Source organism: Chamaea fasciata, unplaced genomic scaffold (assembly GCF_029207755.1).
Source record: "Chamaea fasciata isolate MVZ Bird 193981 ecotype frontalis unplaced genomic scaffold, bChaFas1.0.hap1 SCAF_11, whole genome shotgun sequence".
NCBI classification, from domain to species: Eukaryota; Metazoa; Chordata; class Aves; order Passeriformes; family Sylviidae; genus Chamaea; species Chamaea fasciata.
Genome location: NW_027094096.1, coordinates 8,078,225 through 8,222,403, shown reverse-complemented (window position 1 = coordinate 8,222,403; position 144,179 = coordinate 8,078,225). Strand labels below are relative to the sequence as shown.

The window sequence follows — 144,179 nt, the reverse complement described above, 5'->3', positions numbered from 1 at the left end:
GCCAAAATATCATTTTCCTAGTACCACTAAAACAGACCAATGGTTCTGTCAAGATTTCCACTGTAGAAGCAATCACAGGAGTTTATATATATGTTCTTTTTCAGTCACACAGGATTACAGTTGAAATAAAATTTGCCAGCCCACATGCAAGTTCTGTGGTTAAAGAAGTGGGTGGGGGGAGAAGAGGAGGGAGAGGAAGGCAGGGTAGGAAAAAACAGGTGGGGATTGAATTAACTGGTCAAAATATTTTCTTGCTGTAGTGCCCTGAAAATCTTTTCCAGGTAGTTGCAGTTATGTAAGTCATGACAAAACTCCAATTTTTAGCAGTTCTCAAAGCTCAGCACAGGTGTGTCTTCTGCACTTAAAAACTTATATTAAGCAGCAACAGGTCCAAAACCAGCCTCTGGGTTCTGATATTCCTGACATGCAGATGTGTGTGACTGGCTCAAATCCTTCAACAAGAACCTGTCAGACCACCACAACCCTAACAGGTCAAATCTGGAAATAAGAACCCAAATATTCAAAGATGTGGGAAAAACAAATCTAAGCTCATTGGTAGAATAAACGTTTGTCTTTATAGAGACATGCAGCAGAACACCCTTATCATTAAACCTGTTATTCTATCACATAACAAATTTAGCCTAATTGAGAATTCCTTTGATACTAAGAATTGTTCTATATGGAAACAATTAAGCTACTGGCTGGAGTAATTTAAGGCAGTCCTGAGACTAATCTCAGCAGCATCAAGGACTACAAGACTGTTCTTGCTCAAAAGTACATTAAGTCTACACGACATATTTGAAAGTTTAGCCTACAAAAAAACATTTATACACACCAAGAAGGTCCAAGAAGAAAAGAATTAATTATTTTTGCCCAAGTCACTATACTGATAGCTCTGTTTTATTAGTAGCAATAGACCACAATCATTTGTGACCTGTCCAAACAGCTTTTTAATTGAAAGGAGGAATTTTAGATGGGAAACAAAGCTGTTCTATTGACTTCTGAATCTTTGCTTTCCTTTTACAGCTTCTTACAGAATCTACAGAAAAAGCATGGAAAGAACTGGGGAAAAGACCATTTTAATGAATACCATATTTAATTTATTTTTTTCCTCCAGTACTTAAGCAGATAAATTATGAGAGTTCTCACAGACAAGAAGGTATTTTACCCATAAAAGCATCAAAACTGCTCATATTTTACCTGGAAGACAGAGAGTTCAGCATGAATTAAAATACAATTTGGAATTAGTCAAGCCTTTTACTGGCTTTGAAAATTGCCTAAATAATTAGATACCATCTAGTAAGTAAATAATGGATTAAAAGTACTGCTTGTTTCCATCTTTTATGAAATCACAATTATGATGGACCCAACTTCTATCAGTTTTCTTGCTCTCACCTCTAACACTCAAATATTTATTTTGCCAGCTCACATTTCCAGCAGCACAGTTCCCTTCAGCCTGTTTCTGATGCTCAGACTCAAGCTCACAGTCTCAGAGAAGGCAGGAATGAGCAACTCAAACTGAGGATGGCAGTGCAGTTAATTCTCACACCAGCCTCTCTGTGTTTGTGCTTAAATGGTCAGATGAACTCCTGGGCCTGTAAACATTTTGACATCTCCAGATACAAGTGAACTTTGGTCCAAAAATAGCATCCTTCCAAAGCATTTGGACACTAATCTGTGAGGTCAAGTTGCCATCTCCTGAATAAATACATTGGCAATCCAAAGCTACCAAGAGAAAGAAGAGAAGAAATAGTATTTCAACCTTGAAGAGGGAGCTGGGCTTTAATTGCCACCCAGCTATTAAGTGATCTTGGTGCCAGATCGTATGGTATCCATATGTTTTCCCACAGTAAAGAGAGTACAGCAATGCCAAACTTCTTTTCAAATAGTGCTTTGAGAACTGCTGATTAAAAAGGCAATATAAAAGCAAAATGTTTATTATTATCACAATTATATGAAAGTAAGTATGGTCCCTTAAGATATATTTGTTCCTGTCCAGAAAATTTAAATTCTTGCTGTCTACTACCAAATCTATGCTACCTGGGTTTTGTTTTGTTTATTAAGGAAGAGTAGGTATAAGAGAATTTAAAATAAGACATTTTCCACAATAAATGACAGGCACAGTATAGTGCCTGATTTATAAAGACGTAAATTTCTAGGTAACATTAAGGGGATTTGGCACAAGGATGAACTACTTTTAACAAAGAGAAGCTGTTGGTCAGAAAACAGAAACCAGAGTATTTGCTTTCATTGCTGGAGGTCATGCTCACAGCTGTTTTTCAACTGAAGTCCTATTGCAGCAGAACACACTCCTCCAAAACACCAACACCCCACTGGAATGCTGAGAACTCTTCCCAATGGCTCCAAAGATCAGCCAGTAATCACTTGTATGAGTTAAGCACTGAGTACTTTTTCATGGGAAGATTAACTCCCTTCGATCAATTATTAGCACCATCTCACACAAGAACCCACTTACAAAACCTTCTGCCTCTCCCAGAGAGCTGCCAAAACCAGCCACTGACTCTGGGGGCCTAAATCAAGATGCGGGGGCTGGTTTACAAATGTGTTCAAAGCTTCCAAAACAAAGATTATTTGACAGTTTTTCTTTATAGATTTCAATCATGTGTGAACATGGGTGCAAGAAAAAGAGCTGTTTTAAATATTTGCCACCAGTCAGGTTCTTTTCCTTCACCATTCTGCTGTGGCTGTGGTTTAACACAAGTTGGTTTGGGAGCCTAGTTCCAATCACCTTTGCTTCAGAAAAATCTAGAAAAGATTCTGATTTTTCAAAGTCAAAAGTGCTATACAGGTTTGAAATTATGAGAATCCAGACAGTTTGTTTACTTCTGTAAGATCAAAGAGGATGAGGTGAACACAATTCCAGAATGGAAATACAGAGAAAGTCTGAAAGGAAATAAAGAAGCAGCAACGAAACTGATGATTCCCAACTTCAGGAGATAAGATGTAAGGAAGGACTGAAAAAAAATTAAAAGCTGAAGTGAAGAAAGCCAACAGCTCTGTTCAACAATACTTTGCTAAATAACCAGAGAATTTAGCATAGCTGGATTGTTTAGACAGCAAATCTATTGTTCAGTGCTAAATTCAGGGTAATTTAATCCCCAAACTGAACCTGACTCTATTATAGCAGCTGATGCATTTCAATTAACTCATTCATTTTTCTCCCTGAACTATTGTTCACAGGAAAGTGAAGATGTTGGTATCCCCCCAGCACACCCCTGTTTCATGCAGTAAAAAAAGTGGATGAATTATTCATAGATGTTCCTCAAATCTCATGTCTACAAAACCTCCTTATTCTCTAAGTTATGATTTCTTAGAATATATCAAAAAGCATAGTCACTAATTCTAGATCTTCTTAAACCACATAAGCATATGGAGTAATGAGCATGAAAATTTTAATTTAATCATCTCAGCAGGAAAATAATCTTAATTCCAAATGAGATTCCGAAAGGTCTTTCATTCATTTTCACAAGTATTCTCCTGCTAAGGGAAGAGACTGTGTTCCTGGAGAATTTTCATCTAAATGCCCCCCCTGCTACCTTCTCCTCAGAGATTAATAGCTACTAAAAGTAATGAAAAATTGGGGCATTTAGCAAAACAGCAGATAATGCTGCCCAGACAAAGCAAGGCCACACTTAACTTAACAGAATGGGCATGGAGATACTGCCCAGAGACAATAAAAAAACTGTTCCACTCTGAGTCAAATCTTAAGGTTTCCATTATGCAATGAAACTTTGTCAAAACAAGAATGTGTGTGGCCCCATGAACACGGAAGACTGCAAGTCTGCTCTGCCCAATTCTTGGCAAGGTCCCTGTGAGAGAACAGAGTGACGTTACTCTGGCTGTCCCACATCCGAGGACAGTCCCCTACCAACAAGCTGTAAAGCATGAGTCAGTCTCTCCCTACAAAACACAAGTCAAAGGGAACTAAGCTGAAATGGAAATATCTCCATAAGATTTGTTCTGCTGTAAGAACCGTGATTAGATCTTAGTTCTTTACGTAGAACACAAAGAAATTTCTAGAGTTTTTACATACAAAAGAAAAAAAGGCAAAATCATGTTAAAATGGCACCACACAAAATGGTCCAGAAGTTTATGTATTCCCTCGGGACTGGTAAAACATAAACACTTTGAAAGGGAAGAACACACAGGGTGTGATGTCCTCATGGATCAGTGCTTACTTATACCACATTAACAGGAAACATCTTGCTTATGCACAAGGACTGCAGTGGTGAATTAAGGAGTTTATTTTTTACTTATTTTAAAGTAAAGTCTTCAGTCGTGCCTCAGCCAAAATTTGCATGTGTGTTTCTGTCTTAGAAGGAGGAGGGAGAACAAGAAAAGAAGCAAGAAAGCACTGAGATGAGAGTCAGACAACAAAATATGTCTACCTGCATTTTTGTACTGATGCATTTTTTCAAGGCTTAATCTTAGCAGTTCACAGGATAACTGCCTCATTTTTGTGGTCGGAATAACTCTCTAGCTACCTCAGTAACAGCAGTCAATCCATTACAAAACCAGAAACGCTGGATCAGAAACTGCATTTTTAAAATGGATTATCACAGAGAATTTTAGGGGGAAATGCCAAATAAATGCTCTTATAATTGTTGCAAGCCACCAATTTTAATTCTTGGTACCATTATGTGAATCTCTTATCTCTATAATGACATTGACTACCCATGGCTGTTGTATCTCCAACTTTCCTTAGAAGACACCCCATACCTTTCAAAATTTGTTCAAAAGGAAATGTAATTCTGGACACACCTGGTGATCCAGGTCAAAGTGATATAAAAGTAAGGAGTCTCCACATCAGCTTTCACATTATATAATGTGGGCTTTCTTAGTGGGTGATTCTTTCAAGTGCTGTTAAGTTGGCGGCAGGTCACCTTCCTGCCACACTGCCCTGTGAAGAGGGCACAGCACACTAAGAGAATTTTCCACTTTAATTCTCCCACACAAAATGCTTAAAAGACATCTCATCCCTTCAACAGGAAGGCCCTCCATAAGAATGGACAGGCACACACAAAATTGTGACTGAAGGAATAATACCTATGATCCTGCTGCTTCTCACCTTCTCCAACAAAAGTCCTAAGCTTATAGGGAAAGCTATAGATAGCCCATATGACCTTTGGAGCTTGGCACAACACCTTAGAGCAGTGAAACTGGCTGTTTCACAGTCCCATTTCCCGTACAGAGATAGGTGACACATTTCATAGGTGGTACTTTGTCCCTCACACTCATCCTCCATCATTCCTCTCATGCCTGAAGGCAGAACTACAGCTCTCCTACCCATTGCTCATGTATGTATCCCATCTCTTCAGAACACTTTTGTTTCCATCAAACTTCAAGGAACTTAGCAAGTCTTTGAACTCTTCCCACTGCTTTTCCACCCCTTCAGCAGAGCAGAAAAAATATACCGTGTTCCACAAGTTATAAACAGATTCATAAGAGAACTCTTGACTTGATGTGGTAGAAGCGCTCAGACTTAGTAGCTTTTTTTTTCTTCCAGAAGAAACACACCCTGTCCTAAGCTCCCTCAGTGAGACTCTGCCTAATGTACAATCATTTTTCAGGAAAAAAATTGGGTGTTTTCATTTAAAATGTTACCTTATGGTTCTTAACTTCCAAATTGCAAACACATCAGTTCTTTCACAGGAGAAGCTTCTCAGAGCTGTTTTGTGATCACTTTTGTGAGCAATCAGCAGCAAAACATGCTGCTGTAAATCCAGGGCTAGAGCCTTGAGTTCATCTAAAACAACAAATAAAATAGAACTAGAGGATACAGCAATAACAAAATCCACAGCCATGATTACTGCATGTTTCCAGTTTGTACGACAGACAGAAGATACAGAACCCAGCATAAACACAGAGCTGTGGCTGTCTCTATCCCATAGCTGTGCCCTCTTCCCCATGCCAAAGCTTTACTCATATCCACAGAAATTAAAAAACAAATCTGTGTTCCATATGGTTAAGAGGTCTTCGTATCTAAGGATTTAACCTAGCTATGGAACAGTGTACCATTGCATTTCAGCTGAGGAGAAACAATACTATCATTGTAGCAGAAATAACACCTCCATCCTGCAACCCAAAAATGTGCATTCCAAAGCTGGTATTGCACTCCAAGAGATGGGGAGGAGAGCAAATGTAACAATGGAAATGAGCACAACCATGAAGCTTCTGCTGATTTCTGTAAGAGAAGCTGGAATACAGTAGTTAATGAATTTTCTCCTACCAAAAGGACTTGTTGAGTTTGTGTTGACGGGGTCATTTTCAGTTTGGGGGGGAGTTTTCAGAAAGCAGTATTCTCACATTTTTTTCATATTCTGTTTTCTGGGAAATAATCTAATAAAAACATGCTGAATATCTGGTTAAAACAGTGCACTGAGCCATTTGCAAACACAGATCATTGCTGAAAAAGTCCAGGTGCAAATATTATTAATGGCACAAACATCCATCGGAGTTCCCATTTCTCCAATGATTAGAGGCAGATCTTGAGTGTGCATGTGGAGGGTTTTGTTCTCTGAATAAAAATACAGAGTTTTTTTCTAAACAACACAGAATGAAATGAAAACTAAAGAGATGAAGTGTTGAAGTCTACAGAGCAGTAATTTTAGCTTTAGTCACTGACTTGTGACTTGCAATCACAGCAGTTATTGGGAACAAAGCCATATTTTTGGATTCAAATGTTTTCAAATCATGCTGTAGCTATATTGACCCCTGTAGAAAGGGATGTGTGAGCACATGGGAAAGAAGAGTCCCAGTGCTTGAGACAGCTGCCTTATAAATCAGAATGACTTTTGAAGTGCTGTATGAACACACATAAAACTGACATTCGTGTGAAAACAAGGGCACATTCTTATTAGAGAGGAAACACTAGCACAGAGAAAAAGACAAAATCACAGGGAAAAAAAAAACCTACAACTTTTTGCACTGGTCTAAGGCTTTAATTGAGGGGCTAGAGTAGATTTTAATTAACTTTATTGCCATAATCTTTTTTTGCTTTTGGTACATGTTTCTTTTCTAAGTTCTAAATAGGTAAAAAGGACCTAAAATAGCAGAGTATTCCCGCTCCATTTAAGAGCAGTTCCATCCACTTCTGAAAAATGAAGTAATTTGCAAAGTTAACAGAAAGGCTGACTAATGCTAAACACCTAAGAGCTCAGTGCCTCAGGGAACTGTCCATCTCTAATTGCTACCAAAACACATTTCTCCATGGGTAAGGGCATGAGAAACAGCAGCAATTCCCTTTCAGTTAAGTACTACATGACCAGAAAATAGCATTTTTTTAAATAGTTACATTTTATTAAAATGCACATCCTTACTTTATTTTATATGGCTTAGATTGTAAAAAGGGTTGCTCAGAAATAAATCCTGTGGCTTGCATTTGTAGAATCTCTAAACAGGCAGAATCTCTAAAGCAGAATTGTATTTTTTTTTTAAGTAACTAAGAATCAGGTTTCAGTCATTACAGGTAGACCCTAATGCCTAATGACAGCAGTTGATGTCTTGAAGGGGTGTCTAATTTAAGTTAGATATCTACAGTCAGGAGTGTGAAACACTGAACTTCTAAAAACCTGTCTGTCGGCTTTGTTTCAGGTGACTACATATTTTGAAAATCTGTCCCCAAATTACTGAAACTCCAGGTCCATTTAGAAACAAATGGAGCATGATTCTTAGGAAGCTAAGCAGGCTTTTCATTCAATTGTTAAACCAAGGTTTGAACCATTATTCATGCTCTTCCAATCCTGTGGGCATTCATGCACTATTTCTATAAGGGTCTGCTTCAGCAGTACAAGCATTTTGAAGTGCAAGCATTCCTTCAAATCTAAGCATTTAAAATTTCATACAAGACTAAATAACTGAAAATCTGCATTTCAACACAGTAAGTGAAGTATTCCTTTTTAAACTCAAAAAACCTAAACATCTTTTAAAAAGTGTTACTTAGGGCCTTTTACTAGAGGGTCAAGTGTAAATCTGGAACAATTCACTGGTATAGACTAATTTTGCATCTATAATTTCATGATATCATATTTGCTGACTAAATTGTAATAATAAATTACAATAAACTCTTCCTTTCTGATACTGACAATCCCAAATATGAGTTAGCTGAAATCTTACTACACATTTACATTCACCTTCCACAGTTTAGTTGTTGTATTTTTTTTTTTAATGGATGGTAAGCAGAAAAATATAACTTGTGTTTCACATCATTCAAAAGGCAGGAGGGAGGGAAGGAAAGAAGAAAACACATGAATTGTTCTACCTGTGGATAATTACTTTGAAAACACTGAAATCCTAAATGTGCAAATATCTCTCCTGATACTCAGTTTGGTCTCTAGGAGGACAGCGAAGAGGCACCATATCTCCCCCAGTAAATTCAGTATTTCACTAGGACTCTCCGCTTGCTGATCTCTAGGAAAGGTTGTTCTTGGCTATGTTGCTGCCACAAGGCTACACATCATTGTGTTAAGCTCTTTAATACAATTTCTGGCAACAGGACTCTAGGAGATCAATAGTGCTGCTTCCTAGGCTCTAAACCTGCTTTTAGTGATTTACTGCATCATCAATGGCCAATAAACCAAAATGCTGACATGTCATCTCTTCCACATGAGATTTGTCTCTATGTTTTCCTTTAACCCTGTTGAGCAAAAAGTTTTATGAATGGAAAACATGCATTGTAAGTATTTCAACCTGTCAGTCTCAAAGCAGGTAAGGAACAAAAAGGACATTCGTTCCATATGAAATGCATGCCCCTCACATGAAGAACTTCAAACACTAACAGGGGTGTAACTCAATACCCCACTGCTCATCCCATCAGTCCCACCTTCTGACTGGGTGGTGATCATGGGCCATATTGTTCTGTGTGTATGAGAAATAAAACCAAAAAAACAAATACAAAAAATACATACACTGTATTGTTTTAGAATTTAGTCTCACTTTTGCGTTTGTTCCATAGCATAGAAATGTGAATTTTTTAATATTAATTTTAGGAAGTGCAAAACATGACCTGATGTAATTTGTAAAAAAAAGGACAGTTTTCTATGTAGTCACATATAGACTATTCTACATAACTACTACTATTCTGTTAAAATAGTCCAGATTTCTGGACTATTTTAACAGAATTGAGTTGAAAGAACGTAAAGCCCGTGTGACATGAAAATACTTTTGGAACATAAAGCTCCCTGCAGAATTTAACCTAATCAACTAACCAGGCAAGAAAATTACAAACAGGTTTGCTTTTAAAAAGCAATGATGGGAAGTGTGGAAAAAAAGTCATTTTCCACCATTCCTGTTCTGTCTGCAGTGCTATTCTGCAGAGGGCAGAGTGACAAGCAAGTCTGATGACATTTTACATGACAGCACTTAAACCCAGTGAAGACTTCAGAATCCCGGTACAACCTGTTTATTCTTTACAAGTATTTATCCAATAACAGGTAACTAGCTTTTACCAATGTGGTAATAACATATCCACTTCTAATGAGGATGCACTTTGCTCCAACAAGGGGCAATCATAAAGCTTGTTTTGGAGCCTGTGGCAGCTGCCCAGTATTAACGACCTTTCAGTGGGTCTTATTTTGATTATCATAAAATCACTTTGGAAAAGGTTTTCATATAACAAAAACAAACAAACAGTCCTGGCAGTAAAATAAGTATCCCTGCAGAAACATGAGTGGGCATAATGGAATCACTCCACAAACACAAGGTAGATGATGTCTGCGTTTCTTGTATTTCTTTTCATAAGGCTGGACTTTTGCTTGGATAAATGACACAGGGAGTGAGGAGAAACAGAATATCACTCTGAAAGGTGATAAAAGTTACCCAAATGTCCTGACCGTACCAACAGCTGCTGGAGGACTTCACTCAGAGAAGCTGAAATATTGTGTTGTATCTTGGAAAAGCCTGTACCAGTCTGCTTTGTGTCTACTAAAAAAGATTTTTCATTCCTACAGCACATTTCTGCCTTTCCTTTCTGTCTTTGAAGGCTCTTCTGCAGAGACTGCAAGAAATAACAAATACTCCTCCAAGTTTTCTGGAAATGGGGAAGTTACTTATCCCTACTGATAGAATAAGTTAAACACTTTCCCTTAATCTTAAACAAAAACTAAGGATTGAATTTTTCCACAATGGTAACCTCTGGCTTTATTCTGCTCCCACTGGAGAAGTTTATTTTCATGTTGTTTACACAAGGCTCAGTATAAATAAATACCTTTAAAATCGAGCCCCGTGATTAGGATAGACATGAAAAGAAATGTGGGAAATGGAAGTAATCTACGGAAGCAATACATGTGAATCAATAACGCCAACCAGTATTTATGGATCTCATTACCTCAACATGTGCTTTTTAGGATCATTTTAAATTACTATTAAAAATAGCCATAGGTACATTTAAAATTAATATTTTAGAGTTCAAATGGTCTGCATTTGCCAGTATAGATATGCATTTGTTATATAGCTCTATTAACTAAAGGAACAAAAGGTACTGGGGAATATAATGGCATTCTGCGGAAGAAGAGATTTCTACAGGAAAATGATTCAATTATTCTAAATCAATTATTACAGGAACAGCTACATAGCTCTACATCAATCTCCTCATGTGTTTCTAATTCTTTTGTCTGCTACCTGTGGATATTTAATTGGAATTAATGTAGAAAAATATAACCCACTAGGAACAACATTCAAATAGTCTGGATCATTTTTCTTGCTCTAACTTCTCTTTGAGGGACACGCACGAGAGACGAGTCAAAGCCATCACTTTGTGCAAGCAGCAGCAGTCAGCAACAAGTTTTAAACACAGCTCCAGGCTCCTCTGTGTGGGACAGCTGGAATAGCCACAGAATCATCACCCTCTGGAAGAAACCTGCACTAAGCATATCACCAGAGCTCTATGTCCAACAAATTTGACAGCCATTATTTGATCAAGAGTCTTCAAAAAAACAGCAAAGCCCTTTCCAAAAGGGAAGCAGACTGTTCAACCCTGTCAGCAAGAGAAGTAAGGGCATTTTTCTTTAGCAGAATAGATGTAGACCATATGATTAAGAGGCATAAGGGACACCTCAGACATCAGAGTATTTCTGTGTCTGAAGCCAGCTTTGCAGGTTCCTGTCAGACTCACCAGCCACAGGGACATAACATTCAAATATGTCTTAATACAAAGTCTGCACTGAGAGAAACGAGATCCTACTGTAAGCATCTGCTAACAGACCACAAGAAGAAGAGCACAACAGTAAGCACTTCCTCTTTCTTTTATCAGAAGACATTGTCTCCATGCCTCTCCCTGACCCTCCACTTCTCTGGAAGCATCAAAGGAGTTCTGAAATTAATTACAGAGACAGCTGTGTCTGAGCTGAGAACATACCAAGGTCCTGCTCTACCTAACAGCCACATACAGCATGTGGGATGGGGAAAAGAAAAAGGGGGAAAAGCTACATAGAGCAACAACTCATTCACTTCCATTTCTCTAAAGAGATCAAATTTTATTCCTGTTGGTCCTTTTGTCAGTCTCAAGGGGTGAAAAAGAAGTCTTGATATATCTCTGGCAGACCTCATGATGAAAGGGCTCTGTGAAATCCCTCTCAGATTTAGGGCATTCCCAGAGGGCTGTGCAGCAGAAGTTGTAAGTGTTTAAGAAAAGAAACAGGGAAAGAAAGAGGGAAAAGAAGACAAGGAAAAGGAAGCACTAAGGGGACAAAGGAGCAGTTGAAACAAAGATGATGTTATTAATTTTCATGCTATTCTAGAAAATCTCAATCCTTCTCTGATGTCCAGAGGTAAGAACCAACTCAGTCAAGCTATGTCAATGCAAAAAATACTAGAAATCACTAGTTGCCTCTAACAGAACATTTCTAGCAGTCTCATTTGCCTTCTAAAGGGGCAGCTGACACTTCAAAATTAGCATCACCCATGGAATCAACAGGGTTGCAATGAAAGAGACAGGTTTTGGATGGAGATTACGACAAAAGGAGAGCCTGGCATTTCTGATATCAACAGAGTCTTGATATTTTCCAGCCTGTAGCCCCCAGTGCCCTGATGAGCTTAACACTGAGCTGTTGCCACATGTTTGCTGGCACTGATAGCTATATCCAGTACACACACTTTCAGCCTATTTATTTTAATTTATGCTACAACACTTATTCTCAGAAAAACAAATTTAACAACTTTATTTGCACCACACTGAAGGAAAGCAAACTTCCATGAATCTAAAAATTACCATGCTGGTGTTCATATTAATGAAGTTATGAAATATTTCATTAGCACATCCTGGAGTATGAATAATTTCTCACAGAAATTCACTTGGCAGCCTCTTCCTCTCATGTGGCCCATCAAGATAGTGCATTATCTTTTAGCTTCTAGAAAATGGGACTTGCAAAGGATGATTGAAATGCCAGAGCTGTTTATTCTAGAGGAGAGGGTGAAGGGGCTGTGTGATAATAACCTCCAAGTGTGCAAAGGACTGGTGAACAGAAGGGAATGTGCTGCTTCCCATGTGTTTTGTGTATGAAACAGTAAGGAAAAGGATTAGACATAAAGCAAGGATTTCTAAACAAGGACAGAACAGCACATTGCTTCAGATGTTTATGTAGTCTCCATCAGGGGTAATTTTTAAAGATAGCTTAGCCAAACAACTGAAGCAGTGCACAGTTCAGTAGGAGCCTCCTTGGACTGCATTGTCTCCTAAATTCCCATCTTTTCATCAATACTTCCATAGAATTCATACAAGTTTGTCAGATATGGCAAAAAGTAGCACTAATGGATTTTTATTTAATGGATTACATAGCATGAAGTAGTTGGAAATGCAAAAAGCAGAGAAATGCATTCTTGTAAAGATACTGAACTCCTCTGTGCCGGGCAAGACCAGGGATTGCATTTCTGGGTACACAAATACATCCTTCAAAGTGTATGACTGCAGTTTTGTCCTCCCCTTCTAGGCCATCACTAAAACAGGAATTGCAGTCACTTCTAAAAATCAGATTGTGTTAACCAACTGATCTTTCAGACCAGTTGGTTAACACAATCTGATTTTTAGTGGGGGCAGAGAAAAAGTCACAAAGGCTGCTTCCAAGAGAGGCTCCTCAAGACTTCTACTATATCCAGCAGAGCCAATTCCTAAAGGATCTAATGACTGACATATTGGCTGGCTCAATTAAAAAACCTAGTAACGCCTCTATGATAACATATTTAAGAATTAAAAAAAACAAAAAGTGGGAAGCTCAGGGCAGGAGGGGGGGCTGCCGAGCCCCTTCCCAGCAGGGGCTGCTGGACCCTGTCCCTGCAGCACTGCCAGACCACACCACGGGACCATCCCAGTGCCGGGAGCGGCCCCACAGTCAGCACTGGGGGTGGCCCCGAGGCTGGGAGCAGCTGGGGCCAAGAGTGGCTGCGTGGCTGCCACCAACCCAGCCCAGGAGCAGCCAGATGGCCGAGATGGAGGTGGCCAGGGCAGTGCCACGTGGCCGTGGCTGTCTCAGCATGGCTCGCAATGAATTTTGTTTGCTTAGCCACTTTTAGCAGCCACACTGCAGACAGAAGGACAAAAGCAGCAGCAGCAGCTTTTCTTTTTACAGCACCCCGCATGAAGAAAAGGCACAGAGAGGAGCTGGCAGTCAGCACAGTCTGCAAAGTGCTGGCAAGAGACCACAAGACCAGCAGCGGTGCAAGACCACAAGAGGCACAGTGATTCCCTGATGGCACAGCCTGGATGAGGTCAACATTTCAGCACTGCAGAACTCTATCAAAACTGCTTCACTTAATAAAGCTTGAGAACAAGTGAACTTACAAACACCAACCGTCTCCCGGATCAGAAAAAGAGAAAAGGAAAGATACATGAGGAGAACAACATGGCGACACTAAGGACAGTGCAAAGGAGGGATGGGGAGGAGGAAGCATGCCAGGCATCAGAGCTGAGATTCTTCTGCAAGCTGTGGCGAGGACTATAATACAACAACCAGTTTCCCTGTAATTCATGAAGTGTATGGGAGGATGCAGCATTCACCCACAGCCCATGAGAAGAAGGGGCTCATGCTGGATCATGTGGATGCTGAAAAGCTGTGATCTGGTGAGAGGCTTGAACAGAAAGAGGACACAAACTTTCAGAGATAGAGGAAGACAATCCTTGCTTTTATACCAGAACAGCTCATTCTTAAAAACAAAACCTCATTAACTAAAGGCCCATGAAAAAGCAGTTGTGGGAAAACTGCTTTGCCCATGGGAGGGGCTTTCACGTTCCAGCAGGTTCTGGGCAGACTACTACTTGTGAAAATCAGAACCACTTTGGAAAAGTTCACAGAAAATGGTCTCCAGTGGAAGAGACTCCATGACATAGCAAAAGAGACTCTTTTCTCTAAGTGAACGGAAAACAGATTTTTAAGAGTGGAAAACTGACTAAAAACCCCAGGTTATGTCTCCCTGTGTTGTTGGTGCGAAGGAAAGAAGGGCTGGGACGGGGGGGAGGGAAGGTCTTCTAAAGGTTTAATTTAGTTCTCATTACTCTTCTTTTAATTCTGTTAATAAAGTCTTTATACCTTTCAAGTTTTGACCCTGTTTTGCCCTTAAATTGTTTCTTCCTAATCCTTACCTCAACTCGTGAATATCCCAATAAAATATTTTCTTTCCCCTTCCTCTGCTTAACTACAGCAGAAAAGAATGAGTGATTTCTGTGAGTGTGCTGGCATTTTGCCAGCATCAACCCCCTGACAACTTCCCATACATATCACACATCCATCACCAGCTTCTCCACTGGCTTATCATGGCCTGATTCTGGCAGTGGACAAAAACCCTTTAGTGTTACTCTACTGATACCCAAAATATGGCGCTGCACAGCAGGTGACAGTATGGTTCATTTTTCTTCAAAGTATCTGTTATTGCAGAGTAACAGAACTCTTAGGTATGTGTGCATAACCACAGTCCTTATTGTCCTTTTGAATCAGTCTAGGTTTGCATTCATTCTCCTAAAATACTTCATTTAACAAGAGGTGGAGGGAGAAAATTTGAATGAAAATAAAACATTTCTAAGAAGACTTTCTTCTCTTCAGCACAGGAATGAGTGGAAAATCCAGTCAGTTTCAGCCTACATCTTTATTTGATCCTACCATCTTGTTTAACCTGAGTTATTGGAAAGAAATTCATATTGGAACATAAATGCTAACCAGGGATGCGTTCATGATCTCACAACTAAACTGTACAAATTATAAAATTGACACCACATATCCTATCTGTTAGAAGCAGAAAAATAATCTTTGTACTCTCTGGAGTCCATAATAAAGCTAAATAGCAGAAGCCAGCAGCATCCAATGGGACAGACAGGCATCATCCTGCTGTGTCCTTTCTTCTCTCCTCTGGCTATGAATTTTTAATGTGTAACCTCCATTTAATTATCACCTTTGTCTCCTCTGCATAAGGGAATGTCAAGAACAGCTTTTATTACTGTGAGTTTCCTTCTCTCTTGATAAGCTCTCAGCCAAGAGGCAAAGCAACAATCTGAGTTTGACTTCCCTTCTTCACCCCAGACTAATAGCACTATAACTACAGCCAGGTCCAAACCTCTATTAAAATTAAATCTACCCCTGTGCCCAATAAGTGCCTCCAGCAGGACGAAATAAATCTAGGTAACTATGAGTAATGACATCATGCTGCAAGAATATTGAAAATACCTGTCAGTCCACAAGAACAAGTAGTCTCTCTTTTGAACCCAATTCATATATAGCCTATAGCCACAAGGATTTTTTTTGGCTCCGCTTCAAATCTACTTCAGCAGCAAAACAGACTATAATATTTCTGCACCCAGAAAAGCATTTTAAAGTCATCTTTTAACCTTCAGACCAAAGTTCAGAGACGTATCTGACCTCATTCATTTCCTACATCTTGGGAAGTTTGTGATGCCCCATGCACTGAGCCCAACAAACAGAGTTCCTGTGGCTGTGGCACCCACCCCTCCACCCTCCTTGCTATCAGAAGTAGCACCCCCTTGTATGGGCAGAAGAGAATCCTGACCACAGTCACACTGCTCTCACTGATTGCTGCTTAACACTCAGGAATATCTCAGCTGCACAGGGAAACTGCTGCAAGTGAAAGGAAAAATATTGAGCTTTCTAACATCACCCAACCGCTCCTGAATCAAATGAAATCTTTTCCACTGCTACAAAGGAGTTGATGTGAAATAGCTAAAATCTCTTGTAATTGCAAACTTTATTCTAACTAGAAAATTCACTACAAAGCCAGTCATGACTTATAGGATATTTTATTGTAATAATTTTTACTATGGTGCTCATATAAATATAGAGAGAGAGAAAGTTTAGCTCATTTTTTTACATTTAAAATGTGCCTTACTAGTAAGTTTCCACTCCAAGATGGGGAATCTTCATTTTCATGGAAAACATGAGGTTAATCCAGCTCTAGAACAGAACACAAAAGAAGAGGAAAACAGCCCTCTGTGACGTGCAACTGCATGATGTGAATAAGTGAGATGTGGGTTACTTGAAACAGCACAGTGCTGCCACTTTGACGCATTCACAAGTCATGAGCCAGATCCCTAGGAACTCCAAACACGGCTTAAGTACCATGAATTTTACAAAATTAAAATAGTGTGGATTTCCTGTTATTTCCCTATGTGTACTTAAGCCATCAGGATCACATTTCAAGCTACATTTCCCTTATGGCACTCTTGGCTAAAAAGAAAGATTTCTCCTTTATTTTATTTTCACACAGAAAGTGAGACGTTTCTGCACTCACTGTAAGGGCTGGCACCGTAGCACAGATGTGCCTGAGAAGTGGAGGCTTGGGAGAAGACACCTCTGCTTAGGCTTGGACCATGTGACTCACCTCTGCTGTTTGCAAAAAACCCAAAATAATGAATGAAACAAGACGTGAGTGTTGAAGGAGTAAATCCTTACAAGAATAATCAAGCTTTTTGTTCCTCTGCCGGTCATCGTGTTCAAGCATAAGTTTTAACTGTGTGAAATTACTGCAGTATTATGGATAGAACTAGTGAAATAAACAACTAGGGCAGAGATACCAACAGAGGTTTTGTAGAGTCCCCAGCTAATTCCTACAAAACTCACTCTATCTTGTATCATAATAGGTTTCCTGGAAAAGATGTTACAAAGATCCCCAGAGGAAACTGTATGTGCATCTGTTCTGCTGATACCTCTTTGTTCCACTCACACACAAGTGGTTAAATGGCAAATAAGAGGTTAAGAAACAGCATAACTAAGCCCCCCAAACTTATTTCAATGAAACTCATTTTTTCTTATTTAGTAAGAAAATAAACTCTTAATCAAAATCAGCATGCCTGTGCTTTTAATTACATCCCCTAACTGTGAGAAGAGCAATTTAGCATCATGCAATACAATATTAGACTGACCTTCAGAACCAAAATTATATTAAAATGTTATCAATTTTCAAAGACTAATTAAAGAGCACCAAGAAGGTGCTCCTTGGTGTGTAAATAGATCTTCTTGCCTAGAGAGTGCCTTCTTCATCAGCAAAGTGCTCATTAGAATTTTTAATGGATTAAACACTTGCAGTTGACTACTGCACTTCAATCCAGCCTTCAGAGATGATTCTTGGTTAAATCCGACATATTCTATATGCTTTCAAAATACAACCGGGTATAACATATTCCCTGACAGCTCAAAAGAAACAAATGCAGTCACTAAGCAATGGCTAGAACAGTCAGGTAGTTAAATATTTTGTGATGGAGAAAATGGTTGGATTTCTTCAGGGCAGTTCCATCCCCTGAAGTCATTATCACTTATGGACATTCTTGTTACATTGAGTGCCTGGTACTTTCATATTCTGTGAGAACTTTATTTAACTGACAACTACAAAAATGAACTAGATCACCACCAACCTGGATACCTAGCTTTGAATTTTGTCTTTCCTCTTCCCAGACCTGTTACAAGAGACTCTGAATGAGGTATCAGCTCTGAATGAGGCATGATGAGATAGCACAGCTCACAGAAAGTACCTCTTGAGGAGGTAATGGCATTTCTGCTGCGTCAGACCACACCAAATTAAACCTATCATCCCTTCAAAGCTGTACCCCAAGGAAGAGGTACCTTGCAACTCCAGCAGATGGGCCAGGACTGCACACAGCCAAGAGACATTGTTTTGTGCATTAAATGTTTGTTAAGGGCAAGGTTCCAAACCTAATTCATTATCCTCAAGATAATGAATTAGCTATCAAGGATGCTCTGTCTATATGCAAAAAGATATGATGTAGCCCTGTAACAGCTCAGCTTTTTAAAACCAAACCTCATAGCATCTATGAGAAGCAAAGGAGAGGCTAAATCCATCATGGCAGCAAAGCCCTGTGAAGACACACTTCCAATAACATCCTGATGCCTCTTAAGCTGCCAGAAGCCAGGTGTATTTGAGGAACACAGAAAAAGTTCCAAAGCCAGATCCACTTAGTACAGAGAACAGGAACATAAAAACACTCAGTGAATAAATTCAGCATCACCTGAAGAAATAAATATAAACAAAGTATCTTTTTTTTCTGAAGAGATTTATTTTCACTTGATCTAAGTAGAATTGAGCAAAATCCCTTCCTTTCACCAGTTATTTCAGTCCATTTGCACAAGACATTCTAAAGAAGATAGATACAATCACACAAGTAAAATGTGAGGAGTCCACATCAAGGAAAATACAATTTTCCCATTTACTTACTGGAAGTTAGGGTCACACACTGATTTTAGACCCAGAAAAAACCAATTGCTTTAACCCATGTAAACTGCTCCACAAACCAAGGAAGTCAGACATTTCTCATCTTAGGGGTTTTTTCTCTCTTTAGGGAAGACTTCAGGTGTTTCTTTTCCTCTTCCTTGACTTCACATTTGTTTAATTCCTCTAATTCCTTCACTTGCATTCTGGTAACTGCACTGTGTTAAGAGAGCCCAAGTACAAGACTCATAAGACATTCCTCTTGTATGGCCTTGATGTCTGCATACCTGAATACTCTCCAGCTACTGAACTGTTCAAAGGATTTGTGACAGTAGGTACGGTTCTTTGTGTACCTAGAATCATTAAGAAAAAAAAACCCAGTATGTTATTTACAAACAAAGCATTCATGTTTTTCCTCAGGATTATCAGGATTCTTCTAATGGAAGTGCTGAGGTTGACTAAATTAGCACAATTTATCAAATGGGAGTGTTACAAATGTGAAAGCTCTCCAGGCACTATATTTAGGCTCAACAAGAATCAGACTGCAACTAGCAAAAGTCGCCAAACCTCATCACAGTGGAAATATTGATAGTACCCCATTCCAGATGTTAATGTCTTCTGCTGCCAGTCAAGCCAAAGCTGTTCCCTGCAGAGGCTCAATCAGCTGACATGATATGGCTGCAGATGTTCCAAAACATCTGTTGCTTAAAAAAAGTAACTTTGTGAAAACTACAGATGTTTTTCACCTTACTATTAAACAACTCTCGGCTATAGAGTCCACTGCATGTTCCTGTGGTCAGTGACCAGTTATGCTGCATGGGAAATTAATCAAAAAAATAATTACAGGATTTGCAGCAAGCAAAACAAGTTTCAGATAGTCACAAATCTCCACCCAGCCAGTCTATTCCATTCTTAGATATAATAGCAAAAGGGATGGCCAAGGAACCAGAAAATACATTTGCTGAATCTTTGGAACTCCCAAATCACAGAAAAGGAGACCCCAAGGCAGCTTTCTTTATTGCACGATTACTGACTGGAATCTGTTCTCAGACTTCACTGCTCCTCTCTACAAAATACCTTGTGGCTTTCAACTGGCAGGGCTGAAATCCCCTGTTTGGACTCAACATGCAAGACTGACCTGCTTAGTATGGTCTCCAAAGTCTCCAATGCCTTTGGCTTGCCCTGAACACTTCAGGAGCAGACTTTCCAGCCAGGATCTGCAGACTGAAAGAAACTCTGTTCTGACTGTTCTGCCTTCCCCATATCACTAGATGGGGAGGAAATCATGGAATAAGCCACATGTGGAAGAGATTACTTGCATTATTTAAAAAAAAAAAAGAAAAAGAAAAAAAAGAGAGAGAGAGAGAACAGACAGCAGAGTTGTCTCTTTGGCTGGTAGAAACTATCGTAATTTCATTACCTGGGTATTTTACCCTCTAGGAGATCTAGAACTCTAAAAACTTTCACCAAATAATACCACACCACAGACAGTGACATTGTTCACAGATGCCTGTCACTCTTTTAATGAGAAGGCAGTAAAAAACAGAAGAGCTGGCAACACGGAGGGACTGAACCTGAAGGAGATTGAATGGGGTTTTTTTCTCTAAACAATGAAAAATACTGATCTCTAACTTCAAAAAAAATCTTTTTATTGATAAAAGTTGGAGGATGGGATGAGGGCTGAATTTTAACCCTATCCTAGCACTATATGGGATAGTGGTATTTGCTTGGGTGCTCTCAGGTATGTGATTTAAGAATCCAGGTTAGGCACCCTGCTTCACTGTGCACTCAAGTAGGAAAGGCAGGTGCTCCTAGAGACCAAGCCAGAATAGCCGCAATTATTATCCCTGAAGAGATAGGGGTTCTCGAAACTTCCTTTGCTTTGTCTAGCATTCTGAGAGCACAACTTCCATGTGTAAGGAGCAAACAACATTCATCCTCTACCTCTTATTCTAACACTCCTGAAGAAAGAAAACCAACTGAATGCCTGCACCAAGTGCCCTGCCACTTTCAAGGAGCCTCACAAGGGGTACCAATACTGGGATATTGGAAAGTAACTCACTGCAATTAGCAAAGGCTTAAATACTTCTACCTATCTCTACTGCAGCTTTTGCCAAGCCTCATCTGCTATGATAATTACCTTTTGAAGATGTGCTTTCATATCAACAGCAGAGAGATAAGACAAAATGTTATCACTAATCACTATTGCTGATTTCATATAGGCAGTAATTTGAGATAAGCTGCTAACATGTAATTTTTAGACTTTAATACAGAATTGCAGCTCAGCCTAGGAGTTTAATTCATGAAAGATGACAGGGTCCAGGAAGGAAGAACTTAGATCACAAGTCATTGTCTTCAACCGGTGGAAGAAAAGGTATGAAGATACCTGCTCACATCAGGCAGAACAGACAGGCAGATTTCCTTACCACTTTGGCAGAGCACAGGGGAAGAATAGAGGCATAAAATGAATTTGAGTTTCTTTGTTAGGTTAAAAGTACAAAAATTCACAAACAGAGAATTTTAACTTTGATGGCAAAACAGAGTTTGGCTAAAAGACTCCCAGTAATAATAAGACTGCTGGCCATCCATCTATAACCCATTTTAGGCTTAGTCCACTCTTCCCAATTATTTTGGTCACGTTGGTCAGGCAGTAGATGTTGGAACACTGGCAATATTTTTTTTCTCAATGAAGCAATGAAGACACAGCAGAATTCATGTTGAACACCAGCTAGAGAAATTAGAAGAATGAGGTACTAGTGTTTTGTGATGTGAAGACAAGAGGTATCTTATTTCTCTCCAAGACTATTGCTTATCAGTCTAAAACCTTACAGAATTAGGGCTTAGCAGTAGAGCAATCCAAATGAAACACATGATGCAGGTGGTTTTGTGATTTCACTTCTTGCCCAGAAGCTTTTTTTGCCAAATCAGCCATTTCTTGATAATTAAAAATCTTCAGCCAGTCACAGCAACATATTAGATGATCCAGGTGCTTGACATTCCTACAGGACTTCTAAACCTTCGCAAAACACAATAAACACTTTTTTTTCCTACCGGAACCCAGTGCAGATATGTCTTCCAAAAGGAACTTACTATTACTAGAGCTTAAGTTTGTCAGCAGTTGCATATAAAAAAAATGCCTGTGTTAGAGACAAAATGTTTTCCATTTCTTATTCCCATCTGTACTGAAAGTGTAGGCTCTGCTAGTGGAGTGGAAGTCAGTGATTGGATGTGATCTCCTCAGTCTTTGTGGCTAGACCAGGGGAAGGCACAACTGTTCTGACAAGTTCCATGCTAAAAGAAGGATTTATCTTGGATATATCAGGGATTTTATTTGCAGATGGAGGTGACGGGTAGTAAGCTGCCCTCTCTTTCCAACGCTTTTCTGATTTAAGCTTTTCATGTGAAGGAACCAAAGTACATGTTGCACTTATTCCCTGTGTTTGTCCATGTCAGGCAGAAAGACATGCTGTGAACCAAAATTAATTTTCTTGAAAAATAAAGAAACATTTCCTAGGAACCTGCAGGTTCCATGGTCCTGTCTATGCCTCTCTCTTTTTCTCTTCCTTTCTAGCCCACTCCCCCTCTTTTTTTTTCCTCCCATCCTGTTTGTCTTTGTGTTGGCATGAACAGGTTTAAGAAGGAAGAGCTCACTTGCATCCTTACAGCAAACCAGCCATAATCAGACACTGTTGCAATGGCAAAAGAAATCCTCTGAAGTTAAAATTAGTTCAGCTCAGTGACCCAGAGCACACTCCCCACAGGCAGGAGCGATTGATGGTCTGTGGCAGCTGCAGCACTCAGGCAGGCAGCACACCTGGGGTGGAAGGAGCCCACGCACTCCCATGAGAAGGGAAAGTTACCAAAAGGGTTGCCATGCTCACTCTGGCGACACCAACCCCGATCTTGCACCCTTCCCACCCACATCCTCAGTTTGCTTCCAAAAGAACTGCTGCCAAAACACTCCTGAGTACATACACTCTGCACTTCTTCCTGTCAAAAATTCAGCCTTCAAAAATTAAACAGATTCAATCCTACTTCAAGAATTAAAACCCTTCCTGTGGGGTTCTCTCATTTTTGTTTGTCTTTATACTACCATGCACACTTCTGAGTTGTCTGCAAAGTAATAAGGGGAAATTAATGCTAAACAATTTAATAATTTTGCTTACCTGCCAGAGCTGAACTGCTGGGGCTTTGTTTCCTATTGTATTTGATGACTTCCCTAACGCCAAAAGCACTCAAAGGAATGCAATTCAGGGCTGTTTCAGGTGTTATTTATGTCACCAGCTATTTAAAGGAAATCAGAGGAGCATGAGGCCCTGAACTCAGGTCTTGCAAGGTAAGAAATTTTCAGTTCTCTCTTAAATAACAGTAACCTCAAAGGACTTAGAACTCTTATTGTTCAAGTCAGTGGGAGTTTCAACCCTGAATTTTCTGAGAACATACCAAAGTCCTAGGAAGTGGTTAATTAACATCTCTCCAGGAAATCTCAAAATTTCCCCTCTCATGAATTTTAACACAAGTTTGTTGAATGATTCTCAGATTTCACGTCTGCATATCCAGTCTTTGGCAAGACTAGATCTACACTGCCATTGCTTTTCTTTTTTGGCCAGACATTTGTCTTTGTAAGCCTGGGAGAACTGTGTTTAGGAGTAAATATTGTGAAACTAGAAAATTCTCTGAAGAGAAAGCTTCATTGAATAACTAGAAACAGCATTTTGTACTGTAGCTTTGTTTCCATAAATTAAGAATCGAGGTTTGGAAACCTGAAGCAGAAGTATTTGCACTTGGATTTTCCCACCTCTCTTTCAGTCCTAGGCAATATTCTTGCTTGGTTTATGTTTTCTTTGGGTAAAACAATGGCCCCAGTGAACTCAGTGGGAGCACTGCCATTTATTTCAGCAAGGCCAGCACTTCCTTTCCAGTCTCTTGGAAGCTTCGGTGGAGTACGTGCAAGCTCGCCTCAAACAACAATTATCTGTACTTCTCTATTTCTGTAAATCATTGTGTCTTCCCAGCAGTATTGAAACTGCAAATGTTTCTACTTTGTGTCTCTCTTTAAGCTGCAATAATTACCAACCGATACAGGGTTGCAGGAAACTCTCCTGAACTTCTGATGAAATAGAAGATATGCCTTTAAACAGCACTAAACAAACCACTGAGTTCTCCAACAACCACAACAACTTGAAAACAGCCTTTTTTCCAGGCCACAAGAAAAACAGAGAAGATTTCTTCCCACCCATTGTCAACTATCGTCTTTGACAGCAGCAAAGGGTTTTTGAAAGGGAGCACCTGGGTGAGAGGCTCCAAAGCCACAGAGCACAAGCAGCCACACCAGAGACTTTGGGAGGGAGGCTCCACACGCACAAACCCATGGAACTAGCCTCCACTTCCAGGGAACCAAAAGCCTGTTTTGGTGATCAAACCCAGAAGCTTGAGACTGAAATGGATTAACATTCATTAACATGAACATGGCTGGTTTAGCACAGCTAAGGAGGCACAAAGTTGATGTTGTTACAGTCTACCACAAAGGTGACTCACAGTAGAAAATACTTGCTCCATCTAAGTGTCCAAAGCATCAGAATAGTTGTGTCACATCCCACTTATTTAGGTAGCAGGGGGAAAAAAAGCCAACAATCACTGTTGTTGAATTCTGATATCTACTGTGTCATCATCCAAATATCAGAAGTTATCCTTCAATTCAGTCATCCCAAAATCAGGGTAAACACTGAACTTCCAGTTTTGTTTGTCTCATCCTCAACCACAAGTGGCCATCTATTCTCACTTCCAAATGATAGTATTTTTGTAGCAAGTGATTTCTCCCCAGTGAAAAGGGGAATACACAGCCCCTTATTTTTACAAGCAATTATTTTTACAACCTTATCCAGTGGCATTTTCATAGGGTGCCATTAACAAATAAAAATTTAGCATTATTTTGAAAAGGCATTGAAATAAAACAGTCTTATTTTGCAACTTCTCTCTGTCTCTTCACACTGGTCATCAGGTCTGATGCTTCAGTCATAAACTTTACAGGCTGGGGTGATCTCAGAACTGTCAGGTGCAGTTTAGTTCCTGCTTCAGTAGGTACACAAGATGCAAGAGGATGTTGTTAACACTTTTCAAAACTTCTCCTCTCCAAGCTAGAGTTTATCAAATTGAAGGAGACTATAGCTGGTATACAAAATACAATTTGTGTTTTACATCTAACTGCATGTAGAGAGTTAGAGTCTTAGGTAAAATGATCCTATACTGTGGCAAGACTGGTGGGAATTTTGCCTCAAATATTTACTCCCTGAAATTTTATTTCTACTCCAAAGAAGTGGCTTTCATAAAACATCTGCTTCTCCTGTACCACAGGCACTTCTACCACCCAGGCAAAAGCTGCAGAAGATATCCAGATTTTCTCCACCGTCCACACGTATTTTCTGTGAGTTTCTAGTTCTTAAGTCTACATTATACTGTGAAGAAAAGAAAGGTGAGATGCTCACAAGCACAGATTCTGAAATACAGTCTTTGAAATACTCAACAAAATTATCATTTTAGTGTTGATATATTCTAAAGCCCTCATTTCCAAGTATCATTTAAATTCCAAGCACCAGTAGAGGCTGTGGGAAAAGTTCTTTAGTATTGGAAAGCATTCATTCTTTTCTGAAAAGCCATGTGGACACATCCATATGATACACGCATGTGGGATGTGAATACATGCTTTTGCACAGGTTTGAAGCAGCATACACTGAAGTATCACAGAATACAATATCCCCTAGAACTGACTGTAAATATCACGTAACAGCTTTTCAAAATCTGTCTGGACAACACTCTGGAGAATTAACTGCACAAAACAATCCTGCTTTGGCACGTGTTCAGATGATCCTTTGTAGTCCCTTTCCATCTGTAATTTCTAGGACTTTGCAACTGTTTAGGGATTCTAGATTCATAAATTTCTTGGCCAAATAGGCATCAGGCTGCAACAATTTCCCACCCTTCAATCAACTGCTGACTACAGACTCCTTCAGGAAAAGTACAGGGGAATTAGTGTACCTGAGAACTAAAGCTGTAAGAGGATAAGGTGAAGAGTCCAGGTCTTCAGACACCTCCCATATCCCTCCAGTGATGTCAGCACAGCAACGTGGGGTGTGACTGCAGCATTTGGATTCAGCAGGTGAGTCAGTGCCTCAACACAAGTGTTTTGACTTTCCAAGAACAAAAGCATTTTACAAAGAAGGGAAGGGGCGTTTCTGTAATATAAACTCAGACACAGTTATTGTGCTGCACTGATACATTAATTGACCATTATTAATGATATTTATCTAACATCACTGAAGGATTCAATTTGTTTTATGACAACTTTTATGCCAATAAAACTGTACTTTCAGAGGTACAAAGGAAATTAAGACATTCAACAGAAGTCATTACAGAATTATGATCATCCTAAAGATTAACTCTTTCCTGTGTAGACTTCTGCTCATCTGACAAAAGCAGCATTAGAAAGGAAAATTCAGACCCTTTATGCAGAAAGTTTTCTCCAGCCCTAATGCCCAAGAGGAGTAGTTTAACATTGTTTACAGGTTACAGGAGATTGTTACAGTCCTGATTTGTCCCATTCTCTCTCCAAAACTATCTCCTCACAACAGGTCCCACATTAACACACGCTATATGTCGGGGACAAAGACCACTTCTGCAGGGTCCACACTCACAGCAGGCTCTCCCCAAATCCCCTGCTTGGGGCTCTGTACCTGACTCCACTAATATTTCTTCATGAGCAGAAACTTCACCCCCAAGTATTTTATTCAATCTCCTCAGGGCTTCACTATTTTAGGGTCTAGAGCACACATCATCAATTATATTGGAGCAACTAAGCGCCAAGCAGAACAACCTTCAAGTAACTTCTCTTCACAGGTGCTTGCACAACGGCCTCTGGAACCAGGGTAAGCAAAGCCTGTACCAGGTTTTAGAGGGCCTTTGAACTAGGAAGAGGAAGAACTATCACTGTCATTAATCACCAGCAGTAAGTTTGGTTCATTTGGGCTTAAACACATTTCACACATTCCCTCTACACTCTAGCTACATAATAGAAAATGTAAAACTATAGAGGCTGACAGATCAAATCAGTCCAAAACACAGCAGATGCCCACAGAAGAGTACAGAAAAAGGGAAAACATGCATTGAAATATCCTCTAACACTCACAGAAATTTGTGTAGTAAGGATTCTCCAGTCTGAGGCACTTCCTTTGCATTTGGTTTTTCTTGAGAGGATTTCTTTCATGAATGATATGAGTTTCCTTTTTAAACCATATAAATTTTCTCATAGTCAATCTTTCAGTAGGGAAGGCCACAGTTTAACATCACATTATAGGAACAACTCACACTGTTTGCTTTGAAGTTCTCAGTTCAGTTACATAAGTTCCTGTTAGTATCAGCTACTCAATTTAAGTCACAGCACAGAAACTGATCTCTTCAGGCATACTGAAGTTATAGAAAAGTGACTCCTTTTCCTTAATTAAAGAAGAAAAACCAAGCCATACATACAAAATGGGTGCCTACACAAAATCAAACAGGCAGGAGGCACTTGTGATATCACTGTAAAATCACTGTATGGAAATAAAATTAAATGATACCACACAGTACAGTACATGTCCTTGGCACATGGGTGTAGGCAGTAAAACACTAGAGTGTAAAGGATGCAGACAAGTCGTTTCCTTTCCCTACTACATTTTGATGCCATAAAATAAAATTAAAAGTGCTTTGCCATTGCTATAAATACCAAGGAGAGAAACAAACAATAAGATTAGCATAAGAATCATCTTTAGAATGAATGTATCATTTAAACACATCTGTACTATTCTGTATGTCAAACATTAAGAGGGAACGGAATTTGAATCAAATTTAAATCCACCAAGATGACAAAAAAAACCTGTCTCAAGAGAGCCCACAGTTTGTTGCTTAGAACTGGAACATAAAGGTGTCCTACATATTTATCCATCAGATCTTAGTGTTTCTCCTGGAACTTAAAAAGGCCAGAGACAGTGAACAAAGTTAGAACATAACCAGAAAAACCTGTAAGTGCAGGAGCTCTTCACTAGCCCATCATGCAATGCAGCCCACCTCATAAATTACAGCTTAATAATACTTTTGTGTATGATGATATGGGTTATTGGTCATGGGGTATTAACACAATGATGCCTGCAAATGGGAATTTTACGATCTCTTAAAATGCACTTGTCACTTCACTTGGTCCAATTCATTGTTCCTTGCTGTTATGGATAATTATGGGTGCTGACTTATATTAGGCAAAATTACAATTGATGGGAGCTGGGATTTTGATCAAAATGAGTCTGTTCTGTTGTTCTGTTTTACTTCATATAAGTTGATACTAGAGCTATTTAAAAGGAAAAAGCAGCCCAAACAACAAACAAACCCAAAAACTAAACACCTGTTCCCATTCCTGGTCCCAAAGTATTTCACATCAGCAGCAATGTTTTTAGTCACTGTGAATGACTTTTGGGTTGAGCTTCTATACACAAACCTGCTACTGAGCAATGCTAACAGACACAAGTGAAGGAGCCAATCTTTTATTCAAGGATGCTCCCCTGAAATCTGAGATCTCTACTTACTTAAGATATCTACTGGTATGAAGTCATTGCCCAAATCCTGTGAGATTGCAGTAGTCTGCACCAGCTTGAGTTTGAGCCTCGGTGTTCTAATACTTCCTTTTCAGAGTGGAAAACTCTGCTTGGTCCTAATCTGCCATTAGATTTGGCTTTGGAGTTGAGAGCACATGTCCCCCACCATCCCATCCCCTTTGTAACCCAAGCATCATGTGTTGGAGGTAACACATGCACTGCACGTGGCTCAAGCTGCTAGCCAGCAGGAGGATGGATGAGTGTATTTACTTACATTCCCTCAAAAGTTATCTTCTAGAATCTGTTTTTTATGTGGCTTGGTAGTCTTCCAAGTGCAAAGGATTAAATCACCAGGAAGTGCTATCTTCCCATTTTCAATTCCCTTTTAAAATGCGGTTTTTCGTGATGCCTTCGGATATCAGTAGTGATGCTTGGCAACATTACATATTGCTGTTTAATTGCCTTAAAAACTATTTCCCTGGTAGTATCATTAATAATACCAAGTCTAAATTGGATTAAGCACTACACTGCTATAAAGTTAATTCACTGTGATACTAATGAAATGTCATGTGAGGCTTCCTGTAAATCCAGCTAAACAGTCACTGCCAAGGGTTGTTAAATCAATGGCACATTCAGCTATTCTGCTTAGAAAGTATTGTTTTAATTGCTAGCAGGTGATTTTCATTAATGCAAGCATCTTCCATTTTACTTTTTAGATCTCATGGCAACAGAGCCTTTTGTAGTTCAATAATGACAATATTTTTCCATTTCTAGGAAAGGAATGAAGCTCACTTGAGAGAGTGGTTGAACAGGAATGGCAACATTTCAATCAGAATATTCCACTGCATATTTATAAAGCACCCAAGTAAAAGACCTACTCTGATGCTCAAGCAGGTCAGCAGGCTTTGGCATGAACATCATCTGAAGCAACGTGAAATGTTACAGATCTGCAGCTCCCACAGGAGATTTCCCATTGGACAGCCAAGTTTGAAAACTCTCAGCCTTCACCTCTCTGCATCAGCTTACTCAGGTAGAAAACAGCAATAACACTTCCCTGCTTTTGTGAAATATTTCTAATTCACTGGGGGAAGGAGTGCAACTAACACTGGAAGTGCTGGACTCAAACACTGCTAAAAATTTTTGCTAAGTGGTTAAAAGTATGCCATGATCTTGACCTGCCTATCACATTGCTTTAAGTTTATTTTTCATATTCTGACAGGGGATTGTCTTTAAATTTAGTTTTGCCCCTTATTCCCATTGGGTTCTTTCTGCTTTCTCTCTTATTTTCCCAAAATTATAAGCATGTGAAAAACAGCCTTTCCAGAGTATCCTTTGGCTCTGAGCTTTGTTCATAGCAACAATTCAGAATCTGAAGATCTTGGCTCCAATCTTAAACAGATTCTCAGATTGCAAACAATTGGGGCAGGGGTGAGAAGGAAAACTGCTTACTTAAACAGAGAGAAAAGGTAAACAGGAATGCCCAGAGGAACTCAAGACACACACACCCACACACCAGCTGTTACACTTTTCAGATATACAAGGTAAGAGATGATACAGGCCAGTTTACAGTGCAGAAGATAAGTGGGGAAAGGTAGGTCTAAAGACCAAGGTGAAGTAGTTTCTCCTATCTGGAAGACTGCTGAACATTACACAACTCCCGCTACTAAAGCTACCTCTCAGCAGCTTCTAATTACCTTAATAGCAGGCACGGGATGATACAGTTGAAGGGCTTCTTGACATAAGAACTTTGCATCTGTCCTGAGAATTAGCTAAGATAATTTAGCATTGGTTGCTCCAGAAGCTGGTCAGACTTTTGTAGCCTTCAGTTCCAGCAGCCTCTTTTGAATGTTCAGGAATGGAACACTTCCCAGAATCTCAGCATTGCTTGCTCCTGTGCTAGTTAGAACTTCTGGAGCAGCCTCTCTCTCTCTGCACAGTACTCTGGGCAAGACAAGACAGCACTTGGAACATAGCCATGCTCTGCTCTTCAGCATCTGCACGAACTGGAGCAGGTCTGAGGTTTATAGAGCCCCTCTTTCCTACCAGCCATAACAGTAACAGCCAAAGCTTGGTGTGGTACAAGGAAAATTGTTGCCCATTTACTGAGCACAAAAAACCTCTGACTTCTGATTTGTGCTCACCCATATATACCCTCAGATCCAAGGGAAACAATAAATAACGGAGTGTAGAATTTAAGAATGTACTCATCACCACTTACATATTTGGATCCATGCGTTCCATATTTTTGGTTCTACATTAGATAAAAGGACGTAGTTCAGTCTGATTATCTTATGAGGACTGGTGGAAGAAAGAAGGATTTCACCCCATTTCCGTGATACTACACAATCAGTGTCTCTAAAGTGGAGGTCAACAGGGCAGAAGTCTTACTATCACTAAACTTCAGTTGTAAATGCTCCTTTCTTCTTAACAGCTCTTCTGTACAATAATTTTTGTCCAACTTAAGGCAAGAATAGAACCTCATTTCAAAGAAACTCGATTCAGGGTCACTTTCAGTAATGACATCACTTTAAATCTTGCTAATCTGACACATAAAACCATTGCTAAAATCTTCCTTTTGTCTCCAAGATATTCTTCAGCAATACTTACTCTACTTGGCAGAATTCTTTCCCTTCTCTTTGACCCTGCCTGCCCAAAGTACAGGTAATGCAAACAAGCTGTAAATCAGAAAGATTTACTAGTCAGATCTCATTCCACCTCTCTCTGGTTTGTAGCCAGATTTCCCAATGGGGGGTCAGAGCCATTGGGCAATTCTCAGGAGCAGGTAAAACATCCCTGAACCACCGGTGGAAGATTTACAATTACGAACCAATATCTTCACCAGTGAAAACCTAACTCTTCTGTTAAACAACAGGACACAGATCTTGCTTCCTAGCCTCACACCTACTTGTCAGCTTTCAGGGATATTTTAATTTTACACATAATACTTGATTTTTAATATTTTTAGGCATTTCCCTACAAAAATGCAGATTAGCACAGAACATCATAGTCTGAAATCCTCTCATACCTTTTTAAATAATAGAAGTCCTTCTGTTTGAACATGTGCCCTCTGATTTTTAAATCAACTGATGAAGGTCACAGGTTTCCTACAGTTGAAGTCCAGTTTGTGTCAAGTACAGCAAAAGTGTCTCAGGGACTGCTGTGGCTGTTGTTGCAATTACTGCAAGCTCTCTGCTGGCCTGTGGATGTTTAGCTTGTCTCCTGAGGAGTCAGCACAGCCTCTTGTTATAAAGAGGGCAAACTGAATAACAAGAAAGTCAAGGACACTGAAAAGGAGACTGAAAAAAGTTGCTTGGCACTGATTTTGACACCAATACTCCTGGAAGCAGAGGGTGGCCATAGTGCAAACGTAACATCTTTGCCTTAGCTTTCACTTTATGAAGCTGTTAGGTTTAGCTCATGCTTATAACAGACTATGCAAAAGCTGATTCTCTTTATTGATTTGCATACACATATATATGCTTGCTCACACTAGGAAAGCTAATTTGTAAGATTCTAAGCATTCAATTTCAGCACAGTGCTTCAATCGAAAAGTCCAGATGAGCTGAGTTTCCTTTTGATAGAACCTACATAATGGCAGTGATGTTCCTATTCTCTCATTCTTTTCACGATGTACATTTAAATCAGACTTAAAAAGCAGTTAGAGCACTCAGAATAAACACATCTATTTGTGTCCTGTGTTGCCTCTTCTTCATTTCTCTGTAGTAGTTATTCTTTTATCATGAATGGCTTATCAAATGTCAACTCCATGTCTCTCCAGAAAATTAAAGGCTGTATATCATATAATAAACTACTCCACTGTCAGTTGGCATCATAAACTACAAGGAACCAGTTGTTCAGGATGTCATCCAGCCTCTGACCAGAGGCAAGATGAAAGATGAACTCTGACCTGAAGGAGTGATGGAGAATATACTGTTTGTCACTGTCTAAAGAAAACGTGAACCACCTCCACTGGCATCCAGACTTTCTAAATTTAGTTCCATGCTGAAGTCCTGAGATTAGTGAAACCTTTCAAAAAGGAGATGACAGTGCTTTGTATTTTACCCAAGGACAAAGCTTAATCATGTTCCTCCCTAAGGGATCTTACAGCGCATTTCTAAAATAATAAAATTCTGGCTGTGTAGATTTGGGCAAGAGACAGTTATTCAGATTTTCTGCTCATACAAATGGGATCAGCAGCCTAAGTGTCTCAGTTCAGGAATTAAGCCTGCTAAAACACAGCATCACAATATCTGGCAGTTTACCTTCAAATAAGTATGGTGCTCTCTGTATGTGTTTTCAAACACTGACCTTCCATGCATACATTTCACATATTTCTTATGACGCAGGAGGAGCTGAAGTCATGAAAACATTTGAGTCAGACCTGAAAACTTGGTGGTGCTGCTGCTGCTGCAAATGACTGGCAGTACCTGTCAGTGCTGGGCTTTGACAATCTCCAAATGCTCTACCAAGAAGATGAAAATGCAGCATCTCCTCTCAAACAGAAATTCTTGGCAGTCTCTGTTCCCTGATCTTCATTTTCCCTCCATGCTAAGAATTAGGCAGTGTGGTGCTCTCCACCCCAAATTTCACTACCTTTTCAGAGGGGAGCCTGCAATCATTCTACACCAAAGCTTGCCCTCTTAGCACCTGCCTCTGATCTGTTTCTTGCACCTCCATATCTGAAATGACTGGTGTTAACTTTTAGCTCAGGATCCAGTGCTGTAAAATGCAGAACTCAAGTCAAGTCAGAGATGGAAGTTTAATGTAGTTGTTGCATTTCCCCACACACAGACACAGTCTAGGTCAATGGTGAAACAGCAAGACTTAAGAATTCAGGAGCTTGATATTTACTCATCCGCCCCATCCCAGCTTGCATATGGGGCTTCAGCCCTTGCCACTGAATGTTAAGGGAAACCTGAATTCTCTTCAAAAATCCTCTGAACACACAGCTTTTTAGAGGGCATCTCCTCTGTGAGGCAGTCTATGTGAAGCTTCCCAAAGCTGACAAAAGAAATTTCATTGACTTTTTTTCTTCCCAATTGAGCCCAGTGTTTTCAGTTCAACACAGAAACTAGGAAACACGTATACAAAAATATCTAGACTACATAAATTTTAAGGCATTAAGCCCATTATAACTGAGTATTAATGCATTCTACCCATTCTCTCTCACTGCCTGCTAGTTTGAGTCCATACTGCTGACAGTGTAATGTCAGCATGGACAGCACTGACTCACAGCAGTGTCACAGTAAGAAACCCTACAAAACACCTTGCTGCACATTTATGCCATGAGGACTAACACTGGGTGGCCCAGTGTGACTGCAGGAGTCAGTCAACATGCATGAACTTGAAGCAGCAGAGTCTCCAACTATCTAATGTTATGAACCAAACAAATGGCCCAAGGTCAGAGACAAAGTCACATCACTCTGAAATGGAGGTTAAAGAGTCCTGACTAAACTCTTTGAGCTGACCACCCAATCACGCTTCATTTCACATCCTTCTCAGGAGTCATTATATATTTCTTCAAGTGCAGCATAAAATTTGCTGCATTCAGTGCCTAGTTTTTATTCTTAGACCTTATTTATCAAGTCTGTAAACCAAGTTTTATAAGCACTCCCTTCTCCCAAAAAAGGAACCAAAGAACAAAGGATTTCTTCTTCCCCATAAGACATTAAGGGGAAGAATACCTTACTAATTTAAAACAGAGGGTTGGTTTTTTTTTTTTTAATCACAGCAATAAAAGATGATCTTGACAGATTTAGGTTTGTGTTTGGAACTCCAAAATTAGTCTGGTGAACTCTTAAAAGATATTTCTGATAGAAAAAGCCATTGCAGCGATGTGACACTATATGTAGGAAACTACTTTGTTGCCTAGCAATTCCCAGCTGCTTCACCATTAGGGTTTTAAACATCATTTCTCTCTGTTTGACAAGCTCAGCAAAATCCACAAGCAACAAAACTGAGTCAGTTCAAAGTGACTTACACTGTGAAAGGTTTCTAGTTTCCCACATATCTGCAGAACTACAATATTTTTCTTTCTCTTTGCAGTTTTAATTACAATACTAAACTGTTCTATTAAAAAACAAATGACAACAAATAAACCAAACATCAGATTATGAGCTTCACAGTTTACTGTAATGCAATTGCACCTAGGTGACAGGAGCCGATATTCCCTCTGGTAACAGTTTAACCATAATAGAGAAAGAATATCTGTATATTTACTTTACTGACTTGGAGGCTACTGACTGAATCAGAGCTGCAGTATTGAACAGGCACTATTTGCTAATTCCAGGCTTCAGCACTGAGGCCACAACCCTGCACACCACAGAGCTGACTGCTCTATAAGGCAACGGAGTCTAAATATCTGGGGTACTAAACCTCACAGATCACAGCACACACCTCCAGTGCAAGCTCAAAAGACCAATACCTTCCCATCTCCCTGTTTTCACCCTGATGTCCTAATCCTCATACCAGCACTATCCTATTATTTCATGACACAGCTTGTATGCAGTGCAAATTCCATATCCACCACTCTTCACTTCTCCTGTGTGGCTTAAAAGAGCAGCAGATGTTGCATAAAGCCACAAAGGAAAAGAAAAAAATATTAAGATACCAGGGGTTTGGAATCCAAGTTGCTGCTTCCCATCAATAAAGTAACACCATTTGCAGTCAATTTTAGTTTTTTTCCTTTTTGCCTCCTGTGTGGGGTGAGTGACAATGTTGTACCAGTACAGAATGTGCAGATTGATAAATAAAGGAATGTGAAGAATTTCATTTTATGATGAAAGGTGCTCAGAGCTAACTGTCCAAAACTGATGGATGACTTCCTGATGAAAGATACAGCTCCCTGGTTCAAGCAGTATGTTCATTTACAAATGTGCACTAAGTTTTCATAAAGATTCATTAATGGGAGCTACCTGATCAAGAAAACAAGGTTAGAGCAGGGCAAATGTTTGCAGTGATCAATTTATCTGGCATTGTTAGCCACTTCAGGCAAGCAGTCTCCCTTTTTAAGGACAGACTGACCCATGTCATGTTAAAACAGCATTTTAGTTTTCTGAGTTCTCATGCATGGGTTGCTGTGTTACCACATGCAAATTATCTAACCAGTACTGCTCTTTTATACATGACATGCAGCTGGTTAGATAATTTGTTCTCTGGATCTGCATCACATTTCTGCATGACCATTCCCACAGATGAGAAATGAAATGGGAGCAAAAAAAAATAAAATAAAATCCAAGGAAAGAAGATATCCTCATGCAAGTACATATTCACAAATACATCTCTGAAGAAAGTGCATACTTCTGCATCAAAAACCTGGATGCACCTTACAGTAAGGTAATCATCTTCCTCTTCCATGCCCATGTCAGAGGAAAACACTGTTCTGCAGCCACAGTCAAACACCACAGATGGTCTAGAGCTGCAGTGACAGTGACTGAAAGACCACGTGTGGGTAGCACCCAAACCAAACCCATGATATTTACAAGCAGGCTCCAAAACTTGTACACTATTCAAGAAGATAATATTGCTCTGAGATCAATCTTTACCATGCCAGACAGGCAGCAAGAGGGAGGAGTTTTGAGCAAGAGACCTCAAATGGCTCAAACTCCTGAAATCCCTTAAATTACCTGATTAAAATATTACCATCCCCTTCAAATTCCCATTCCCTTCTAAAAAGTTAACTAACCCAAACAAATAGAGACCAAGGCTATACTGGCATCATGGATTCAATTGGAAAATAAGTATTTTTAATTAAGAGGAAATTGCTTTCAGACAAAATGAAGGGGGACTGACAGAGGAGGAGAAAGAAGAGGAATGAGGAAAGATGCCCTAATAGCTCTCCTGTATTGAGAACATATATCCCCACAACAGGAATCCCTGCTCTTCAAGAACGAGCTCTTTTGATTCATTTAACTAGTAACAAAGCATGAATATGACCACAATATCTTTTTTCCTATATGTCTCTGCCATAACTACAAACCCTTAGCAAGAAGGACATTGAAAGGATAAGAAAAAAGCCTTCATATTTTATTGCTTTCACTCTAGTACATTATAGTAAATTACAGCCAGATACTATTTGTAAAAACTTCACAGTAAAAACCAAGAATATCTGTTGATGCCTCAATTTATCTTTATACCCGTGAAATAATTTCAATTTAGGATGTTGCTACAAATTCCAACAATTGTACTGTTTGTCCTAGGCACCATATCACATCACTTACAGGTCTGCTATTAAGCTCCTGACGCTTCTGTGCTAACCTTCAACAATGCTTCTAACCCTACAAATCTCTTAAGTTTAGCTGTACTATTCACAACTTTTAAAGAAAGGATTGACTTTGGGTAATCATGACAGCAAGTAACAGTCTATTTTTACCTGTGGAGAAAATATCAAAGTCCAATAAAAAGCATTTAGGTTTCCCAATAGCTGTTCAATATGCAAGATTCCAAACTGCATCCACTTTTCTTGTAACTCATTAGATTTTAGGGCTACTACCCTTTGTAGAGGCTCCTGGCTGCTCTACAAAGTGTATTTGAGCCCTGAGGGTGTGAGCCACTCCTGACCTTTCACAGCTGACATGAGAGCGCAGAGTTGTCTCTCTTAGTCACCCACAAACTCTCCCACAGAAGCATACACATATATCATACCTCTTTTCTCAGCATGAAAACATTCCTAAAAAAAATTTTTTTTTTTACTCTAGTAAGTAAGCATTCCATAATTTGCTAGCAAAACCTTAATCGCCAAAATTTTATAGAGAAAGAGCTCTCCTGTGGCAGTGGATGAGGCCTGCCATACTTCTGCACCCTTTAGCACAGCCTTTTATGCTGTAAACCAGACTCGGACCATTTCTGCATCTTATGCCAACAGAAACATACGCTATCCATAAATGTGTGTATCCATAAATTTGGTGTCCTAGCCTCTAGCCTACTGAGAACAGCTAAATAGCATTCAACAGTATTTAAAAAGAAACAGTTGAAATGTCTTTGTTTCTGGTTTGAGTCATACCAGACTGTGCCCTAGAGTAGCAGGTCACAGTGAGGGGTTCATTCATTGGTATTCAAAAGCCACCAAGGAAGACCCTTTTTCTCTGGCCTTTATAAACACACAGCAGGAAAGCAATATCAACATTGGGAACCTGCTTACCAGCAGGAGAGAAAAAAAATTATTCTACTATTTCCTTTACCTTTATTCTAGAGGTATTACAGCAGTTCCCACACAGCTCTTGAAATTCCCCATCTTAGTGCTCCCCTAATATCCTGTGGCCAGCAGGAAGAAGGTGGTAGTAAAGGGTGGGGTGGGTGGGAATCATCTTCATTAAATGCAAAGCCAGCAGTTAGAGATAATAAGGCACCAAACAGCAGTAATTAGCAATAATAGCAAGCACCTTGTCTCTACCCTTGCTGTTTCTTTAGCCACAACCACCTCCGGTGGGGAGAATTGAGAACAAACAGCTGAGGGGCTGGGATTGAGGATTTAACAGTAAGGCCAGTAAAGCAAATGCTGGAAGTCTTATCATCCTCTTCCCTCACATTTGTAGAAAGTAACCAAACAATCTATTTATTGATAAATCAGACACAGATGTGGAAAGACCCTTGGCAGCCAGAAACCCACTACTTGCTTTTGCTGAGATTCCAGGGACAACACACAGCCCCCTTAAAATCTAACTTTTGTTCCAGCTGGTTCCTTAAGGCCAGGTCCTCACCATGTATAAATCATTCCAAGCTCCAGTGAATTCCTTGTAAAACCACCATGAACAGAGAAACCAGCCTCTTTTACCTCTCCCTGCAATCCCAAGTGTTTGTTTCCTTTTCATCTAGCAGTTGTGCTGCTGAATGCTAATGAGACGAGAGGTGATTCATTCCCAATCAACCATCTCCAGAATAATTAGCATGAGCATCTAACCTTCACCCCTCTGCTTTTTCAGGTAGTGCACATCCTCTGCTATCCACAGATACTGGGATACTGTGTGGAGTATTTCAGCTGTATCCCAGCTGCAATTATTTCCTCAAGTATTCAAGGCATTTTGAAGAATCACAACCACCCCTTAGTGTTCTGATGGAAATGAAGTTGTTATTTTTCTATGTAATTATTTCATCATATTTATTACTTAAACCATCTCTAAGAACAAAAGCTACACAGCAAAAGCAAAGCTTCATTTCACCAGGTGCTCTCCTGACAGTTTGAGGAAAGCTATTTAGGAAAAAATAAGACAGAAAAAAAAACCCTTTTCTTTTAACATCACTGCTCTGACAACCACAAAGGCCGCCTGACATTCTTGATAGCTCTATTTATGATGTTACATTATCCTGCAACTGTGAGGAATGCTGTTTCTACTAACCAGGCTTAGGTCTAAATAGAGCTGTGAGAAAATTCTCTCTTTCCAGCCACGTGACCTCCTAGAGCATGAACAAAAAGGGCATCAGAAATTACTGAATGTTTGCAAAGATGGAAAGAGTTAGTGTCCCACTTGGTCCCCCACCTGGGGCCCAGTGTGTCTCAGGGAGCCTCAGACTGAGAAATCTCCCTGGCGGGGAAACAGCAAATCTATCACCCACCCGTGAACAACTGCAACATACACCACATGAAGAAAGCCATTTCAGAAGCTTGGATCCCTTTTTTTATATGACTTCAAGTAGAGGATGTCTTGGACATCCATGATGGATTGTGGCCTCTGGAACTTTAGGACAGAAAAAGGCAGTAGATTCCAGAACAAGAGAATCAGAGCTTGTAAAACCCCAGGTGGCCAGCTATCTGCAGTTACCAGATTCGCTCCCTCTCTTAGGCTTTCCCCACCCCACCTCCCACCTCCCCCAATCCTATCATATCACAAAATCATGCACAGAAACCACAGAAGGAGGTTCAGATTTTCTCAATGCCCACATTCCTCAAAAAATACAGATACAGCAGGACAGAGTTCAATCCTACAAACAGTACAATAATATTTGGTGTTATAAAGGACTTGTCATACATAAAATATTTACAAACAACATCACAACCATTATCACCCTTTTACAAATGGAACAAATGAACCAAGGGACTTCCTCATAGCTGGGGGAGCTGGAACCAGATATTCCATGTTCCTGCTTGATCATGTTGCCAAATGAATCCCAGCAGAGATAACTTTTTGTTAGTCTCTAGTGTATAAGAAGTTCTGCTAGGAAATAAGCTGGATAAATAGAACAAGTGAAAAGGACTACGACTTAAAATTCTCAAAGGACAGTGAACTAGGTTTTTTGGCCACATTCTTTTACTGGTTTTAATCAATTTGCTAAGGTTTTTAGCGCTACCTCTTAATAGAAAATATACAGAATAGAACTGGTGTGATTGTGCTCTCTCTCCCCTCAAATATTCTTTGAGTTTGCTAGTTAATTTAAACCAAATATAGAAAAGGTGTGGAAGTTTCAAAGGTAACTGTATTCCCACAGATCTTAAGACTGGCCCCAGATAGGGCAGAGCTGGAACCAGATTAGTCCTGTCACTCAAAGACCCTGACAGATATAGCAGCAGACAGAATGTATGGAAGAAGGATGACAAAAACATTTTAAAATCTCTTTTTGATGTTCATTTGTTAATTTATCTTCAATTTTCCTCTTGTCACTGTAGGGATGAGTTTACATTTCAGAGTACTGGACAATTTGGACACTGAGAGCCTTTCTAAAAGTGCAGCAGGTTCTCAGTTCAGAGCTATGTTTCCAAGCTTATTGAAATTCACGTAGATGTGTAGCAGTAAAAAAAACAGATTTTAATAGCTATTAACTGGATTTCTATTAACTGGATTATATTGTTATTACTATTATTATTATTATTATTATTATTATTATTATTATTATTATTATTATTCTACAACTTGTTCATCAAATTAAAATAATTAATTGATCAGATCAGAAATTTCCAAATAAATGAACTTTTAAAACTTTTACTGTTTGGTAGTTACAGGACAACTTAGTGCCAAATTTTCGCAATTTTTATTCCTTTACATTCAGAACTTCAGTGACTAAGCCTCCAGTGTATTACAAACACTTGGTCTTAATTTGACCAAGAATTTCCAAAATTATCCCAGAAACCCAACCGTGTCCTGGGCTGCATCACAAGCAGTGTGGCCAGCAGGGCAAGGGAGAGGATTCTCCCCCTCTGCTCTTCCCTTGTGAGACTCCACCTGCAGTGCTGCATCCCAGCATATGAAGGACTTCTGAGCTGTTGGAGCAGATCCAGAGGAGGCCGCAGAGATGACTCAAGGGGCTGGGGCACCTCTGCAATGGAGACAGGCTGAGACAGATGACATTGCTCAGCCTGGAGAAAGGCTCCAAGAAAGCCTTCCAAGAGCAGCTTCCAGTACCCAAAGGGTTCTACAAGAGAGAAGGAGAGGACTTCTGACAAGGGTATGTAGTGACAGGACAAGAGAGAATAGATCCACACTGACAGAGAATAGGTTTAGATCAAATATAAGGAAGAACTCCTGCCCTGTAAAGGTGGTGAGGCCCTGGCACAGGCTGCCCAGAGAAGCTGTAGCTGCCCCATCCCTGGAAGTGTTCCATTCAGGTTGGATGGGGCCTGGAGCAACCTGAGATAGTGAAAGGTGACACTGCACATGGAAAGGGGTTTGGAACAAGATGACCTTTAAGGTCCCTTCCAACCCAAACCATTTTACAATTCTGTGATTTCTATGGAAATCTTGTGAAGCAGTAAATGTTTCAGTTTCAAAAGCCAAAGACAGTCTAATACCATCATCTGAGGCTGAGGTTGTGTGCTCTGGTATATTTTACAATACTGCTACAGGTAAGCTATTTGCTGTTTGGAGAGTTGAGATCTCTCAGCAGTTCCGATAACAAGGTGAAAAGTGGAATACAGATGCAATAGTGTGCTCACAAACTGAGAGGTAAAAACATGGTTTGTAGAAGGCACATTTTGCTGGTTCTTTCTTCTGGGGTGAAGTTCTCTTTGTCTGGTGACTACTACTCCAGAGGAAGTGCCAGAAAAGGAGTTGTTCAGTGACATCTCAGCTATGCCAGACAAATAGCTTGAAAATTCACTCCAGGGATTGATCCTCTATTGACAAGGGAATGAACTGTACTACATAATGGGGTAGATTCTGCTCACTCTTACTTTGGATTAACACTAGTGTTACTGAGAGAAAAATATGACCTCAAGGGCCATTCCCCTCTCTCCTCCTCATGATCCATTTTCTTGCAACAGAGCCATAAGGTTATGAATGCAATGACATATCTGAAAGAGGAGCTCCTAGAGACAATGAAGAAAGTTCTTATTCAAACACATGGGTCTTTACTAAAAACAGACAAGGAGAAATTACTGTCAAGCTATTTGCTTTATAATGTGCTCCATTGTCTCTCAGAAATAAAGACTCCACTTTTCCACAATTCCATGTGCAATTTAGCCATTATCATATTGTACTTGTTGGAATGTCAATTTAAGAATCTAAATTTCTTATTTTTCAATTTTTTTTAATCACAGAGAAACAAAATTTCTGTCTCTTGTTCAGTTTCTCTTTCCCTTTTATTTTCATTTGTTCAATTTCATCACAACTCCATTTTTTTTCTCTCAGTCCCTAGAAATTCCCTGTTCCCGAAGATTATCTTGTCCTGCCATCTAGCGAGCCCTGTGCAGGATAACACACTCCTCACTGAGCCTAGAAACAGCTGAAGAGCTAAAAAACAGGGTGGGGGGCTTGAAAATCTTTTTCTCCTATATACATTTGTTCTTTCCCAAAACCTACAGATAAAAGTCTCCATCATGTTGTAGATTAATGTATATTTTCCCTGAACAGCTAAACCTATTATTGTAATTTACTGTTTGATTTCGAAGAGGTTTAACAGGTTCCCTCTCATGATAGGCAGTAATTTAAGCATTGCCCACCAAGGTATTATAGGAGATGTTTTGATGCAGGCACAAGTGTCTCTTTTCAATAGAAATGTTCCTGGGTTGAGATGAGGACTTGGGGAGAAAGATTCTGTTGTGCCAAGGTAATGAAACTGTCAGGATGATGTTTTGGTAGGTACCAGGCTGCATTGTAATAAACAAGAAAAGCTTTTGCTGTTTGAGGATAAAAAATATTTCCTGCAACCAGCTGAATTTCCTTTGGTTAATAAAGCAGATTTCAGTCTCATTTGGACTGACTGGGTGGTCACCGGTTTTCCTGTGTTAGGTGACTGCTATACACACAATCCACTAATAAGTTTTTCTTAATATGCTTACTGTCAGATCCAGAGCCCATGGCAGTCAATGAAAAGACTTTCAATGGCTTTAAACTGGCTTTAGTCCAAGTCCTTATTCATTAAAGAATTCTTAATTGAAAATTAAAAGATGCAAGTAAAAAACCCAATCAGGCCTAAAAGGGGAAAGCATTTTTCAACCAAAGTGCTACTCAGGTATGTGTTAGGATTAGATTGGAATTAAAACCCTATGAATAAGATTGTCACTCACAGGAAGCAGGGTCAGCACACAGCTTAAATCAAATACTAACAGGGTGAAATAACCAGTTACTGCTACTATTGCAGAAACCTTCTTTAAACAACACAAAGTGTCTAAGAAAACACCACAGGAAAAAAAAAAAAAAAAAAAAAAAAAAAGGAAAACTATGCCAGAAGGAGCTCATATTTTCTACTCCCTAGAACTGAATTAACTTGCATAGAATGTGCATGGCCTTGGTCAAGATTAGGAATTTCATTCTTCTGTTTGTGTGAGACTTTCAGAAACACACCAGGCAATGTTTGAATGCACACACAACGCACCCCCCCACATGCAAAACAAAACAAAACAAAACAAAACAAAACAAAAAAAAAAAAAAAAAAAAAAAAAAAAAACACCACAGCAAATGCCTCACTTCAATCTTTCATTATTACTATTTGTTTGGACAATAGGTGGAAAACAATCAGTACTCTCAAATCAATAGATCTGATCATTTCAGAGTTGCATTGTCAAGTTAGCATAATGTCTTTGGGGTCTGCCATAAAAAAATAGTTCACTTGAAAGTATTTTCTGCCTTGAAAAAGATTTTATAAGCAAAACCAGATCTTCACTTGCTGCAAGTGGCATAAAGGTTTTTATCTACATGGATATATATTTTCCCGAGTCCTAAGAGACATGAGGTAAAATGTATACTTGAAATGTACTACTGAGCTACTTCCATAAATGTAATATCCTTAAACTGACTGCCACAGTTCAGCGCAGAGCAAAAACATAAACCAGAAGTAAACATCCATTTCCAGGGCAGGAAAGTGTCTTACATTACACCTATTGCAAGCCATTCAGAAAGGCAAGTTCAATCTCAAATCACCTTCCGTGTAATCGTGCTCTTTGTAATAATGCAACATACAACCAGGAGTAAAAATTACTTTGTGGAAATGACAGCTACAGCCAGTAATAAATGGGGCTCTTTCTTCCTCCAGTTTGAGTTTATGAATTTCAACATCATGTTCTTTAATAATGACATCCAAGACAGACCCCACTGAAAATCTTCCTGCATCAAGGAGTTCTGGTTCATTCAAAGCACAAATGATGTTCTAAAAAACCTGAGCTTCCTATGATCATATTCTAGATATACCTGTCTACCTATCTCTCCACTGGTAAGTGCTGAACTTACTGTTCAATATACAATTTGACAAAAAGGTTGGAATCCAAATAATGTTAATTTCTTAAAGTTACACCAAACCCAGCTGGAATGAGGAGAGAGGTTTAGCATTCTGGAGAGAAAAAGACTGCAAAAGGAATCTTACCCTTCTATTAGATATCAGCTACTACACCCCATGCAGGGTATAATCCTCCCACGCAGGTTGTGAATCTCAAGAAAATCAAGTCTCATCAGCTTGGCTGTTGACATGGACTGCTTTCCCTGTGCTCTTGCTTGTTGTGTTAACAACTCCTTCACACTTTGGACGTGCCAGCTTATTCCATGGCAACACTTGGGGTGCAGCTGCCTGACCCACACACACAGGCACTGGGGCAAGCCTGCAGGCTCAGCTCCTGGGATGCTGTGTGCAAACCCCAGCCAAGATCTGAATCAAACACTAACTACTGCTATTACTACTACTACTGCTTCAGGAGTAATTACTTGTAGTAGATTGCACATCTATCCACAGAAAATCTCTGAGCCCCATCAGCCAACAGCTGTGCCTTAAGACACTACATTTGACTCTGGGGAGTAGATGGAGCACAATGAGAACAGATGCAGGCAGTATCTTTGCAGAAGAAAATTTCTGCTTGCTCCAAGTGCAAAGTATTAAACACAGAAAAATGTGTTTGCAGCAAAACTAAACCAAGACTTTCCTGAACTTCCAGAACACAAGGATTATTCCTCAAAGCTTATTAACTGCTACAGGGGTTGGACATGGGTGTCAAAAAGACCACCCCAAACACTGATACAGACAGATACTGATTAATTTCAAGATTAATTTCAAATGTAGTATTTAATTAATAATTTTCAATTCAGGTATTTATTAATGTACTGTGGATTTGCTTTGTTTCCATGCATTTGCTGGAGAGTCTCAGATCTAGACAGAGATATGTATATTTTCCAGGTGTTTAATTTCTAGGATTTAGCCATTTATATCTTCAAGTTTAAGGAATTCAAGGGAAATTCCAGCTTCACTGAATTAACTCAGGAAACATCCTCACACTTCAAACTATCAAATAAACAAAAAAAAAAGAGAAGATTCTTGATAGGAAAAAAAAATCCAGCTGAAAAAGATTTTGTATTCAGGCAAATTTCCAAACATATTTTATATATAGGAAATCAATAAATGTGAAAAATTCTATTTTGGAAAAGAATTCCCTCATCAGGTAGAAATAAAGATGCATTTGTTTTCCTACTCTTTCTTCACTTTCTTGCAGAGGGCAAGAGAGAAACACTTGTCTCCTGTCTCCTTCGAAGTTTAACATCACATAATGTCAGGACCATGCCAAGGTGAAATTTGGCATAAATAGTGCAACATATCAATCATTTTCTCAAAATCACATTACATTTTTTTTGGTTTTTCTCTATTTCTGCATTCATATCAAGAAGTCAAAATAGATGGAGGCTATGCTTAAGGGCACTGTCAGAAATTACATAAGTTCTGTTGCAGACAATTTTTTACTGATCTTATACCTCCTTTTATGTGTGTGTGTGTGTATATATATATATATATATATATACACACACACACACATATATATTCTTTCAAATGAGCTAGAAAATGTTCAGAATTCTGCAGTTGGGACCAGAATAGCGTGATTACATAGGCTTAAAAATTCTATTGCAACTTCTGAGTTTTTCTACCGTTGTCAACATTATCAACAACAGCAAAACAGCCTCTGAAATTCCCTGGTTCACACTCACATCTTCATACCTGTCTGCAGACAAGTGGCACAGAGCATATAAAACTTAGCCAGGGATTCTTGGCAGGTTAATGAGAGGCATCCCAGACTGATTTCAGGAGGACAACATAGCAGAAATCAAGGCATGTACAGAGGTATCAGAAATTACTGTGTCTGGCATACCTGGTGAATACAGAAAAATCTGTGCAAATCACAATATTTCTAGGATGGGAGAAGAGGAAGAAGAAAACCATCTGAATTTTAACTAAGCACAAATGCAGGGTTCTATTTCTTTCAGACCAGAACACGAGACTGGTCAAAGCTGATACCAGAGAGCAAAGAAGGAATCTTCTTCCTTACAAGCCCTGTAGCAGGAGGGCACAGCTACAGTCCTGGTATCCTTCTAAAAGAGGTGCCAGAAATCCTGCCCTGACCCAGCTGTATCCACACTGAGTGCAGCTGTGGTCTTCAGATGAGCACCAGACTTATGTTGAACAACATTTTAGCCTGGGGATCTCATTGTGGTTTCACAATCTGTCCCAAAGATGAGAGGACACTTCTAAAAGATGTTTGGATGTTATGCTACCAGTTTGTTCAGATAAAAGAGCTCCTTCGTGCAGTGCTGGAGCTGCTGCGGGTATTAAAATTTTCTGAAAATGCTGTTGTAATAATTCCAACTTGCTGGTACCAGCAACTTCTGCCTTGTAGAGATCAAGGCATTGCTGACTGGTGATACCATGTCTTTACAGACAACCCACTTCACTGAGTTCAGAATCAAGCCTTCACTGTCCAGGCAGTCCCAGTTCTACACTTCAGATACAGGGTACTCTGTACCTTGCCTCTGGCAAATTTTTGAAGCATTTTTTTTTTCTTGCCAAAAGGTTAAAAAAACCTCAAAACAAAACAAAATCAACAATGACAAAAGCACACAACATTAAAAAAAAAAAAAAAAAAAAAAAAACAACCCAAAAAAAACCCTGTTGGATATTTCAATCCAGTAAATGGCTAAAAAAACCTGCATCACCTGACAAAGGCACAAGACATAGTGTGGAATGCATCCTCAAAGCAGAAAGAGCTGCTGACACAGCACATGAAGTCATTGCTGCCTGAAGAGATCCTGGCCAGACTCCCACTGAGAAGCTGGGAGAGCTCCAGCTCATTCTGATTGCTCATAGCAGGAATGTAAATCAGGGTGGTTCAAAAAAGGCAAATGAAGTCACCTGCCTATCAGACCAACATAGACATCACACTCAACACTTGCTCTCCTGTCCTCACCCAGTACTGTGAAACTCCACAATATCTGCTCTCAGGTTGTCTCCTGGCCACACTTCCTCCCAGGCAGGCAATTTGGCAATACAGCATGAACTTTACCTAGGAACTGGAATTTAAATAAGACACAACCATACTGTAAGTCCAATGAAGTATCATGATGGATCTGAGCCTGTAGTTCTCCTAGGACTACATCAGGTCAGTGTGTTTGCAGGTGTTTCAGTGCACAATCAAAGCAGGGAAAGGAGTGCAGTGAATTGTAAAATAACTTTTTACAGGCCAACATATTGATACTTTAAATCAGGGGCTTCCATGCAGTGGCAGATTTTACCCACCCAGCTGCACATATCAGGAAACATAAACATTGAGTACTTACCCTTTCTATTCCACCAACACGCTATAGCCTCTGTACCTTTACTCTGCATTCCTGAAAATGTAGTAAATCCTGAGCAGCCTGTAATAGATTCCTAACTTCACTGCCTAGAAGCTGGACAGCAGCACAAGGCAGGTGATTCTTCCCTTTTTCTGTGCTCTCATGAGACCGTGCCCTGCAGCATCCAGTTCTGGGGTCCTCAGCACAGGAGGACCTGTTAGAGCAGAGGCCACCAATATGATCAGAGGGCTGGGACACCTCTGCTGTAAGAACAGGCTGAGAGAGTTGGGGCTGTTCAGCCTGCAGAAGAGAAGGCTCTGAGGAGACCACCTTGCAGATTTCAGGGGGCTTATAAGAAAGATGAGGGAACAATTTTTTAGCAGGGTCTGTTGAAACAGGACAAAGAGTAATGGTTTTAAACTAAAAGAGGAGGATTCAGACTAAGTATAAGGAAGTTTTTTACAATGGGTATGGAACATTGAAACACACAGAGAGGTGACAGATGCCTCATTCTGGAAACATTCAAGGCCAGGCTGAATGAAGCTCTGAGCCATCCGACCTGGCTGAAGGTGTCCCTGCTCATTGCAGGATCATCAGAATAAATGGCCTTTAAAGAACCCTTCCAACCAAACCATTCGATGACTCGAGCTTAGGATTCTATTAGGCTTTTCATGTTCCATGTGTGCTTGATTATTCTCTACCATATAGTCTGAAAAAACAGTTTGAATGCTGGCAAGCAGGCACAAAAATGCTCCTTGGGTTGAGACGGAGAAGGTCTAAGAGTGGGCAGAAGGGAACAGCGGGAGCGTTCACACAATGTTCACTTACTCAGAACATGCCATAAGAGATGACTGTGCTGAAGCCAGATGTTTCTTGACAAAGAAAACAAACATCTTTATCAGATTGGCCTTTCATGTGATTTCCACATAGATTTTCACATTTCTTTCCTTTTATTTTTTCTCAAAAGTAAAGCTTAACAAGGTGACAAAACCCCTTTGACTTCACAACAAAGTCCATCAGAGCTTGAAGTGGGGAACCAGATTAGTGTACACCACAATTGAACAAAATAGCAGTCTTCCATTAAAATGCAAACTGCAATGTCTCTGCTGGCCCATAAAGCACTGAGTTGACTTCCTGAACCATGTCTGTGTTCAAATGTGTTTTCAAAAATGTGAGTTTACAATTACTACTCCAGGAAGATGCCTCCTAAAGCCACAGTCATGAGCTCTGAGTAAACAGTTTGATCAGCAGCTTGCAAGAACAATAAGCAGAGAGAGAACCCCGCACAGCCATGACACTCCATGCAGGGAAATTGATGGAGTTTAGGCTGAATCAAACAGTTGGCAGCTTCTCCACTAAACAGTTTGGCTTCAAACAATCAAAACCAGAGTCCCAAAAGAAAACAGAACTGTGCAAGTTCTGCTTTACTGTGTTATTTTAGAAGCCAACATTATAATTTTAATAGTGCTGTTGAGGAAAGATAAGAAATCTTAAAGCTATGCAATATGGTATTTCTCATGTTTGTTGCAGTACAACACCTGCTCAAATGGGACACTACTGGTAAGGTTTTTAAAAAGACAGGGACATCAGGCCCTTCTGAGCTCATCAGTTGCAAGCCACTATGCACACTGCATATTCTCCATTGGTTGTATCTTTAGCTTAGTTTTGTTTGAAATTCTTATGTTACCACATTATCTATAGCCTTAGACAGCTTCTTGGCCCAGGCTCTGAGACTTCTGGAGGGTCAGGGCAGAGTAGTAGAGCTCTCTATGATTTCATGACAGACCACAATAAACACTGCACGGCTCCCTGCTGGGTCTGTTTACACACTCTTTTAAAAATGCCTAACAGCTCCCGTCTGCTCTGCTGCCTGTGCTGCCGAAGGTGTGGCTGCTGCCATCCCACAGAGGCCAGGACTTCCAGCTGGGACCTCTGAGGAGCTCTCTCATGCTGACAGAGACTGTCACAACTGGAATTGCAGCAGTACAATACAGGATTACGAAATACATGTTTTGTGGATGATTATTCTAATATAATCCCAAATTAAAAACAGGGTGAAAGCCTGGATCCATTGAAATTATTAAAGGTTTTTGTCAGACTCTGAGATGGGCCACGCTTTCACAGACAGCATTACTTTAATTCACCAATGCAAAAGGATATCTGTTGTATAGGGATTCAATACCATAGAAGATTTAAGACAGCAATAGATTTGAAAAGCCAGCATAGCAACGTCTCGTGTCCTGCCTGGTCTGGAAACACCTTGCTGGGTTGGTTATTGGCATAGCCACACCCTTTAGGCTGGGACTGGGCTCCCCACAGAATAGCTTTTGGCACACAGTCCAGAATGGATAATGGCAGCAGAAATGGACCCTCACCGTAATAAAAACAACAAAATGCTGGAATACTGTGACAGAAAAATACCCCTGCAGCACAGATGAGAAAGTGTAGCAAATGTCATTCAGAGTCATTCAGACGAGCAACAGGAATGAGAAATAAGTCATATCTGAGAATGCTCACGAGCTGTGCTGCTATAGTAACTCTGCTGGGAGGAACTTGGAAGGAACCAGTTGGCTCCCTGCTCCTCTGCTGTACTGATGGATGGGCAGTTCTGCTGACAGCCATTCCCTAAAGGATGGTGGCTGTCCATTGTCCCCCATCCTCCACAGCCAGCAAGGCTTCCCACTGAGGCCACTTCCAGCAGTGGGTTGCGCTGACTTGGACAACTGTCCAGTAGGGAGCAGAGTGAGAAACATCAATCAACACGGAGAAAGGAAGAATCAGGGCAAACATTAATAAAAATTAGCTGCTGAAAGAGAGAGCTGCAGCCAGACAATACTAGACCAAAGGCACACACTGCTGAAAAAGCACAAGGAGGCTTGGCTCTGCCAGAAGGGGCTCTGTCTGAGCAGCCTGGAACAAACACCACACTGTGCCAGGGGCGAGGGAACCACCATAGAACAAGGTATTACAGTTGTAACGCTAAACAACCTTCCACTTGCCTTAAAAGGTTTATTTGATGGTTCATAGACTGCAGCTCTGTTAATGTCACACTGGTTTGCAGTTCTAGCACTGACACAGCTATTAAAGGCAGAGCTAATAAAAAGATGAAAAAACCCCATTCTTGTGGCAGGTTTTGATGGTCTAAATTTTTGTGAAGTTCACTTGTTACCAGAAAAAAGAAAAGCCCATTTAAACATGAAAACTTGGCTGTTTGATTCAGAAAACATGAAGATGTGGCATGCATGTCTTATTGTAAGAATTAAATCAGAAAGACAACAAAAGTCAGTGACACCTGGGCTGATAGTAATTTTTATGGAAGACCAGACCTTAAGAACCTGCTAACAGTGACTCAAGGGAGGGTGGGGGAATCAGTACAACTGGGATGCTTTTATAGGAATGAAAGCACATCTAGAGATCCCCAAAGTGATGGGGGCCCATTCTGCTGCATCAATGTACTGACAAATACAAACCCCAGGTGAAAGGGTTCCAGCTCAGGTTGGCTAGAGCAGTGCGGGGGGGGAGAAAAATTAAAGCCTGAAATAATAGCAAGGAAATGGTATTTGCTCGAGGTTGCAGGACTAAGCAAAAAGCAAAATTCCTATTCTGTTTTCCACACACATGCTTGCAGGAAGCTGGTTGAATATACCTAGAATTAAATCCAGGTAAAAACAAAAATATCATTAAAAATGATATCTTTTCACCTTTGAGCCTTCAAAGAGACACAAAACCAGGCAACGTGTTAAGTATTCTCACATATTGTTATATTACCTCTCTGCCCTTTGAAACAACGTGCTAAAATATTGCACAATTTTTAATGTCATGCAGGATATTCAAAATCTAACAGTTTTCTCTGAGAGGCCATATTAATGACTGAAGAGCATGGAAGATTTACTACTCACTGCTTTTCTTCATGTTCTAAGAATTACTTGGGTGGGGGTGTCTTGCCCATTTTCAAATGTTCCTTTTCTGATTTATGCTATTTGCCTCCCTTATTTTAGGAGATCTCATCAACTTTGTGTGTTCAAACCTGTAATTCTGATTAAACTTTTGTAAAGGTATTTGTTAACTTTTACACTAGCTATAAACTAGAACATGCAAAAAAACACACTTTAAAAAAAAAGAGAAATGAAACTTCAAGAAGAAAGGGCACCTCTGGAGGATATGCCCATTCCCACACTTGGCTTCTCTTCATTTGACACCTTTCTTCGTGCAGTAAGAACAACTTCTTATTCCAGTCAGTTCTTTGTGGTAGTTTCATGGAACAAGGCTACCCAGCATCGGACATCTCTTCCATTTCATCTGGGGTTTTTTTCTATACACTTGGAGCTGATTTCTGGGATAGCACTTCCACTTAGGATGATAGTAAGGTATCTGCTCTCTAGATGACTGTGTATATGTTGTTGTGCTGAAAACTTCAATCAGAATACTTTATTTTTTAATAATATTTGCATTAATTTTTAGTAATATTTCCTCTTTTGTGCACTTTTCTGGGCCCTATAGAAAGTGTTACCAGGCATGATACACCCTTGAGATTTGTGTTTAGATATGACCAGCCACCTTTTTCATGGCCAAGGGACTGCAGAAAGGTCACTTTGGGAATTGGGGTGTATTAGACAGACTTGCAACATCTGCAGTCACCAACTTCCAGGTCAGCCTCCAGCAGACAGTGTGGAGTCAGCAGGGAGCAGAGCCAGAATAACCAGTCCATGCTCCCCACAGCAATCTCCAGGTACCCCCAATTCCTATGATAATACACAAGCTCTTACCTCCCCAGAAGAATAGGAAAGAAATGAGATATTCTTTCCAGTAACCTGCCCATTTGCAGGGATAGGAGGGGTGAGAACTGTCCAGCTTTCACGGCTGATATTTGGGTGCAGTCAAGCACTCAGTAGGAACCAGCTACAGAATCCTGAAAACACTCTATCAAATGGGAACAACAGGGAGAGAAGCAAGGAAATAGAAGCTTTTAAACATCATTTGCTTTTACCAAGGACCACAAAGGTTGGTAATAAGGCAGATCTACCAGTCCTCTTGAACCATGCTACCCCCCAGGGAGGTCACAACTCAAAGAAGTATCAATCTGGACAGCTTGACTAAAACCCCCTTGTGTTTAGAGGCCAGTTTGGAAAGGAAAAAAACATGGCAACCTAATCTTCTAAACCCTGCAAGAAAGGTTTCAGATGTAAACAATATTTTTTCCTGAGGGAGGCCTGGAAAAACATGGATCTTATAGTAGAAAACTTTTCTATTTCAGCTTCAGTATGGTTCTTGGCTCCATAATTATTATAAAGTCCTTCCAGGGGTGGACATTTACAGAGCAGAAAGATTGGATGTAATTAGTGCTGATGTCACACCTTGGTTATTAAAGGATCCAGCAGTTGATCTGTGCTGCTATTTCTTGACAAGTATGGATTAACTACAGCACACAGCATTTTGTCCCCCGTTTCACACATGAATTTTAGACCCCCAAAAGTTATGTCTGAAGCTCTGGAATAATCCATCATGAAACTCATCCATCAGATACAAATTGTTGCTCATCTCCAGTAAAACAAATTTGCTTTTTTGCCTGCATCAGTCTTTGTGCAGAAAGGAAAATATGAGAGTAATTGCACGCCTTGGAAGATCAAACAGAAATATATTTTACAGTAACTTCCAGAACCTACAAGCTTTGATGGAATAAAGAATCAGCCTGGGGCCTGTGTAAAAATACAAGCCAAGTTACTGCTGTCCCCCTGGTGTACTCAAGAAGTCAAATTTATTAGCTGAAGGCTGAAATTTTAAAGGTTGCAAGAGAAGTCCCTTACAATGACCCTCCAGAAGACAGATGCACAGATGCTTTTGAACACCTTAGTGGTAGTCTGGTGTAAAGGCATTTTTAAGCTGCTTCTTCTAACAGACAGGAAAAGTGGGCCAGGATAAAAGCCCACTCTCCACTAGGGGAAAGCTCTTTGATTTTACTTCAGTAGAATTAGGAAACTTAGCTTGGCTTGTTTTTTCTTTTTTTTCCTTTTCTTTTTAAATATCCTCACAGACAACTATGAGTTGATTCAGTATTTACAGGAATGTGCATATGAACTGAAGAAATCAATTGACCAAAACTCTCAGTAGCCCTTCAGAAAGTCAGGTCCATAATCACTTTTCATCAGGAGAGAGGGATGACCAAAAAAAAAAAAAAAAAAAAAAAACAAAAAAAAAAAAAAAAAAAAAAAAAAAAAACCAAAAAAAAAAAATCACCACCTGAAAACTTTCCACATGTTAGAAAATACTCTTTAGGAAAAAATCTTCTTCCTTCTGCAATTTTCTCAACAGGCATCCCATTCTTTTTTAAGAAATTACCCTGCTCTGGTGACACAGCAGGCACAACTTTCAGATGGGTTCCAATCCTCCTTGTTTTTAATGACTCATTAGCAATATGTATTCCTCCACATCAACTTGTCCCTGTGGCCACTAAGCCAAATATAAATGTTAGGGTCGGTCATATTTACATGTCACCACTTATGCTAATCACAATCACAGTACCTCACTCTTTAAAGGATGCTATCAATCATCTTGAATATGATTAAGCAATAAAGTGAGCAAACAGCTCACAAGGTGATCTTCCCTACTCCTCAGTCAATTAATGCTGCCTTGTACTCCATCTGTTTGGAGAAATGCTTCCTATTGAGTATTCCATGCCTCCCCTCAACACACAAAGAAGTAAACATGAATAGCACCATTTTGTCATTATTCTTGATAGCACAGACATGCATCTCCAGCAAGCTGCAGTTCCCTAAGTGTGTGTTTTCCCAGATGTAGTCCAGATGCCTCCTAAATGCATATGGCAGGAAATTCTTAGCAATCTTTTCTGTTTCCCGTATATTATTGGTTTATAATTGCTGCTATCCATCATAATTTTTTTTTAGCTACTGACTACTGCCCTGCTCTGCAGGTGTGTAGAAGAAACACAGGTCTAGCACATGAGCTACTTTTACATCCCTCTTGGTAGAGAGGAGAATAGCCAGTCTTTAGTGTTAGTTTAAGTAAAGCCTTTTTGACAAAATCTAAGATAAACAAGATTAACATAATACTGCACAGAGACCAGAAGAGAAATACATAGTACCTAACAGACAACAAGACTGTTTTCCTGATAACTGAATTGATTTAACTGTTGTTTGGCTGGAATTGTGCTATCCAAAGCTCATACCCAGTGCCTGACAGGGAATAACTTCATTTCTGCTCCCAGCAGCAAGCTCTCTGTGTCAACATGGTGCTGTGCTCTGACTAATTAGCCGGACTCTAGGGCTGACTCAAGGATTCTCAGCAGGTACTGCAGAATGATTATCTGTCCCCAGAGAACAAGATTGGGTTGTTCTTATGGCTGCAAGGGGCAAGGGGGAAGAGAAGAAGGACAGAAGTACTGTACAGGGACACTCTGAATGTAGAGTCCTGGAGAGCAAGGCTGGGCAGCACTGGAATTGGGAAACACAGAGGTAGATTTTACTGAAAAACCCACCACAGCTTCTGGAAAAGGAGGGTTGTGTGCTGAGTTGGATGTTCCCATGTACACTGAATGTTGTCCTAACTTACCTTGGGCTCATTTGCTTTTAAGTGACTGTTCTGACCCTGTAGTTTCTAACATTGCCTTGTTTTGTAGCACACAGTACAGGCACACCATGAAAGTTGTAACATGATCAGCCTTGAGCCACTGGTGTTCTTAGGTTATTCTATGACCTGCAAAGTTTCCCACGATTTCAGCTGAGCTTTGCCCTGAATTAGTAAAATTGGTGCATTTCTTCTGTTTCGAACCTGAAAAAACATCTCAGATAACAATATTACTGTGGTCTCCTCTGGAATGTTTCACTAAATACAAGTTAAAATTTGTAACTGTGGATTACGGGGCAGTTCTTCCAGTTTTAACTGATCAAAAAGATTGTGGAAGTCTCACCAGGTCATTCCAAAATTCTCAGTAACTGACGCTGCTAAGCACAACAGGCCAGCCCCACTAAAACATGACAGAGAAATATTCAGAAAATAATAGCAAGAATACACAGGAAGATATCCACTTCTCTCTGATATAAAATCCGAAACTGAATCCAGCAGATAGTTCTGGTTTACTATTCTTGAGAAAAAAAACAGTAGATGGTAAGGGTTTGGAGTGTTGAAGTTTATACTTCTTTTCCCCATCAGTTATCTCTAAAGTTTAGCAGGCTATTGATTTGAAATTGTGTCCGTACCCCTTACGAATCCTCCTCAGGCAACAGACTGGATAAAAACTGAGTGAGGACATGGGACCATTATCAACCTTGCCAGGACCTTTAATCTTGCATGACCACAGAGGTTTGGATGACTAGTGAAGATGTATAGAGTATTCATCAGTGCCTCTAATGTCTTCCCACCGCTGCCATCAGATCAGCAAGAACAACCACTCAGCACTGATTTTTTTCTAATCTATTTCAGCTATTTACAGACACTTCAGAAAGTCACAGGAGGTACAGCAATAGATTTTTTAAGTTGCAAAGAAACTTTGTTTTTTGTTTATTAAAACAAAATTCTTATCCTTTCTGCTTAGAAGTGTATTAAGAACTACACCAAAACTAATCACCTTCACTACCATATCTCAAGTGTGACCTCTACAGCACTTCCATAATTCAAGCCATGCATCTCCCTGGAGCACAGTTTTGTTCACCATACTTATTCGGAGCCAAGATCAGATATTTGTTGGTCACCAGCTCCAACTCCTGGGTGAAATGACCAAATCCTACTTTATATCCTGACTATGCAGAGTTTAGTAAAATAGCATGGAGTTTTATTACTTCTTTTTTTTTTTTCCTGGATTATTTTGAAGACTATTAATCCAGGAAAATTAAAAAAGACTAAAAGATCATCTAGCTCCATAGAAAATCAAGCCCTGAAAGCTTCACCGAGTCCTTAACAGAAACACTGAACATTTTAGTCTGTCTCCAAGTAGTGCAGATGTGGATGTCTGTACTCATGCACAGGGTGAAGAGGAAGCAGTTCTGTTTCACAAAGCTCTTGGCAGAACACAGATAGTAAATTCATGTAATAGATGAATGAAATTTTTAGGAATATATTTCAAAAATCATTTTCTTGTAAGAGAATTCTTATAGTTTGGATTTATTTGCACACTACAGTTTGCTTTAAAAATGCAACAACCTCTACAGCTGTGCTGTCTACCAGAGCAGTACCTGCAGAAAATAGGCCTTTATGAATGACCACTGTCATAGTTTATGTTTTCAGTGATATTGATTGGTTTCAGCAAATCAGATAGGACAGCTTCAGTACTCAAAAAAAGATCATTTATCTGGCAAAGCTATGCTCATGAATTATAAAGAGTAATAAATGTGCACTGATTGCAAATCTTTATGTATTGTGGATGTGTTTTGCTACAATGAGTTTGCTCCATGTGGAGTTAACACAGGAACATTCTCCCTTTGGGGATCAGAGAGTAAGAATGACTTAAATCCTGCTCCTACCATGCCTAAAAGATAATGAAGCCACCCAGTAGTCCCTCACCAGCACATATCCCTTGCCCTTGCTGGTTTATACTGTCACATAGGACCTGCTGCATGACAGCAGTCCAAGAAGGCTCTACCCTCCTCTTTTGTCCCGTGGTGAACTCTCTTACATCAGTTAAAAAAAAAAAAAATTAAATCATTATCAGTAAGAAGCATCTTTTTCTATAGAGTCACATACTCTTTTAAGGTAGCACTGCCCTCACAAAAAGCAGATTTACTCGACAGCTGCCTCTTTCTGTCCCTAACAACCTCATTTCTCATCCCAGCAAAAGCATTTGTGCAGCACCATGGCAAAACAGATTATGTAGCAGATGGAGAATAAAATCTAACCAGTCAAAAATAGCACTTAATTTTAACTCAGACTAGTTTCCAGTAGTAAATTCCAGCTAAGACTTCATAAGAAGTGACAGCCGCAGTCTTCCAGCCAAAACATACAACGACAACACAGTCAGTTCTTACCAGAATTTCCCATGAGGTAAGGCTATCTAAGGGAAAGGAGTAGACAAGAAATAGAGAAAAAAAACATGCTGATTCTCACTGTTTATTAGAGTGGTCCCAGTCCCTCCTACTGAAATCTATGTAATCTCCCTAAAGCTGTACAGAAGAGATCACTTCCAGCTCCATGCTCTGAGGATGCTGCATCCCATGACCTGGGAGGTTTACAGTGTCTAATCTAATGGAACTGATTTCAGTGCCAGATTAAGAGCTTACACCTCTCAAGCTGTTCCTTAGACTTCCAAAGCTATTTCAGGAAACGTGAATATATGAGGGTACCACAAGCACTGGAGGACAGCAACCATATGCCATAGGTGGACTCTCAACCCAGGCCACAAAGTAACATTAGAAATATGCTTGCACATGCATCCAAGTTAATATGCACAGAACAGAGACAACACATGGCCTTAAAAACCTCTCTGGACAGCCCCAGAAGAAAAGGCAGCTTCTTCAGAGGGCAATTGTCGTGGGTTTTGTAAAGAACATGTTATTCTACTCCATCTGGGTGGAGCAGAATTGCTTTTCTTTGCCCAAATGAGTCAGTGTTGCTTATCAGATGGTGGAGTGCTACTTATCTCTCTTCATTGTTTCACTACTCCCATGGGAATATCTTCTGCTAATGGACCATTAAGAGCTCATCAATGACATGACACATTACATTGTAGTATTGTAAGATGCTCCACACGGGGAGGAGGAGCCAAACCATCTTAACCTAGATAAAAAGAAGCCACAGTACCACTAGGTATCCAGTTTTCCACCAGATCCCTGGAGGAAGACCGGACCCATCTCACCATTACTGGACCGTTTTTTCTTCAACGAGACCATCTCTACTCCAACAGAACCACATCTGCCACTCCAGGAGGGCTTACTGTGGACTGCTTCCAACACCCTGACCAACAGGGTGTCAGGTTGTATTTCTGACTCTGTCAGGGTTTTCTAGGATTTCTTGGTTTTTTGTTTGCTTGCTTATTCTTCTGTACTACAACATCTGTATTTTTATATCCCTAGTAAAGAACTGCTATACCTATTCCCAAAATCTTTGCCTAACAGCCTTTTAATTGCAAATTTATAACAATTTGGAAAAGGGGGGAGGGGCTTACATTTCAAGGGAGACTCCAACCCTCCCTGGCAGATACCTGTCTATCTAAACCAAGACAGCAATTCAAAGCACTACTAGGTTTCCTTCAAGCCTTTCCCTGCTGTCTTTCTCCTTTCCTTAATTGCTCAGCAATGTTCTCCTGGTCACGCCACTGTAATGTTCGCCAGCCTGGTTGTGAACGCCCTTATGTTTTGAGTCCTTTATTTAATCTTTATATCTCCTCAGTCTCTTTTCCTCTTGTTATCTCTTTGGAACTTATTTATACCCTAAAATGCATTTGGTTCTGTCTGCCTGCCCAATCTCCCATCTATCAGCTCACACATTCCTTAATTCAGCTGCACATTCTCTCATCATTCATCAGTCCATTTACACATTCTTCTATCCATCCTCACATTCTCCCTCTCTCTTCTTCTCACTTGCTGTTCTGTCACCTCTCTCATTTTTATGGAGCCCTCCTGCCTGTCTCCTGTGGGCCCTGCAGGCCTGGCTCTCCCCAAGTACCAAACAGTGTGTCATTGTATACCATCCTGCACTCAAAATTGCCATGAAACATTTCACAGCTCATCAGACCTGCAGACCCAAATATGTTTTATACATTCAGTGGTCCTGATTCTGATTTCATTCACTTCACAGTAAATTAAGTCAATGCTAGTGGGAATATACAGGTGTAAAATTAGTTTAAGTAAGATGAAAAAGAACTCGTATTTCCTACCAATAACATAACAATTAAAGGGCTAAAAAGGAAGTTAGATAAGTCAAAATCCAGCAACTGATCTGTTGAGGAGACCGAAAGACCATGGAAGATTGGAGAACTGTTGTTTTCTTAGCCAAAGTGTGACAAAGAAACACTTCCTGAGCTCATGTTATTTAGTCCCAGAGATCGCAATACAATGGAATATGTCCTTCTGAGTACAAAAGGCATGAGAAAGAAATACTAAAATGGGTACAAACCCCAGTACAAATACAGTTGACTCCACAGAGGTCCCTCTCAAGGTTAACATGCAAGCACTCTAAGTAATGGAACTAACAGGCAGAAACAGAGCTTGTAACAATCAGAAAAATCCATGGAAACAATAGAAAAACAAAAGCAACATGCAGAACTTCAGTTATCTGCACAGACTTTGCTCTGTTCCAGGCAAGCCATGGAAATGAGGGCAGATTCTCCCAACACACACAGATAAGAGCTCGTGCAATGCAGCTGATGGACTAGACATCCACAAGATACAGGAGACCAGATGAAGATTCAGTTTGGTCCTAAGGAATCAGATCTGAAATGGGCCGACCTAATGGTCTGCAACAAAAAGATAGCCACTGAATTCTGTTATAACCAATAAAATTAATCAGAGACAAGAATATTCACTGGAAAGATGCAAAGAAAGGAGAGGTTCCGTGTGCCACCCTCAGACAGAAGGAGGAAGAAAGATCTTCCGAGGGAGTTGCTAGAGGTGTAGCTGGAGTGAGAAAGGGACAATCATCAGACAAAAGGGACTGATGACAAATGAAAATCCAAGGAGGAAGAGAATGCAATGCCAATACCCAGAGAATAACTACACACAGACGAAGAAACAAGACATGAAAAACCAGAACACAGTCTTAGTCTAAGAATGATCAAGGAATAATACAAGAGAAAGGCATTGAGAACCATTAAGTTCTATCTCCCAAGTGTAGAAAAGAAAGAAAAAAACCTTCAACTACCAAGAAACAAAAAACTGCTCATTAAAAAAACATAGGAAATACCACATGATCGTGGAAAAAATTAGATAGGCCCAGAGCCAACACTACACAATCACTTATCATAAGGTTAAGGAAAGAGACATGAAAGGACATTGAAGATTAAACTCCAAACACTGACCATAACATTATGTAGAAATTCTGTCCTCCTGTTTTACTAATCTCAACAGTTTCACTGAATTGAGCAGAGTTTGGTGAGGCAAAAAGAATGAAATTCACATGATTCCTTCACAAAGAATGGAGAAAGGAAAGCCATCAGTACCAGAAGCACTGAATGGGGAAAATCAAGATGTGACAGAAAACACTCAAGGAGACAGCCATTTTCACAAAAGAAGAAATAACATGATTTTGCTTTCCCAAATAGCTACCACATCTTGGAGAACTTGAAATGCAGTTAAGTGGAACCCAGTGGAGGCCACAGAGAGGAAGAGAGGGCAGTAGAGGTTATTTGAACCCAGGAATATGCATCTTAACTGACATAGAATCATGTTCAGCAAATGTTTTAGAGGTAATGGAATGCAGATTTAAAGATTATGGAAGAATTAAGGGCCAAATGAGTTCAAAGAGACCTCATTGACCCTGCCATTCATTCCTAACCTCTGAAATACTTCCAGCATATGATGAAAGCAGCAACATAGGCTTTGCCATAGCCTTGTTTATTAACTAATTATTTAAGGCCACAATCATAATGAGAGCTACACAAACAGCATTGAGAACATATTGTCATTCACCAAATCAAGTTAAAGTCACAGAAAACTATTTTTGTGGCTTATTTACCCCATCCAAACTCCTATAGTATTATGATGATGTGTTAATGGCTTAAAAGTACCTTTAGCAAGTTGATACAAGGCTCAGCTTTCTCTGATAATCAGCAGCTTGAATGAGCCCATAATGATGCTTTCCATTCAGTTCTGGGCCTTTCCCCTCTCCAGAGCATTCATATGGTTTTGATCTCATTGCCCTCTCCAGAGGAGACTACCCACAGTGTGCAGAGATGGGGAAGATGGAGAAGAAGGGCTTTAAGATGTATTTTGCCTTTCCAGGCAGGAGCTTTCTGGACCACATGTCTCCTAAGGTAATGCAGTTCAACATTTGAGTAACAGAAATGAGTTTTGAAGTAACTGCAACCACTTGGAAGGAAAATAAAACCAAATAACCCCAACCAATCCTAAACCTCTGTATATCAATTCATACCTCTGTTCGACGTGCATGAGTGTTTAACAAAGCAAATCTAAGGCTGGCTAAGGGACAGTAGCAATATGAATATTAAAAATATTGCATTTGCATAAATTACCATTTATTTTTACTGAGGAACACTCATATTCTGATTATGTTATGGAATAAACAAAAATAACAATATTGCAAAGCCAGAGATGGGCATAACCACAGACATGAGCAGGTTTCTAAAGACAGATGAAAACAACCAGTGCTACCCACATCCATCTCTCCAGTGCAGCTCTTCCCTACCCAGTGCCAGACAGGGCTGCACAAGGGCCCTTGGAGGGGGAGTCACTTCCCCCTCGGCATCCCAGCAGCTCAGTTAGCACACACAGCACAACAGCAACCGACCCTTGGGACTTCTGAGGGGAAAAGCCACAGCACAAAGCAAAAAAACCTTAAACTCAAACAGGGAGCAAACAAATGGACACTGAAAGAAATGGAGAAACAATTAAGAAACCATCTGAGAGACCAAGGGGCACTGCTAGAGGCTTTTGCAATCCACAAAACCACTGAAATGAGTTAAACCAAGCATAGAACCAAGGATCTACCTTCTGCCACTGTGACAGAACTGGGAAGGGATGGGGAGTGAGGAGTTCATTTAAACTCTTCGGTTTACATCCTGATTGACATGGACATTATGAATTCTGTGTATTTATACATCATCATGGCTTATGTTGTAACAGAACTTGTTTGTTGTTAGCTAAAGCCTTTGAGAAGAGATTATGACAGAAGGTTCTGACAACTTTCTCACAAAACTTTTACCAACTTGGGGTCTTGTCACTTCTCTTTACAAGAGGAGAGACATCTGCAAGCCTCCTCCATGAGGTCTATAGCATTTCATTTTTTTGCGTATATTCTATAATTGATGTCTTATTTTAAATGTTCTTCTCTGTTGTATTTCATGGCAGAGGCTAAAGGGGGGGGGGAAGGGGGGGAGGGGGGCAGGGGGGAGCACTTTTCTAGAATTATGTTTGAAAACCAGTCTCAGATTTCTACTGCTGCACGTGACAGATGAAATAACGGAGATGAAAGGACTGTATGGAAATTTTGACTAATGAGGAGAACATGAAATGTAGTTAGCTTCTGGAAATACCTTAAAGGAACAAGTCTACATATTGCCCTGTGCTCTTTCCTAGTTACACACAGTTTTTATACAGGATTCACCACTGCATTACCTAAGCATTTAAATACATTTTCCACAGCAATTTCTGGGGCACATCTCACTTTACTTGTCTGTACGCACCTTGGACACAGAAGCATTGTAAAACCAGAATCTGGGCAGTGTTTCTGAAGAGAAATATAACTTGTTCCATTGGGTCCCACTGGGACACCCTCTCAGGGTGCTGCAGAGCATGGCCTACAACTCCTCTCTGCAGGAGACACGGGTATGCGCCTTGAGACACTCAGCAAGCACAAAGCAAGGCCAGAAATAAACCTCCAACATATTTAATTAGAGGCTGGTGTTTAAATTCTCATTTCCCTATTGTCTTCCTGACTGATGGCTGAAATCAGGCATGGACAAAAAGAACTTGAAACTGGTTTCAGGTGATAATTAACAAACTCTCACTCTGCCATCTCTCTGCATGGCTAAGGAGGCATTTCAGCAGCATAAATCTATCCAGCTCTCAGCCTCTGATTATCATAACTTCTTTAATGCTATTCAAATCACCTTGGGAAGAAGGTATATTAAAAAAAAAAAAAAAAAAAAAGAGAGAGAGAGAGAGAGAGAGAGAGAGAAAGCATAGGCATTTTCTGAAAGCTGCATCTTTTGTGCATGACCAAAAGAATTTGGTCTCTTACAAGTCAATGCAGCAGTTTAAAATAAATGTTTATGTTACTAAATTCATATGTGAGGCTAAAACTTCTGAACTGGAATTCTAAATTTTAACCTGAAGTGGTACACTACTACTTACTGTATTTCTGACACTTCATTTTCAGTGGTTGTTAACAAACTCAGAGGTTGTCAACAAACTCAGTTTTTGTTCTCTTGAAAAGTCAGACCTCTCAAATGCCAGAACATCTTGGCTAGCCAAAGTCCTCTGCTCCTTTCTACACTCTACATCCAAGAACATCAGTACTAAATTTCACATTTCTACTCACACAGGCCACTTCTGACATGACTATCAGCATGACAAATAAGCCAAGGAGTAATTTAACAATTCTCTGAAAAGAAGCAAAATTTTCCTAAGTTTTTGCTCACACTTTTGGTAGAGACTTAATGGAATAGCTAGAATTTTCTCACCAAGACAAAAGATCCTTCAGGAGAATCAGTAAAAATACGGACTGTATGAGAGGGACAAGCAGCTCCTCACTCCATTGCTTCCCTCTCTTCACTGTCTTCCAGAATTTCTCTCGGTGACTGTTTTTTTAGGCTACCAAAATTTGCATCTCTGTCACTGGAAGAGAGCACTGCACTGTCCACCCTGGGCTGCCATGATCAGACATCAAACTTCCACATCTGGACACTTGTGCTGTAACACTGAATCCTTACCATACCACCCAATAACACAGAGCCAAAATTATACAAAAACACTAAGCATGCAGACAAGTGACACAGAGCAGTCACATTCAAGTATATTACAACACCAGTTGGTCTCTATGAGCATTTTTTTCATTTGTTCTATTGCAAAGTTTGTATTTTTGTCACTCCACTTCCTTTACAGATGTGGGGACGGCATGCCAGTTGTACTAAATTTCCAGCTGCCACAGCCCAAACCAGGGCTGTTGCATGTCAGAGTTTAGAATTAAACATGCAGAATGCAGAGAACAGTCACAATACCTCCTTTCTGATGCTAAGGAAAACATTAAAAAATGAAATTAAAAAGCCCCCGTCTAAAGTAAAAATAGCAGTCACTGCCATAGAGACTGTATGAGGAAAAATGAAAACTACATTTCAGCAAAACTGCACGTGGTCCTGAAGCCAGACAAGAAAAACCTTCTCCTTTGCTCAGTGGGATATTAAATTTTATAGTTGTACTTCTTGTTTTTAGATAGTTCTTTGAATGCATAGCTTCTGACTTCCCTAATTTCTTTTGTATGTACTAAGTTTTGAGATAGATAGATAGATAGATAGATAGATAGATAGATTTTTATTTTTTTTTTTAAGAGCTGCACTGTCATCAGTCCGGTCTTTGGAGATCTTAAAAAATGTAATGGTTATGACTGTAGTATTCATAAATACTTTTATTATCCCTTCTAGGCTTTGTGGAATGCCTTGACATTCACGTCTCTGACTTGGCACACCAACCACCACGTCTTTTGGGTGTGTGCAAGCTCACCCTCACACACACAGAGCCTCTCTCACTGCAGGCTGTTTCATCAGGGAGAGCCCGTGCACGCTCCTGGCGTGCAGCGAGTAAGTGCCATCAGTGCCACAGTCTGACAAAAGCTGGGAGGGAATGTCGGGCTCGTTTCTCACAGGGGAGAGGCAGAATTGCAAAAGATGGATCCTGTGTGGCTGGCTGACCCCTCCTACACCTCCGCACAATGTCCCTGCTCCTTCCAGGCAGCGCGGGCCCGCTGGGGAGCCCCGCGGGGCGCGCTAACGAGCCTCGGGAAGAGAGAGGCATCGTCACGATGCCCGTAACGAGTTGGCTGATGATCTTTCAGCTCCAGCAGCCGAAGAAATGAATATGAGCCCGAGTGCAGGAGCTGTGATCCACGGCCAAGGAGCCAAGCGGGGGGCTGAGGGAATGACCGCTTGGCTTAAGATGTAGAATGATAATTGATGGATTTGTAGCTGTGAAAGAGGATCTGAATCGCTGCAATGCACAGGATTTGCACGTCATTCTCAGGAGACGGGAACCAAGTCCCTGTAGGAAATTTCAGGGAACAGAGTCAAGTGTTTGCTTTCCTCAAATGTCAACTTTTCCACAGGACATATGTAAGCACAGGAATATGTGTGATGCCACTGCAAGGTGAGTCACTCAGCCACACATTCTATTAAATGTTAAGCTTCAGACATAAAACAGGGCCATGCCACAAAACCACATCTAGTTCTAATCCTTTTACTGCTACTAAACTAGACATTTCCCTAGTTTCCAGTCAAGTTCAGTTGGTTATAATGAATGTTTTGCAGCTGTGGAAAGTATCTGAAAGAATTAGTAGTTGTTTTGTAGGGATCTCAGAGGAAACATTCCACGTGTGGTCCTTTGAGACTGCCACACAGCAAAGGCTGGGAAAGCCAAAACACAAAAGGAAAGTCCGTGGTGGGCTATGTACACACTCACACGGGATGCAAGGTGTGTTGGCTGTTTCAAAGGGAAGGCAAGATCAGGCCTAGCAAACAGAGTTAAGATCAACTGGAGAAAAACCCAAACATTACATACAGCATTTGGAGAAACAACTGAACCCCAGCTACCAAGGACACAATGCACAAATTGAACAGCACACTCTACCATCATCCAAAAATCATCATCTCTAAATCCAGACCTGAGGATCTGAGCCTAGATTTGATTGCCACCCCAATTCATGAGACAAGTCAGGACTAGTGCTTTGATTCAGGTCTAATAATACCAAATTAAGTTACTTCTGTGATATCTGAGCACCACAGAACAGAAGTCTTGAGATTATTTATTATAATGAAGTGAGTCAATGGAGTAGAGAAGACTTCTTTAGATTTATGTGTATTCCCTCAAAATTAGCATTTACCACAGCAAAAAATTAACTGCAAATTCTGTTGAGGAGGCATGAGACTGTTGTAATTATATTGAGAATGCTATTGCTATATAATATTGATTACATTAAACCTCCTATGATGCAAACACTGTTAGTACGTATAAGACTATCTGTAGAAGAATTACATAGAATCAGGGGGGGAAAGTATGAGATTAGGGTTCCCAGACTTGGCTGTATTTGCAATTCATGCTGAATGTGTTCCCTGTCAAGCTGTCATTTTACATTAGGAGTTAATTTTCCTGCTATTGATCCTCTCTCTGCTTATTCTTTTTCTCCTTCTTCAGCTGCCAGTGTTTTGGAAAACAATAACAACCAAAACTATAATAAAGAACTTGAAGTCCCAAAACAAATTTTGCACACATTCATTCAATAACTATCAGCCAGCCTGAATTCTACAGCCCCATGCAAATTTCCATTAAAGTTGCCATGCATTTGAATAATGAGTCAAAAAAAAAAAAAAAAAAAGGAGGAAAGAAGCACAGTGCAGTCATGTTGAAGAGGAGCTAAAATCAAATAAAGGTACTTCACAGCATAGGTGCTTATAATATTGTATTTGCTGTAAAGAACACACCTTGTTTCTGAAAACAAAATCTAACAAGGACAGAAATATGGCCCACAAATTAGGTGCTGCAGTTTGGTAAGGAATGAATTAAATACCCCATATAAGACAGACTGTTACAGAAACAGAAAAGGAAAAAGGATTGTGATAGGTACAATTCCCCCAGAACACTTGAACTATGTTCTGTGCTCAACAGCCGGATTTGTCAATAGCAATAATCCTTAAAGTGAAAGAGACATATGTGAAGTCTTTCAATCAACCTTTTCTAACACATTATTCTTTCTATTCTTTTTTTATGTACTCTCTTTGCATTTCTCCAAGCTGGTTTTGGCTCAGATACAGCATGGGAAAAAGCAGACTTAAGTGTGTGTAAGCCTAAATGTAAGATCCTTCTGGCACACAGTGATGGGACACCCTCTCCTGGAGAAACAGACACACTTCCTCTGCTCCAGCAGTGAAAGAATAGCAAATTAGTGATATTCCTGGGAGTTGAAGACAAACTACCACAACAAATCTTGATATAATGACAATAAGTGGGAATGCTTCCCCTTGATTACACAAGATCCTTCTCTGGACTGACAAAGACACTGTTAGATACTGCACCCTTCAGAGAAATCGCTCATTCACATTTAAGCAATTAACAGCTATATTAGAATCATAAAGAGAGGAATCTCTAGATGAAATAAGTCAGGATTTTTCACTCAAATTCAGATCTTCCACAAGGGGGATCCCACTGTTGGACTGATTCCCTGCATCACAAAATACGTCACTGAAACAGGCAGAATATCCCCATTCAGGTGGTCACCTCCTAAAGTTAAAAAGCAAAATATCTCAGATGGAAACAAAGGGTTATCTTACTTGGCAAAAAGTCCAAGTTCTACACATTTCCTTCACTCATTTCTTTAAGATAACTTAAGACAGCTTCACTTCATTATAGATTATGGCAGATCTCACTAATCCACTCATATTTGCTTAGGATGTCATTCTCAAAATTTATAAAAGGTAAGGCTATGAAACTTCTCAAAGGAGTGCCTCCAAGAGGCAAAATATGCTACTGCCTGTGGATGAATAAGAAAGCAGTGAACAGAGGAGAGGTTTGAGGTGCCTGTGACCAGGCTACAGGTGACAGTGTAGTAAGTTCCTGACTGCTTGTAGCCTTTAAAAATGAAAGAACTTTACAGGTACAGGGCTCCCAAATGAGCAGCCTGGATTCCAACATGGCATATTTACACTGGCAGCAATATCTCAGACACCACAGTGGAGCAAACACTTGGGAAATTCATTTTTCCCCTCTGAGGTGGCTGGCAGCTCTGCTGTGTGCAAAAAGCAGGACAGCTTCTGACCTGGACACTGCTGACTTGTATCTTAATTAGATGCAAAAGAGAATGCGAGAAGAGAGAAAATCACAGTTCAGTGTGGTCACTGTCGTGAATTTTGAACTTCATTTGACATTGCTAACATCACTCGCATTTGGAGAGCTCCTACCCATGGTCTCCTGTGCTATGACAAGTTTGTAATAAATTACAAATGATCACACTGCAGGTATCTCTCTCAGTTTGCAGCCCAAATTAGAAAAAAATCAGTGGAAGAACACCAGCAGCACATGGCTCAGGCTATGCCTGATCAAAGGGGAATTATTCCTCACAGCTCCAGGAGCGTTCAGGCACTGTTTTACCTCAAGGCAGGAATGAATAGCAAGGATAAGGCACTGAAGCCCCTAGGAAGTCCCCACAGCCTTAAAAAGTCTGCAGAGAAAATTTTTAAGATGCATTAAGCACAAAGGTTCTCAGTGCCCAAGGCAAACTGGAAAATATTCCTTCCCTAAAGTTACTTAACGCTAAATCATCACCTGCAGGCTCAAGCTGTCATTTCTCAGTCACATCTCACAGTGTCAGGAGTTCTCCTCAAATCATTTACTCTCCCCCTCCCCACCCCAACATACACAGTGGTTTCTCTCTCATACAAGCATTAGCAGAATATGAATTACTTCTAGGAACGAATGAGACTTCTATTCCTATATAACAAACAATAAAGTCCTGATTAAATTCAGCCACAGCCTTACAGTCACTTCAAACAGTTCTACATTCAATTATAGTTTGGAATTTATCAGGAAAAAGAAAATTCTCAGCATTTCCTGGTGTAAGGGTTAGCCTGAGAATCTGTTGTTTTGTCTATAAATAGTAAGAATGCACTTTCAAGAATCAGAGGCAAGATGCAAATTAAATACAACCATTTCAAAGACACGCCTGTACTGAAGGCTTTATGGCATCCAACTGGCTCTAGGTAAATAGCTGAGGTTCTGGTGAGGATCAGAAGACAAGACATTTTTTCTTTCACTGTCTAGTCAAAGCACTTTGTCCAGTTCATTTCAGTAAAAGGGTCATCTCTCGCTGTACACACACTTGCATTATGGCAGTGGGATCTACTGAGCTGGCAGTCTCATGACTAAAAATACAAACACATTAAAGATCATGGTCATAAGTAAGGAATTTAAATTACCCTTCTGATCATCAAGTGAACCAGATCAATGGAGAACCACCAGGGGAAATAATTATCAGTCTAGGGAACCAGGAAAACCTGAGTTACACACAAGAATTTGATGCAGTCTGTGCTGTTTCACATCCAGTACAAAATTCAGGTTATAGATGTTGGAAGTCCTGCATTGCTGTGTTAGGAGTAGTGTGCAATTCATAAATCCACACAACAGGGAACACTTCCTTAAAGAGAAAGCAATGCAAACCTCTTAACTCTGTTGCACCATTAATTAATTACAAACTAGATTCCTGAAGAGAAATGCTTTAAAAATTGTAAAAGAAAAAGGTAAAGCCAAAGAGCCTTTCAGCAACCCACTATGCAGAGCAACCCTTAAGCACAGCCTACAGAATGACAGACCCTGGGTAAAAGCCTCACTTACAAACACACAGTTGAAGGATGGCACACCCTTGGCATCAGCCAACTGCAAATTACCTCTTTCTTCACCGACACTTCCCAAAACAGAGGATGAAAGGCTTTCCACTGAAGGTAACTGCAATGGGAGCACATTCTTTCAGAGCCCATACATACCTGACCAGCAAACACGACTCAGCAACTGCTCCTAAATGAGTAGCACAGTCTTTATTCAATCAATGGGACCCTTCTGCTGATCTGCTTTTACAAGGAGAGCTGACCTAAGCTTAAGGAAACCTGACTGTTGTATGTATACACTGATCTAGTGCATTTATGTTTTAAGTTTTGGCAAAACCCATAAGTAAACATAACAATTTAGCAGCCCCAAAAAGTTTTATGATTACCCAGGTTCATAAAAATCTCTCCAAACAGTATTTCATTTCTGCTGTGCATTTTAGCCAGAGGAATCTTGAAGGGGCTTTGAAATATGCAACAAAGCACAGTAAAATTATATAAATTATTTTATCATTTCCCTCTCAGATGAGGGAAATGATAATATAATGATAAAATGATGCTGCTGAGCAGCATCACTGCACAGCAGGCTGCAGCTGGAAGCAGAGCAGCTTTTTATATAGAAACTGCAGGTGGAGTTCAGAGTCAATATAATTACAGAGTCTGGAATTTCATCAGAATCCTAAGGATGACATTCCTTTCACTGTTTCTTGTGAAAGTCTGTAAAACTTAAATTATTAAAAAGGTTTTCCTCCAGGCATTCTTATTTTGCATTGACATTTCTTTTCTTGACTCTCAATTTCAGTGGTCAGTAAAAGCACAAAGGAACTGTGCTCTGGTAGAGCTTCCCACCAGGTATTGCGTGTTGGAATTAGATCAGGATTTTCAGTGAGGGTGGAGGGGAGCCTTTCCAAAGTTTGGTTCACATCTGTGAAGGGGCCATGCTCATTACTAAGAACACCCACCAGGGAGATGCATGTGTCATTTCTTAATGCAAATAGCATGCCTACATTTCCAGCAGATTCCTCTGAAATTGCTTCTTCTCTTGACATCAAGAAAGCAGAGTTCCATGGAAAAAAAAAATAATTTGGAACTTACCTTCCTGCTCTCCTTAGAAAAATCTCTCTCCTCAGGCCAGCTCTATGGGAGTATAAACAGAACCTGGAAATGATGCTTTACCTGCACAACATTTATGGAGGAGTGTCTATTGATGGAAAACAACAAAGAAAAAAATAGGCTCAGGATCTTAGAAGCCTGGTGTCTGTGAATTTTTATCTCACCTCTGATCAACTTCAGTGTCTTCAGAACAGTCTTTAGCTTCCCCTAGAGAATCTCTTTCCTCTGCTGGTCATATACTTTCACAAAATCTGTAGAACTTGGTGACTTCTACATTCCTGACAAATGTTGAAATCCACCCAGGTTCAAAATTTACCGAGGGGAGACCTCTCCCCAAACCAGTGCCAGGTGTGATTACAGAAACCCTTCTCTCCTGTGTTAAGATGCTGCCAGTAGACCAGATTCACTCAAGTACCAGATTAAAGAACCAAAGCTTTGGGCTCCTTTCTCCCACACATCCAACAAATCCATGATTTACAGAGCTGGCCCACCAGGGTAACAGCAGATATTGGCATTCTGTCAGCCTGAGAAAACTCTTCTGAGAAGAGATAGAGAAGACATCTGCTGAGAGTGTTTGATAAGGATACTTCACTCTCTTCCACTGGCAAAGTCATTTTCTGTTCCTAACATCTGAAGGAGGCAACAACCAAAGTCTTTGCCTATCTCTGTCCAGATGAACTATACAAATCCCAGAAGTTTTGATAGAAGCTGGATTGATAAATGCTGTGACAAGGTTTAAATTTTAGATCAATATTTAACAGGACTATAATCTCCTCTCACAGGGAAGTGTTCTCATTAAAAATACTACATTCCATACAGGGAACCTTGCTGAAAAATCACATAAAGAAATTTTGAAAATTCACATTTAGGAGGACCTAAGGAAAGAGAACAGTGCACACAGAGCAAAGTGTTCTATTCAATCCCAATTCTGACTTGACAGATTTGAGATCTGGACATAAATAAGAAACAGTGAAAAAAGCTTTATGAGAAACCCCTATAAGGTGTATTTATATGCAGGCACACAACAAATGCACATGAACTCATAGGAACCATTTGGATTCTGGAAAAGCCGAACTTTGCAACAAGATTAAATAAGAAGTTAAAAATCATAAGTTTAAAAGATTTCTAAACAGAGTGGATCAGAGATGCAATAAGTGCTTCTCAATTCTGTGTCTGGAAAAGAACCCCCCACACACTCATATCAATAGTCTGGAGTTGCCTGAGTGGCCACTGATTTAAGTGAAAAATATATCAGCTTCTTTAGAGAGAGAGAAAATTGTGAGGGGAGGGGATGGGTACAAAGGAAGTAATGAAAGGTAACAGATTAAGATGATACAGGTTTTTCCCCTGAGAAGGTTTTTGGCAGGAAGCCATTAATGAAATCTTCATTTGCACATTCCTGTGGGAACTGAGAGAAACCTCAGCCCTGCCAAACTCTGTGGCTTCATTTTGATGGATGAAAAGGCTTTAGATAGCTTGCTGTACATGCCTGGAAGACTTGGGAGAAATGCACAACTTCCAAACACCCAAATTCATGAGTTGTTTTCCAGGAGGTTACCACTATACATGCCAGAAGTATTAGGGAAGTATTTCCAATCAAATTGGTTCTTGAGTCCAATTGAGTCAACTTGAGTATTTTTAACTACAATTACTTCTAGCCCTACCCACGAGGAAAAAGACATTCAAATAATTTTTTTTTCATAGTAACCATATTTGCATTTGATTAAACCCTTCTCCCCTCCCAGATTTCTCTCTGGAGTCTCCCTCCAGGTTGTTCAACCATAGTTTTGAGATTTCTCACTGTTCTAGATGTTCTAGAGGACATGGCACTTGAGGCAGGGCCTTCCCCAGTACTGAGGGAGAGGGAGGATCGCTCCACATGTTCTCTAGGCCACATCACTACCTTAGTGCACCATCCTTTCCTCCCTTGGATCTCCCTCCTGAAACCCCAGACAGCAACATTGCTTGGCTCTGGTTGTCTCTCACACAACCCTCAGGAGCACAACCCCATCCAGGCTCTGAGAAGCACCCCCCTTCCTCCCTTGTCAAGGTTGTTGTTAAATAGTTATATTTTGTCTTAATTAGTTATAGCTTGCAGGGCACTTATTCTTTGAGTTTTCCTGAGAGTTATTTCTAATAAATATAAATGAGAGAAACCTTCAAAGGTTGCACCACGTATTTTAACACCATTTCATACTGGTGAAATAATATGTTTCAATGTGCTTGAGAGCTCCAAGAGGCCAAAGGAATTGTGACTGCTTCCATGATAAATTGAAAGCTTAAGAGAATGAGGATGAAACATGTTTCATACTCAATCCATATTCATTATTTAAAAGCACACAGGACTGAGAAAACATGACCTGGATTCTGTACGGATGAAACAATGCCATTTAAAGAAGAAACTAAAGCAAATACTACATTTCCTATTCCATAGCAGTAAATAAATTGCTCATAGTATGTTTAGAGTTAGAAGGGTGCACAATGAACCACTTACTAATCTATCATCGTTCCATCCACAAATTAACCACACAGAACAGTCTGGGCTGAAGAATCCTCAATCCAACTTCATATTCTCAGTGCCACATCCAGAAATATTCAAAGGGATTTCATAACATATTTCAGTTTTGAGCTTGCAAACTATTGCCTGCACCTGCTGTTACCAGTGGTTGATAATTGACATTCAGTAACTTTCTCATCTCCTTCACATACTTTTAATATTTATGTTTTCTGATCAGACAGGTTACAAGCCCAACATATAACTACCAAAATATCTTCACAACAGCCAAAGGTTGTTTTGTGAAAGACAAATACCATATTTATAGGAAAATAAACATTTGTGCAACAGCTGATGACTGTCAAGTGTGCCTGTGCTGGTTTACTCCCTCTATAGATACATGAGAGCATAAATACAGGAAATTTTAAAAGTATGTGAAGCTGGGGTACAAGATCAGCACAGGGCATAAACTCAACCTGCATCCAAAATTTCTGGATGAAGCAAAAGGCTGATTAGGGTGGCATTCCAGTTATTAGGAGGAAATACTTTCTGGGGGTTTGCTGGAGAGAGAGGAGATCCTGTCTCCAGGGAAAGCCCTGGCTTGGACATTTCATGGGACTTTGCTGCTGCTCAGACCTGCTCACACACGCAGGCACACGGCTGCAGCCCCCGGGGAGAGGAACGTGTGCCTCGGCCCCACACAGTCACACCCCACGATTCCTTAGCTGCCACAACTTAAACACCAGCGACTTTGAAATGTGCTCTTCCAAGCCATTTTCATACATCCGAACTAACGCGCGGATGACCGTAGTTTCCTGCTGGTCACGTCGTGGGGGAGCCGTGCGGGTCCCTGCACTGGGGCTCCGTCCTGGGCCCGGCCCCAGGAGACGCTCCCCCAGGAGAGGCAGGGGCGGCCCGGAGGCCTCTCAGGTCCAGCTTCACTCCGTCGTGATTTTAGCAACACCCGCGCACGTTCCCCGCTTTGGGTGCTGCATGCCGTCAGCCCATGGCCGAACCCAGCCGCCGGAGCGGGCAGGACGCGGTCCCGGTCCCGTAATGCTCCCACCCCCGGCATCGCGGAGCTGCTTGTTCTGCTTCACCGGGGGGCATCCTCCGTCCTCTTTCTCCTCAGCCCCGTGCTGCCCGGCCGGCACCTGCAGCCCCGTGTGCCCCCCACAGCCCTTTACAGCCCCGTGTGCCCCTCACAGCCCTTTACAGCCCCCTGTGCCCCTCTCACAGCCCCTCAAAGCCCCCTGTGCCCCTCACAGCCCTTTACAGCCCCCTGTGCCCCTCTCACAGCCCCTCAAAGCCCCCTGTGCCCCTCACAGCCCTTTACAGCCTCCTGTGCCCCTCACAGCCCTTTACAGCCCCCTGTGCCCCTCTCACAGCCCCTCAAAGCCCCGTGTGCCCCTCAAAGCCCCCTGTGCCCCTCACAGCCCTTTACAGCCCCCTGTGCCCCTCACAGCCCCTCACAGCCCCGTGTGCCCCTCAAAGCCCCCTGTGCCCCTCACAGCCCCTCACAGCCCCGTGTGCCCCTCAAAGCCCCCTGTGCCCCTCACAGCCCCCTGTGCCCCTCACAGCCCTTTACAGCCCCCTGTGCCCCTCACAGCCCCCTGTGCCCCTCACAGCCCCTCACAGCCCTTTACAGCCCCTTGTGCCCCTCACGGCCCTTTACAGCCCCCTGTGCCCCTCACAGCCCCCTGTGCCCCTCACAGCCCCCTGTGCCCCTCACAGCCCCTCACAGCCCTTTACAGCCCCTTGTGCCCCTCACGGCCCTTTACAGCCCCCTGTGCCCCTCACAGCCCCCCCACAGCCCCCTGTCCCCCCCACACAGCCCCTCACAGCCCCCTGTCCCCCCCCCACAGCCCCTCTGCCCGGGATATGGGAGAACCTTACGGGTGGAATTGCAGGATTGAGAAATCTCGACCACTTGTAGAAAATTCGACTTTTTGCGGCCGACAAAGGAGCTGGAAGAGAGTAAAGCGGTCTATTTCCCTGACAAAAAGAGAGGTGTAACATTTGCGTTGGCACCTGATGTTGAGGAAGTGACACTGCGACCCCTAATTAAAATCGAAACCATCAATGACGGCCAAGGTCAGCAAACTGCTATTAAAATCGTGTGTGCACCGACCGGGCCACCCGCGAGGCCACAGGCAGCGTTTTCCAGTGTTGCTCCACAAACATCGGGGGATGTTAGCAGTGAAAAGGGCAAAGCTACAGAACAGGAGCAAACCCAGGGGATTTAACCTGCAGCAGGGAGGCGGCTCCAGCAGCTACAGCCGAGGGCCCAAGGAGCCCACCAAGGAGCTATCAAGGACACAGAAAGGCTGTTTTCCCTCTTGACATTGGCTTCCAGGATTTGCAGAAAGTTTCCCTCCTGGCAAAAGCAGTCAAAGTGAAGGTCTGTATCCCAGCAAAGTGCTTTACAAAAATTAAGGATGGCAAGCAGTCAATCCTTTGTGAAAAGGTGAGATTCAGTCAAATCCAGTGGTTTCACGTGGATACCGGGACACATGGATCCTGCTGTGACAATTATCTCCCATCCTATGCCAATCAGAACAAGCACTGCCAGAAGCAGCCCAGATTCACAATAAGGCCTTACAGCTAATGAGCCCCTGTCTATCTTTGTTTAAGCTGGCTGCCTTCCTCCTTATAAACACCACTTCAGAGCAGCACTGCCTGCTTCCAGTCCCCTATTAAAAGCAAAAGTATTTTTATCACTCTTCAACAAGATGCAGTGCTCTTTCTTACCAAAACCCCAATTACCACATTGCAGACTCGAGTTAAATATTAACAGGTAAAACTCTCCCTAAACCTACTTAACTCTGGGTTCACTGCTAAAGGGTTAGGAACACAGCTGAGAGCACACTAATTGATGACAAATGTCATCTTACACCAGTCCTATTACATAGTCATGGGCATAATTTAATCCCCCTTGGAAGAGGTTTAAGCAAAAAGACACCTCTCTGGTGCATGAGATAGGACTCAAGCTATTATTGTTAGACATTGACAGCTAAAAATGACAGTAGCTATTAATCATTCTCCAAGATAAGCCTGAGTTATGCATGTATGAGTGTAGCAGAAATGCACTGCAACCTGTTACTTATAAAGGTTTGGTTGTTGAAGTTTTTTTTAAAGGCACTGTATTGATCAAGGGCCTGTTATAACTGGCATTGCTAAAGAAGAACATTAAGTATGCGATCAGTTCAAAAAGGAAAATGAAATTAGCAACCAATGGATCAATACTGATTCATCAGGAACCAGGCTTGACTCCATCTCTATTACTCACCACTTTTGAGGACCGACAGACTTTTTAAAAGACGAAACAGTATTACAGTCATCCTTATCATCTAAATCTGCAGAATCCCTTCTTAGATCACTCTGCTTCTTGACGACAAAATTGTTTGGGCCTATCCAGTAGCTGCAGCTGTGCCTACACAGGTCCAACCAGGAGTAAGGCAGCACTCAGTGTGTCCAGTAGCTGGACCCTTCAACCTTCCAGTTACTTCAGTCACTGCTGCATACACCTCAGCACTCACACATACACCCTGCACACACCTCAGCACTCACACATACACCCTGCACACACCCGTGCAACTGCCCTTAGACATTCCTTCTGTCCTGCAGCTGGCCCTTGGTCCTCAGTCTCCTGGTTAGGAACAGCTGCCCCTGTACCTGCTCCAGGAAAGATGGATGCAAGAAGCCACATTTTCTATTTTTCATCTTTTATCCTGTGTATCCTGCTTTGCCAGGACCTACAGCAACAACAACTTCTCAAACTTTCCCTTCCCACACCATTCTACAATGGCATCTTAAAGACTGTGTCCTGGAGTGATGTTACGATACTGTATCCCCTATCATCTGTTTTATGCCCACACATGGGTCCTGTAACTTGAAGCTGGAAGTGGGGGGAAGCTAGGGGAATTCCTCAGTGCACAGTTTGTGTTCAGTTCTCACAGACTCCCCTGGCTCTCTCTGCTGTGCGGCAGGAAAGTTGTGGCTTTGCTTTTAGCTAGCTTCTTATTTGCTGAGGCAAGAAGTTTTCCTGGGACAGTGACTTCTTCTTCTGGCACTGTTCAGCTCTGCTCTGAAAACCAGACCATCACTGGGAGCCCCACGCCGTGGCCCAGCGGGAGGGAGGCTGCAGAGACACCACATCCGAGCTCCGGACCTCAGGAGAAGTGAGCAGGACTCTAAAAATCCACCAGCTTTCTCCACAACAAGAAAGTTTATTATCTAACATTATTTGTTCTTTTTTTTTCCCGTGCCTGTGTGCACTCTGCTTGTTAAATAAACAGACTTTTCCACTTTCCTCCAAGAAATTCCTTTTGAACCTGTGGGGAAAGGCTGATGAAACCTACCTTTCTTTAGAGGACATGTTCATTTCAGAACGTTTCCTCCTAATGAGTCTGAGACAGACTGGCAAACAGATGATTTTTTTTTTTTTATTCTGCCATAAAGACTGTTTTTAGAATGAAAACTGGACTGTTTTACAGTTCAAATGCCATCTCTTTTCTTTCACTCTTTTTACTTTCAACAGAAGAAAAAATAATGATGATTTTGGTCAGTGGATCCTAAAAGAATAGTTTAAGTGTAATTCTAAATCACTTTTGAAAATGGCTCTCCAGGACATTTGGAAACAACAAGCTTAATGGTGCTTGATTTCAGTCTGAAGGAACTTTACAAAGTTCAGACTCTGTCACATCTCAACTGCTTGAATAAGGTCATAGTACTCATATGCAGCATGGCTACTTTCACGTGAAAAAGGGGGAAGGAACAAAACTGCAAGGCAAGCAAACTGAGACCAAACCAGAAAACTGACAGGAAAAAATAATACTGTTTTATGCTTCCACATAGAAAAGGCTTTACTCATTTCAAAAATAACTCTGCTGAAAAGTGTTGGGCTGATTTTAGTACACAGGCTAGCAAAGCTGTAGAATACCTGCAGAATACACCTGTGTTCAACAACATGAATGACTCACTTCAAAACAACCATCACTGCTGCCGTCATTCCTTCTTCACCCTACAAGGGTTTGAGCACCTGGCACAGACACCTATTCATTTAAACCACGGGGAAGGAGGCCTCTCTCTCAGACCGCAGGATGAAATCCATCTGCAGTTCTCACCTGGTCTTAACTCTTCCTTTTCCAGAGCCTCTTTCCCGGTGTAATTCCCGCGCTGCACCGCAGGGAGCCGCCACCCGAGGGCGCCGCAGCCCCGTCTCCGGGGGATGCTGCTCCCGCATCCCTCTGGCACCGGGAATTTCGCCTTCCGAGGCCTTCCCTCCCTTTCTAATACACAAATAATACACGGCGGCTCAAGCCAAGCCGTTTGGCACTCACAGTGTGCAAGGAGCATTTGAAACTAAAGCTGTTACGGCTTCCTAGAAATGGAACAAACAGAAGCGAGGAGTGGGCGGGGAGAGACGGAACATCAGCACTGCGCTGGAAAATGAGCTGGATTGGGTGAGGAAGCACTGCACAGATTTCATTCACAGTACAAGTACTCAACATGTTTAAACATCAGTTTCTGAATACTGTGTTTAGCACACAACAAAACAGCCCACTCCTACATCGGTTTCAAGCCAAGAGCAAGATCTCAAGCAGCATTCCTTAAAGGAGCAGCTTTTAGTCCTGCTCTACCACTTGATTAAACTGCGCAACTGCTCAAGTCAATGTTTCCCAGTTAGTACAGCTAATTCATCAGTGCACCCCTACAGAAAGGGTGCACCCTACAGAATATTTATCAATTCCATAAATTCCATTTATTTATTATCAATAAATAAATTCCCACTGATTCCTCTTTTCATTGTTCAGGTAGTTAATTTGTTACCTTAATCCACTTGAAAGTTCAAACTGAATCATAAATTAGGTCAAACTTCAAAAGGTAATGATTAATTGGCTTCAATAATGCAGTTTGCTTATCATTTTATCTCCATAGCCAGGTCCAAGGTTTATGAGAATGATCTCAGCCCTGCAGCTCTTTCCTTTAGCACTTCTGGTGGCACTGGAGATGGATCAAACCTTTCATTGCTGCAGATCCTCTGTGTGTGTAGCATAGAAGAGATTAACATATCTTAATGAACTGTGAAGAATAATTAGCTTTTGCCCTTTTTTAAAAATTATTTTTACATTAAAGGCTTGGTTCTGTCCACCCAGTGACCCTCAAACATACAGGTGAGCAGGTACTGAAAACCTGAAGCTGTAACTGAAATTCAGTTCCAGATTTCCTTAAATTCCCCAATCCAGGTTTGTTGTCACTGCCCTGACCACAGGGGAGGCCGTTTTGGCTGAAAAAGCCATCAGTGCTCTTTATCACACCAGGACAAGAGATGGAGCTACTGGAGAGTCCCCACTGACAGCAGAGATGATCAAGGGTCTGGAGCACCTGACACGAGGCTAGAGCTGGGTCTGCTTAGCCCAGAGAAGAGAAGGCTCGAGGAAATCTCATCAGTGGGTATAAATACCTGAAGGGAGTTATAAGAGAGATCTTTACAGTGTTGCCCAGTGACAGAAGAGGCAGTGGGGGCACAAACACAGGAGGTTCCACCTCAACATAAAGGAAAAGTTACGGGGTCTCTAACCTTTGGTACTTATATTGGGCAAAAGGCTCCCTTCACCTAATTTCTACAGTCAGCTCACCTTTCAGATTCTCTCTTCCTATTTGCCCTCCAGGATACAAGCAGGGATGATGACCAGCAGATCCAGTCTCTTAGACAGAAAGGTTACCACTCCAATGTGGTACAAAAGCCCCAAATATTCTATCAGGATTTCTAGTTCAGTATCCATGAAAGGTTTAGTTGCTCCTGCCCAGACTGGGGCCCAGGACAGATTAAATACAGAAGTTAAAAATGCAACAAGCAGCTTAACAATATCCACCTTGTTCCTGCAAACAGCTATGGAAATGACAACGAACATAACACACAAGTACACAAAGAGATCCCAGAACTTTATTTAAAGTGTTCAAATGCAGCATTGAAAACAGAGTGGAATGCCAAGAGTCAGAGAACTTATGCTGAGTTATGTTTTCTTTGACAAACTAGCACCATTGAATCACAACTCACAGACTAATTTATTTCTAGAGGTTAAAAAACCTCCATCATTATAAAATTTCTAGGAATTCTATTAAAAATTGGTTCTCAATTTACTACTCCTACAGAGATGAAAGCAGTCTGAAGTTTTCATCTACTCATTGTTCAAATTACCCATAACAGACAGTTTATTCTTAAGTCTAAACATCCTGATCAAGGGAAAAAATGTCTAAAAAGTGACCTCCACAAGTCTTTACAAACTAAACAAGTAAGAAAGATCTACTGTGTTATAAATATACACAGTACAATATGTACAAGTCTGGTCTTACAAAATAAGAGCTTCCTAGTCCATAAAAATACTAACTCAACTACAAAGTTTTCTCAGTATTTAGTCAAGCTGTCTCAAGCAGTCACCATAGCAAATTCCTAAAATACTAATTTGTTCCATAGCACAACAGCTTGAACATGTTCACAATGGGAAAGAGCCCAACACTTCACCATAAAACTGACTTCTAGCCCTAATTTCCCACTCAGGTTTAGTGGTACTGTTAGTGTTTGCTATCTATTTTAACGTCACAAGGCCTTTACATGTTTCTAGACTGTGTTTGAACTATTCAAAGTGCTGAAAGTGCGATCTAAGAGTAGAGTTTTGTATCCCTTTTCCAGTACACCCTTCTCCGGCACTGGCAACAATAGCCAAGGGTTTCTAGGTCTGTGAGGTGCAAAAGGCACACACTCATTTGTACATGCTTAGGGAAGTATTCACACACACATACATGCACTTTGCTTTAAGGACCTGCCCCATAATATTATAAGGCTTCCTCTGAGTAAAGAAATTCAAAAATTCCTTACAAATGCCTTAATGCAGACACCTGGAATTCATCATGACCCTGACATGAACTGCTTAAAATGACTGTGAGATGGTGGTGGAAAAAAAAAAAAAAAAAAAGTAGTTTTGGCTTTAAACTTACGCTATCCAAGTATTGCTCTGGAACAGAGAAACACAAAGTCTGTGCTCTCTCTATCAAGCAAGGGCCAGGTTACATTCACCCACATGGTTTATCACAACAGTTAACAGCATTTGTGAGCCTACGCATACACATAACCCTTGGCATTTGTTCTTCTACTGAAGGCCATCTGCAGCCTGAATGAAAATAAAACTATTTGAACAATGTTTCAAGCATTACCCTTCTGTACTTCCACAGAAAAATACAAGAAGTAAGAAAACTGAACTGTGCCTCTGCCAGAAAATAGATCACCAACATAAGTTAACACTGCCTCCTTTCCTCCTCCTTTCTCTACAGTGCTTTCCTATGACATGCATCATAGTAGCTCGTACTGTTAAAAATTAAGAACATATCCCTCTTGACAAAGTTGACAAATTTTTCTAGTGGGCACATTGGCTTGCTGGAACGTTTATAATGATCCTTGCAAAACGAGGTCTGGAATGTGACATCAGCACCATTGTACAGGATGCGGATAAAGTGTTCTTTGGGCCTCTTCCCATCCTGCCACAGCTCAAAAACTAATCTGGCAGCAAATCTGGGAAATCTGGCCTCTGTAATGCCCAAGGCACTAAGAACAGGTGACAAGGTGACATCATGTGCAGAGTAGAGAACAAACACTTCTTCCTTCTTGCCTTCTGCAATACGCTGCAGCCGATTGACAGTCTGGTTGAGGAGAGGATGAGTAGCCAATAGTGCATACAAGAAGTAAAGTTTCTTTTCCTGCCTTTCTCTCTCATCCTCCAACTGGTGTCTCTTGATTACTTTGAAATGTTCCATACCAATGCAGCCAGCTTTGGTACACGGAAACGAGACATTATGACAGAAATAGCACAAGAGAGAATCTATTGGGTTGGAAGCTCTCAGCTGCCTGGTGGGAATGCCCACAATCTTTGCCATATCCACATATATTCTCTCCAAATCGTTGTTTTTCACCCGTAAGCTGTACTGCCTGCGCTGCTCCTCTTCCAGGTAGTGGTTTCTCATGGGACAGTCGCAGCTTCCCGAGCAGAAAATGGTGCTCCATTGGTGCCTCATGTTAATTTTCTTCCAGTCAAAATCTGGCAGAAATGTGTAGAGCAGCGCCAAAGCACTCTGCAGGGTTCGGCTTTTCCCTGTGGTCTCCAGGTAGAGCTGCTTGGCTGTCCAGTCACCAGGGAGCAGTTTGTGCTTGTTGATGTAAATTTCTCGCAGCAGCTGTCCGTTTCGCAAGTGTTGTACAACCCCTGAATTTTGACAGAGATTACAACACATGATTAGAATCTTCGCAGTTTTGAAAAAAATAAAAACATTACAGCTAGTAGCCTTACTGATAAATGAACAATTTATTAAAAGGTTATAAACTTACAAAACTGAACTTCACTTATGATGACTATTAAGAAAACTGTCTGAAACATGAGAAACTTGCTATTCTTCTCATCTCTCAGGTTCTAGGAACTAATTTGAAATATAGAAAAGAAGTTGGTTCCATAAAATTTGTTTAAAACCTCAGTGGTTTAATATTAATTCTTTGGACTAAGACACAGACTGAATGGGTCTAACATGACTATAAAAGTAAGGTGTTTTTGAAGGCAGCACCTCAGTCAGGTTTTCAGGCAGGCAGAGAATGCTGTGCCCCTGAAAATTTATGGCAGCCAATAAAACCACCAGTAGTCAGGACACAAATACCCAGAATGTAAATTAGTGTGTAAACTCACAAAACAATCGTGAGGTGCGGCAATTGCATCAAACTTCCTTCTCCATCTTCCTTTAGGGAATATTTAAATTGCTTGATAATTTATGCTAAAGCTCTGCCTTCATCCAGCTGGAAAGTGTATCCTTCTCATGTGCCAAAACCTCCAGAATCCACATCTCTTGCACAGCAGCAGAACAATAGGCATGAATCCTTTATGCACTAGAAGACCTCTATAAACCTTGTTACAAGCCACAGGAGTCCCCAGATGGCAGCTCAGTGACACAGTCCGTGTGTCGTGTGCAATCTCAGTGGTGTCCTGCCTTGCTTTCTCCAGATATCACTTTGCAGGACTTGACAGTGGCCAAGGAGTCCTTCCAAAGGGATCCCAGCTCACACAAGGATTTGACAGGCACCAGATGTATAAAGCATTTCCATAACACAAACATCACGTTTGTCAGCTAAACCAGCAACTCTTGTAGGAGACACAGGGTCCCTCTGAATCAAACCCTGTCAGTAACAGAGCACCAGATCTTCCCCAGGAGAGACTGACCACTGCTGCTTGTCACAAGGGTAACAGAGGAATTCTGAGGTGTGAGGCAACATGAAAGAGAGGTGCTCTGACTTGCTACAAAGGAAGTTAAAGGAGATGCCAAGATTGACCAGTGTGTAACAGGATTGTCAAGCTACAGGACAAAGCTATAGGACAAAGCTATAGGACAAAGCATGGCTTCTACAACTGTTGTCACTTTTACAGTTGAGAGACCAATGCTTTATCCATATCCCAGCTTAGCCTAGGATATGACCAACATGATAAGCTTCCATAAAAAAGCATTTATGTCATTATAAAGAGAATCAGAAGATCCCTTTTCAAGCTGACTGTGTTTAACAGAGCAGAGGATGAGACAGAGCTGCTAGGGGAACTCACCTGTCTGTGTAAGCTCTCCCATTTCACACAGGGAATGACTGGGGAAGTGAGGCAGGCTGCTCAGAGAACCGTCCATTTGGGCTGCAGACCCTTTGGACATATGCTTAATGAAGGCTTCAAGCTGAGGGTGAGAAGGTTTCCTAGAGAGATAGAAAATCAAAATGTGAAAACTCCCAAAAGTGCATGGGAAAGCAGCTCGAGACAGTCAAGTATTCCAAGTATGTCAGCTCAGAAATTTCACTATGTGAGGTTATTTCCCACTGAAACGACATCTGCTCTTACTCAGGACTTTTGCAAGTATGGAAAAGAAATCTAACTACTTACTATCTACCAAAGAACTATAAGGAAACAGATGTCTTGCCATGTTAAAATTATGATACCTTTCACAAAGTAATTTAGAACAATTTCTGGGGGCTGCTTTGAATTCAGTCACTAATACTGTTATGAATTAAAATGAAAAAGAAAATATATTTTAAAATCCTTTAAAAAACCTCCAATCCTCTCTCCAGTTTCTGAAGTACCTCTTCAAGGATTACCTCTAGCACAGCCAAAGGCAGTAACAATCTCGAGGGATTCAAATACAGTACTTTAAGTAGATGATCTTGAGTGAATTCTCAGATTTTGTAATGCACAATGCTGAGCACAATCTCAGCTTTTAATTCTACTTCCTTCAGCCAATTATGTGGGACTGAAAAGCAGTGGCCCCATTAAAACGGGAATCATTGTTTGGGGTACTGCACTTTTATCCATGAAGAAAGAGGCCAACACTGCTGGACACACACACACAAGTAAGATACCCCCACCATGAAGGTAATGAATGCAGCTGGAAGAGATATTCACTAAAATATCCAAGTTAACTCACTGAAACAGAGTTCAAGTCAGTGAAAGAATGCTTAGATCTCCCACACCGCACTGAAAATTTCAAATACACCATGGACGCAGCCTCACTGTCGTACTGCTGCGCAGAAAGCTACAGGTACAAAAAAACTCACAATGTGACCTAAAGGTAATCTGAACCTTTAGAAAATAAATCTGTGATCACATTCCTACAGCAGAAATGCATTACGTGAGTGGGGATTTCTTCGTTAAAAGTCAGCAGTTATCAAAGGTTACACAGTCACCTCTCTAATTTTGTACATAACTAAATCAGAAACTGCTTGGCAACCCAATTCTGCTCCAGATGGTTCTTGTCTTAATAGGATGTTCAGCTTGAATACAGTTAATATATTTTCATGTAGCTCAAAATATATACAAAATAAACATATATAAAATAAATTTTGTCACGGATTTCTTATATAACTCTAGGATTTGTGTTTACTGCTCATATTTACATTTTTTAGAATGACAAACTATTTTGGACATAAAAAGCTCAGGTCTTAAAAAGAAACATGAGTTGCAGGATGCACCAGAGGGAGCAATAACACCACTAAAGCAGGAATGAGAGTCTGGAATTGAAGTTTACTAGGACAATCAAATCCATGCTTACTTAGAAGAGCCAACTGAGAAACTCTCATACATGAGAGGGGCCTCTTGCAGAGCTCTGCTCACAGCCCACATATGCAGGAGGGCTCATAAGAGTCAGTGCCTGTCAACAGAAAGGCAGCCCATATAATTTTATAAAACTTGAATTTTCCAGCATTTAATTTCTTTCCAGGGGAAAAAAAAAATCCTGGCAGGAAAATGTTACAATTATGCCACAACTGCCAGTAAGAAAAAAATTCTAAATGAGACAAAAAGCATAATGAGATTAAAAATCAGAATAATTTTTTTCATTTTAACTTCAAATTAAAGAAAAACCATTCAATTTATGATATTCTAAATCCACAGCTTCTTCTGTATACTGTAATTTTAACAGGGCAACTGAAGATCAGTATTTGCAAAGCAGAGAAAGGAACAAAGATTGGTTCATGTTTCTCAAGCACTGGAGGATTCCTGTTGTACAATCATACATTAGAAGCTTACTCCAGCTCCAGATGAAAATTTCCAACAGAACACTTTGTACATTGCACTGTTTAGCAGCCCAGCAGTGACATCTAAAAATGGAATAATGAAGTTGAGAAAATTAAATTACACCCATTAGCTTTTTAAGCCATTTGGCCTTTTAAGCTTATTACAGAGGTAGCAGGCTGAACCACCAATTTTCTGAATTTTGAACTTTATAAAACTCTACACATGAATAAACTGACAATCAAAATTTTCCTTAAACTCTTTTCACTTAATTAACAAGTTCTGCAAATACATGTGAAAGAAAACTAAAAGAATTGCATTTTCCATTCTGCTGCTTTTGCTGCTTTGCTTACAAAAGACTGAAAGAATTCTAATGGAATCAAATCTGTGCTGATAAAACTGCCAGCAATCACTTGTGGGAATAAAGAAAGGAAAGGAGAAAGAAAAGTATTTATCTGTATTTTGCAAAAGGATTTTTCTGAAAAAATGGCAGGCAAAATAATTTAACTTTCAAGATAAAATTATGAAAGGGATGATAATTGGTGATTTTATATTCCAGTGTATTAATACAGTATATTAATAATATTAGACATGGAGATGCAAGTTATTTAACTTTGGATTACACTGTATTTAAAGTGAGCACAAGACAAGCTTGCATAAGTGCATTATGAAATATCACTGTTGGACATCTTTCTGAACAGAAATTCAAAGCTGACTTCTTCTTAAATAGATCCCCCTGTACAACGGGGCAAACAAACACCTATTTTTCTTGGCAGCAAGATTTGCAGCAGCACTCAGGCTCCCAGCTGATAAAGCAATCCCCCTCCCACCTCAAGACTTGGCTTTTATTTAGAATATGAATCCTCCTGTTGAATTGGCCAATTTACAGATGCTGCAGGAGATGGAGTATCCAGGCAACACGGCTGAGGCTGCTGGGGCTGGTGGAGCAGGAAGCAAAGGAAATTGCTCAGTTGTACAGTTGAAAAGACTGAATTATCCTTAAAATTTTATTTCCGTAAGAGTAATCAGAAAATAAAAATGAACTAAAGAGATATCCTTCTGTAATTTTCCTGGCCTTACAATGGCAAGCTACCACATTTACCAAAGATAGGAGTAAATAAAAAATAATAATAAAAAATATTTTGTCAGAAAATGGAATAGCTTTTCATTTAAACCTACTAACAATAGCCGCACTTCCCAATTTTAACATTGGTTCCCTTATTTAAAATCTGTTAATTTGCGTTTTAATGATTTTCTTTGTGTACAATAGAATAAATTTTATCTGTAACAAAACGGAGGATGCTTCTTTTCCCTCAAATAATTAATTCAGCTAATCTTTTTGTTATTTACAACCTAAACACTGGCATAATAGATCCCAGATTGAATACTCTGGTTTTCACTTAATGCACTAGCATTAACATGGACAAACATTTAAATCCGTAATCAACATTTAAATATCTTATTTTCAAAGATCTTAAAATGCTTTAATATCACCTTTTATTGCTACACTCTAACCAGTGTACATGGAAAGAAATATTGCACAACTGTTTGAACTATATTATGTATTTCTGCCAGGAACAGAGCTGGCGTCCTTCAATAAAATTTCCTTTTACCTTGAGGAGTTGATACAAAAATGCATGGCAAAACTGAGAGATCAGGCTTCTCACAAGGAGTTGCAGAGTCCTCAGTGCATCACTCAGTGAATAAACATGACCCCATCAGGCTTCAGACACACAAACATGACTTTTCTGTCCTCATACACAAGATTCTGCCTGCAAACTATAGCAAGAGTGAGTCCCTTTCTCTTTACTTAAAATGCAAAAAACATTTTAGAACTTCAAGAAAAAATAGCATGTGTTTTCTGTGAAGTTCGAGTAGGCAAAAAAAAAAAAAAAAAAGTGTGAGATCAAAGGACTACACTGTGTGTTTTTTTAAAAACAAATGAATGGAAGGAGCCACTAAACCCAACAACAGATCAGTGTAGTCTACAAATGAGATCCTAAGGCAGTTGTACCATTGTTGGGGGTTATTTATTCATAAAGGTCTGGCAGCTTGTACATTTTTGTAACAACCTCCACAGTGCTCCCCTGGCAGACGCTTGGAATGAGAGGATCTGTGAGGTCCCGTCCAGCCCAAACCATTCCATGGCTCTGCAATTCCATCTACTTCACTGCTGTCTGACTCTGAAGTCAGCAGGGGCCTCAGGAGACCTTTCTTCACCTGGTTCTGCTCAGGATCCTACTTTGACCTCACTCTAAGTCAAATTCACACCCCCTTTAGCTCACAGTGTGATATTTGTCTCATCTCCCTCCTCCCAGCTCATTTTTGTGGCAGTTTCAAAACATGTGCATATTGAACCTCAAATTTCAGTATTTGTTACTAAGCTTCTCATGATTAACATCAACACCTTTCAAAATGTCTTAAAGTATATGCTAATTAACCCAGCTTACTACCAAATTACAGCAGTCCTCTGAAACCATTTTAGCATCTTCCAAAAATACATTTCTTCTCTATCACATACGAACTAAGCTAAGAAACATTGCATATTTTTTTTTACTTTTGACACTATAAATGGGAGCTATACAAGGAAAAAAAAAGTGAGGGATTAATTTATTTCCCCCCATAAGCAAACACTACCATGAACAGATTTCCATAACATCATTCGAGTAATTTTCTTGAGGAAAAAAGTATGCATTATTTGGTTCCCTTTGGAAATTTTCATTCAGAACAATAAAAATGATAACAGTAATATTAATTGAAGTTTTAGATGGAAGAAATCTCCATCATTTAATCCATTTGCTTATATTCATTCCACACTTATATGTCACAATCCTTAATTCACAAAACCCTAGCGTGACCTCAAGGCTATTTTGCATATCCATTAGAAGTCCATGGGGCTGTGGCATAATCTGCTTAATTAATGAATTCCATCAGCTGAATGCCAAGTCAAATAAAGAGCAGCCTGCATACGAGCAGCTTGCTTATCTGATGTTAGAAAGCTTAAACAGGCCAGACTTTCCATCAGACACCTCGACTCAACTGTACAGCAACAAGAAACCCTCAGTTCAAAGGCAGTGATTACAGACCCTGTCACACTCCCCATATAAATACATTTACAATCAAGCACTAAATTTACATCACAAAGGAATATAAGCCTGACAGCCAAACACAGCAAATAACTTCCTGATGCTGAAGTAATGAATGTTCCATTCAAAACAACGGCTTAATTCTAGCTTTATTCAGTAAGGTCAGCTTTAACACATCTGGACAGAATGGTGCAGAGCCAACTCCTTTAATCTTTCTGCTGCCCTAAATTAAGAGAGGAGATGCCCTTTCACATAAATTTTGTTCTTGAGGAGACAAGGTCTTTCAGTGGCTGTGAGTGGTAAGGGATGTGTCATTTACACAGTGATGCTGTAATGCTTCACAATCAGTGAGAGCCACGGGTGTCCCCCTCTGGCCTCTTCAGAGCCTGACTGCCCTCTCAACTGCTCCACTTGGTCATTCTGTGTCAAAGCCACACTACTTCACTGCCTTTTATGGATAGTTTTTCTGACTCCAGGGCCTTCATGTTGTACTCCTTGCCTGAAACTGAAGTGGAAACAGCTATAAAAGCTTTTCTGACGAATACAAAACTAAGATCTCATGTGGCACACTAATATTGAGAAACACAGCTATCCATCTAACACTCTCACTTGCAGTTAACATCTTTTCAATAAAGCTTTCTCAGCTACATTCTAGCATGACAGATATTAAGAAAGATCAGAGCCTTTAGGAACTCCAACAGAAATCTGGATCATATTTCTCTACTTAGTATTTCATGCTGAAAACAATCTCACCCCTTATAGGCAGGTCATTAAAAATGTTATCATAGCTATTAACAAACTATTCATTTTCCATCTTCTTAGAAAAATTAATTTTTTATTAAAGTATCTCCCAGTCCACTCTGTGGCAGAGATAACTGAAGTTTGGTCTCCTCTCTGCAGTCTCAGGAATGCACATCTCATTTCAGGAAGCCACGCAGTTTGCAGTGGGCACAATGGGCTTCTGGGGTTAGGTACATCTCAAGGAAAGTCAACTTCTCCTGAAGGATGTTGGACCAGACCCCTAGATGACACCTCTTGACCACCAAAACAGGCATTTTGGTGGAAAGTGAAATGTGAACACAAAAGCAGCGGGTGACATCTGGCCTCTTGGGCTGCCAGTGCACACTGCTGCCTCATGCCCAGTTTTTCATCCACCAGAACCCCCAAGTCCTCTGCAGGGCTATTCTCAGTGATTCCTCCCAGTCTGTACCCATGCTTGGGTTTGCCCTGAGCCAGGTGAAACTCTTGAACTTCTTCACCCTCTTGTGTTTCTCATGGACCCACTTCTCAAGCTGGACACAAATTTCTTGTCACCGCAAACTTGCTGAGCGTGCACTCAATTCCACTGCCCATGTTAGCAATGAAGGCATGGAAGAGCACTGGAGCCAGAGCCCTGAGGGACACCACTCATCACTAGCCTCCATGGACACAGGGCTACTGACCACCTCTGCATCCATTCAGCCAATTCCTCAACCACTGAACAGTCCACTCTTCCAATCCACATGTCTCCAGTCTGGAGTTAAGGATGCCATGAGGGACCACATTGAAAGCCTTACAGAACTCCAGGTAGATGACACTGGTCAGTCTTCCCTTGACCACCGTCTTGGTCACCCCATCATAGACGGCCAGACTGGTCAGACATATTTGCCCAGAGTAAAGCTGTGCTGGCTGTCCTGGATCATCTCTTTGTCTCGCACTTGCCTAAAAAATTCTTTCCATGAAGATCTGCTCCATGATCCTCCGAGGCACTAAGGTGAAACGTACTTTCGGTGTGGCATCAGAGTAAAGCCATTTGTGAATAAAGAAATAATGTTCTTGCTTTTCTGGTGTGGAATTAAAGACAGAGGAGATTCCATGCCATTCTGGAAAAAAGTATTATGGTTTGTGTACCTACTGTGCCTCTTTTCCTGAGTAATGTATGCAGGAACACAACACACAGCCCTCAGCCATTGAAATCTCCACACCTGACACTGCTGAGGGGACAGCAGCATGAAGGGATTGATTTGCCCAGAGGTTTTGCTAACATATCTTGGTATTTTTCTTTTAAGTATTCAGTAGGTTCACTGGTAAGTCCTCTGTTGAAAAATCATCATCATCATCATTCTGCTTAAAAGTACTTACATGTAATCAAACAAGCAATGGCAAAGGTTGGGAAATTATATAATCATTGGTTTTTTCTACAGCTGTACACCATAATTCATTGGTATCAGTGACTAGAATCTAAACAAAAAAGGAAAGTTTTGCCACAAAGGAGCAATTCAGACTATATCTGCAGCTGAAAGTGATTCAGGTGTGAAAACAGTTTTCAGCAACCTACAAAGACATGATGTTAGACAAAACCATTATACTGAAACAGAAAGAAAAATTATGTTTTAGTGAGAGTTAGACACAAATAACTAACTTGTGACAGATCTAAACAGAGAGAGACAACTACAGGAAAGGGGTAGTTGTCAAGTAGCAAACACTAGCACTTTCTGTTGACTTGTATTTTAATAGTTAAATGTGCAACTCCCATTTTTTCCTGAATTTTGACACAAATTATTAAGGGAAAACTGATAGCTTATATTTCTGAAGAGCAAAAGAAAAAAATAATATCAAATACAAATATCAGTTTTCTTATGGTATTGCTGAACTGCCTGAGAGCTTTTTGTATTCAGATGAAGGGAAGCATGCTGAGCTGAAGAGATCATCTCAAACAATGCACTTACATTTTCAAAATGTAGAAACTTATCTAAGAGGAATGGCAAACTAAATATCTGACTAAATAGCTTTTGCTTTTTAAAGAAATATGAAGAACTTACTCTGGTCTGAACTAGTAACATGCAATAGTTCTTGTTTCAAATAAAATACTGTGCACCACTGATCCAGGGCTTGGTTTTTTAAACCATGGCAATACACAATGGTCAGAAGTCACAATGCACTTCAGGCTGCACAAATTGTTTCCTGAAGAGGAAAAAAATTATTCTCAAGCGAAAAAAGAGCTTAGTAAAGACAAACTCCAAGAATTTTACCTGCTGGGCACCAGCATACAGTCAATGTCAGGTCTCTTTGTCTTGGGAATGGCATACAGAGGATATCTGTCACCGTGTCGAATCAGCACTTGAACTGACACCAGCTTAAAATAATGAGGGGCATGACCTAAAGTGAAGGAAGGGAAAACAAAATGAGAGAGAAAAAAAATGTTACCTGCATCCACTTTCTTTAATTAGAAAAAAAAAAAAAAAAAGGCAGGTATCATTAGCTTGATAGTTTTGGTATTGCCATGAAAGAAAACACCCCTAGGAAATTACAACTCTCCAACCCAAGAAAGATTGCACTTCAGATTGCAAGACAAGTTGTACAAGAGTGAGGTTCTTAGTACCCTCCACAGTACATCTGAACTCCACCAATCACACAAAACATTACTCAAGCACTGAACTCTGTCAACACAGTAAGGCTATTCTACTTTTATAATGCTTCTCATCTGGTCCCCATCATAATGATGGATTTTGAAGCATGCCTAATCTGGATCTTTTTGATATATTAGTCTGTGATTTATTTGATAACCATTATTTGGATATGCTAATGAAGGACTTCATTCAAACTTGCCGCAGCTGCTGTGGGGTAAAGAATGCAAATATGCCTTCTAGCTGACCATGTCTAATGGCTTGGAATCCCAAAATTAATTACTTCTGTGGGGTTTTTCTTCCAGAATTCCAAGTCAACTGTTTGAAATGCAGCTGACGTGTAACAAGGATTACAATTCAAATATGAAATATCTATACCTCTCCCAAACCTTTCAGTTTTAGACCTATTGCTAACTATTGGCTGGACACAGAACAATTTCCAAAAATCAAGACAATGAAGAGGATACAAAGGGAAGGAAAGAGCAGCAGCATGTTTTGAGCAACTTAACATAATTCAGTGACCAGCTGGCATTTGCTCCACCTTCTCCAAGCACCAATGAACTGACCATGCACAGAGTTATCATTTCTAATAACAGCACAACAAAACAAGCAAGCAGCCTGAGGTGTGCCCTCCCCAAGCCTACCTTCCATGCTGCGCTCCGCAATGCTGGGAATATTGCAGTAAACATGAGCTTCATACACGGGGTCTATGGCAGGAGGCTCTGTCAGCAAATCCGGCATTATTCTCTTCCGGCTCTTGGGATTCAACCCATCTTCCCTGACAGGGTTTACTGGGATTAAATGCACTGCAAGATACAACGCATACACCATATACACCTTCAGGAGACTTCAGGGACATATAGATTACGACTTTTTTATCATTATTTTAAAGTAATTAAGCACAAAGACTATGGTTTCATGAAAGGATGTCTCTCAATAATATACAACAACCTCATTGTGATCTTTTTTCCCTGATATACATAGTCCAGAAGAGCTCTTTGGCTAAGTCAATGCTTGGCTAAGACTTCAGGAACAGACCTGGATGTAGAACAACTCTGGGTTTTGCACTCTTCTTGAACTGCTTCTCCTGTCAGTATCTCAGCATGAATCACATAAAAGGCACCACAATGGGTCTGGCTGTCTCTCATCATTTTAACTTAAAAACTGACATTGAAGGACATCAGCAAAAGACACAGCACAGTTATGATGAGGGTAGTACAAACCACTGGGAAAACAAAGCAGTGAAGATTGAAGGACTGGATTATTCATCATTTTCCTCACTAATCTCTGCCCTTACATTGCCGCCTTGTCAACTTTAAAGAGTCTAGCTTATTTAAAAAAAAAAAAAAAAAATAGCACAGAAAATATATTTCTTGGAATGAAACTGAGACTACCCAAAAAAAATGTGAAACACAAAGAAATGCAAGAAACACACACGGAGGAGAAACTAACAGAAATACCATCACTAAATCTTCTGACATGTAGATGAAAGTTGAAGCATATCTAAATGTAGGGCCAGAGTTGTAATGACCCTGCCTTGAGGTGAGAGCATCAGATAATTTATGAGTATTATCAGACTACACTTTTAATAACAAATGCTTCTATTCTATTCTATTCTATTCTATTCCATTCCATTCCATTCCATTCCATTCCATTCCATTCCATTCCATTCCATTCCATTCCATTCCATTCCATTCCATTCCATTCTCTGGAATTTTAATCAGAAGCTTTAGAGGTGAAAAAGAGGAGGAAAAGTGTTCATATTTTTATTCCATTAGTCTTCTATTTAGAGAAGAAAGAAAGAAAGAAATTATGAGACAACAAATTTCAAAGCAAAACTTTACTAATTATTCTGTGTCAGTTCCTCAGTTCCATCTTAACTCCCAGTTCCAATTTCAGAGGTGAATTTGTTCCACAATAAATAGTTGAACAGACCAGGAAAACCAACAAAGACAGCAAACCAAAGCAAAACACACAGATTTTAAGAACACATAGCCGGTAATTAACAGACTCTTCATTCTTACAATACATTACACTTCAAATATTTTTATGTGGTTACTCTTTGTCTGCCAAAACCAGAACACAAGCATTTTCCACAGCCTTGCTAGTGCTGTTGACAAGGCCGATACCTGCCAAGTGCAGTGACTTGAAATTTTTCATTAAGCTGTTTCAGATTTTGCTGTCAGCTGTGTTTAGTGAGAATATTAAACTGCAGTTTTGGCTTTGGACAGTTTAATTGTGGAGCCCAGCTGCCATTTCTGCCTTTATCCACCAGACTCACTTTTTTAGCTCCTTGCTTAGGCTCGCATTGTTGTGAGACATTGCAAACCCCTGCCCAAGAAACTGGCAGTAACACAGAGCCTCGCCAAGATCTATCAGAGGTTGGGAACTCCGGGCTTTGCAGTACATTTGTACTTGGGGTGTAACTCCCAAACCCAAGGATGTCATACAACAGTGACTGGACTCTGCAAATAAACAGCACTACAGCCAGCAGCCGTCCACAGTACAAATGGCAAATTACAGGTACGTTCTACTGGCCAAGTTTCCAAGCCAGAAAAGGTTACAGCAACAACTCTCAGCTTTCTGCAACAATTCCCTCTAGAGCCATCCACAAGCAACACTGCTACTGCTCCCTTAATGTCACAGACACAGAGCTGCCTGAGGGACTCAAGAGGTCACGTAGTTCAAGTCAGCTTAGACACAGGAGTGTTTCAGCAGATGAGAAACCACAGCCCAACAGCAAAAATTCCAAGTTAACGCTGATCCTAAATTTTGGTTGGTATATTTAAAAGCAAAATAAACATCCTATTTTTTTTATCTAAGGCAGTTTTAACCACAAAAGCCCTGAACAGATCCCATTTTTGTAGGACTGAACCTATTAAGGACAGAAGCCAACAGATGCCTACATCAGCTTTTTAAAATCAAGTACCTGTGATTCCTGAGGCCAAATACCTTGTTTGCAGAAAGTAAGTCTCATTTCTACTCAACCTAGTTGAATAAATACCATAACACTGCCAGACAAATTTAAGAATAAGGAAAAAACACTAAATCTTACAGAGAAGCATCTACCCACTTTAAAATATTAAAAATAAAACTGAAGATTAAGAATAACATTGAATACTAAGAATAACATTGAACACTAAGAATAAAATTGAATAATAAAAATAACATCTGCAGGAGTGCCAGAATACATGTCTGTAGTTTAAAAAGCAACTGAAAGAACATTTTAAAGGAGACTCTTAAGTCAGTACAGCAGCTATGAGTACAACTTAATATTTTGTGGACTCAGAGATTAGAAATATCAATAGTTCATGTCATAGCTGGTAAAACTTGCCCTTACTGTACAGTGAATATGCTTGGCTTATACGAGGGAGAAGAAAAGACATGGTAAGCAGTATTTGCTTTTAACGCACTACAAATAACACATTAGGTGAAAATAATGGCAATCAAACTACCTAGGCAAACATATGGGTTGTCTATTTAATGTAGCTAAATAGAAAAAGGAATTACATGAACTGAGCACCAGTCTCTGCAGTCTCCTAAAAATCTCCACCAGGTGCATATACATGAAAATAACAAGTATTTCAGAGTTGGGGGAGTGGGGATAGGAGGGATGAGGGGGACAACAGGGAAAAATGACAACATGAGACCAAGGAGAGATGAGTCTCAGCTGGAGCTGCCTTCCTGTGACTCAGCAGTCACCCTGAAGAGCTCACTCAGCCACACTGGTCCTCCTCACCCCTTGTGAAAGCTCCTCAGAAGCTGGAACATTCCGGCAGTTTCAGAGCTTTGGGATGAGGATCCCAAGTGACACATCCTCTCTTTGTATTCCTGGCTGCTGAAACAACAGAGGTATTTTCCACGGTCTTAGCTGCTTCTCAACTATTTCCTCATCTCCTACCATTCCCTGGACATTGTTGGTGCCTCATGTATTTATGATGTTCTCTCCTTTCTCCTCCCTTCTCATTTCAAGTACTTGGCCTTCGTGCCCCCTTGCTGTCTTCATTTATCCCATTTCCAAGTTCTCCAGTACTGCTTTCGCACACACCATCCTCTCCAGCTCACTTTGCACAGAAGGCTCACTTTGGTCCTTCATTTTTGTACTCCCTGCACCTCACAGAGCAGCTCTCTAAAGCTCTTTGAAGAAGAGCTGACTGTCTCTCTGTATCCAAGTATTTCCCTACTGAAAGTCCTCCTCTGCAGTGTCAGTCCCATCTCTGTCTCCCACATGGGTTTTCAAAACTACAAACAGTACTGAACTGATACACCTCAGAGAGGAAAGGGAAAAAATAAATTAAAATAAAATTCTAAAAGCCCCTCACACAAAGCTGAAATTTGTCCTTTTTTTTCCATCCTAAGTTCTGCTCTTCCAGCTGTAAATCATTTCAAGGTCAGAATACTGCTACACAGTTTTCACATTGTTTTTTACAGCTTAGCACTGTTTTATGTGAATTTCTCTTTTAGTTCACAGTAACATGCCCTTGCCTAAAACAGAAGGCTGCCAGTGTGCACAGTCATACTTAAATCTATAATTAAGAGAGGTTTTGAGCAGAATTTTTCCACTGCTGTGCCTTTCAAAGCTCATGTTTCACTACAACAGGAATACAACAATGTAAACCAGAAACAGAACAGATGATTTTGATGTGCATTTACCACAGTCAGAGCAGTTAATAAAATAGATCTGAAACATACTTCATCATCTAACTGGAAGCTTTGCCAACACTGAAACTATAAAGAATGTGGACATCTTATTACAGAGGTAGCTTGACAACAGAAAGGGAAAGAGAACACATTTTATTTCCCAATATTCATAAACTTATTTTTATAACTAAAGAAGCTACATAAAAGCTACTTTAAAACCATAATTTTGAAAAAGTTATAGTGAGGAAAAAATGGAGTAAGTTACAGAAACAATAAAAGGAAAGAGCTCAATGCAACTCTTCCCAGGGTCCCATCAGGCTAAAATTGTTTGAAACACGAAGGAAAACTAAATACTTGGGCTGGTATCAGACAAAAGTAAGACTGATGGAACAAAGAGCAACTGCTGCCTTGTGAGACAGAGAGGCACTGGTCACACAGTATCACACCTAATTGCTGCTGGAGAAGCACTCGTTCAAGAATTCTTGCAGCTCCAAACTCAGATTATTTTTTGAAGTCAACACAATTCAAAAGAAATAAAATTCAAATTCTGATATTAAGTTTAATTAAACAAAAGAACCTGCAGGAACCTTTAATTTAAATCACACCACAGAACGTGAAGAGCATATTCTAAAATGAAGTCAATAGCTTGACTAATAAATGTGTTTAAGAGCAAACCCAGTGGCGTCTCAAACACTATGAGTATGGTTTTATTTCCAGTGTACATTAATCAGGACCTAATTAAAGAGCAAAAAGTTAATTGTCTGACTTCCATACTCCTCCCCACCAAGTTCCTGAATGCCACAAAATATAGAAACCCCCCAAATATTGGACAAGTAGTTTCCAAGCAAGAGAGACAATCACTCAGAAAAGCTTTCAGTGGAAGGATCTTAAGTTCTACATAGCAACTAATCCCCTCTGGAAAAATGTCAAGTTTACCAATCAGCTATTGTGCTCAGAAGCCCAAGCAGGGAGCCAGATACACATTAGGGCTACAAAACTGACAAGAATTTGACAGAATTCAGTACAGCAGAAAACCAAACACACAACAAAGTGCAACACATGTAGAAAGAGCACCAAATAAAACGCTAAATCTCTTCATTATCAATTTCCCTCCCTCCTGCAGTCGCACTTTCAGCTTGAGGTACAAAAGGTAGCAACACTGTTTACCAAGAAGAAACACTTTTACCCATGAAAAAGAATCAACAACATTTACCTAAAATCAGAAAGATAGGCAATAAAAGCGGTTTCCATTGCTGTTTTCCCTTGCAGCTCCGAACAGCCTGAGGAGCAGCAGCACATGTAGCCATGCTAGTCTCAATCTTCTGACTTAACAGAGAGCTGAAGTTTTCATCTCTTATAATACAGAAGGTTCTTTCAGCCCCATGCAAACATACCATTTAAAACAGTCAAATAGAAATGCAGCCACACAGCAGAAATGAAAAACAGCAACCCCACTGTAAGTAACTTTAGGCTGATGGGTAAAGAAAAGCAAACACGCATGTCAGAGAGCACAAAAAGTTATTTATCCACTTCCACCTTTCCCCCCACCCTTTCTGCTCCGACCAGGGCAGTAACAAGGCTGCCTAAACACAGAGCAGAAGAGAAAGTCTGCTGAATGAATGTGGACTTCACAGATTCGTAGAATCGTTAAGGCTGGAAAAGGTTGCTAAGATCATTGAATCCAATTGTTAACCCAGCACCACTAAAACCTGGCCCCAAATGCCACATCCACACATTTTTCCTCCGATCCCATCTACAGCTCTCCTGGCACAATTTTAGGCAATTGCCTCTTGTCCTGGTGTGTGATACCTGGGAGAAGAGACTGATTGCCACCTGGTTACAACCTCGTTTCAAGAGGTGTGAGAGAGAGAAGATCCCTCTGAGCCTCCTTTTGTCCAGATTAAACATCCCAGCTCTCAGCTCTTCTTCTAGTTGCTCTCTCCCTGAAAAAAATGGAAGCTAGAACAGGAGTACTGTATGGAACAACAACCCAAAAGAGGCAGGAATTCTTGAAAACAACTGAGGTGGGGGGAAAAATGTGAAGAAACAACCTGGAAAAGATCGGAAAAAAAAAACAGTTAAGGCACACATGGGCTGAGGAGCACATGGTGGAACGCTGAAGATACAGTGCCAGTGGAGAAATGAAGCAACCTGAGCACAGCACTGCCAGAGCTCTGACATCCTGAGACCCTGGCTATGACCCCTGCAAACCCCCAGGTGTGATCCCAGGAAACCCCACCCTCATCCCCGAGCAGCACCTCCAGGATCAGTTTTGGAGCTCTGCCTTGGATTGCAAAGGCACATTTGGGTATTAATGAAGTTCAAATGCGCCTGTGTGACACACAACCCACCTTTCTCATTTTCCTCTTTTGTATGGCTAAATGAAGGCTTTGACTGGCTCAGAGGTAATATCTGTATTAACAGCAAGGGCTTCATCCATAATGCATAAGGCCACTAATGTGCTGTATTTGAATGCTGAGTAATCACACAAACAAAAAAAAGGCTTATTAACCTCACACTGGTCAAACTATCAAGTACTATTAAAAAAAATTACCATAAAAGTCTTTTGAAAGGCTGTCTGAGCCTGTGAATGTAAGTTTCTAACTTTAGATTTGGTATTTATATAAAATATAAATAGAGCCACTAAACTTTTATAGTCTTAAATTTTCACTGGCTTTTAGTTTATTAGAATGTGTAGCTTAATTAAACTAAAAAAATGCCAGAAATTTTTGCTTTAAATCAAACCTCTTGCCCTACAGAACCTGAAGAGGAATTTTTTTTTTTTAATGTAAGACCACACTGAATCTACAAAGTGACAATCCTCAGTGTCTTTTCAGTCTCAATCCCTTAACTACTTTTTTCACCCCAAAACTGCTTCCCCAAGCAATTGCCCTTCCATTTTCTCCACTCCGGCTGTGTGTCCTGCCTGTCGAGGAGCAGAAGGGGTGCCCCAAGCACAGATGTGTTCATGGGCACCCACAGCTCTCTCTCGACTACAGAACAGGCTCTGAGCTTCAAGGTTTTCTTCCCACAGTGCTGCTAAATTCTCTGAGCACAACTACAAAGGAGAAAAAAAAAAAGAGTGAAGGGAGTTATGGGGGAGGTGGGTAACAGAGAGAAGAACAGTGGGGGATGGAGGAGGGCACACACTTAAATTTAACCTGGAATAGCAACAACAAAATGCTCTGCCTTAACAAACACCTCAGAAGATAAGGCTCCTTGGAGTGTAATTTCTCCACAATATTTCAGCCTAGCAACTGTGTGCATTCCAAGGTGACACAGGTACAGCCTTCAGACTGCAGCTGTGCCAGGGCAGCAGAGGTAAGCACTTCCCTCCTGACACACTTGCAATGTTACCTACCAAACTCTGAAAATGGAGGATTCAAACACAGATTCATCAGGAAATGCCAAGCCGATGGGACTGACTAAGCAGCCAAATGGGAGCAAACAGACTACAGACCCCTCTGAGTTTCCAACAGTTTGCAAACACTCAGCACCAGCGGTGAGTTATGGGCTGACACATGCCCAGACACATATACCTATTTAACCCACTCAATTCTGTGACTGCTGCTGTTTTTCCTTATGTAAAAGCAATCACGGTAATTTAGAGACTTTTCAAGCAGTCTTACAGCACAATCCTATTGCCAGAAGCCTACATGTCAAGTTCTAGGACAAACTTTAAAAACATATTCACAAAGAGTATTTAGGTGTAGCAAGCAAGTAGCAGATATTGAATAAATATTCTTTTCGCGGCAGTGGTTCTAATCGAAAGTGCTGAAAAATGCTTGCTACAGCAGCCTTGAATACTACATTTCATACTGCAGAGCCATGGTTCTGCTGTGGTCTTCAGCACAGCATATTTTGACACCAGAAATTAAAGCCCACTAGAACAGTTCTATCGATCCTATCAAATAACCATGGACATCTCCCTTCCTACAGCAAAAAAAAACCAATTACTGTGGGAAACCATGAGGAATGCTGCAGCAGACTTGTAAAACAGAACATCGTATTTCAAATTCTTCCAGAGAAACTTTAGCCTGGCAAGAGAAATTGATTAAATTCACATAGCTGGGGAGTTGGGTGGATGAGGAGGGTGTGTCCCCATTTCGGTGCACTCATCTTTGTTGGGTAAATTTCTGCATTACTTGGGTCAATATTAGAAAAATACTGCTTTGAAAATTCTGTTAAGTGCTATGTTTGTATTTCTTCATGTAGTTCCTCAAACTACATCTTCAGTTTCACAGTGACAGCACAGAAGTAACAGTCCCATTTCCTCCCCCAATTACTTCTTGTGATTTAATCAAGAAAAGAGGTGGGTTTCCCTTTTCTTTTAGCCTTGCAGACTCAGTCACCACAGAGCCTGAACATCAGGTCCCTTGCTGCCCTTCTCCACCTTCCTCCACCTCCTCCATCTGAAATATGCTGGAGATGGGAGCAGGGCAGCCAACACGAGGAACCATTCTCCTCCAACTGGAAAAATCCCCAGGGGAAATTTGAAATAAAAATGCTGTCTCTCTGTTTAAAGTGTAGGAAATGTAAGTTTGCTGAAGCATCCTGTATATTATAGGCTCACTGACAGAAAATTGGAACTCAGGGAACCTAGGAGGCTGCAGATGCACCTCAGCTAACCCAGCAGAAGTCAGATCTGATTGAAGGAGAATGACTGTGAGCTCTAGAGTATTTAGATTTTTCACGTGCATGTTTTGAAGAAAATCACAGACTTTGGGACATAAGGAAAAAAACCTTAACGCTGCTCTCCTGCCACGCACAAGCGAAATGGAAGTCTACACGTGCACCCCAGTATGAGTTTTCTCACCAGTCCCTGCTTTCTCCCCAGAATCATCATAATACAATTGCAGCCACAACCTCTAAGTGCATCTTAGTTTTTCTAATCAATCCTGGTGTCATTTTCTTACACGAAATGCAACCAAAAGCTTATTTTTCAGTCTAATGCCATCTGAGTTTTCAGCCTTCTTAGTTTTCAGATCCCTAAAGTTTTCCACTGGAGATGCAAATGTTCCTATGGACAACTGAGAACTGCTATAAATAGGCTGCTCTCCTCAGATGTTTTTCACAGAGTTGGACAAAAATAGCCAACCCTCCTACCCCTTTCCACAAGTGGGGCAAAGCCTACTTGTCTGCCTGTTTTCTGGCTCACAAGCTGTGAACTCTCTTTAAAGCTTTTCTTCATTTTGGGGCATTTGCCCATGGAGCCATAGCTCACAGGTACCGACCCAGAGCCTTATTCCACATCAGAGTCAGGGCAAGAGACCAGATTTCAGTACTTGAGTGTTCATGTTCAAAGGTAAAATAGAACAACTACACACAACCAGCATGCCTGGCAGCCTACCAGCTTTAAACACCGGTATTGCAGAGAACAGGTTTCTTATTTCCAGCTGCATTAGCTCCATGGCTGGCAGATTTTTTTACAAGGTCACAATAGGACTTACATGAGGAGAATAAATATGTTAAGAAAATCCTTTTTGCACCAAACACAACATGGCAGGCCTTGTACTCTTGTGTTTGAGACCTAATTTAAGCAGATACATTAAATTATACAATGTGTGTTTGCACTTATTAACTCCAGATGTGGCTCTGAAAAGAGCTTTATGGTTTTAGGGGTTTCCCCCCGCCCCCCATTGTTTTTCACTGGACAATTCAGAAGGACATATGGCACTGCCTAAATAGCTTCCAGGATTTTCAGCCTGACAGCAATAACACAGCAAGGCTGACTGCAAGTCTGAGCCTTTTCAAGCTCCAGAGATGACAATAATTTTCCACCTCTCCTCCCAGAGTGAAAAATTACTTTATTTTATCGTATTTTCCTACTACTCTGGAACTCCACAATGTTCATCACAGAATAGATTTCTATTTTCATCAATGTAATATACTACTTTCTTTAAAATAAATACACATGCATAGTAAAGCTTTTCTTTTCCAGCATGTCACTAATTTCCCCATTGCTTGGCTCTGCACTTGGTCTGGAGGGAGTGGGGGAGGTTCCTACAAGACACCCAGACAAGCAGACAGGTGTGCTGCTCCATAAACACATTGCTCAAGTCACATGGTACTCGTTCTCCAGGTTGTTCAGAGACAAGATGCAAAAGGAGCCCCAGCAGTGCTTACACTGATGCAGTTGTGTTGGTGCTGGCCCACCACAGGCTCGCTGGGATTCCCAAATGAGAAGCCAACAAACACCATAAACCACCACACTCTGGTGAAGTCCCTCCCATTGCTGAGAACTGTCTCATCATGCTGTGACACTTCAATTATATCAAATCAGTGTCCTGAGGGCCACCAAACAAGGCTTAGATACATAAAGACCGAATAGGGTGGAATTATGGCCCGAGTACATCATTTTTATAAATACTGTAGATCCAGCCACTGCTACTTATCCAACAAGATTCATGAGCACTGCAGTAAGATTTTAAAGCACTGTCCTGCTTCTGTCTATGGGACTCAGCAACAGCTAAATGAAAGAATCAAATTGAATTGTCCTGGAACAGATTTTCAGAACAGCTTTTATCAGCTGGGTTCAGAAATGGTTGACAACTCTTCCCATTTCCATGGTATTGTCTCAAAAAAAAGGTCAACTTCTCTACAATAATATACACCGTACTGAATGCCTCTGCCATCCTTTTCCAGGGGATGGGGACCTTTGCCTTTAGTTTGGGTTTGTTTGCTTTTGTTTGTTTTTTCCTTTTGTCCTGTATGATTCCCACAAATACTGGAGTGGGAAGCCGTGCAGCAGCGATTGCAACATGACTGAAAAAAAGACACTTGGCAGATTTCACACATGAACTGAACACCAACACAGCAGCCAAGAAGATTCAGCACAGCAGAAGAACACACAGCAAAAAGTATTTTCTCAGGAACATGGGCTACAAATCCTCGGGTTTCAGTGCTACTTTCATCTACAGCAGCTGGGCATGATACAAAAATATAGCCCATTAAGCAGCGTTCAAGATAGTTCAAGGGTTGCTCCTGATCTGTTACCCAGCAGTGTGGTGCTGACATGAACTCCCTCCAGCTGAAGCCCTGCGAGTGCCCCCTGCACACAGGGGAAGCATGCACTGCGCTTTTCTATCATCCTTAATGCCTCTTTTCCTCAGGGTTCTCCCCATCCTCATCCCAAAATACTCACAGTGTCTTTTGACATTCAAGTCAACTGTCATTAGGACATGTAGTAGAACATGCAGCTGTGAAACAGGAATCCCAAAATACACAGGGAAAGCAAAGAAATAAAGGGACTTAAAATCCCACCTTAGCTCTGCCCCCCACATCTTCACAAGTATTGCTCCCCTGGTGTCAGAGCACCGAGGCAGCAGCTTTTGGGCTGCAACAAACTACATCTGCTCACTGGTAAAGGCATCTTCTGATCTGCTTCTTCATCTCCTGACCTGCTTCCTGCCTTCCCTGCAGCATCTCTGCCTGCACACCTGGCCAGAGACAGAGACCAGAGCGCTGCCAGCCCAAAGGCAGGAACATCCACCCTATCTGCAGCTCAGCCACAGCCTCGGCACAGGGCACAAACTGCTTCATATGTTAATGTCATCAGTCAGACGCAACCCACAGACATCTGGCACTTCTCTAGAGCAGTGTCCTTGCAAGATAAAAAGCCTTACAAATTCAAATCAATATTTTCACTACTGCATTAAATTAGCACTTCTCTGTTTCACATCTAATCCCAACTGCTTTCTGTCCACAAAGTGACCTGCTCAGGGAAGTGATCTCAACACCATATGCCACTGCTTACCCAAGCCAAACCAGCTCACTTGTTTGTCCTTGTCAACACCAGGGCAAGGCACAGAAAACTGCCATGGATTTGCCAGCAGCAAACCTCAAAACAACATATTTAATATAGTAGAACCTGACAGATTTTTGTGCTGGGGAAGCCTTCCATGACAGTCATTAATCTCAGGAATTCAGAACAGTGCTCTCTGGATCGGAGAATTATAGGTATCTTTGGGACGCTTTCCATAAAACACCCTAGGGGAAGACAGTGAATCTTATTTCTTGTCTTCATTCAGCATTAATGTGCACAGTTGGTAAACCCAAAATTACACACCACATACGTTTCCAGCTCTTTTAATCCAACCATCTCACAAAAGTAATGAAGGGAGATCACTTCCATTTTACAAGACTTCATATTTCACTGCAGCAAGTCCACAAAAGCCCCAGTCTTTTAAATACAAACTACTTAGACCCTGCCTCATTTAAAATAAACCACAATGCCATTTAGTATTTACAAGCACTGCTTTTCTCTCAGAGAGTAAGCTTTGAAAAGCTAAAAGGGAACTGATTTTGAGAACAGAGATTTCTCTTATTAGAAAAAACACAAGGCAATAAAAACCTGCCTGTAGGCATTAAAATCTTCAAAATCAGTACAATTTGAGACACTTTCTTAATCACAGAAACCCCACATGCCCAAGAACACACAATAAATTTTTCAAAAACCTTCACAGTCAAGTGACAAGACCCTTTGGATTAAGTCAGCCACTGTATAATTTCAGCAATGAGATCCCAGCAAAAGCACAGATAAAAGAACAGAACTGCCCCAAAGACAACTCACAAGAGAAAAATGAAAAGGACTAAGAAGAAACATGAACAACTGTATGAAGCATATTAAGCATCTCTCTTTCAGATACACACAGTGGAACCAGCACACCCATAAACCTCAATGGTTTTCAACTCAATTTGCAGCAGCACAGTGGGGATTAAGGCAAGAACAAAGCACAGCTCAGAGAAACAAACCTGTCATCAAACATGAAGTAGCCCTCCATGCTTTTCAGAAAGACTGCCCATGGCCTAGAAATAGGGAAAGCACAACTGCATTATACCCAGTGACATTAAGGTAGTGTTTTTCTGGTACTATCCTGTTGAAATTCTGCTCAGTAAACAAGAAGAGAAGGAAAATTTGGGCCAGAACATTCTCTGATGAAGATGCAGAACCCAAATCTCAGACAAAGGACAGCAAATTATTGAAGTATGATGAACTCATTCGCCATTAATAGATAACATTGTCCTAAAAGCTCTGGTCAAAGTAAGAGAGATAGTGTGAATGAGTGTGACTTCTCAGAAAACTGTTCAAAAATCAGAGCGGTCAGCAAAAGATTAACAAAAGGCTCCTACAAAACAGAGTGGCAAGGCTGTGTTTGTCTTCTCAGCTTAAGACATCCAGGTTTTGTTTTGATGTCATCATCTCTGTAGCATGAGAAAACCAGATGTACAAAGGAAGGCAGTCCTGTAGCAGCTGAGAAGTTGCTTATGGAAAGAGCAAACCTTCAGGGATTAGAATCAGTGCCCAGTGCCCAGCCAGCCCAACAGGAACACTGAGCAGGGAGGGCAGAACCACACACAGGTGAGCTCTGCCTTTGCTGGCTCACCCACAGGGGAGCAAAGCCCAGAGCCCATCTCCCTGGCAGTCAGGGCTGGGACACTGTGCCCTCCCCTGCACTCTGCTATCCTGAGAAGCCTAAATAAGAGGCAGACTGCAAACCCCACACAGAGGGGCCATGCTCTTGCGAGAATTGAGGCTTTTCCTTGTGCAGATTTCACCTGTGTGAGCTAACCCTGACTCACCACTTATACAGAATGTAACAGCTGCACATTAAAAACAATATTCTCTTTTTGCTATTTCTGCAAACAAAATAGGGTGAGTATACAAATTTAAATACAATGTTTCAGTTGTTAAAACACAGTTTAGCCCAGTATACAAGCAACATATGGAAAAATCATAGAAATAATTTAATTTGATTTAAAAGACAGATATGCCATTCTAAAACATGCCTGCAGTGACCTGTAAGGCAGCCTGACTTGGCTTCCAAGAGCTGTGAAAAAGGAAGGGCAGAGAACTGGTTTAATGACAAAATAGATCAAGTTTTGTATATTTGCTAATACATAAATAAATCAATCACCTGACCTACCACTACAGAATCAATTGTACAGTAGCCTTCAAACATGTGCTTTAATGCTTCATATTAATTCTGCTAAAATACAGTCCAACTAACCACCATGGATGAAGTCAGAATACACATTTAAATAAGAATTATGAACTTCTGTTGGTCAAATCCTGTCTCAAGAGATTTAACCTGACCTATATTTAAAGCAGCTATTTTGAAATGATTGCTCTATTTTTGTAGAAGGCAGTAAGACTGTCTCATAGTATCATTCTCAAGCATTCATCATGTCTCCTTTCCCTTCAAGGGTTCATTTTGTGGACTGATGCATTATAACACCACTTTTGAAAAATCACAGAAAAGTTATTTAAAACTCCAGTTTTAACAAACATAAAAAGGATCTTTAACAAAAATATCTCTGTATTTCCAGTTACTTCTCTTCATTCGCTGCTAAAATGTACAGAGCCTTGGATTTATTAGTTGTGCGTCATCTTTCCCTTTAATCTTAAATTCAGATTAAATTAGCACTTCTAAAAAACGAAACCCAGAGAGACTTCTCATGAGTGGAAAATCTGCCATGCTTATGAGCTTGAAGGCAAAATTCATGAAGGGAGATGTCTGCTCTCCTTTTAATTTCATATGCTGGTAACACATGACAAAAAACAAGTTCACTACATCGAGAATTCTAAAGCTCTGGCTTTTTAAATATAGTTACTTGTACAGACCAGCAGAATGCAATACCCACCCAAGCAGGCACTGCCCCAGGGCTCTGGCTCCCTGCAGGGGCTGAAGGAAACCATGGTGAGGATCTCAGGCTAAACCCCAAACACTCCAGTGCTGTGTACCATGCCCACACTGCCCTCAGAAAGTGAGAGCTGCTGGCAAAGTTCAAGCCAATGAAATAAAACTATACTGCTTTTCTGTGTGGAAAATCCCAATTTCTGTTCCCTGTGACTCATCTCTAAGACCAAAACCTCCAGTGCAAAATCAAATGACAGAAAGTAGAGGGAAGTTATTACTGGAACAGCAAAATGTCCCTTCCAGACATGCTGATACACCAACACCCAAGCATGACCTGTCAAGGCAGAGAAAGTATTTTTTAAAAACTCCAAAAAAATCCCCATAAAAAAGCTCTCCACACTTTAAATGGGAACCAGTGCCCTGCCAGGGCAGTGGCCAACATGCTAAAACGCAGTGGCAGTCACCAACGTTCTTTTTATCCAAAGGCAAGCCTAAGCCACTGATCAAAGTATCAAAGCATGTAGGAAAACAAATTCTAAAGCAGAAGAGAAGCTCCATGGGCAAGAGCCAGGACCTTCAGAAGGACAGTCTGGAATTGATGCCAGCCACAGGGTTATCAAAAGCATCCCTGTAAAAAGGGATGCTATGCCACTATCATTTTAGTCCTCTTCTCTTGACTGTTACTTTTCTTAGGCTTTCAGTAAATAGAAAAAAAAAACCTAAGAAACAAAGTAAAACCAAAGTATTTACTTCATGGGAAAAAATTAACTTACATTCTTTTGATTACAGAGTTAAAAAATCATTGTCAAGCAAATTTTACAGTGTACACATGGCATCCTAACAGATAGCTTTCAAATTGCCGTTCTGTTTGGTTTATTCAAGGAAACTCATGGATAAATGTTTGAATCATCCTGAGGAGACCCCCTTGAGGCTTCTGCTGCCAGTGACAGATGTTTCCACTGTAATGCAAGGCCTGTGTTTGCCCAGTAATTGGGTTCTCAGGTACCAATCTTTGGAGGAAAAAGAAAGCCACTCCTCAGGCCTACTTGTAAACTCCTGTTCCTGGGCTGACCTAAGGGCTAACCAATCCAATTAGCATTGACAGGGTCCTAAATTCTGTCTTATCTCCTTAGTTTGAGGCTGCAGGACCTCAGCTGGATACTGACACATCCTTTGTGCACTGCCATTTTCTGTCCCTGAACTGCAGGAACTGCCCCCAACCACTGCATTCACCTTCCCTCTGCACTGCTCTAGGCATGTTACACAGCACAGAGCAGGAAGACCTCAGCCACTGCAACCTCTTCTTCTGGCAGAAAAAGAATGAAGTGTCCTTACATATATTCTTTGTGTTTGTACAGAAGGACACTGCCCATTTTTAGTCAACAGCATTACAGATAATATTTACAGAGACAAAAATACAGCCCACGATCTAGCACAGGCCATTTTTGCATTCTGCAGTTTCTCTGACAAAGCAAATCACTGAAAAATTTAGATAAAATCAACAGAATTACATTTTAGAACAGCCTTAACTGACAAGTCTATCAAAACCACTCTCCTTTTGCCTCTAATGTTGAAGTTTTAAATTGTTTTACAACCATGACCATTTACATAAAGAGGAGAAAAATAAAACCATGTGTGAAATGATAAACACTACAAGAAAAATGCTTCTTCACTCTTTTCTGTAGATCTGGCCCCAAACATAAAACAAGAGGGAAACAATGACAATTCTTAATAAAACTTTAATCCGCCAGTCTTATTTGGTTTGGAAGTCAACCAGTTTCCCTATCCAATGGATTTCCCAAACAAAAACGTTCCATTGAAATAATTATCCATTGGAGACATCAGAGTATTCTTCCAGCCAGCAGTGGAACCTTATTTTCGCGTTAACTTTTAACACTGTCATTTTCTTATACTATTTAAAAATTCAAACGTGTACAAAATCCAGTAGCATTTGCCATTCAAGAGAGGTTCCCTCTATTGCTGATTGCTGCAAGTTTAACTCTGCACAATGCATTAACAGTCAAACTGAACTTGAGGGCACATCTTTTGCTTCAAGGTCTAGGCCACACAATTATACTAAAGATGCCTAGAACTGTTAAGGCTTGTATGTTTTCAGCAAGCATAAACTTCTTGTTAAAAGTCTCCTATGTGCCCACTGGAAATGGTAACCAAACCTGACAAAATGATGAATAGGTATTAGAATATTCTAGTAAAATTCCAAATGTGTCTCAAATGCATTTGTCCCATTATCCACCAGGTACGTGCAGGGGAAAAAAAAAAAAAAGCACCTGTGGCATTATTTATCTCAATAAATACATTGTGGTTGAAAACAGCAGGACTTCCTGAAGACCTGAAGAAAGTTCCCTTGCCCTGCTGCTCCATGTGAAATTCCCAGGAAAGCAGCCAGCCCCTAGGGCAGACAAAGATCATACACAGACCCTGTGCCTTTTGCTCCTGTTCAAGGACATAAACAGCAGAACCAGTCAAGTGCCCCGCTGCCCAAAACATGCAGGACAGAGGACCCTGGCAGGAAGGAGTGTGTCTTGCAGGATTCACAGCATCACATCACCTTGAAGAATGACTATCACAGTTTAAGAAGAGCCTCCAGCTGTGCAGCAATCTGCTCACATCTCCTTCTACCCAGGATAAGGAGATGAAGAAGATGAGATGATTTGATGCAGCCAGCCAAGCCAGCACACAGCAAGCGACAAATGTGACCCAACTGCTCCAAGAGCTGCCTGCCACACCCCTGGGACAGAGCTCTGGGGACAGCTTCTGACCTGGATCCACCCAACTGGCCCATGTCCATCCACTGAAACTCTGGGTGGGACAGAATACTTCTAGCTCCCAGAGCTGTTGAGAGAGACTTTGGGGGAAAACTCTCTCCATGGTTTACCCTGTGAGTTGAACTGTTAGTATCCATGTAAAGCACCAGCCTTGTGGTGAAAACAACACAGGAGAGCAGACTACAGAACTCAGAAACCACAAGAGAAGAGAAAGGGACCAAGAACAACCAAACATCATAACAGGGGACAGAGGTTTCTATCAATCCTGGGTCCATCCCCAGCCTACCAACACTGAAGATCCTGAGGTCCTACACTGGTTGTTTTCCCAAGTGTTTTAATCCTTGCGTCTAAACTGGAGGTGTGACAACCATTAGCTCTGAAACAACTGCCTCAGGAGTTCGTCTTGCAAGCAAGGGCAGACTTACTAGGGCTGCTGACACGACACCCATCACCTCCACTTCATCGTGGCTGCAGAAATCACTGCTCATAAAGCAGTTCCAGGTCCTTCCCAGCACAGAAGATTAAAGTAAAGCAGCATCCTTTTCTGTTTGACTGGGTGGCAAACTGCTGCAAGCAATTCCTGAACCCTTACAGCTGAAGCATGAGCCAGACTGTGACCCTGCCACCCAACCCAGTGTGGGCTGTTTGTAATACTGAGTCAGAAAATCAGCTGAGCTTGGCCTTTACCACTCCCTTTGCTTCAGAGTCAGCTACAACTCACAAGTCTGGCTTCAAATGCCACAGTTCCACATGTGGATAAGAGGGATAAAATATCAAGCATTTACAGGAGTTAAGCTCTGCTCTAAAGCAGAAGTTTGAAAAAGGAAGGTATGTACCACTTGTATGATTATACATTTAGTGTTACTGTTTTGCTTTTATAAACAAATTTATCACAGAAAGGAACAGACATTTTCAACATTCCACGCTTAGAAAAGCAGTAGCATATTTTAAAATTACCAGCCCTCCTCCACAAAGCTGTGCACTGCTTGCTAACAGAGATTCACAATCTCACAACAGCACAAAACATTCCTTTCCACTCCAAATGCTTCAGGAGGTACCTCCCTTCTAACAAAAAAAAAAAAAAAAAAAAAAAAAAATCAATGGCTTGGGCATTTTCTTGAGTCTAAATGTACAAACACTCATTTTCATTCCATGAATATAAATCATATTATCACAGAATCATTTAGGTTGGAAAAGACCTCAAAGATCAACACCAACCATTACCCCAGCACCACAAAACCATGACCCCAAGTGCCACATCCACATGTCTTTGAAATCGCCCCCAGGGATGGTGGCTCCACCACTGCCCTGAGCAGTTTCAATGCCAAACCACCCTCTCGGTGAAGACATTTTTCCTAATACCCAATATAAACCTCCCCTGGCACAACCTGAGATTATTTCCTCTTGTTCTATCACTTGTTACCTGGGAGAAGAGACTGATCCCCACCTTGTACAACCTCCTTTTGGGTAGTTGTAGAGAGTGATAAAATCTCCCTGAGCCCCCTTTTCTCCAGGATAAACACTCCCAGCTCCTTCAGCCACTCCCCATCAGACTTGTGCTCCAGATCCTGCACCAGCTACACTGGGGAATTGCTCCAGACCTCAGTATGTCTTGTCATGAGCAAGACAGATACTGAGGCCTGTAGCAGGATGCTCTGCCTAGGTGGGGGTAAAATAGCTCAGATTTTACCCTATTTGCAAATAAGTTGTAAATGCTGGATGCAGAAAGAGGAGTTCATACAAATTTTGGTGTTGAAGAATGCTGAGACCAGCCTGATTCACCAATCCCAAAGTTAAAACATTCTGAGGATGTGAAAAAACAGTGTTTCGTGACAGAAACAGGCACTGATGAGGATGTGGCAAAGATCCTGATAAAGAAAGCAGCAGGTGATAGCACTGGTAACTCTTCTGAAGCTGCTGAGCTGCAGGCTGCCCAGCTGGCACAGCTCATCTGGAAGCACAAGGTGATCCCAGAGAGTTTTTGCTCCAAGTTTGGGCTAAGCTCTACATCCTGAAGCTGGTGAAGTTAAAGTTTCAGGCTACCTGAATGTCTGGTTCCCAGTGGACTGTACTGCAGCTCTCGTTGTGTAAAGATTCCTGTATCAGTGTTGGTATTGGCACTGAGCTTCACAGTGGCTGCCTGCTGCAGCTTATGTGCTTTTTAAAGCACCTCTCAAACATCCTTATCTCTAGCACAAATGTTATGTTCTAATTAAGTAGAAAATAATTTTATCTTTAGATGAAATGTGATTCACTCCCCTAAATGCCTACCTCCTCATCTCTAAATAAAACTCATTTTAGTTAACAATTCAGTTTCATGTTTCAGCTGCAGCTCCTCTAGGACCTTTACCCTATGCACAATTCATAACCAACCCTACAACATCAAGGGCAGAGCCATAACAAGCCTAAGGGCCAAAATGAGCTGCAGTCAGGGCCCCTGGCTTGTGCCCAGAGGAGGCTGAAAAAGCAATTCAGAGCCACAGGTCCCTTTATTACATGCAGATGAGTTTAAGTCCACAAAAATAATAGCAGAAAACCACAAAGTTTCTTTCATCTTCTCTCCCTCCCTTTTTTTAAGACATGTCTGTCATGCGCAAAAGACACATTCTAATTCTAACGTAATCTTTTGTGGTTTGAGGGTTTTTACACTACGCAGAAAAAAGCACAGCCCAGAAGGACTGTGCTCATTAAAACACAATGAAAGATGACAACAGCAACAAAGAATGCTATCCTATCCTAGAGCTGTGTACCTTTACTTCCCTTCTAACAGCAATTCACTGAATTGCTGTGCATTAGTGCAGACCACACTATTACCGAACATGGCTTTACCTGGGAAATGTTCTCTCCTGAAGCAGGTGACAATCAGCCACAGGGCTGACTATCTCCTCTGTCACCTGCACTGGCTGCCCTCAGCACCACCTCAGCCATCAGCATGCGAGGGCCCTCTGCACTGACCTTTGAGAAATTCATCTGAAGCATAACACAGTTAATCTGTTCTTAAACAAACCCACCACTTCTGCTGAACCAATCCAACCGTGTGAAGTTTCCTGATGTGAGGGCACAAATCAGGAGAAGTTCCAGCACTCAAACCTCTCACAGCAGCTTCCTCAATCCCATCCGATCTGATGCAATGTGAAATAGGAATTGCAGCAGTTTTCACTCCACTGTGGTTTGTCTACTTTCATGGAAGGATTCAATCACATTCAATTACTTTACTGCACTACAAAATGTAGATTTTTTTAAAATAAAATAGACTGATTTGAACTCTCTAGATTGTATAGATCCCTACACGGCACACAAAACTATGTTCCTTACTTTTTTGGAAAACAGACAAACAAAAATCCTTACAAAGAAAAAAAAAAAAAAACACCAAAACAAACAACCCCCAAGTGTTTCAATAAAGAAAGACTGCTAAAACAACATGTAACCATAGCTGTTTTTAAACACACCTATAGACCACTATATGTTGAAAACAAAACATGAGGACACTTACAGAACTGTAGACTGAGGCTCAAAAAGGCTAATAAGGCTGCCAAGGCCAGCAAGAACAGAAAACGGTTTCGGAAAAGCATTATTATTATTCACTCTGCTTGCTCTTCATGGTTTCATCTTCAGATATCTGTGGTTCCTGCAAACAACAAAACAGTGGCAAATATGTATTTCAGAAGTGGAAGCATCAGTTATTCTTTAAAGGCAGGCACACAAGGCAATTCAAACTGGCAACAACAAAATGGAGAAGTTGCTTTCACCCTAACAATAGGATTAACTGTATTTCCACAACAAAACTTTCAGGTAAATAAGAAATATTTCCATTTTCCATAAAATTAGGCTGTTCCTGCAAACACAGGGTTAATACTCCCATTCACAATTCTTAAGATAAAAAAGAGTAAGAAAAGCTGTCAACACCACTACACAGTAAACAAAAAAGTAATAAAGCCTCAGCAGTTGTTACTCATTGCAAAAACAAAAATACAAAAAACTCAAGCCCTCTCCTAAGAACATCCAAACACACTTTTCCTTGCAAAATGACATTCTGAAGAGTAGAGGATTTGCTGAAGTGCCCTGTTTTCACAGATGTACGTTTTCCTGTGGAAAACTGCTCTATATATGGGATGAGAGGGGGTTGCTCTCCCACCCCCCAAGCCTTTTTTTTCTTTTTTAAACAACCAGCTGCTCTTATATGCAAGAGATGCCTCCTCCTAGCACTGACAGTGTGTTGCAGGAAATTGGTTAGTCTTGAAAGAAACCTTCTGAGATTCCCAGATCCTTTGAACTGAGTTCTGTTTATGACAGAACACTCAAACCTGTTGACAGAAAGTAACTTTTTCCCCTCCACCATTTCCTTTTTGCCCCAGAACTTATTTCCTCACAGAAAGAGGCCTCTCTTTATTTTTCCTGCTTTTGAGAATGACAAGTCTTACATATACATATAATTAATACATATTTGCTCACCGAAATTCTTCTGGACTCCAAAAACTAACCATCTTAGCAAGATTTTCCTCTCTGACTCTTGATAAAACCACAACCTCAAAATTTCAATTTTTTTCTACACTGCCCCCTTTCCCCCCTGCCCCCCCCCGCCCTCAGTTAATTTTCTTACTAGTATTTGGAAAAGTCTCAGGAATCATTGAACTTATTTTATCCACTGGGGTTGGTATTGAAAAGAGTTGTGTGATTACAATAAGTGAAATCCATTATACCCATACATTTTGCAGGACTGAGGTCTTTGCTTCTCATTTTACTTGGACAGCTACCTTTACAGCTTTTGGAAACTGTGGAAAAATGGAAAGATCTGGAGATTCTGAGAAGTAAGAAACCAGAGTCATTACTGTATTTGGGAAAAATATGGTGCCAACAGCACCATAAATGGCATGTGCAAGCGGTAATAAAAACAAAGTAAAAAGAGAGGAAGAGGGAGAGTTGGAAGGAACAATAATTTTAAGAGTTCTCAATGTCAAAAAATCACAGCTCATCCTGGAACATCCTAGTGAAAGCCAGGCAGAAGCAAAACTGAACTACACCACTGCAATTCAACAAAGCTGTGAAGGATAGAAGGTAAAAGGATTAGTGTATGTCAAACACCAGGACAGAATAAAGCAGTTCAACCAAACAGATGGGACAACAGAAGGAACCACAGGAAAAAGCAAAAAATAGATTTAGCAGGGAGGAGAAGGTAAAATCTGTTAAAAAGCTCTCAGGAACAAGAGGTCTTGTGTACAGTCTACAAAGATTAATAATGTTGTTGCATAAAATAAAGCTGCCACCAAAAAAAACATTAAAGACTGAAAAATAGGAGATCTTACACACTTCATATTAGCAAAATGTTTTCCTGAGTAAGCTTAATGAGCTTTAAGCCTTAATTGCAAGATCAGAAGCTTTAAAACATTGAGTGTGAAAGGCATCATTCAAGAAATTACAAAGTGGAAAGAATTTTCTTTTGAATATGCTTTGGTTTGCTAACAAATTAAAAGTTGCTCTGTTGCAACTTATGTGGAATAGGAAGAGCTCCTGCTGAGAAGCTGTTAATTAAAAGCCTGTCAACACAATTTGCCATCAGCTCCTCCTTGGCACAAAGCTGCAGGGAATCAGGTGAGGGTATGTGAGACTGAGTCCTGAAGCCTCTGCTCCTCCAGGCTGGCACACAAGGTACTCCCAGGGCACAGCTGTGCTTGGTCAGCACATGTGAAGTGAAGGCAGTACAGTAAGAATCATGACCACTCACTGAAGTGAGCATTGGTAAGCTAAAAAAAGATAAAACAAAACCTGGAGGAGAGAGAAATAAAAGCAAACCAACCTTATCTTCCCACGAAACTATTCTTACATGCAGATGAAACAAAACAACAAACCACAGAGCAAAACACATTGGGGTGTTCGGGACAGAGTATGACAGAGCAAGAGCACTGCAGAGCATTCACTGCTAACCTGACATGTAGGCACTGCTGGTCTATCTGTTTACCCACGACAGAGTGCAGGTCCTGGCCCAGCCTCAACATCTGCACACTGTGAACTTCCAAAGGGCAATTCCAACACCAGCGGCCAGCTGGGCTGCAGGAATGGGCCTGGCTCTGTGTTTCCCAGCCAAGTAAGTACTTACTCTGCTTCCAAAGGGGAGTGAGCACCACACTGAGGTGGGACTCAGTGCCAGGAGCAGCAGCTTCTGACATGTGCCCAAAATGCAGTGACTGATGCTCATCCCTGAGACAGGCAGGTTTAGATTGGATATTAGGAAAAATTTCTTCACAGAAAGGGCTGTCAAGCATTGGAACAGGCTGCCCAGGGCAGTGGTGGAGGCAGCATCCCTGGAGGGATTTAACAGACCTGTGGATGTGGTGCCCAGGGACAGGGTTTGGTGGCGGGTTTGGCAGTGCTGGGGGAACGCTTGGATGACCTTTTTCAACATAAACAATTCCACAAGTCTGTTTCTATAAATGCAGTACTTGATAAAGACGACCTATACGACTCCAAACATTTCAGTCACGCTAATTTTAAAGGTGACACACTTAAACAGTTTAGAAATTCATAAGGATAGTCATTAATAAAGCATCCTACATTGAAATGCGGGTAAGTAAAAGGCTACTTCTCAGTCACCTTTTGCAGCATACTTACGTACATAACCACACACAGAAAGTAACTTTTCCTTTTAAACACCATCCAAAATCTCAACTCATCAAAACATGCCAGAATGACTCAGAGCATTCAGAGCACCCTCAGTACTTACCTAATCCCACACAAGTGCTGGTGTAAGGTGTTATTGCATGCTCACACAAAGGGAGAAACAGCCTTATGGTTGAAGACCAGGCCAGGGAGTCAGGAAAAATTAGTAACTACCTAGAAATGCTGGGAGAGAGGCAGCCAGCCTGGAGCCCAGGCAAGGCACAAAGCTGGAGCAGAGCAGCTGGCAGCACTAACCTACATTCTGTTCAGCACTGGAGGGGCACTGCCAGCCAGGGCGCCACACACAACCTCCCCCCGGCAGCATTGCTTGACTGGCTAAACTTCTTTTGTTTACGTCAGGCCCTGAAAATAACTTTACATCAATGCTTTCAAAGCACTTGTGAGACGAGATGTGACACTAAACCAGCACTGCCAAGCCCCTGTGCCAACTGACTGGTGCTATTACATCCTCTAAATCACCAGCATCCATCTATAACACAAACCTACTCTCCAGCATGAAGCGTAAGCACAGAATTATTCTGACTCACCATGACAGCTTAAATGAATTTACTTGATTAAAACAGCATGTCTCCATAAATAATCAATAGTACTCCTCAAAGTCTGCCTCAATAAAATTACTGTATTTATCTGATGTGCTGCATCAAAATGACATTGTCTACTGAAATGCAAGTGAGCAAAAGTGGTCACGATGAAAAAACCATCAAAGACAAATGGAGACTTGGCCCCAAAAGGAAAGTAGTGCTCAGTCTGCACATAACTACCTGCCAGAGACAGAGAAAAGTATATTTTGGAGCAAGCTAATAGAGTATAGGAGGGAGAACAGACAACAAAAGGTTGATTTGGAGTAACATTCAGAGATAGCTTTAGAAAAGGTCACAGAATAACAAAGGGACCCACCCATCAGTCTGATATCTCTACACTGCAAAAGAGATTCTAACTATCATTTCTTTTTTTATATTTGTTTTGCTATTCATCTACATCTGTGGGCTTATTTTTTGACAAAGCCTGTTTTGAAGGCATCTGAAATGAAGGTGACAGTTCCTGCTACAATTATAACGAAAAGTTCTGCTTTGACTTTCACTTTAACTTGTGATGCTCCACCAATCACTCCCCAGCCATTGGGCAGCAGCCTACCAGACACATTTTTCATCTACTCACAAGTCCAGCCCCCAGACAATTTCAGACAGTGAGTTCATCCTCTTGAATTAGCAACTACAGTAAAGAGTTGTGTCAGCAAATGGCACAAGCCAAACCTTTTCTTTGGCACTTCAAGCGATTTGCCTTTTTTTCCTGCAGGAATGCAAAATAGTGGCTGGGATTTTCTGGTCATGACCAAACCAACCAGTGCTATAAAGATCCATGGCAGGAACCAGAATAGAGTGGAAATGGGAACACGCAGCAGAACCAATTCCCTGGTCAGCATGACCTGCTTAGTTAGTGATGCTTGTAATTGTCACGGTGAGAAAACGCTCACAGAACCCCTGCAGCCACTGTAGCACCAGCAATTTAAATTGGACATATGATCCCTGCAACACTGAGGGTGCATTTTGCACAGCATCACAAAGTAACACAGCATCTGTGATACTGTTCAGCACTATTCTCCATTTTCCCATTGGAAAAAAAGAAACACATTTTTTTTTAATAGCATTTAAGAAAAATAGGTCACAACACTTGGTGCAAATAAATGCATTTCTAAAAAGAGTAAAAGCAGCTCATGATTGAAAATATTAAATAAAACCTGCTCAGTAATGTTATTCATGTTAGCTCATCCACGCCACAAGTCAAGCTGGAAGTCAATAACCACAGGACATGCAAAACTCAGCTGAAAGTAGGAATAGGTCAGCAGCCTCATGAAACAAAAACAAACAAAAAGCCACACACACGAAAAAAACCCCAACACCTAAGTGAAGATAAAGAAAGCCATGATAAAAAACGGAACATGTACCACTCCACAAGTTAGGCATGGAAACAGAGAGTTTCAATAACAGTGCCTGTCCAAAAGAATATGGCTACATGGTAACATGTAAAAAACTAATAGTTACTTATAAGATACTTTTGTTTTTAACTACTTAACATTTTGCCAACAAGTATCTGATTTTAAAAGAAAAACAGCTAAAATGCTGATGTTTACTATATTTTAGCACATTAAAATGTCCACATCCAAGCTTTTCTTGTCTTCTGTTTGCAAGTTTCTTCCCTACCTAGCCAGTTCTAAAATCCTCCTACTGGCACAGCTGGTCCTGCAAAGTGCAAAAGCAATGGTCCAGCAGTACTGCCCAGCTTTTCCAGGGAGCAGCACAAGCGCCCACTTCATACACGCCAAGGGATCAAACAGATCTTGCTTGAACAATTCTGTCCCTCTGTACAGCGGTCACTTTCCCAGTGCAGCAGATTTCCCCCTGAATTTAATAATTCAGGACACTGACGAGTGCTGGGCACAGAGAAGTGATGAAGGGCTCAGCCAGGCTGAACACTGACACACCTCAAAGATAATCCACTGCTCTCAAAATACAAGGCTCCCTTGACTCCAAAATCTGGGCTTTTAAACCTCAAGGTGCACAAGCAGATGAACTGGTGAACATTTTAAACACTTCTCCTAAGCAGCTTTCAAGTTCGAGCAGGACTCTTATAAAGTTTTACACTGGAAATGCCAAAAAAGCCACCTTTAGCTGTTTCCTTCTCTTCAGTTCTGTCCTGCCCAGTCACCATCAGGAGCTGCCTTCTTTCAGATACCACATGTTAAAAGATGTGAGCAGAACAACTCTTTGCGTAGTTTAGGTTTGCATTTGATGTTGCCAGTCTCAGTCCTTTAGAATGTATTTGTTTTACCGAACTTAGAACCTACCGGTCTGTGAATCTCCTGGAACTCGGCAATAAACACAGTCACGCAGAGACACCTATGTTCAAGTTTTTTGCATTAATGTTATAGTTAATGCAGTGTAACATTAGAACACTACAACTATTCCTCATGAGTTTCACAGCATTGGAAGTTGACTTATTCAGTAGCCAAAAATCTCTCAGCTTCTGGAATTTCTTTACACTTAATCAATTTTCTGATTAAATGATGCCCATGTTATCTTGAACAAACATAACTGAGTTTAAAAAAAAAAAAAAAAAAAGCATGGAAACTGTTAAAAAGGCATGCAAAGATCATTAAGTGTTGGATTTTAATTATTTTTCTCACCCTTGCACAGCAAACCATTTAGGTGTGTCAGCTTAACTCCCTGTACTCTGACCAATAACTGCCTTGCAAGGAAACACTTCTAAAATCAAATCCTTCTGAAAACTCAAACAAGTACTTTTGGAAGAAATGCCATAACTGTGAGTTGTAAATACCCTTATAAACATTTGAAAACCAAAACAGAGGTTTTTTTAAAGTCCAAGCACAGTAATTTCTGTCATGAAGTCACTAAATGGGATAAATACTGCAATTTCTACATAATCAATGTTCCTAGAACTATTAAGAAAAATATAAGTAAATACATGAACTAATTTATGTATGAAGAAAACCATAGTTTCAAAATGTAAGGTACTATAAATATCTGATTCTTTGGGGATGAAGTCATCAACCTAGAACGCTCTTTTCGTTCCCCATGCTCTCTGTTATTCCTTAAATTATCAGTACTTGTGAGAGAAGTTCTCAACAGCTGCAATTCAAATAATGTTTCCATGCCCAACACATCCTTTCAGTAAAAATAAAGAAATAAAACCAATATAAATGTAGTCTCCTTTTCTCCCAGAACACTTTCCCTTTAGAGACTCAGCTTGGAGACAGCTTGCTGCCTTCATGCCCAGGCTCTGGCAGCACCCTGACAGCAAAGGCATTTTTGCTCCTACCAGCTTCACTGGTGTATTTACACAGAATATCCAGTGTTCCCATCAGCCAGGACACAGGGGTGACATGCCCCTGCCTGGAGGAACTTAACAAAAGTCTAAATTAGCTCTGACAGTAAACAAAGAGAAAAAGCAGGGCTGCACACAGAAACAATTATGGAATGTTTATTCCAAGCTGTCTGCAGACCTCTTTATGCTCTACTTTGTCACAGATTTAGACATCTGTTTAGACCAGAGGACAAAACAGTGGTCAGCAGCAAAATTCCCCCTTGCCAGCTCACATATTGTCTCCCTTTCGATTTGTACTTTTAGTCACTGATGCTCTGTACCACATCACTCTGGGGGCTCAGAGCCCAGCCTCTGTGAGTTCTGCTCCACATCAAGGAAAACACACAGGGAAAGCTCCACATGACACCCACAGGAACCTCTGAGCTCCTTTAGCAGAGGTGTCTGTTTGGCACGATCAACGCGGCTCTAATCTCAGAGAGTGCAGCACAGTCCCAGAAGAAGGATGTGGGTTTGAATCTGAAGCCACGTTTTGGACAGAACATGATACAGCATGAACTGCTTCCCTCAAACCACAGAGAAGCTTCACTGCTGTGTTACAGCCTACCAATAAAATCCAATCTATAATAAAATCTGTCAAATTACAAAGCTTTCAATAGAGTTCAAATAACAATGGATCACAAGCCATTCCCCTTTTTAAAAAGTCCGACTTCATGGCATACCCGAATCTTGAGTATTGAAGAGACCACTGCAGTTCCTTTGCTAGCTAAAAACCACCTCTCTTATTTTCACATTCCTTTTATGAACTGTTGAAATTCTCCATGCTTTGGCCTTTGGTTTTCCAACTATGACTTTATAGGTCTCACATGGTTTACTCACTTGAACAGCAAATGTATGAGATCATGAAATATTTCCAGGAGTAGGTGTCCTTAACTCTGGTTTCTTTTGGTCCACGGAAACCCTTAGTACAAGAGATTCCTCAGTTCAGACCAACTTTTCAATAACTGTTTTGATCCAGCTTCGATTACCTCTTTTGGTTGGAGAAAAGAATTACGTCCTACACTACTGTGTAGAAGTCTTAAAAAACTTGAAGTCAATACCCACCCATCAGTCCAGCACATCACTTTGGAGGCTCTGCTTGAACCAAATTTTAATATTCAGGAAACTGTCACAAGCCCAACTCCCTGTTATCCACTTCAAGAATGTCCCCATATTCCCACTCCTTTTCCTATGCAATAATAGGTCATACAGAGAAAGTAAAAACAAAGGAAGTTCTTTTACTTCCTTAAAGGAAACTGAGCAACTCCTCTTTAACAGCATTACGAAACTTGAAGGAAACCTTATGATTTTGATGGCTCCAGGCCAGAAGTGAATATTAACTGGCAGCAAAAGCATTCTAGAACATAGAGATAATTAAATAATTCTTAAAAAACAGCACCAGAATGTAATTATTTTAAACTTACAATTTTAAAACCATATACCATATGCTCATAACTATAAGCATAGATCCTAATCATCCCCAGATCACAGCCAGTGGCTGATCAGATAACATCACAGCACCAAAAAGCACACAAAGGCAATGCAGTTTACATGCTTGAATTGTTAAATGATTTTTGGGGTTTGCTTTTAAGTTCAGGTTTTACTTTTTACAATTTTAATTGTTTGAACGACTCCATCTCCTGCTATAACACTCCCCTGTGCATGTGTTTCCTCTAAGCAGGAATCTGCCTCCCTCTGCCCCAGTGTCAGGGCTTGTGTCCTGAGGCAAATACCTTCTTCTGGCACTAACTTTGAAAGTAAACATTGCAGGGATGCACTCAAAGTTAGTCGTGATCAACCAGGGAAGGCACATTGAACAAACAGATCAGTGAAGAAAGCTCATAAGCACAAAAAATACGCTTATTTTCCCACACCGAGTCAAATTTATCCCATGTAATGTTCAAGATGATGTTAATATTAAGGACAGTATTTTTCACTGCTTGCCAGCTCTTCCACTCAGGTTAGATTTGGATTTGAGGATGTGATCTGAGTTCCCAAATCTGTACTTCTTTTAATCCCAAATGACCTTATACTGGATCAGTTTATACCCAACCTCACACACATATTCTAGTGGTGGAAGTTACACATCCACACAGGTTGATTTGCTTACAGTACCCAAACTGAATGAATTTTGGGAGACTTTATCTCTTCAGCCCACTCACCACCCTGTCTTATATTCCATCTTTGCCTGGTCCTTCATCCCTCACCCTCTGGAAAACTGCCAGAATTTGAACCCAGTGCCCCAGCCATTCCCTCACAGCTGTCAGCTCACCCTAAAATGCACCATTTGACATCTGGTGATTTGGCCACCACTGAGAGCTTTCCACGTAGTAAAACAACATTTTACTAAATTAGCTTAATAAGAGATGTGAAAAATGCAGTGCAACAACCTGGTGTTTGTGCAAGAGGGATGGATGGCATTGATTTCGTTACCCATCACATTTCTACTCTACCCTATCCTATAGTGTTTAAGCCATATTTTGACCCTCATCCCAAAAGATTTTTCTTCTGCCTATAGTCCTGCATGAGATCTGTTCCATTCTATTATTATATGTCAGGTCACCCAAAACTTTCATATTCAACCAGTTTCATAAAATCTCAAGGATTCAAAATTACAGGGCAGATACACACTTCTGTTCCAAATGGAAAACTTGCGCTTCTCCACACATTCTACTATTACCCATTGCAGCTTATATTGGAGAGGGGGGGGGAAAGTTTAAACATACTTCATTCAGCAGTTTTGTCATCTTCCTGCAATCTAACCCCAGAATGGTGATTACACAGATGCATTAGCACACAGTCAGCATCTTCTGCTGCCCTTTCCTCCCCACAACGCTTTGCACAACTGCCAACTTGCCTGGCTGCTGGAGAGCTGGATGGGGAATAACACAGGCAACATACTGGGAAAACTGCCTCACTGCTGGCAAAAGGGCATGCCTGCCTTTTCCCTGGATCCTCATGGCAGCAGCACAAGCTAACCACTAGGAACACGTCATCTTACAGATAGAGGCAGCTGAACACACATGTGCAGGCAGGAGAGTTCTTGCTTCAAAAGGAAGAATAAAAATAGGTTTAGGTAAACAGTGCTGGCATTAAATATCATGTCCCAGCATTTCCTTGAAAAGGCCCTTTGGCTACAGTTTTGTTGCTTTAGTTGCTTAGCTGGTTTTACATTTTATCAGCCCACAGAAGCTCCCCACGAAGGTACCCAAAGGTCTTCAGAGTGAGAAACACAAGGCAGTGTTCAGACTCAGGAGTAATCAACAAACAGACGTCACAGCCACAGGGAAGGTGAATAAAGCACGAGAAACACACGGCCAAGTGCAAGAACCAGTGCCAGCATGACTCTGTCCTTTTAAACAATGATTAACCACAGAGGGTGGCAGCTGTCTGCAGGGTCCCCAGCCAGCCATTGCCAGCCTCAGGAAGTCACAGTTCAGCATCTCCCCGTCACAACTGTGACATTTATTATTGCAGACACTGACACAAAGCTGAGGTGTCTGGTTTTTTTATTTTTACAAGGGAAACCATGAATGTGACAAGTTTGGGGGGAAACTGACTTCATTCTTGGTTCATGCTAAAGTTTTAGGTGGCTGTAGAAACTATGAATGGATCAGCTGAAAAACAGCCACTGATTAGTATTTCCAGACAGCCATTCTGGAAGTGTTTACCATGTGGCACAAACAAATAAGCCTAATTATTTCAGCTTCCAAAAATCAGTTACTTTTAAGAAATATGCCAGCTGTCTAGCTTTTCAAAATCCAGTTTACTTCTCTAATCAATATGAAATAACAGCCTGTCAATCATGCTCTGAATCCTCTGCCTGTCATCAGAACCACTTAGTGCCTAATCACATATTTACCATCTACCTTTGCAGCCCTCCTGGCAAATGTTTCTATTATCAGCTTGCACAATGGAAAAAAAAAAAAAAGAAAAAAAAAAAAAGCACTCTTTCCTGCTGCTTAGGATGAACCATTACATTGATGATTCAGGCATTATCTGTTTTTTTGAAAAGAATCATAAATGCCATTTGTCACAGTACACCTTCCCACTCTTATATTTCTTCACTGAACACGAAAATGCCTCACCCAGCTGTAATCAGAGAACATCTAATATTTTCAAGACAAACAAGAACAAGAATTTTGAATTCTAACCTAAACCCAATGGCACAAAACAAGCCATATGGGCAAACTTCACGGGTTCCTACATTGACACAAGTCAAGACTCATGTATCCTCCTCTACAAATTTTAGACAATAAAATTTCCCAAATTCTTCTGCCCTAAACAATGTGCAAAGCTACACGCTTGCTTCAGGGGACTCACTTTGGAAAGTGCAGCCTGATTTTAACAGAATATGAGGCATGTCACAGTCTGTACAGCATTCCTTGTATCATCCTGGAAAACTGCTACAGAAGCCTTCAGTCGTCATCATCCTTTACACAGCTTTATGACCAACTGTTTCCAATTCTGTGTCTGTGTAATTTATGCCATACACTGGCCTGCATCTCCACTTCCTGTTACAGAAAGCATTTTCAGAAGCATTTCTAAGAAAATACGCATTTTGAAGCACAATATTTTATCAATACAGCAATATTTTAATACAAGGCCATTAAAATTACCATGACACTCAAACCCATGCAAGTAAAAATCTTGCATGAAATCTACATTTTAGTCTCCTCCCAAGCATTTGACATTTCTTCCCTTTTTGCTGCAAAATTTAGGTTTTCTTTCTTAAGAAATATAATAAAGGTATATAAATTATCACCCAAGCCAGAGTTTTTTAAATACACCCCTCTGAATGTGAATCAATGCATTGCTCACTTACTGCCTTCCTCTTCCAGAGAGGCAGGATTAAAAGTTATGTTCAAACACTTCCTGAATGTGATGCACTGCTGGGGCAGTTTTGACCCAAACTACACTCTCTGCCCAACATTTGGACCACCGAGGTTCTTTATAAGGAGCTCTTTTCTCACCCTTGAGGCTGCTGTCAGGCAACATCTGTGTGTGTGCTCCTCCAGTGCCTATCAGCATAGCTGGGCTGCCACAGTATCTTTTCCTGCACGTTATTGGTAACTATCTGCCAGTAACTCCCGAAACTCTCCTGTACTCCCTGTAACAAACTCCATCTTCTTTAATCTTCTCATGGCTCCTTCACCAAATGATTCTCACAACAGCCAAAGCAATTGTGTGTATTTCGTGCACACTCCCAAGCTCCTTGTGAGAGAACCTTCACCCTTTTGGTAGAGGCAGGCCTGAAGACTCCGCCCTCTTGAACAATTAAAGTACCACCACCTCCTCTGTAGCACCCATCACAAACCATAAATCTAAATCATAAAGCATATGTTAGTGGGTGGTTTAACATTTAATTCCTATGCTCATGTGATGTATGCTTGTGAGCAACACGTATCTCACAGTGGTTTTTCCACTTCATTAATTGCCAACATGCTGTTGTTGGCCAAAAGACAAAATTGTGGCGAGATGACGAGAATATGCAGCTAGAACTGACCCTAAATCCAGATAAAAGCCACGCTTAGAACCACAGGCATCCACCATCCATTTTTTGGGGCAATAACTTGCAGATACACTCAAGATACAAAGCCTTTATATGTAAAAGATGTTTTCCTTTTAAATATTTGCAACTTCATCAGAAAAAGCAATTCAACCAAAGTCTAGTTTCAAAGGTCCCCTGTGAGACTGTGAAAATAAAAACAGGTATACGTAAGAAACCTCACAGGACACTTTAGGTTTCATTTGCCTAAGGAGGTTATGGTGTATAAACATACACAGCCCCTTGTAAAACCACTGCATAAACACACTGCATGGGAGACAGTGACTTTGCACACCATGGAGGACTGCTTTTACTGCTTCTTCACTCCAAGATGTCCACGTCTAAAACTAGACAAAAGAAAAGCTCAGAAGACAAAAGAAAGCTCTTAGAGAAAATGAAGTTCCCAGTCACGAAAATTAAACTATTCAAGTAAATGCAGCCTAACCTGAGGCACACCTCTACACAGGTACAGACACAGCCTCAGTTACACCAAAGCCATTTGACAGTCTGTTGTTGCCAGACCTTCCCTGCTATCCCTCAATGCTTCCTTTGCCCCAGAACAGGGAGCTTGTTCAGTATAGATTGAATCTCATAAAAAGTAGTATTTCAGCACTACTGAGTTTACATAATATATTCAAGATACTACAATTAAAAGCCATTAGAGAGAGGAGCATATGTGTTTTAGCCATGTGCACTACTTGTAGTTACCTTTTTGAGAAGATTAAAATTAAGCAGCTTTTGCTTTTCATCTCACTCACATCCTCCCACTACAAATTCTATCTGAGCTAATCCTCCTTCTAGAGACTTCAAAACAGGGCATAAGTATTACAGCTACTTACTGCCAAAATGTGCTGGTTTAATATCCCATTACTATTATAATACCGGCACAATAACTTATTATATGTGACAGCTTTTGCAGTTAGTCAAAGATAGAGCCACTTATTCAGTACTGGTTTTTCCACCACGTAAAAATATCTTTGTAAAATTTGTAGAAGAGAAAATTTAAGATCTGTACTCAGATGTTCATCTCAGACTATGATGCCAGACAAAATAAAAGGCTTATAAAGTTATTACACATGCTTTTCTCACCCTGTCATTTCCACTGTCAAAGACTTTACGTAAAGTGATCAGTCCAGAAATTCAGGTTACAGTGTTTACAAATGCATTGTTTAGCCCTTAGTTCCCAGCATTTTAAAACACACTTTCACAGAGTTTTGTTTTGTTTTTTAAGGGCCACACTCTGCACGAAGGCCAGGACAATGTCCATCTCAGAATACACTTCCAATGAGAAGTCCACGCTTGTGAAAACGTTCAGGGTTATTCTTCAGGAACCTACAGCACAGAAATACACTAAGAAGCCTGTTCAAGACCCTAAAAATATCTAGGTTAAGTATATGCTATGTGAAAAGGATGCTACGGGACACACTAAAGACAGGAGGCATCAGGAAACAGGTGAATTCACGAAGTTAACTCCACTCCGGCCACAGAGTATCCACCAACACTGGGTGACAAGTCCCGGTCCCCCGAGCCCCGCTCCAGCCCCGCTGCCGCTCGCTGCCAGCCGAGGCGGGCACTCGCCGGCCGGGCTCTGGACGCGGGGACTCGCAGGGGGACGAGCCCCCGCCCTGCGCCGGGTGACTCACAGCGGGTCGCACACCCCGGGTCGCACGCGGCTCGCCTCAGCGGGTCCCGTCCGGCGGCGGGGCTGCGGCGCTGACCCGCCCCGAGGCCCCGCGGAGGGGCCGCCGGCCGAGCCCCCGCCCGCCAGGCCGGGCCGGCCGCGGCCCCGCGCCCGCAGCGCTCCCGCCGCCCCTCTCGGAGCCGGGCGCGGGCCGCACCCCCGCTGTCCCCGGGCGGCGGCAGCGACCGCCCGCCTGCTCCCCCGAGCCCCGGGGCAGCGGAGCACCGCGGCTACGGCAGCGGCGTGCCGGGACAGCGGCCACGGCGCTCCCCGCCGGCGCGCCCCAGGCGGCGTCCTACCTGCCCGGCGGGGGCCCGGCCCCGCCCGCAGCTGCCCCTTACCTGCCTCGCCGCGCTCGGCGCCTCCTCCGGGCCCGCAGCCGGAGCCGCTGCCGCTGTGTCCTCCCGGGGCCGGAGCTGGAGCCGCCGGAGCCGCCGGAGCAGCCACGCCACGGCCGCGGCTCCGCGCCCGCCGAGCGCCCGGCCCGCCCCAGCGCCGCCCCCCCCGGCCACGCCGCCCGGCCGCGCCCCCTGCCGGCCGCAGCCACCGCCCGAGCGGCTCCGCACCGCGGGGACGGGACGGGACGGGACGGGACGGGACGGGACGGGACGGGACGGGACGGGCGGGTCCCACGCCGATGTGGGACGGGGCGCCCGCTGCCGCCCGCCGCGTACGTGGCCCGCCTGCCAAGGAGCCGGGAAGTGTCAGCCCTCTGAAGCCGCCCTCTTTCGCAGCCACAGCTGCGGAGAGCAGCGAGAGGCTCCGGGACCAACAGCGGGCACCCAGCCCGAGTTCCCCACGCCCCAGCCCTGTTTTTCAACTTCCCGCTGCTTTTAGCTTGCAGCGTTGGAGTGGATGGCTGTCAGTTCCCCGGAGATGCGGCACGACCATTCTCCCGCAGCTGGGCGAGGTGGTTACTGCCGCTGGCTCCGCTGGCACGTTCTTCTGATACTTGACTCACCCGGGAGTACGGCTGGAAGCTGTCACGGTCCTTTGTAAGAAATGCCACAAATTTCAGTACAGAGCTATAACAAGTACATTCTCTCGTGCAGCTGATAAAAGTGAATTCATTCCATAACTTGCACAGTACTCACCAGGATTTGCTCCAAACAAAGCAGTTCCCAGCTAACCAGCCGGTTCCCTTACAGGAGCCAATTCTGCTCCACTAGCAGGAGTGCTGGTTCAATCATGCAAGCTGATCTCCTTTCAAATACACCAATTCTTCATGTATCCCTAAACCAGACTCTAAAATCAATTCTGCAGATTTGGGAAATGCCCTAATTCCCTTTACATACCTACTCTGACATGTGAATGCAGAGCCTATGTGAATGCTGGGTGATCAAAAGGATAGGAAAGACTGTGCTAATGTCTTTACAAACAATTCGATGGGTGAAGGTATGGCTGTGAACGTCTTTGAAATGGGTCTTAATGTCTCTGCCAACTTCTAAAAGCAGGTTCCCTACCGGGCCCTGACAGCTTGGCTCCTGAAACAGACGAGGCTCTGCACAAGGCTGAGCTTCTGAACTTTGGGGTAAAATGACAGGTTCCAGGGGGGAATATGTGGAAGGCGGTTCGGGAAGGCTGTGCCTTCCTAGCAGCTCAGCTGATGGGGAAAGGAAGAGGGCAACGTGCAGCCGGGAGTTTAGGATAAAAGGAGGCTGCACCCTCGGACACCTCGAGAGAGAAAAGCCCGCAGGTGTTTGGCCGGTGGACTCTCTCCCTTTCTTCGAATAAAGCTGCAGGATTCCTCTGTCTCCTTTAGGGACACTGGCTTTTCATAGAGTGATTTTCTGTACAAAAGCAATGCACTGTCACTAAACATTTGGCAGCAGTGTCTTTCGTTGCAGTAAGGAAGCACCTCAAAGAATGCCTGTGGTTCTCCTGCTCCCGTGGTTCCGCTTGCAGCCCTGGATACTTCTGCCAGCTTCCAACTGTGCTGTCACACGGCTCTGCCAGACCAGCAGACACACTTATCTCTGTGGCCCCTGCTCTTGGGTCACGGTGACCAGTGATCACAGCCCTGCAAACAGCAGCAAAGAGCCAAATTTTCATTCTTTGATGTTGCACATCCACAGAGTCAACATACCCAGGAAAAAGACCGGGCATTGTTTCCTGGCTAAACTTGTACTTTTGCATAACTGGTATGATTTCACCTGGAAATGTGCTGAGGTTCTCCGACCTTTCCGTTTGGGTTAAGAAGTAGGAATTAATCTAGTTTTAACCAACAGACTGCAGAGCAGTATGGGAAGCGGTTTTTCAGCTGCACATCAGAAGAACAGAGACTTTACCCACTGCTGCTCTCCAAAAGCCATCCCCAGAGCTGCTCAGCAGCCTGCAAACGACTGCTCCACATCAAATGCAGGCGCAGCTGTTCTTCCCTGCTACCAGCATCATATCAGATTAGAGCTAATTGATCACAACAATTTTCTTATTTTGTGTAAAACCAGTGTCAACCATCTGAAAAAGAATGTCTGGTAAAGGAGGGGAAGACAAACTATGGGCCCCTAGATATGGTCAGTGAGTTCTGACTGCAGTTCACCAGATCACTTTAGAGCATCTTAGGATAGCAAAATGCCCAACCATAGCACAAAGAAATCTGGCCTTCCCCTAGCTAGAAAGCAGAAGACATACTTTACAGAACAATCATTTCTCTATGGAAACAGTGATTTGCCACAATGGCAAATGTTTGCCAAGGCAGTTGCATTTCCACATCCCTCCAGAACAAAGTGCAGTTCAAAAAGGATTTAGGATTCAGAAACTGTCAATCTGTTCTCCATGGAATAAAAAGGGTTTAATTTTCTTCAAAGGATACTTTTGCTTTGGAAAATAAAATATGCTTGCTTATACTCACAAAAGAAATCAACTTCCTTAGAGACAGTCATTATGACATTTATAAAACAATTTACTGTGTACTCCAAAGTTGTTAATACCCTGAAAAATTCTCTGCAGAAACCACATACACATGGATTTTAAAGACAAAATTAGAGAAGATGAACTGAATAGTCACAGAGCAGAGCAATGCAGCTTCTGTCCTTGGGTCAGACTCTGAGTTACTCACAGCCCCACCATATCACCTCACTTGATATTCTGGTCAAATGGAACTACTTTCTGCTATATATACCATTATGCATCAAATGATAGTGCAAAGAACATTTAATAGTGTCAAGATTTGGTCTTCTGTCCTTTCAGTAGGTATAAATTAGCTACAAACTATCACAAGTTTTGTTGCATTAACCAGACAGTATCCCTGAGCATGTCTGGATGTTAGAAGTGTATGGTTATTCACTACCATCAACGAACCATGGCTGAGACAATCCACTGTTACATATGGTCAGAGAACTGCAGTGTTCCTCTGGCTGACCTCAATCCCAAGAGGAAAACTGACAGCCTGAGTTAGAGATGATAGGTTGTGGTGAAATGCAGCCCCACCAGACAGGGAGGCATTGGGGGGTTAGGATCTTTCCTTTTGTTTCTTTTTCCTCATGGAATTTTGTCCCATAGGTTGCTAGGAAGCAATAACTATCAATACTTAAGAGAGAAAAAAGAAGTTGCCCTAGGAAGGGTGCAGCTGGCTATTCTCTTAGCTGAGATACTTTTCTCTGAGGGCAGAGATACTGCGAGAATAGGACTGGAATAAGAGGATTGTGTGCAGCTCCTATCTCTCTTGCTCTCTGGGCATTTGGAGGGGAAGAAGGTTGCAGCCGTTGCGGGAAGAATTCAGCATCACTGCAGGGTTCTGTCTTCTGCTTTCTTCTACCGTGAGTGGAGCCCTGTTCGTAAGAGTGGCCATTGCACTGGACCTGATTAACACCCTACCTCAGCAAAAAAGGACCCTTGCCATCTGTTCAGGTGCCTCAGGGGAAACCGCCGGGACTCCAAGCCCCACCCAGAGCCACGTTTCCCCCTCTGTGCAGCAGCTGCCGTGAAGGAGCCTGGCTACCACTACCCAGCTCTGATCCGAGTTCCTGCTGCATCATATCGATCCTAACTACAGCTGAGGAGTTTCTGATACATCTCATCTACCACTGCAGGACTTTGCTCATCCCTGCCTTCCCAGCTTGCTACTCTGAGCTCCCAGCTGCGGCCCCTTTGCTATCCAGAGGAGCCCCAGGACCAGCTGTCACTGCAGATCCGTAGAGGAAACCCTTTCTCCATCCCTCTCTGCGGGCTGCGGCCGCCATTGTCCGAGCAGGCCTGAGCCCCGTGCCACAGCGCCCCCTGCAGCCGCGGGGGAGTCACGGCAGCGCCCTGCCCAGCCGGGAGCCACCAGCGCCCCTGGCGGCTGTGCCCGGAACTGCACCCATGGGGACAGAGCTCCGCAGCCCAGAGAGGGCCGGGACTGGTCTCGGCTGTTTGTTGTCGCTGCTGCCGTTGGTCGTAGTTTGTCTTGTTATATACATACATATATATCTTCTAGTAAGGAACTGCTATTCCTTTTCTCATATCTTTGCCTAAAGCCCCTTAATTTCAAAATTATAACAGTTCAGGGGGAAGGGGGTCATATTTTCCATTTTGCGGGAGGTTTCCACCTTCCTTAGCAGATACCTGTCTTTCAAACCAAGTCAGGAGGACAGTTCTAAAATAATTGTTTGCTTAGATTTTCAAGCTCATGGTCATAATGCTGTTGTTGCTGTTTTGGGAATTATGTATATTCCAACAGTTAGGTGGGTTTTTTCTCCCTCTCCTTTATTTCTAGTCACTGAGTCATAGCTCCACATCTTTCTGTTAACCAGCTTTGATCCTTGGGATGAGCAAGGTGTTAGTTCATAACTGTCCTGAAGACAAATTCTAACACACATAGCACACAATCAATTAGATTTCACAGCATAAAATAATTCATTTTTTATTTACTCTAACAGCTAATACTTCTGCAAGAAATGACAATCAGGGAGTAAGCTCAAAGATTTTACCCAAAATACCAGCTAGTTCCCATCTACTGCTTGATAAGTAAGTTTACAACCATTTTTGTGCATAAAGAAAGGTTCGGGGCACTTCTAAGCTGTTGTATCCTTGAACTGTGCGAGAGTATTTTATATGAACTAATATTTGCATGCACTTGTTTCACTTCTAGGGTTTTTTCTTCACTAACAGTTTCAGACCCTGTAAGTCTGTGGGTGGGGGATTTTTCTTCTTTTAGGAACAGAGGAGTTTCAGTGATCATTCAGTGAAACGTTCTTTCAGTTTCATTGTTTGACTAGGGCAGGATTTCTCAGCTACACGTCTGGATGCTTCAGAGAGTCTTCACTCTCCATCTAGTAAAAGGTCACGTTCTTAGCAAGCACTATTTTCATTCTGCTAATTCCGGCTGAGATGCTTTATGTTTCAGTCCTGCTGCTTTTAAGTATATTACAGAAACTGCCAGGTCTGGAAGGAAACCCCTTTGAAAACAGTTATTTATGCCTCTTTTCACCACCACATACCCAAAGTCTGATGTCACCTCTTTCAGCTGCTTTGTGCATGTTCCTGTGTCATTTCAGGTGTCATGTGTTGTATCTGTCCAATGCCTGAAAAAGTTACCCCTGATTTTATGGCTTTGAGTGCCTTGATGAGTCATGTATATTTAAGAACTATATTCCTGTAACTTGCTAGGATGAAAATATCATTACCCATTAAATTACCAGACTTTAAGTCTCACTGGATCTTTTGGAATCTTTTAATAATGTTGTAATTGTTGATCTGGATATGGTGCCACAGCCACTCACAGAGGTTTCTGTAACTCTTCTGTTGCATTAAAGGAACCTTTGTTTTCCTTAGAGGCTGTCTATTATCTTATTCATCAGCATTTCTACATATGTGGCTTTACAGCATTTAAATTATCTCTGCAGGGAGTCACTCAATCCAACCCTCAAAGATGCTATTTTGCAGAATATCATGATCATGTTAAATGTTATGTTTTCATCTCTTGCTATCAGGCTTTACTTCCTGATAATATCATCACACTCAGCCTCATCAGTTTCAGCAGTAATCAAGCAATCTATAATTAAAGCACATACTAGGAATATTACCACATACCTCGTTATTTTCCTCTTTCACAGGTTGATTAAATCCCAAATAATAATTACAAATTCTACATTGTTTCTAGGTGAAGAAAGATACAGAAAAAAATATGCTTTATCTGACTCTACATGCCAATATTGCCTTTTCTTCTGGATAACATCATAGAAAACCTCATTTATTTTTCAGAGTGAACAGAAGAGTGCTGTTTGCTCATGACTCTGTGTCCTGGAGGATATAACACCCCTTCATTAGGCAAATCACTGATTTATTTGCAGGACTTAAAAAATAAATTAGGGCCTCTGAGCAAATGTCACTTGGACAGTTAGTCTGGCCTATTACTTCCTCCTCCTTATTTTTTCCACATCTCATTGCCATGAAGCTGGATGCATATCAACCACTGGATTAAAATACAGGCCTCTGATCCCAGCAGGTCTGTGCTTTATCCCAGCAGGAGCCACAAAAGTATTGCCAGTGCATGGCAGAATGTCAAAGACCAGTGAAGTCACCCAACAGCAATGCAGTCAGCTACCGACAAAGTTAATTTAGCACTCATGGGACAGCAATCACCACATGGCAATGTTGCCCATCTCATTTCAGTTGTGCTTTTTCTAAGTGTGCAGAGTGACATATTTTGAAAAAAAGAGTTTGTTGTCACTTCTTTATGAAGAAATTGCTGTAAGCAGCACTAACTACAAATTTAAGTTGAAGTTAACCACAAATTTAAGTTGCAGCTTTTGAAAGAGGAAGTATGTGGGACCACACTCGGGGAGGAACATATGCAATAGATATATGCTTTATAAGTACACTAATAAAACACTTATATTGTGCATTTCTCATTTCTCCCCAGCAGAAACCAAATGCCATTTCCCACTGCAGAGGTTCAGCAGCAATCTTCATAGCCCAATTTCTTCAGCAGGGACTCGCTAGCATGAGACACAGTAGGGGAAGCTCTCATAGCTCTCATTTTGGTCAGTGTCTCTGGAGAAAAAGCTTAGGTGGCTTCTTTATTTTGGCATAATGCTTATTACACATCATACTTCAGTTCTGATCAAAGGGCTCCTGTTCATAACTCACACTTCAAAGCAGTTTTAAATGAGACCATATGCTTATTTAAGAGCATAAACAAGTGACTCAAAGTCTAGCCTTTTCTACCATCTAAGATCTCTTTTAATGAATATCTGTTGTATTGATAATCAGTAATTGCATTCACAGACTTTTATCCAGGCGTTATTCTGAATGCCTATCTAAGTTTGAACAGCACATATAATGAGGTGTGACAGACAACTTTGGGACAGGTTTAGGCCAAAATTAAATGTTAAGGAACTTTCCTCTTAGAAACCCTGCTTTGTCTCTCCAAATAGTAGAGCTATGGGATGGAAACCAACTCGGAGGGAGCACCCTCCTGTGCCTCTCTGATAGGTGCACTATTTGGCCAGCTTACTATTTTACCTATTTAAAGCTCCATTTAGTAATTTTCCACTAGAATTAGCTTCTGAAAAGAAACTTCACAAAGGGTTCAGCATAGTCCTCTGAAACACAAGTCTCAGATTGTCTGAATATGTATCATTGCTTTTATTTGCATTTCAAACAATGCAGATGAAAGTACAAATGCCCAAAAAGGTGGCAGGTGCATAGAAAAGCCTCAAAAACAACCCTTTAAATAACTGCATACATACACAGCTACTCTTCAGTGTCATTTATGATCCCAAACAGCTCCTTCTGTCTCCCTGGAATAAGGCAAGCCATTCTTCCAGCACTTAATTGGTTCTAGGGGTGACCAGTCCAGCTGCTCTGTCTCGCAAAGCAGCACAGCTGCCTTCTCTCAGTCCAGAGGAGCCGAGGAGAGGGGGGAAAAAGGAAAGTACCCACCACTTCAAGGGCTTCATTCCCAGGGTCTCACATACCTGACTAGAATCCAGATCAGAATTTTAAACAGATCCTTTAGGAGCAGCAATCAGCTTCCTAGGCAACCAGAGTGGCCACATTGCTGGCTGCTAACATGAAGATAGGAGGAAGGGGAGGGGATGTGAAAATACATATATATACACACACAAATATATATATATGTATATAAAAAAAAGATTGCCCTTATATGCTTACAGGAGGGTTTCCTAGTTCATAAATATTCTTGCTGCAAGCTGTGATTTTATTTAAATTCAGACTCAACTTGCCAAAGATGTAGGCAGTAAAGTTATTCCAAGTGACAGCTCTTAGCCCTTCTGTTGCTGGGTGAGTTAGGATCAGATGGTGAGTTGCCAGCAAAACTGGCTTTAGTTCCTGCATGCTTCCTGGCATCTGAGGAATTCCCAGGTATCTTGCTGGGGAAGAATTCTGACCCTTCTGGCAGTGCAAAACTAAAAAGTTGTCCATAAAGTTGGGAAAATTTTAAGCACGTGATATTATTTCCCGGTTGCATTTAGTTCTCAAGGAAACTGCTAACTTTAAAAGTAAAATTGGGGAAACCTACCTGGAAAAATAGTCTTCAGCAAGGACAACATCACTTCCAGCTTCCTTCCTACCTCATTCTCTGATACAAATCAGAACAGTGAGACATGAAAAGTGGTGGCTGTTTCCTCTTGAGTCATTGTTCTTCCATTTAAATCAATGTCAAGGGCACTTGCATGTCCCACACTGCTGCCCAAAATGTGAAGATGGGAAAAGCCATGGAATACTTTATGGGCACACATAAACACAAGTTGGTGGTGACGTAGAGATATTTTTCAAACTAAATTCTTTGTCAGCAGAGAGGCAAAGAAGTCAGATGGAACAGGAATATCAGTCTCCTTAGGATATAGGCACTAACACCGCTTTGCATCAAAGTCAGCAGGTGCAGCTCCATTTGGCATCCAGACCTCCTGCTCCATCAGGAAACAATGTGTACCTGAACACAGAAAACATGGGTGAATGTAGAAGAAAAGTCATTCAAATAAGAATATTAAGTTATTGCCATTTGAAATATGAGTAACACTGAATAATTTAGGTATCTGAGTATCTTAGCATCCTATTTCTCTGCACAGATCAATTGGCTGAGAATGCAAGACACATATATAGTCTGGAGCCATGTCCTAGTTTAAGTAGAGATAAATAGCACTGCAATATCCACCCTCCCAAAATTTTAGTTCATTCTGCCTATAATTAACACTGACTGACATACTGTGAATCAGCATAAGACTTATACACACGTACATGCACATCCTGCTGTACCAGATGAACTTCCAGTATGAACATGTGCAATTGCTCCAAGGCAAGAATAGCAACATACTAAGCAGTTATAAAGCCAGACACTTTAATATAATTTATTTCTAGCTGCATTTGATACTTATATCAGAATACACCTCACTTTCAGGGTTCAATTCTTCTGCATTAACACACAGAAGGCACTACCCCAGTGTGTAGGAACAAATAAGGAAGTGTGTAGACTGTAGAGATGAATGAATTGTGGAGTATTTTCTCAGTGTGTCAGAAGAAAAACAGTCAGTCGAGCTAAGCCAGGTTTCTCTGTTTTATACCCACATATGGCGAGGATTTCAAGAATTAATTTCCTCCTTGCTCCTTTAAGGTTTGTCAAAGGAACAAATCTAGTAACCTTAAGAGTAGCTCCAGTCTTAGGAGAACTTGCTTTCAGACAAGGAAGTGAAAAAGCTGTATTTTAATACTTGATTCAGCCTGGAGGAACTTGCTGTGAACAGCAGTTAGAAGCAGGCAACAGACAGTATTCCCGGAATATCTAAAAGACTGCAATTGTAGCACTGTCTGATTCCTTTCGGCTTCTCCTGTTCTTACAGATCTTTGCTGAGTACATTCTGTGAAGAAAAGAAAATCCCCCATTCTACTCAATACCCCTAGGCAGTTAATTCCTAAATCTTCTGGTGCCTTTGGGTGGGGGAACCAGTGAAGCTGGGCAGCATTTTTAGGGCCTCTTAGCACCCTTAGGCCACAACACTTTTTTCCTCTCCATATGAGCAACAGTTCTTGTATACAGCCATTCACAGAGGCACCTTCCTCAGTGAATTGTGTGGAGTAATAATCGCTTCTTTAATATTCTACAAAGAGCATCCCTGGCTCTCAACAATCAGGTCTTACAGGATTTCCACTATCAATTCAGATACCCGTGAGGCATGGCAAACACCAACAAGAGAGGCAAGGGCCAGGATGCTGAGCTGGGATGTGATGCTGGGTCAGGAGAAAGACACTGTCCCACAGCTTAAGGGCCAGCATGTGCAATGTGATGGCAGCAAACTTTACTTCAGTGGGTCTGATGATGGCTGGAAAAAACTGTAACTTGTAGAGTGCTCTGTAAAATTATAGATGCTAAAAAGGCTACTTGGAGATTACCCTTTATTATGTAAATCGTGAGGGGAAATTTAATTTTTATATTTTTAGTATATGAAAGACTGTGTAATTTATTTTTTTTAGGTTAAATGAGCAAATACCAGGCCAAATGATGGTCCTAGAGGTCACCTCTATCTTGCTGAATGCAACTATCAGCATTCAGCGTTAATGAAGGATGCCTGTGAGTGTAAATCATTTGTCATTGTCACTCTGAGGATTCACTTGTTTTTTTCCTTTTCAGAAAAACTGATGTCTTTGTCTTGATAGTTTTTGCATACAGCTAACTAGCATGTTTCAAGGGCAGGACAAGATCAAGCAAAGATGGGAGGGGTATTGAGTCAGGAATGTGAGAGAGGCAAATAGTGTTGTGCAGTGTGTGATGATAAAAAGAGACCATTTGATCATAGCCACTGCAGAGGGCAGCTAAATAGCACAAGTCCTGTGGGTGAGCACCAGATTGCCCATAATGAAAAGAATTAGCCAAGCAATGGCCCAAACACTCATTAGCTCAAGTACATGTCTCAAAACAAACATATCCATATGCATGGAGATGTCAGGAAGGATTAATCCCACAATCTCAAGTGAAGAGTGACCCAGCTGCAGCAGATTGAAGAGCTTCATTTTCAGCTATTGGACAGACAGGAATTTTACTATTACCCAGAAAAAGCTGCATATCCCATCAAAACAGAATTAGGGAACCCACCTGAGGGATCACAGGTCCTGCCTAAGAACCCGAACTTGAGGGATCCACCAAAATACTTCCTTACACATAGCATGGTAAGGAACACATTCCTTACAACATCACCAACCAGACAGGCAGGGCATGAAAACTCTGCCTGACACACAAAGGTCTACAGACAGCATCCTGTGTGGAACCTCCTCTCCATGTCTGTGCTGTGGGAGAACTGGGGGTTGGATGTGTATCCCAAGACCAAACATCTGTATACATTGTAAGCTGCAGTCCAAATGTGGAGAAAATAGAAAAATGTGGAGAAAATAGAGCAACTGTCTCTCACTGACTGTCATTAAAGTGAGTTCTGGCTGCTTTTGCAGCTGCAGGAAACCAGGGGCTTGTTTTCCTGACAGCCTTCAAGTGAAGAGAGTTTTCTATTTTGAGAATACCCTTCCCCACTCCTAGTAGTTTGATATTTCTTTTCAGAAGCTTGAAAGTAATATTAGCCACTGAAATTTGTCCTTTTTTTCCCCCTCAAAAACTGAAGTTCTAAAATTGAACTTGAAACAACATTTAAGTGATTTTTTTCCTCATGCAATGGCAGTCTTAGTAGATTCAGAGAGTTTTTTAAGTAGTCTATATTGCTTGTGCTTATTTTGCAGGCTGATTTCAGACTCACAAAAAGAGCTCTCTCATTCCCCAGTGACCTCAGTGGGGTTATTTCAGGTTTACATCAGCATGAATAAAAGGAGGAGAATTAGCCCTTTTCAAAAGCAAGATAGCAATGCAAGCCCCTTGCCCACAGTCAAGTGCAAGTTCTGAATGAAGAAAGCATTCTTACATTTAATATGTATTTGAGTTCTAATGAATTCTGCTAATATTAGGTACATGTTTAAAGACTTTTTTTAAATCCTTTAGATGGGCTCAGATATAAAGCAAGCTGCCTCTCATATTCTGCTATCAGTTTTTACTCCACCTCCCCGCAGAAGAAGTAAAACCAAGCCAGTGGGAATTAAGGAGATGACCTGAGGTGTCTCAAAAAAACAATCAAAATTTGACACAGCAACTATCCCAGGTGACTCCAGTAAATCCTTTTAAGACTTTATGGCCCTTTAGAGGGACCATGTACAGCTGGGAAAAAGGACAACTAAAACCTGCACAGGGTGTGCTATGACACTTTAGTATCTCTTTCTCTGGCTGCTTGTATTTATAGAAGTAAAACCACTGTCTAAGTGTTGGGTTTACGGGTTAAACCTTCTCTGAGTAAAATGAGATTGCACTGTTTGTCTGTGGGTTTTTTATTTGCTATCTTGCACACACCAGGAGCAAATGCTTGTTTCTTAGTAGACTATAAAACAATCTGTGTTTATCGAAGGATATTGACTAATGTTTAGAGGCCCCTATTTACAGTGCATTGTAAGTATGTTTTCTTTTGGATTTTTCTACTCTGACAGATTAGAAACCCTCTGCAGCAGTGAAAATATTTAACTGTAGACTTTTCATAAACCTTCTGATGTGGTTTAATCTATCCCAGCTGAAACCAGGGCACCTTCAAACTTTTACCCTGAATAAACTCTCAATTAACTGTAGCAGTCTTCAGTATATTAACAGCTTCCTCACTGAAATTGCTAAATAAGCAGTAGAATTGATAAAAGACATTATTCCCCAAAAGTCCAGCACTAACAGTGTGACTAAAAGCCTTGGGTGTATTGTTTTTACTCTCAAATGTACATAATTACTCATTCTTATGACAAACGTGCAGTTCGTAGTCCAGTCAGCACAAGCTTCACTACGCTTTAGGTCCTTGTGATACTGAATCTCACAATTCAGGCCTTTAAGATCTAATTAATCTTAGCACTTGTCACAGCAGGCAAAACTGAATGACGGCCTGTTTTGTCCTCAGCCTATAGATGGGTGGGTATTAAACCACATGGAGAAGAGAAGCTAATTTACCACCCTGCATGCTTAAACAAATAAGTTGATTAAAAGAGGCAGTGATTTTGTGTGACTTTCCTACAGCTACTAAATTTTTAAAAAATGACAGTTTTCCTCTCTGGTTTTAAAGCGAAATATTTCAGTTCTGAACAAAGGAGGTGGGTAAACAAGTGGCTTTGAGCACAAGAGGAAAGCATTTCTATTCTTTGCAATGAATGCCCTAAAGCGTGAAAGCAGAACACGCTCATTGTATCCGTGATCCTGCTGTCTCCCTAAGGCACAAAGGGATGGCACAGGGGCTCACAACTTTGACTGCAGCAAAGTAGCAGGGATCCCAGTGGAGTTCCCATGGAGCTTTCATCAGAAATGGAGATTCACGGTGTGTTTAATCTCATCCCCTAACGGCTTTGCTCTGCGTCAGACAGCAGTGTGCATAAAGATTAGAGCTGCAGTCTGGCAAACTGGGTCTAAAGTTGCACGGTTTAGTGTAAACCAGCACACACACACACATCCTGCCCCCCCCCCCCAAAAAAAAAAGCCAAACAAACAACAACAAAACAACAACCAACAACAACAACAACAAATCTAACCCAAATTTAAGAGAAATTGAAGGACGATCACACTTCAACCCACCAAGTACAGAGACTGAATTAGGATGTCTCTGCCTTTGCTCATCAAAACATTGTTATTACAGGACAAACTCCTGTTGGAGCTGCAGCCTGTCTGTCACATGTGATTATGTCCAGTTCTTGCCCTCAATGTCAACAGAACATGGGCACAAAAGCATTCATTAGTGAGCTCCCTTGTAAAACACAGATGAAACTTCACACAGGAGTGGTATATTGAAGAATTTCTTGAATGGAGAGAAAGACATTCATTTTCTGACTGCTCTAAAAATCTGAACATGGTCAGGTCAGACAGATCTGCCCACAAGGTTACTGTTTTATCTTTTAAGATTCCAGGTAGTACATCTGAAACAGCTGTTCTACAAATTTTCTCTTTTAAAAGGCAGTGTGAAAAAAAGACTTCCCTTACTATCTCAGTCTTGCCTCTAATTATTTCATTTTCTCTTTGTATACTTCACTCTTCTGATACAGGTTACAGCTGAGACATTGTTATGTTAACCTAGAATTTCTCAGGGTCACCAAACTCCTCCTGTCTATGTCATCCTGCAGAATTTTACCTTCAGGTAATTTGTGAATGGATGCAGAACAGAAATATTATTTAACATCAAGTATGGATTAGTTTGACTGCTTCTTGAAGAGTGTCATAAGAAAAGAGCTTAATTCAGCCTTTATTTCTGCACATTTTAAACATCTTTTAACACGTTACCCAATCTGGTGTCATACACACTTTTAACTTGAAGGCTTTTCAAGTACAACTGATGGCAAACATGTTTCAGCTCTATAATTGCTTTCTCCTCTTTGTCAAAACCAGTGACAGAACACAAGACCCAGAGCCAATAATACTGATGTTAAAATGTGCTGTAAAAAATATTTTTTAGGCTAGTGATTCTTGTTACTCTAGCAAGCAGTTATTTCAGCATCAGCCAGTTATTCTGGCTGTGAGAATAAATCTCAAAAGTTACCTAAATGTCCACAGGGGACACAACATGCTCTGCTTTCAGTTTTGCCTCTTACATTTTATCCTTTCATTTTTCTTCACAAGACAATGGTAAAGAGGATCATTTAGTACTGCCAATTACAAAAATATTTTGTTTTCAGCCCATTGCTGTATTTTATTTTAGAGGCCTTTTCAATGATTTCCAGCTGAATTGTGTGGAAATATTTTTAATTTTACATATTTTGCTTGAAAAAACCTCACATTAATGCACGGAATATGAGAAATCATTATTGGAAAGACTTCTTCAGTCTAAAGATTTCAGTTTTAGACAATGGTTTTTATTCACAACATAAATTGCATAACCTGAATTGTGTTCCCAGAACTTTGTACTCAAACTAAGCCCCACTGGGAAACTGCTAGTAACCAGTACTTTTTAAAGTAATTTTTTTGTGGACTGTGTCTGTCTTTCCACTGGTGCTCTCACTACAAATGTGAATAAGACACACAAATCTCCCCCAGATCTGCTGGTTTCTGGCATGTCAAGAGAGAAATCATCAATAATAACTATTGATGCAAAGTCTACCCGGCAGTCAGGCACTACTGGTGTCCCTCAGGGATCAGTGCCGGGATCAGCACTAATGTCTTCATTAATGATATGGATGATGGGACTGTGCTCTTGCCAGTTTTGCAGATAACACAGCACTGGGAGGAGCTGTCAACACGCTGGATGGCAGGGCAGCCCATCAGAGGGACCTGAACAGCCTGGGGAAATGGGCTGACAGGAACCTGGGGAGTCAAACAACAAAAGCAAATACAGAATTCCTCCATCTGGGATGGAATGACCCCTCACAACCCAGACAGGCTGGAGCCAAATCTCTGGGAAGGAGCTCTGCAGAAAAAAAACCTGGAGGTCCATGCGGACAAATTCACATCAATCAGCAGCATGTGCTTGGATCACAGAAGCCCAGGAGGCTTTAGCCTGGGCTGTGTCCCTGTGACCATCAGTTGAGAGAAGTGATCATTCCCTCTGTTTGGCCCTTGTGAAACCTCTCTGGGATATAACATCCAGTCTTGGTCTCCCCAGTACAGGACAGATATTCACATTCTGGAGTGAGTTCAGCGAGTGGCCTGAGATGGTTTAGGGGGGCTGAAGAACATGATGGAAGAGGAGAGGCAGAGAGAAATGGGCCTATTAATCCTGGAAGAGAAAACACTCACAGGATGTCCTTACTGCAGTCTGTGCTTCCCTGATCAGGGGGTACAGGGAAGATGGAGTCAGATTCTTAGAAGTGCACAGCAGTAGGATAAAGGCAACAAGCACAAGAAGGAACATAGGAATGCAATTAGACAGAAAGAAAAAATTGTTACTATGAAAGTACTCAAATGCCCAGGCAGCTGTGGAATGTCCCTCCCTCTTTGCAGGTGTTTAAGACTCACCTGGACAGATGCCACCACAATCTGATCTCATTAGGCTTGCTGTTAGCAGGGAGTTGGCCTAGGTGACCTCTGGAGGTCACAATGAAACCCAAATTATTCTAAGACACTATGATTCCTAGATACAGGAAGAAAAGCTACAGGGAGCTGTTGACAGTTAACCTGCAAATGGCTGAAAAACAACAGCAAGATAAACAATCTAATCACTATGAGCCTGCTGCCTATCTTTAAAAGGTTTTAAGATTTTAGGATACATTTTAAAGGTAAGAAATACTGAAGTGATGAATGGACAATGAGA

General features: G+C 41.1%; 1 protein-coding gene and 1 long non-coding RNA gene across 2 annotated transcripts; both read right to left on the bottom strand.

Moving 5' to 3' along the window:
- Positions 1–24,013: 24,013 nt before the first annotated feature.
- On the bottom strand, positions 24,014–37,570 carry LOC136294990 (uncharacterized). Its single transcript, XR_010722573.1, has 3 exons — positions 37,472–37,570; positions 25,711–25,809; positions 24,014–25,130 (listed from the first exon to the last, which is right to left on the bottom strand). It is a non-coding gene; the product is annotated as an uncharacterized lncRNA (long non-coding RNA).
- Positions 37,571–79,971: 42,401 nt separating this feature from the next.
- Positions 79,972–128,374, bottom strand: PXYLP1 (2-phosphoxylose phosphatase 1). The gene is made up of 6 exons (XM_066194212.1): positions 128,289–128,374; positions 113,658–113,792; positions 92,742–92,903; positions 91,723–91,849; positions 83,679–83,818; positions 79,972–82,304 (listed from the first exon to the last, which is right to left on the bottom strand). Exons 2-6 carry the CDS (start codon positions 113,734–113,736, stop codon positions 81,373–81,375), a joined length of 1,440 nt encoding a protein of 479 aa, XP_066050309.1. The 5' UTR covers positions 113,737–113,792; positions 128,289–128,374; the 3' UTR covers positions 79,972–81,372.
- Positions 128,375–144,179: the final 15,805 nt, after the last annotated feature.

What these genes read in the sequence shown, in the direction of transcription:
- PXYLP1 (XM_066194212.1), bottom strand. Translation starts at nt 113,736, where the DNA reads ATGCTTTTCCGAAACCGTTTTCTGTTCTTGCTGGCCTTGGCAGCCTTA. An exon ending in TGCGGAGCGCAGCATGGAAG is followed by an intron (nt 91,850 to 92,741) that starts GTAGGCTTGGGG and finishes CCTTCACTTTAG; the next exon opens with GTCATGCCCCTCATTATTTT. An exon ending in TGTATGCTGGTGCCCAGCAG is followed by an intron (nt 83,819 to 91,722) that starts GTAAAATTCTTG and finishes CTATCTCTCTAG; the next exon opens with GAAACCTTCTCACCCTCAGC.